The 127272-nt window shown below is 38.5% G+C and overlaps 11 protein-coding genes and 1 long non-coding RNA gene across 28 annotated transcripts; 7 read left to right on the forward strand and 5 right to left on the reverse strand.

Moving 5' to 3' along the window:
- Positions 1–5123: 5123 nt before the first annotated feature.
- Positions 5124–8593, reverse strand: LOC103702294 (G-type lectin S-receptor-like serine/threonine-protein kinase LECRK3). Its single transcript, XM_008784656.4, has one exon. It carries the CDS (start codon positions 8448–8450, stop codon positions 6015–6017), a length of 2436 nt encoding a protein of 811 aa, XP_008782878.2. The 5' UTR covers positions 8451–8593; the 3' UTR covers positions 5124–6014.
- A 3748-nt stretch (positions 8594–12341) lies between these two features.
- LOC103702293 lies at positions 12342–13266 on the forward strand. The gene has a single exon (XM_008784655.3). It carries the CDS (start codon positions 12379–12381, stop codon positions 12964–12966), a length of 588 nt encoding a protein of 195 aa, XP_008782877.2. The 5' UTR covers positions 12342–12378; the 3' UTR covers positions 12967–13266.
- A 6744-nt stretch (positions 13267–20010) lies between these two features.
- Positions 20011–30451, forward strand: LOC103702291 (protein EMSY-LIKE 3). 7 transcript variants are annotated; one of them, XM_017841645.3, is made up of 11 exons: positions 20013–20376; positions 23246–23448; positions 23545–23654; positions 23777–24026; positions 24129–24341; positions 24424–24492; positions 28888–29133; positions 29228–29296; positions 29382–29445; positions 29698–29781; positions 29993–30451. In XM_017841645.3, the coding sequence occupies exons 1-10, from the start codon at positions 20349–20351 to the stop codon at positions 29751–29753; spliced, it is 1308 nt and encodes a 435-aa protein (XP_017697134.1). In that variant the 5' UTR covers positions 20013–20348; the 3' UTR covers positions 29754–29781; positions 29993–30451. The 7 variants fall into 7 exon arrangements, with proteins under 7 accessions (XP_008782872.1, XP_008782869.1, XP_008782865.1 ...); XM_039127990.1 differs by having other exon boundaries at positions 29382–29436; XM_008784647.4 differs by lacking the exon at positions 29698–29781 and having other exon boundaries at positions 20012–20376; positions 29382–29436.
- A 2446-nt stretch (positions 30452–32897) lies between these two features.
- Positions 32898–35644, reverse strand: LOC120111304. Its single transcript, XR_005512475.1, has 2 exons — positions 35452–35644; positions 32898–33200 (listed from the first exon to the last, which is right to left on the reverse strand). It is a non-coding gene; the product is annotated as an uncharacterized LOC120111304 (long non-coding RNA).
- A 5037-nt stretch (positions 35645–40681) lies between these two features.
- Positions 40682–44066, reverse strand: LOC103702290. Its single transcript, XM_008784641.4, has 3 exons — positions 43580–44066; positions 42703–43387; positions 40682–41947 (listed from the first exon to the last, which is right to left on the reverse strand). Exons 1-3 carry the CDS (start codon positions 43933–43935, stop codon positions 40877–40879), a joined length of 2112 nt encoding a protein of 703 aa, XP_008782863.3. The 5' UTR covers positions 43936–44066; the 3' UTR covers positions 40682–40876.
- A 7333-nt stretch (positions 44067–51399) lies between these two features.
- On the forward strand, positions 51400–56274 carry LOC103702289 (non-structural maintenance of chromosomes element 4 homolog A). The gene is made up of 7 exons (XM_008784640.4): positions 51400–51795; positions 51870–51950; positions 52850–53099; positions 53282–53372; positions 54108–54324; positions 54424–54515; positions 55027–56274. The coding sequence occupies exons 1-7, from the start codon at positions 51636–51638 to the stop codon at positions 55255–55257; spliced, it is 1122 nt and encodes a 373-aa protein (XP_008782862.2). The 5' UTR covers positions 51400–51635; the 3' UTR covers positions 55258–56274.
- Positions 56275–59192: 2918 nt separating this feature from the next.
- Positions 59193–66097, forward strand: LOC103702288 (zinc finger CCCH domain-containing protein 14). Its single transcript, XM_008784639.4, has 3 exons — positions 59193–59499; positions 61039–61099; positions 64991–66097. The coding sequence occupies exons 1-3, from the start codon at positions 59427–59429 to the stop codon at positions 65745–65747; spliced, it is 891 nt and encodes a 296-aa protein (XP_008782861.1). The 5' UTR covers positions 59193–59426; the 3' UTR covers positions 65748–66097.
- A 3462-nt stretch (positions 66098–69559) lies between these two features.
- Positions 69560–82792, forward strand: LOC103702287. Of its 6 annotated transcripts, none has more exons than XM_026802679.2 (14): positions 69561–70094; positions 70435–70963; positions 72490–72567; positions 73801–73955; positions 76300–76360; positions 77625–77692; positions 78579–78858; positions 79160–79300; positions 79401–79507; positions 79591–79641; positions 79715–79798; positions 79980–80143; positions 80890–81047; positions 82351–82792. In XM_026802679.2, the coding sequence occupies exons 2-13, from the start codon at positions 70630–70632 to the stop codon at positions 81032–81034; spliced, it is 1668 nt and encodes a 555-aa protein (XP_026658480.2). In that variant the 5' UTR covers positions 69561–70094; positions 70435–70629; the 3' UTR covers positions 81035–81047; positions 82351–82792. The 6 variants fall into 6 exon arrangements, with proteins under 6 accessions (XP_026658483.2, XP_026658482.2, XP_026658480.2 ...); XM_026802680.2 differs by having other exon boundaries at positions 69561–69722; positions 80890–81036; XM_026802678.2 differs by having other exon boundaries at positions 69562–69722.
- Positions 82793–83221: 429 nt separating this feature from the next.
- Positions 83222–84451, reverse strand: LOC103702286 (11 kDa late embryogenesis abundant protein). Its single transcript, XM_008784631.4, has 2 exons — positions 84291–84451; positions 83222–83929 (listed from the first exon to the last, which is right to left on the reverse strand). The coding sequence occupies exons 1-2, from the start codon at positions 84396–84398 to the stop codon at positions 83552–83554; spliced, it is 486 nt and encodes a 161-aa protein (XP_008782853.2). The 5' UTR covers positions 84399–84451; the 3' UTR covers positions 83222–83551.
- Positions 84452–87980: 3529 nt separating this feature from the next.
- Positions 87981–94038, forward strand: LOC103702284 (probable plastid-lipid-associated protein 13, chloroplastic). Of its 2 annotated transcripts, none has more exons than XM_008784630.4 (7): positions 87981–88323; positions 88982–89103; positions 89378–89461; positions 89749–89842; positions 91154–91370; positions 92728–92780; positions 93652–94038. In XM_008784630.4, exons 1-7 carry the CDS (start codon positions 88093–88095, stop codon positions 93751–93753), a joined length of 903 nt encoding a protein of 300 aa, XP_008782852.1. In that variant the 5' UTR covers positions 87981–88092; the 3' UTR covers positions 93754–94038. The 2 variants fall into 2 exon arrangements, with proteins under 2 accessions (XP_008782852.1, XP_008782850.1); XM_008784628.4 differs by having other exon boundaries at positions 87983–88323; positions 89746–89842.
- Positions 94039–96141: 2103 nt separating this feature from the next.
- LOC103702424 (VQ motif-containing protein 25) lies at positions 96142–97649 on the reverse strand. Its single transcript, XM_008784863.4, has one exon. The coding sequence runs from the start codon at positions 96813–96815 to the stop codon at positions 96324–96326; it is 492 nt and encodes a 163-aa protein (XP_008783085.1). The 5' UTR covers positions 96816–97649; the 3' UTR covers positions 96142–96323.
- A 6158-nt stretch (positions 97650–103807) lies between these two features.
- Positions 103808–121526, forward strand: LOC103702283 (citrate synthase, mitochondrial). Of its 5 annotated transcripts, none has more exons than XM_008784626.4 (20): positions 103808–103914; positions 104355–104454; positions 104585–104647; positions 105398–105439; positions 106514–106579; positions 106716–106781; positions 106928–107041; positions 109389–109452; positions 110906–110988; positions 114111–114160; positions 114247–114324; positions 114843–114971; positions 115094–115136; positions 115349–115435; positions 116489–116590; positions 117097–117204; positions 117327–117377; positions 120373–120446; positions 120839–120890; positions 120977–121526. In XM_008784626.4, exons 2-20 carry the CDS (start codon positions 104404–104406, stop codon positions 121067–121069), a joined length of 1416 nt encoding a protein of 471 aa, XP_008782848.2. In that variant the 5' UTR covers positions 103808–103914; positions 104355–104403; the 3' UTR covers positions 121070–121526. The 5 variants fall into 5 exon arrangements, with proteins under 5 accessions (XP_008782848.2, XP_026658477.2, XP_008782849.2 ...); XM_026802676.2 differs by having other exon boundaries at positions 103831–103914; positions 104382–104454; XM_008784627.3 differs by having other exon boundaries at positions 103861–104001; positions 104382–104454.
- Positions 121527–127272: the final 5746 nt, after the last annotated feature.

The following is a 127272-nucleotide window of genomic DNA, read 5'->3' on the forward strand; positions in this document are numbered from 1 at the left end:
CTTGAGACTTGGGCCAATAACTTGTAGCTTTCTTCCAACTTTTCTTGAGTGCTTTTAGAGGCCTTCTTGTGTTCTTCCAACTTGCTATGTTCCTTGCAACATAAATATCTTTCTCCTTGCAACATAAACATTAGTATCTATACTTCAAGGTTTTGTGATCATCAAAATCAATCTATGAATCAATCTTTGGGTCATCAAAAATTCCGCAAACCCAGCAACTCAATACTTCTTTGGGGCTCGTTTGGTTCATGGGAAAAGAAGGGGGGAAAGTGTGGTCAACGGGAAAGTAATGAGATGCCTCTTATTTGGTTGGAGTTTTCAAATGAGAGAGATGGAAAAGTTGTATTCCCATGGGAATATGATTCCCACATTTCATGGGAAAGTCTTTTCCATAAGAAACATGGGAAAGTAACTTTTCCATGAGGCGAAAATCACTTTATTTTTATTTTTTCCCAAAAAGGCCCTTCAGCATTAAAAAAGCATTAAAGACCTAATTTTTATTAAAGGCATAATAGGAATTATACATAACTTTTCCAGGAAAGTAGATGGCTAACCAAACATAAGCATTTTGGAAATTTGTCACTTTCTCATGGTCAACCAAATATGCCAAAAGTACTTTCCTAAGCATCCTATTCCTAAGAATTTATTTTCCAAGAATCATATTCGTAGGAGAAAAAATACGTTCCACGAACCAAACGAGCCCTTGGTGTCGGCTTTCTCTGCTCTGGTATGCTCGAGTCCTGTTGTTTGCTCCACCTCATGCAGCTACTCGATTTTTGTGAGAAAAGGATAATGCCTTATTTATGGTTATTTCGTTGTGATTTTAGATCGGTGCTGTGGGTGATCCATCGGTGGATTGGCGCGGAGGAAAGTGGATCCTTCTTTCGCGCAATCCCTGGGGGGCAGGTGTCTGGATAGGTAAGCGGGACCCGCATTGAATAAATTTCGGTTTCGGGATCACCAAATATTACAGTGCCACGTAGAGAGAACATCGTACTTAAAGCATAGCCGCGGTTCACCTAATGCCGGACTTGTCATTGGTAAAGGCCCTTCGGAGATGGTAGAGCAATGGATAAGATGGGAAGGATGGATGTTAGCATAATATTAATAGATTTGGATATATATATATATATATATATATATATATATATATATATATATATATATATATATATATATTGAAAAAAAATTGTATGATGATGATCAAAGGCATGGTGACAACAAAAAACTAGAAGATTATCATAAATAAAGCAATGTTTCTAGCGAATGGTCAAACATTAGAATCATTATTGCATTTGCGAGCAAAGTGCGGCGTTACAAAAATTATAGCGTTCGTGCTTGATTACAACCTAATATTTAAGACAAAGCAAGATTTATACTCGACAAAGTACGGTGTCTCCTGTGAGAAAAGTTGTGTAATTAGTGTAGCACTTACATAATCTAGAAAGCTTTGGAGTCATTGTTGTGCTACTTATTACACATGTTGTGCAAGTGTTGCACAATGTCGGATACTTATTATAATTGGATTATCAGCAAATATTACCATAGGGCAGTTTACTGTAGTTATATTGTGCATACAAATGCCTTATATGTCTAATTAGATGTGATGGCGAGCAAGCAAACACACAAATACACACACAAAAAAAGCGAAATATTGTTTTAAAGAATCAAAAATATATTCTAATACCAATATAACTAGTTCTTCAACAGAGACTGGACTGCTGCATGATATAACACATGCCATGTACTTGTGTATGAGAGATCACATAGCAACAGAAAGATGCAACTGAAGGTTCATATGGATAATATAACAAATCTCTACTTCATTTTTGTAAAGTCAAACAACTAAGATGCACCACTTGTTGAAGTATTTTTAAATTATAAGTCTACCCTTCTTTTGTCTTTTGTCGTCTTTGTCTAGTATACTTTCTTTAGTCCCACATTGAAAAGAGATGAAACTCAAAAGGTCTTTATATAGTCTTCAACCTTTTAACTTGGTGAAGCAAAAAAAGTAAATAGCCCATGCATGCATGAGCTCAATAGTGGTTCAAGGCAAAATTGGTTGATTCGATCTGGAAACTTATAACCAATTTTTTTGGGTAAAACATCGTGTCTTTTAAATAAGCAAATCTTATCTTCCTTCTGTTCATCCTTCCACTATTTTCTATATTTCTAAGCGATGATAGGCCGTCATTACCTGCTACACCGAGATTCATTCTCTAAGGGACGTGATCTATTCTTAAGAACAGTGATATCACGCCTCAACCGTTAAGTTTTTCCTTACCATCCGTTATTTTCGCAACACCATTGTCCTGGGTCACCATCCATGATCCACCTGCTTTTAACTAAACCATTTGGCTGACTCATCCATTTGAATAGTTCAAACTAATGGCATAGAATAATGACTCTTCTCTGATTCATGAACAGGTCTGAAAAACGTTCTAGAGTAATTGCCGGAATATTAGAACATTAATCTTCAACACCACAAATCGACATGCCAAGGGCATCATTGCAAGTAAAACAAGATGAAAAAGTCTTCTAATAGCCTCCTTGGCTTAAGAATAATATTGTAGCTTCAAAGTTTCCAGCATCATTATCAAAGGCTAGTGGTTGCCAAGGATTTGCCAAGTGGAGCATTCACCTTTTGTGCCTTAGCTTAGCGTATCTCTCCGTGTGACATGCATGATTGGCTGACATGATGAGGGCTGCACCTTACTTGAGAAAAATAAGATCCGTGCATCAAGTGGCCTCCACCATGAAGGCCAATCATCGTGCACTAACAAAGTGCGCATAGGGAATCAATCAATCAAGCACAAAAATAAAAAAAAAGGAACTAAGTATTTACACAGGTAAATTATATGGTGAGAGGACAAAGCCTATGGTGCCAGCGTCCTTGTATTCTCTTATTCTCTCTGATTTTATAGGCTCCACCCATATTCGTGTGAGAAAAAACCAAAACTAGGACGCCTAACTATACAAAGTACGGGAGAGACTTTCAACAAATAAAAAAATAGAGATAGTGAAATTCTTTCTTTCTTTTTTTTTACATAAAAAAGAGCAGTCAAATCCTACCACTGCAGATTTTTGATATTTCTGTCCCAGGGGCCGTCAGATTTTTGATATTTCTGTCCCAGGGACAGAGTTGCGAGCGGCCTGGATGGGCTTGTCCTACGCGCGGCGAGTACTTCGGGCGAGTTCGGTTCTTCTGGAGGGCGACTCGGCTACGCTGATTAGCTGGATCCGTAGGGGCCCGGTTGGTCACGGAGGTGCTCATCCTCTGCTTCGTGACATTTGGATGATGGTGAGAGAGGGTGTTACGCTACAGGCTATGCATGTATATCGTGAGGCCAATGGGGCGGCCGATTGGGTGGCCGCGTTTGTTGCGAGCCACTCTAGAGGCACCCTATGGGCTGGGGAGAGAGAGATGCCCGGAGCACTTCGGGACATTTTGTATTCTGATTCTTTAGGGTGTATTCGTACCCATGATGTATGAAATGTCCGCTTAAGCAAAAAAAAAAAAATCCTATTACTGCATGGTAAGACCCGGTCAAATCCCATCTACGGGTGGCAATCTAATTGGATTAGACAAAACATAGACCAGATCGAATACATAATGAAAAATATATATATTAATCCAAATTTGAACTATTTATTAAATAGATTAAAAAATATAAATCTAAATTTGATCATTTTATTGAATGAGTAATCTAGCTCGGTTTATAATAGATTGAAATAAGTTAAATAGATTAAATTTTTACTCCTAATCTTATCACTGCACGATAAGTTAGCATGCATCTTTGAGATTTTTTTTCTTCTTCTTCTTTTTAGGGTACAAATGTTCCTTCAAGATTTAAAAGCATATCATGGCCCCAAAGGAGTCTAACCTCTCATTTTAAATGATTTGGAGGGCCCCTACTTTCCTCATGAGTAACATTATCTTGGATCAGTTCTTCGATGACTGTGATTTCTCAAAGTTTAGGACATTTGTAAAGACCGCTTGATAGGCATCTTAAGTGTCACAGACTTGGGCCCAAAAACTTAGTTAGCTCCTACTAAGGGCCATCTATATTTTGGATTCTGCTCGATCCTGCTGGGTTCTTCTCGATCGTGTTATCCCACATTGAGAGACTCGCATGACTAATAAAGACTACGATATATAATAGACGTGGGTTTGATACCTTTTGTTATGGACCCTAACCCAAAAGTTTAAGCTGTTGGAAAAAAAAAACTAGCCCAAATTTATGCGACATCTCTTTCATTAGTCAATGTAAGACTATGACAAAAAGCAAGCTCCCCAAGGAATAACAAAGAATTTGGCTCTTTGTCATTTGTACAAGCAAGCCAGACAATCAACTATTGGAGACTAATGAATTGGGTGCAAGTGGTTTGATTGATTCATTGTCAAACCATACTGACCCTTCAACTGACGAGAGAGGTAGGGCAATGATCGATGTATATAAAAATAGGAATAACAAGCACCCTAAAGACTATAATAGTTGTGACCCAAATCCAAAATAGTTTTCTAAGGCCAATGGTCTAATTCTGTTCAAGGTGTTTACCTGCTTATTTAACCCGAGCTATCTACATGCATCATAGGCAATGGAGACATCAAGACTACCTTATACACTATTTACATAGTGTTCAGATGAAAGCCGACCTCACTAATTAGTTCAATATGGGGCCATCAAACTGAAGTAGCCAACAAAATCTAAAGTTGAGCCCATTTTAGCAGATGAGCTGATGGATAAAACGGGTTCCAACTCAAAATCTAGATATCAATTCAGATCAAACATATACCATAATATATACTAAATCAATGCATTTATTTTATAGCAACATGATCGGGACAAAGTTTTTGATCCAATTAATATATGTAAGATTTTTCATCTTGACTCGCGATTTGGTCATAATTTGTGCTCAAGATTATCCAGCCATTTCTCTCGGAGAAAAGAAATACTAACAAAAATCACTAGGCCATACCATTATCTAGAGTCATTGCTTGGAAGATTTGTCTTTCCCTCCTCTTTTGTGATCGGCCTTCCATGGTTCGTGGAAGAACAGTTCTCTTGAAAAAACAAAAGTTCCTACCTCACAATATACTGAAGACAGCTGACATCCCCATGTAGTGAAGCCAATGAAACATTCCATAAGGATTGTACTTTATACAGAGAAAAAAGAATTCCTACCGAGCGATATACCAAAGACAACATACATCTTATATTTTTTGGTAAATTCCATCCATCTTATCTTACCAACCAAATAAAACATTCCATGAGGGTCACCACCATCTAGGTCTCTGCATGCTCAATCCTCACATAGATCCGGTCCGTTATTAATTAAGGACCACACGCATCTACAGGACATCAGGCGGCTACTGATGGAGTGTGAAGTCTCCGAAGTTGTGCACGTGTTCTGAAAGTCAAATAGAGCTGCTGATTAGGTCACTTGTCCATTATTCTGGTGATATTCTATAAATCCGCTTTGCACCTGTTCCGCTATCTTTGTATAGCATTTTGTCCAGTGACTCAAATGGTAGTGCTCATACGAGACTAGTATGAACTCCGGTGTAACCAGAAAAAAACAAAAACAAAAGAGAGAGTACAAGTGTGGATAAAATGAGGAAGAATCTTCCACTAATTCCAAATTCAATGCACAAACAGGAAATAAATAAGAATAATTTTTAGTAGGGCAATCTTTTCCTAACTCGTTAGATTACAGTCCTGCTACCCTCGTGTGCATGAGAATGTAAGCGAGGGCTCCTTCAACACTTATCTCTGCTTCTCGGTCTCAATTTATGGCGAATTTGCATTAAGATTCCAATCTTTGGAGACTAGAACTAGAAGCCATCAGTGTCTTTGGAGACTATAAGTGACACCACTATTTGGTGCTGTAGTCTGCCTTTTACTAACGTAATACATGACTCTTAGAATTGCAATAATCAAAGGTGGCCTTTGAGGTTCTTAAGAGCAAGCAGGGGACGTAGGCCAAAAAACGAAAACAGAGAAGTTAAATGCTTATCTGATTGGAGTAATATGCGATGAAGGGTCTGGGGGAACTGAAACCATAACTGCTCCTTCTAGCATCTGATTTACCTTCTTCATTGAAGGCCTCAGCGATGGCTCCTCCTGGATGCACCAAATGGCCACCATCACAAGCGTCTCAAACATCCCCATGTCAGCCATCGCCTCTTCATCATTGCCTGCCAAAAGTTCCAGATTCCCTTCTCTGTAGCAGTCATAAGCCCAATATACCAGCACCGCTCTGTCCTCGTCCCCGGCCTCTGCTTCCAGGTTCTTCCTGCAGCATATGATCTCCAGCAACATGACCCCAAAGCTGTACACATCCACCTTCGCTGTGATCGCCGTATTTCTAAACCACTCAGGTGCGACATATCCTCTTGTACCCCTTATGCCCGTACTCGTTCGAGACTGGTCGGTTCTTAGAAGCTTGGCCAGCCCAAAATCTGATATCCTGGCAACGAAATTCTCATCCAGAAGTATGTTCTGAGGCTTTATATCGCAGTGGATGATCTGCGTGCTGCACTCATCATGCAAGTAAGCAAGTCCCCTCGCAATCCCCGTGGCAACCTGCACTCGTTTAATCCAACTCGGCCTCTCACTCCCAAACAGGAAGCTGGTGAGTGACCCATTGCACATGTATTCGTACACCAGAATCCGATGAGTTCCTTCGTTGCAGAAACCAAACAATCTAACCAAATTCTTGTGGTGAGTCTGGCCGATCGATCTCACCTCGTTGGTAAATTCCTTCTCGCTGTCCTCATGCAACGTTTTATGTAGTTGCTTCACTGCAATCGAAGTTCTGGCGTCTGATGCCAGCAGCAACCCCTTGTAGACTGCTCCGAAAGATCCACTTCCCAGTTCCTCGCTGAACCCTTTGGTAGCCTCTTCAAGCTCCTTGTAAGTGAAGATCCTTAGGTTTAACCCCAGCATGGTCGTGTCCTGATTGTGCTTCATCAAACTCCTACTGTGGCAGCAGTATACCATAGCAAAGATTGCAGTAATCAAGATCAAATTGAGAAGCCCAGAGCTTCCCAGAAGCAACGATTCGACGAGAATCAAAGTGCTTCGATCATTTCTTTCCATGGCTCCAACTGTACCTGGAGGCGGAGGAAAGGAGGCATTATATTTGGGCACTTTGATGAGCAGCTTCCCTCCGACATTTCCCGTCCTCCCATTCGACAGAGGCAGCTTCTTCTTCCAACACTCTCCGTTCCTATAGACCGCGACCGCGCACAAGCAATCGCTCAAACAGAATGATCGGCAGTTCTCTTCATCCACCTGTGTGTAATGCTCATAGTCCGCCTTTGGCCAGTCGACACCGGACACCGTCTCCAGTTTGAACGAATCCGATTCATCTAGCTCGCAGCTCTGCAACTCAAAGTCTGGCTTGCAGCCTTTAAATTTCATGGCGGAATCCATGAACAAATAGCTCGATGGGCACCGGCAGTCGGGCCTCTTATTCTCGTCCAACACACAGAAGCTATTGAATCCACATGCGCCGCTCCCGACGTCGGTCAGAACTCTCGTGCAAATGTCTGAAGGAATGACGTCCACGGCCGTCCATTTGTCCCCCCATATCGCCTTTTCTGATTCCTTCTTCGGGTAGACGTAAACCGTGAAGACGCCGTCGACGTCGAGCGTCGCCCTCTGGTAGAAATCTTCGGTCGAATAGGTGCCGTTGGAGGTTATATTGATTTGAGTACCGTTGGTTAGAGCGTAGTAGAGGTCGCCGGACGTGCTGAAGACGAGCCGGGAGTTGGAGCCGGAGCCCATGGTGTCGGTGGCCCAGTAGGCGTCGTAGAAGTTTCTGGAGGGCAGCGGCGCCACCGGGTAGAGCACCAGGTTGCCGTCTGTCTGCGCCGCGAGAGCGAACCGGCCTGTGGAGAAGTTGGAGTCCATGAAGCGGGAGAAGAGGCTGAGCCCCGGGGTCAGGACTTGGCCCGGGAGGAGGGTGTCGGCCGGCAAGCTGAAGCTCTGCCATAGAGGGGAGGAGAAGCTGGGGGAGGAGAGGATGAGGTTGCCGGTGTCGAGGAGGGCAGCGTAGGAGGCGTTACTGACTCCGGGGTTCCAGATCTCGTTGCCGGTCTGGTCGGTGAGCGAGAGCTGGCCATCGGAGGTGAGCTCGAGCTTGGACCCGGCCTGCACGGGGGTGTCGCCGTTGGCGAACCAAACGATGGTCTGGGGGGAGGTGGAGTTGAACCAGATGGCGAGGATGAAGAGGGAGGCGTTGGAGTCGAGGCGTCGAAAGCCGAAGGCGAAGTCGCCGGAGGGGGAGGGCCAGGAGGTGGCCCGGCCAAGGGGGGTCAGGGAGGTGCCCCGGCTCAGGTTGGCATAGGTTTGAGCATAGGTTTGAGCCGTTGCCGGGATAGTGAGGGTAAGAAGGAATAGAGCGAAGGGGATGAGATGGCGTGAGAGAGCGAGGGATGCCATTGTGAGAGATTTTTTTCAGCACCACTGGCTATTCTTGTTCCCGGGCTTAATTGGGCGGTGGTTGGAGACGATAACAAGACCTATGAGAACGGCGATGGTTCGGTGATGACTTTTCTCCATGGCGGACCTTTCTTTTCCCGAATGACTTGGGGGTTCTGGCGACTTTTAATTGGTTTCTCCGGTCAAGCCAAAAATTTCTCGATAAGTCCAGGCAGACTTGAATTTGGACATGTGCTTAAGCCGTGTTGACTTGCTCAAAGTTTTAGGGCTTAAACTGTCCTATTTGCTCCTTCGGATCCATACCAATTCCTGCATATTTTTCTATGCTTTGGAATCTAAGAAGTAAGAAGGGGTCTGATTTAAGCAGAGAACAGATCTAGATTTGGGATTAAGTTTAATCAGCTGGCTGGTTGCAATTGGACTTTCGGCTGGATCTAAAATTCTGTTAGCCGACTTCAAGTTTCTTTTCTAGCACGTAAGCCTTGATGGGCCAACACAAATTGCATGAGACCCGTGCATGGTCAGCTTAGAGAACTGGATCGAGGTTCGGAACTGAATCCTAACTCTCAAGTTTATTGAATCATTTGGTCCATCATTGGTCAAATTAAGTTTCAACATGGCTGAATTCAAGCGGAAAGGCCTTCTATTCTGTTGTTGGTCTGGGTTGGGGGATCCGATCGTGTATGAATCGGGATTGGAAGTGAATCCTTAAAATTATCGATATTAATATAAAATCAAAATATAATTAATGAGCCTAATAACAAATATGAAAATATGCATATGTTGAAATTACCACTTAAAAGTAGATTTATTTATATATTTCATATTTTCTTACGCTCTCCCTCACATGTAGGCCAGATTTTTCTTTAATGGGTAAGCCCAACATATGAAATTTTTAATAATGAGGTTAAAGAGTGCCGAGACAGAGTTCGAACTCAAAACCTTCGCTCTGATACTATGTTGAAATTACCACTTGTCCCAAAAACTTAAGTTAATAGGATAAGGTAAATTTATTTATATATTTCATATTTTCTTACAAAATATAAAATTTATGTTACAGATAGAGTAAACTATCGGGTCAAGCAGGGTTCATAAAAAGCAAACCCATATCTTGATTAAGATCGATGCTAGTGAGGGCTCGATCGAGTCTAGGTCAAGTTCGGGCCTATATATAGGTAACTAACAGTGATTACGATTAAAAATACTTTTGTTAGGTTGAGATTACTGATCTTATCATAACAACAAGTGATCAGATGAAGCGAGACAAACGTGGTTCATGGTTATGAGGGAAGAAGTCGATAAAAGAAACACCAAATTGAAATCCTATGGTTATTTTAAAGAAATATTTGCATAAATTAGTGATATAGGGCGGCAAAGCTTACTCCTCTTTCACTTCGCTCCTGGCTTGAAGTCGTGGTCGCTGGAACTCATACTTTCATGTCATGCGAGGAGGCATTCCCCCCCAAGGAAAAACACCCGGAAGGTGACTAAACTCAAAATGGAGGAGGGAATCAAATTGATTGAGGTCGGACTGATGCAGTTTTGCATGCCTCAAAATTGATGGTTTTCAATCCCAAACCGGTTCTTTCTTATTAATTTAGATCGACCATCTGCAGTAGTTTTTGAGGGGTCAATTGGACTGTCACGATTTGCGCTTGCTACAACGTCTCTCGGTGCATGTAATTAGGAATTGCGGTAACAACTTGCTTTTTATATGGGGAAACAGGCTATATTAGCATACCTCGATCAGAAGAGAAAAATCTGAGCTAAATGTTAGAAGGCAATCTCTTTGTTTGTCCATTCATACATCTGGAGTTTTTTCCTAGGAAGCCAACAGAAAGCTCTCATCGTCCTATTCTATTCTCTTGACTCGAAAGAAAACTCTACTCCTCGCCCAGAGATGTGTTTGATCGCCTGAAATGCTCCTTCTATGGTGCTTCTACTTGCTTAAAGATCTTTTCTTCTTTCCACGAGCTAACGGGTTCACAAATAAGATTTAGACTGTAATTTGGATAGATTCTTAAAAGAAAATATGCTGGATAAGCCAATAGATCCGATTTTTACCAAAAAAAAAAAAAAAAACCTAATTCTACTGAATTTTCTAAATAAATCTTAAGTCAAAGAACATAGCCTCATAAACAAAAACAATGATTCTCACTGGATTGGCGAAACTAGGGATAAATAGAGATAAACGAGTACAACTATTATTTTTACTGAAAATAGTAAATTTTTGGGCAAAAAAGAAAAAGGTTGTTTTCGTCTTTGTGTCCATGAATACGTACATGTTATTGCGTAGAGATGATGCATGCCGGGACCGGTTTCCGTCTTCTTCCATGATTGCCGGGTGATGTCATTTTGAAGTACGGAAAGATCTCATTTCTGCGGAGCCTCTCTTTTCCCGAGCACGCTAAATGGATGAATGACAAATGCCGCATCAATCGAATGGGTAGAAGTCTAGAAACTCATGGCCCATGCCATCTAAGGATTCAAATGATGCCATCAAATGGAAAATGGAAGTGCACTGCTGTGAAACTCTGTACTGTTCTGCAACTCCACCCTCTTCTGAAAAGAACAGTGAACAAATCTCTCTCTCTCTCTCTCTCTCTCTCTGTCGAGGCTTCTTTGGTCATTTTGGTACACACACTTTAATCAATGTAAGATGTGACAAAAACCTAGCATTGGATAAAAGATGCCAAGTTTATATCAAGAGATTCAAGACGTCTGTGGAGGCTTCTTTGGTCATTTTGATGCCACACTTTAATCAATGTAAGATGTGACAAAAACCTAGCATTTGGATAAAAGATGCCGTAAAAGCTTATGGTAATAGTAGCTTTTTAGTTGGGCGCGCTAATTCAGTAAGTTTGAATGGAAGCAATTAAAGAAAGCAGATAACGGCATAGGATTCCATCGATCAATCTCGATCTCCTTTTCTTTTTTATGTTAGACGGCATAGGATTCCATAATACCACAATTATTCACCAACATATAGAGCAACAAATGTTTTTTCCCCAGACAGACATTTATCCACTCATGATTTCATCTGCATTCCAAAGGATCAAATGAGATTTAGTACCTTGATCTCTTATAAGAGAGAGCCCATCTCTAATGAAGCAAAAACCTCAGCAGAAATAGAGAGAGAGGGAGGGAGAGAGTAAGGAGTGGTTACTTCAAGAACCATTAGGAAAATGAGCTTATTTCCTTTGTTTTCCCTCCTTAGATAAGTAATTAATCATGGCTAGCTTTCAAAAGATTCTCAAACCTAGAAAGCGAGTGTTTTGGACTGCTTTGCAGATGATGTTTGACTTAAGAGAATATGGAATCAAAAAGGAGGACGATGTCTCACGATCTTCCATGTGATTGGTATATCTCAGCTGGTACAGACTAATGTGGTTTAGGGTTCACCTACTATTACGTACTACTCCCATTGGCTTTTCTTCCTTTGTTCCAGATATTCTCTTCAAATATGCTAATGTCAAGAGAAGCCACACCGATCTTCTCCTCCTTCCCAACCATCCTAGCTCATGACCTCCTATTAAAGCAATACCATCACCTACATTTGTTAACTAAAGCAAGACCAAATTAAAGTCCATATATTTTGTTAAAATTTCCAATAACATTGTTCATATATTCACAATGTCACGATTTTTTAATTATGTTGCAATAACTAATAGTAGTGATGATAAAAAGCACTTCGACTAGCTGCCTTTAGATTCATAAAAAGGATTGATTAACTCTTAAGTCTTCCCCTAAAGAGGGTACGCTGTGAGTTAACAAACTAGAGCTAAAAGGCTGTAACATATGGATAAAGAAGCCAACCGTCTCTTTCAGGAAAGGGCCAGTTCTGTTATTTCGTTCCATCGGAGTGGTAATTGTGTGGCCCGACTTGTTTATAAAGCCATGGGTGTCATAAACTGAGTTGCCGGACCTCATGGCTCACCAACCCCATCCAAGCTCCATGCGCTCTGTCCATGATTTCACTGTGAAACCACCATGCCCGAGTTCAACCTCGCGCAAGATAAAAGCCCTGCTTCATGCCTATGTCTTTCGGTACGTCCGCCATGTCGTTCAAGCCATCACCAGTGCCAAGTCCATGGTCATGGAGCTTCTCAGCAAGAAGAGTACCATGGCCGCCAACCACACCATCAAGCTAAGGAGGAAGAGAAATAAGAAGCTCCTTAGCTCCATTAGGCTGCATTTCAACTGGTCCTCGTCGCATGTGATACCCGTTCCAGAGCCCACAAGCATGGAGGATTTCGACATGAGTCGCATGTACTACGACTCGACGTGGAATTCGATAATTTCGACCGAGGAGGGTGAAGAAGACATGGAGCCGCCGCTCTCTGGGTACCTCCGTTGGCTCGAGGAGAAGAATTCCGAGGCTTCAGCGGGGGATGACTGTGGGAGCGAGATCGACCGGCTAGCGGAGAAGTTCATTGCAAGCTGCCATGAGAAATTTAGGTTGGAGAAGCAGGAGTCTTACAGGAGGTACCAAGAGATGCTTGCTAGAAGCATGTGAAGAGTGATGCTGTAGTTTAGATAGTCTTAGTTTGTTGAGCTCTTGGTCGAGGTAAACTAAATTAGCTATTGTGGGTTGAGCTGTGGTTCTTGTTCTTCTTGTCTTTCTTCTTAGTTTATATGGGTTGTGAAGACCGTAGAGTTGATGACAATTTGGAGGTCCTAGAGTTTGATTAGAGATGCTGAGTCCCATTGTTGTTGAACTTCCGGAGAATTCTTCCTCCTCTCCTTTTAATGTTTGTTTGTGGTGAATAATGTCATCTTTCCCAAGGATATAAAAAGCGCCATTCTCCCTCTAATATTATATGGTCATCAATCAGTATTCTTCCAACTGACGTCAATACAGAGCAAAAAAAGTCTCTCTCTCTCTCTCTCTCTCTCTCTCTCTCTCTCTCTCTCTCTCTCTCTCTGGATGCCTTTTATTTTCCTCTGGAACTTATCAAATTCAAATCAGGGAACATGTATTGGGCTTCCCAGGTTAAAAGTGTTTCTTTAGTCATGACTAAAAAGTTCGTCACTTTAAGAATCTTTGAAGGGTTAAAAGTTAGGTGAACAATTATCCGAGAATCAGTCACTGAGAGAAAACCATGTGTAATTCAGTATAGCATAGACATATCGAGCATGAAATTTTCCATTAGTTTTTGCAAAAATTAGTTCAGGCAGAGGATTATCACGGCTTAGAGTTTTGAGTTAGATATTCTCAGCTTTTATACTAGATAAATCATAGCCATTGATCAATCTGCTAGCTTGATTTTCTGGTAATAGACAAATCCAGATGAACCAATACTGATGCCAGATCTTTGCTAATGATAACAAGGAATTTATAACTATGCTCCATTGTGATTTTTAGGATGAATCATGTAAGCGTATGGTTACTACTTTTGGTTTTTTTTTTTTCAAGACGGCTATCGGTACCCAATTATTTTTTCCAATGAGCGTATTAACCTAACTTTTTATTTTTTGTTATATCAATATGGTTGTGGAGCGTGTTTACTGTGTATCAATTATACACTAGAGAGATTGGGTACTTATAAATAATTAAAAAAATTAAATAATACCTTCTATATATATAGTCTGTTTTGGATATAAGGTTTTGAATTGTTACAAATGGTATTAGAGCATATCTAGCTCATCATCCACATGGATTAGGAGACCATAACCTTTTGGAGACTCATCACAAACCAATTGAGACTTTGAGTTTGCTGAAAATGCCAGAGTTTGAGTAAGAAAAGTATATAAGATCATCGGCATGTTGAGAAAATCTTAGATACCAATAGTTTGGGCGGGTCCTAGATTGTTACAATCATTAAATTAGCCAGTAACTACTTCGTTGCAGGCTGAACATTATGAATTCGAATCCTCTGCGATGCATATTTTGCACTACATAGAGTTGGATGGCTACCGTTCGTCTTGGCAATCCGAATAACTGTGCTTGGTGCCAAACACACCCACATAAGAAATGAAAGATAGCTGTTAGTCTCCTAAATAGATGATGTGGCAGCTATCTAGGGCTTTACAACCCTCTCCATTGCAAAATATGTAACATGGAGGATCCTGACTCGAACATTATACTCTAGAAAGGGAACCCAGTCAAGAAATGCTTTTCTAGTCATCACTTCGACGAGAGAGAGAGAGAGAGAGAGAGATAGAGTAAAACATCCAAGATGCTTCTTTTGGTTTTCTTCTTTGGCTATGCCCTTTATTCCAAATGGAATCACTCCCTTTCCTAGTGTCGAGAGCTTTGGCAGGGACCTGTCGGCTCCTTTGTGCCGCCTGGGCCTCATTGCATTTGCCTTTATGTTTTGTTTGGATAAGAGAGCAATGAGAGCTTCTAAACTTCGTGCTGAGATGGACTCTTGCCAAAGGAAGGCTTTGGTCTCTCGGGCATCTCTACATCTCGATCCAGATGAGGGTTGGGTCCATGTAGACTGACATTCAGAACTCCATGGGCTATGCACTGGCCTTCGGTTCACGGCCATTCAAAATTTTGAACGTGCTTTTACACTGTTTGGATTCGGTAGAGAGAACAGAAGACCAGAAAGCGAAAGAGAGAGAGAGAGAGGATGAAGGAAAACTTTTTGCAGTGAAGAAGAAGGTGGAAGCCATGTGTTAGGATGGTGAAGTGTCGTATTTACAAACTACTGGAATCCAGTGCTTTATTATGCCTTCTTCATAGCATTTATTATGCAAATTTCTTTTAAAAAAATTTATTAGCAAATTAAGATGATTCATACATGGAGATCCATACTAAACATGGTTTTTAAATTCTAGCAAAGGTGGCTTCATGTTGTTCGACCACTTTTGTCGGCATCTTCAGTTTATTCCTAAGAGAAAATCATGCTAATATATGGTCCAAAGGTTGTACCCTTGATCCATTTGGGAGGAGGTGTTGTAGTTGAAACCTGGAAAATGTTATTTCAAATATATGACTCGGCCGTGGGAGTTTTCTCGCCATTATTCTCGATAAAAATAATAAAAAAAAGGGTATACATGAAAATTTTAAAAAATCCAATAAAATCAAGTCATGGATGACATGTTAAATCCAAAGCCTCGGTGGAGAAAAACAATGGCTTTACTCAAAATCTTTCATGTCCTTAACACGTCGCACTTATTCCAAACTCTTTGTTAATCTAGCTTGATGAAGAACTATGTAGGCAATTGGATTAGAAACATGTGGAATAAAGGAAAGAAGATAAATTGATATAGCTAGCAAGTATTATGATCAGCTGGACTACGGCAAACCTCGTAGGAGCCATTGAATTCGCAGTCAAAGACCCCAACAATCTAATATGTGATATTCCGGGATTTATAGCCAAAGGTCTTATGTGTTAGTTATTTGCCTAGTTTTCAGATTTTGTATTTGAGTCCTATTTTCCTTTTATTTTTGTACTGCTTTGTAGGCTTGGTGAAGTTTTTCTCTCCATGCTAGTGGTTGCTGCCTGCCTGTTCATTAATGTGCAGGAAGGAAAATAGTTGCAGGAAAAGAGACATCGGATGGGTTTACTGGCTTGCACCTTAGTACGCAACAAGTTAAATATGCCATGAAGCTTTTGACTATACAAATAAGTAGAGGTGGGATATCCCTTGCATTGCTGAAGAAATAGATCTATTTCATGAAATAAATGGATTTTGGAATTCGGTCGAGGAATAAATATAGGAATAAATTAAAAAAAATAATATTATATCGAATACACATCAAACTTCATGTAAATGTCAAATTATCCTTTTACTTTTTATATTGATAGATTGGATAAGAGCAAAACAAAAATTAACAAGAGCATGGACAGACTTATTGTACTCTATTCCACCATTTTGGAAGAATTAGACTTATACCATGGAGAGAACAGTGGGCGATATCCCTGCCCCAGTATAAATCCCAATTCTTTAATGTTTGGCAGAACTTTGGGGGATATCCCCCACTTGACCCCCAGTATAAATAGATAAGCATCATCTTAGATTCTTTTCCTTTCTCCCCCTCTATCTTAACTATATGCCCTTTCATTTTTGAATATTTTACTGATAAAAAAAAAATAGCATCTGATACTTGGATGAAAGTTTCTTTCCTGCTTTTGACTCTTTAACCAGACAGGTATTGGCTCTATAGCGAATAATTTGCAAAGATTAATACACATTATCAGATAACAGCAAGCATTCTATCATAGGGCCATCTTCGCCAACATTACATTTGCATTAATCTCTCTCAAATATGCTAACTTTTCATTGATTTATCACAAGAATAGCAAGCATTCTCATCTCGCAGCAGACAAGACACGGAAACACATTACACATTACAGTCTGACAAATTAAGCTGCAAAACCTCCACTACACTGGGGTATTGACATGATCTCTTTATATTTCATCATTACAGCAAAGTTGTCAACACTATACTACACTTAGCACTAATTATTATACAGGAGGAGTGGACGTAAAACCTATCCTCAGGAAGAGCAAGACAACATGCACACACCTGGCTTGTAAGCCCATACAGGTGGTATTGAGTCTATTGCAGCCGAGGTTTGTTGTCTCAATACCGTACGATCATATCAATGCCATACTAGAACAGTTCGGTATGGTATGGTATAAAATTTTTTGGTATACCGAGTATCAGTACGCTTTCCATATCAGGTACCGATACCGAACCGATACGGTATGGTATGTTCCGTACCATCCAGTTTAAGCTAGTATGGCATACCATGATTGTAATTTTCTTTGTGTGTCTATAATGCAACTAGCTTTTAAAATAAAAAATAAAAGAAAATAATGACACCAAATTCTAACATGATCAAGGCACCACTACACTAGGCTGAAGGTTTATGGCGCACCAAGAAAAGCATATAGCTCTTTAGATGAAATGGAAGCAAGAAATCTGTCTGATAACTGGCGTAAATAACCTCTTTATCCAGTATTCGTTGACAAAAAAAAGGAGGAAAGTTCTGCACACGTCAAGAAAGATGAACGGGAGGACTTGGCTGGAAGTGGATGGTACATAAGCATGCTGAAAGAAACTCTTTAGCAACAACAAAATTAAGATGAAATGTATGGTGACATTAAGTACCAACGCATTGCATCAAAGAATTAATTCAAAGTTCGCCGTTTCGATATTGAACCCTGTATGGGTGACACTAGCACAGTATCGATATGGTGTGGTATGGAATATTTTTGGCGTACCGATATTCAGTACACTACCCAAACCAAATATCAGTTTCGAACTAGTACTGTACGGTATATTTTGTACCATTTGGTTCGAATCAGTATGACCATGAATTGATTCATTTAACTGTTACAGGGAACGTTTGAAATCGCTAGGAGTCCTTATCCCAATCAAGAAATCAAGCTGCTCAAGGATTATTCAACACAAAATCATAACAATGAGACAAGTACATCTGTGATTGTTCCGGTCGATACACATACCAAAAAAAAAAAAAAAAATCTAACAATGACTTCATATAAATCCGGACTCATTCACGAGGCTTTTAAACTGCATTTGTATTTGCACTTCTCCACGAAGTGTTCACATAACCTAATAAATCAAAGCATCTGTACCAAAAGCCCGACCCTTATACAAAGAAGATATAGTGTACCGTGTAAATTCCTCATCAAATATACCATGCATCAGGATCACCAGAGTATGTTAAATAATAATAATAATAATAAATAAAACTATGTTCCGAAAATTACACATAAACAAAAAATAAGTACCTCCCGAGGAATCGTATCTGTTCTTGGGTTACCAGGCAGCTCCCTTACGAAGGAGTGATCCCAATTCAGCTCCTCGAAGAGAAGCCCAGCTAGCGAAGAGAAGTATGATGAAATTAGAGGTAATTAATATCATTTCACTCTCTTCTTTTTGTTATAATGCAAACTATCAAAAACGTAGGTCCACTTCCCAATAAATTCCATTGCTCTCTTCTAAATCTTTTGTAACCTCTTTAAATAATATAAAACTAACTGTGGACCCTCATGCATTGCATGGAATCTGGTATGCATGCCTCAGCTTGCTAACATTTTTATGCACAGGTTACATGCACTCCCACCTACTTGCTGATATGGCAATATATGATTGAAGTTGATTTTTAAAGACTTTAAACATGGTTATATTCTCTTAACTCTTTCCTAACTCTTCATGATTCTGAGTGCCTTTTATTAACCCTTAAATGAGCAATGTCTGAGGTTGAGTGTCGGGGTAGAAAACCTAGCTATAAAGATCAATCCCAACGTTCTCCTAACTCTTTCCTAATTTTTCGTGGTCCTGGGTGCCTTTTATTAACTCTTAAAAAAGCATTGTATATTAATGATTCGTGATTATTCTCATACGCCTCTACTTCCTAATATGCTCATTCACAGGTTAATTATATGCACTCCTAGCAACTTTCTGATGTGGAAATGCATGATCAAAATTGATCTTTAAACACTTTCAACACAATTATATTCTCCTAACTCTTTGTAGTCTTGAGTACCTTTTTATTAACCCTAAAATGAGCCTTATTAATGATTGATGATTATCCTCATATCTCTCTATTTTTTTATTTTTTATTTTTTGTGAAAACGGCAATTCATAGAGCTCTGACGTGAGTACATCCTGCCAAATCAAAAAAAAGTAAAGAGTACAAAGGAGAATGCATGTCTCTTATAAATGTCCAAATGATCTCTCCGAAATACCAACAATAAAGGAGGCGACCCAATTGGCTGCGCTGTTCGCCTTTCGGAACACGTGTAATGCCTGAAAATAGCTCAGCTCCTGAGCCAGTCTGTGGATATCACGGATAAGAGGATGACCATCACCATAACTGTCCACTCTCTTAACCCAATCAATCACCACAGAGGAGTCTTCCTCGATGCATATACGCTCATCACCCAGTACTCGCCTCGCATAGAAAATACCCTTCTAAGCTATCCGAAGCTCAACCCCAACCGCCGTACCCCTCTATTTGCTAGTATGCTCATGCACAGGTTATATGCACTCCTATATATCCACTTCTTGATGTGGCAGTGCATGATTGAAATTAATTTTTAAATACTTTCAATATGGTTGTATTCTTTTAAATTTTTTTGAATTCTGGGTATCTTTTATTAACCTTTAAACAAGCATTATTTGAGGTTGAGCTATATATGCTTGGTAATATTATATGCTACTCCTATGTAGATGTGGCAACATAGTATACAACTTCTGCTGAAAAATCTAAATTTTATATCATAGTATGTAGTTAATAAATTAAAAAGTTAATGAAGAAAAGATGAGAAAGTCAGCAAATCCATTTCTAACTTGTGTTTCCCGTTTTTGCTTCACCTCGTTCAACTTTCCTTCCAGCATTATCAAGTAGTTTGTCTTTGTTCTTCTTCTTCTTATTATTATTATTTATTCATTTTTTCCTCGTCTGACCGGCGGTGAGCATACCGTGGCCTCCATTCAGGCGCAACAGGAATTCGACACGTGCCGCCTTCAGTACGCAACTCCATTCAGAGCGCCAAAATCATATACTTCCCGTTAACTCACCGGCGGACTCAAAAAAGTATCAACTGTTAATAATTCGTCTATAAGACGCGTTTGGAGTCCGCCGGTTTCTCCCTTTCTTCGAACCCCCGACTGCGCTCTCTGTCTTCCACCCCGGCGGGTGCCTTCCTCTTTCTACTGATCTCCACGAATCTCCCTCAAATTCCCCTTTCGCGGTTCGAATTCTCGATCGAATTCGCTTCCAGGCATCGAAGTGGATTGGTTCTTGCGGTAGGTGGGTAAAGAATGAAGCAAGAAAGGTAGATCGCTCGGTTCTTGATGCGTTCTCGGCCTAGCGGAGGAAAAAGCGCTCTCCTTTCTCTTCTTCGAAGCGTTCGCAGCATTTTCTAGGGTTTCTCACCGAAGAATTTTGTCTGTGGGAGGACCCGACCATGGAGTATGATCCCTCCGATAGCAGCGGTAAGCGGCATCGACCTTTCTTGTGTTATGGCCATTTCTCATGTGTTTCCTGGGTTTTGGGGGCAACGTTTTGAGGAGTTTCTTTTCAATTCTTATGCTGGAAAGGAGCTGGGTGTTCATTTGTTGGGCTAGCTCGGATAGCTTGCGATTGTTGCAAGATTGAAAAATTAGGGTTTAGAGCTTGATTAGTTTCGAAATTGGGTGTACCTTTCTCGATCCCTCATTTTTTGCATGAAAAGTTTGTCCTTTTGTCTGTGTATGCTAGCTAGGTGTTTGATTTGTAAGCCAGATGGATTGAGCTCTGGTTTTTGGGAGAATTAGGGTTTTTATGGGTCAGACTTCATGGTTTCAGTGTTCCTTTTGCATTAGGTAGTGGCAGGATACAATATCAGGTAAATATAGACTTTTTTGTTGGGGGACTAAGGATTCAAGACATTCTCACTTGATTGTGAAATCTGATTTGTGCTGGGATGTAAATATATTGCATCGAAGCCATCTTGAACTTTACATTGGGTGCAAAGTGAAATATACTTTTATTCAGTTCCTGTGCGTTATAGCTGCAAGTATTAGAGGTGGGAATCGAAGCTGTATATGAAATTCAATCCGTAGCTCATAGTTTATAGACTCATTTTCCTATATTTAGAAGCTAGAAATAAATGTGCATTTCTATAATTTTGTACTGCAACCTGTGACAATGATGTGGTTACCATGATAAGAAGTGATTTTGGGAGCAGTGTAAGAAATAGACTTGATAAATCCTGAATTGTAGTTTGGATTGAAGTGAGAAATATAGTATGTGAAGCAGTATTTCATAATATTTTTGGGGAAATAGGTTTAGCGATGAATAACCCTGGCTCATTTCATCCAAACAAACATGTGTCTGCATGTCCTTCTAAAGTTGATTTGCCCAATCCATGTTATTACATGATATGGTTGAAAATTAAGTCTGCCATAAAGGATGTGGATGGTGTTATCTAAATATCATGGAACATGTTAGGCATAAAATAAACATCAAGAGTCACTGGCAATTGCAATAGCTTAGGATCTTTTTTCTTCATCTCTAACCTACAGCAAGCTCCTCTTTGGTTTCTTCATCTATGAATGACAATTTTCATGGACTGAACTTCATAGGTTTCACACGTAACTAGCAGGTGATGCAAGCTTACTGTGCCAACATTTATAGTGCTTTCTCCTAGAATTTTTTGATATATATATTTTTTTAAATGTTGGACACAATGCAAGAGCATCATATGTTAACATGGAAACAATTCTTCAGAGGCTTGACATAAGATTGGCAGGTGGTCCTTGAAATATGTTCATTTCTGGATATGGACTCAGTATAGTACTTTTTAGTTGACCTCATCTGTTTGGAGAAAAGGCTTGGTTGTTTTCTCTAGAGTGAGACTATATGTTTCCAGTATCTGAACAGACAATTTGTTTGTGATCCAGGAAGTATGATATTGAATAAAAGGATGAAATGGAACTTGTTAACTAATAATGGGATCAAGGATGTGGTTCCTTCCTTTTTAGACACCTATTTCATTTGTTATCATCTTCTTATTGGAATCAAAAGGTAAAGCTGATGCCATCAATTAGTTGGATCTGAGGGTCATCACACATTGTATCTTAAACTAATCAACAAACAATTAATTTCTTGCCCATGTGGCTGGCATCTTATGATTCACATTATTCACACGGTGGAGATTTTCCACCAGTTATTTGAAAGTTAAGGTTGACTGGTCTTGTGAATAAGTTATAAGGACCCTGCCACATTAGGTTGGAATGAACACTTTATAAAAAGCTGACTCTGGGGAAAGAGTCCGGCTAAGTTCATGGTTTAGAACTATTCATGTTGCTAAAGGTAGTTATGAGATCTTTTTATTTATAACACGTCACAGTACTTTCCATGTATTTGAGGGATAATCATGACAATCTTGCCTCTCATACATTGCAAAGGAAGTACATAATCTGCCAATGTGAGATACTAATATGTGTGATAATATAAAATGCGCAAAAGATGTGAATATTTGATTCATTTTATTTTCTATACTGCTAACTAATCATATTTTTGAATTCATTGGACCTATTTCATATATCAGTAAAGAAGACTAATTAATTGAGATCTAATTGGGATTACTAGAATTTTATGTAGCTAATCAACTGGTTTATTGGCATTTTTAATTTGTTATAAGGTTCCAAGGTTTCCAGTTTTACTTAATCAAAGGTCCTTTTCATCAAAGGATGCAATGAAATGTGGTCTTGTTGAACTGGAAGAAGCAGATGACTCATGTCCAGACCTTTAGAGTGTCTTCCATGGGATAAGTTCCATCTAGCGATTTCTCTTAAAGGAACTTGAAATTTGCATTCATATGTAACTTAATTGACAATCTGTCCTCCCATTGATATTGGGAGTTAATTCATTTAATTGGATGGTGCAGTACAGCATTAGAGAGGGGTGTTGTAGGGATGACAGAATTCAAAATGCTGATTGAGCAGTATCTTGCTGGCGTTTCAGGTTCAGACATGATATTTCAATGAAAGTGAACAAATTCCTACAAAGGGCTCATAGTTTCCAACTACTAAGACCTAAGGTCGAGGGATTTAAGGTGGATTTAAGGTTTAAATTGGATTCTAAGGCTTAATCATGAAGGAAAAAAAAATTTACAGGTTGCCAATATTTACTTTGGCAAGGAACATTAGCAATTTATATAAGGAACATTAGAAATTACGGGCTGTCAATTAGTAACTCCACTTTTTTTTTCTTGTGCTATTCCCCTTGAGATTTCTTAGTATCATCGTAATCTTTTTTGTTCCTTACATACTTAATACTGGTGTTTTTGATATTCTAATGTCCGTCAATTGACTGCAGGGACTGATGATGACCTTCCACCATCACATCAGAACAGGGGTGCAAGAGGAGGGCGTGTCACTGGAAATGGAAGAACTATCATTGGTGCTTTTTCATACCCCAGGGTACACAGTGACATGGAGACTCAAATACACCTGCTTGAGCAAGAAGCATACAGTTCAGTTCTTCGAGCATTTAAGGCTCAGTCGGATGCCATTACTTGGGTATCCATCCGCCCATAGTCTTATCCAAATAATGTGTCCTTTATTTCTTCCTGCTGATATTTATTGTTAACCTAGTGAGATATTTGATTTCTACAGGAGAAGGAAAGTCTTATAACTGAACTGAGAAAGGAACTGAGAGTATCTGATGAGGAACACAGAGAACTGTTAAGCAGGGTTAATGCCGATGACATTATTAGGAGACTTAGGTTTGTAAATAAATGAATCTTATTAATTGAACCCAGAACCCACTTAGATACACAACACGTAACAATGAATTTTGTCCCTTTCACTAATTGTTAGTGTGAATTGTTTGACAAATTCTATATAGGGAATGGAGGGCAAGTGGACGCCAAACTGGTTTGCTTAATAATGCTCAACCCACACATGATCCGGTACCCAGTCCCACTGTTTCAGCTTCTCGCAAGAGACAGAAAACATCTCAGCCTGTACCTTCTCTACCTTTGGGTGCCCCATCTCCTGGACTTCATGCACAACCAGTTGCCGCTTCCATGCAGCCATCATCAGCAGCGGCAAAACGGGGAGCCGCAGCAGGAGCAAGGGGCAAGAAGCCTAAATCAGTAAGTTCATGATTTAAGCATGAATATTTTGTAAAGTAAACTGCATTCTCCATTTTCTTGTTCATTCATATTTATTGATATGCTAATTCCTCTAATTTTCAGGGCCAGACGTTGCCTGGTGTATCTTCAATGAAGTCCACTCAATATCCTTCCGCTGGTCCGAGTGGAAGGGGACAAGTTGCAAACAGGAGTTCTACAGGTGCTGTTGCAGAGGCACCACCGTACGATCCACTAATCGGACGGAAAGTCATGACAAGATGGCCTGAAGATAATAACTTCTATGAGGCTGTTATTACTGATCACAATCCAGTCGAGGTGTGTTCGATTATTTTAGTGCTCATCATCTCGGTGTTGCAGTTGTGTATTGCCAAGCTTACCCTATTCCAATTATTGTCAGGGTCTTCATGCTCTGGTTTATGATATAGGAACAAAGAATGAGACATGGGAATGGGTTAATCTCAAAGAGGTGATTCAAATTTATTCATGGCAGAGATGATTAGAAGTTTAGAACCATAACAGACTAATTTGTTCTACAATTGCATGTAGCTTTATACCTTTTGACAATGCTCATATTTAGTTTGGTAAAATTTTAAATAGTAAAGTTCATGAAGTATCTTCATGTTATATCTTTGTGTGAACAACATATAATCAGCAAAAGTTGTTCTCTCTATAACTGAAATTATCAATGATAAGGCATGCAGGAACGTATGCTGGGAGGCTAACCCTTAGAGATGGGTTAATGTTGGTTGAAAATTAGGCACATATTTAAGGAATTTCTTTGGAACTAGTTGTAGTTGTAAATTTTAAGAAACTTATTGAAAAAGAATGTGGAAGACCTAATCCTTTTGGGCATCAAAAAAAATATAGAATTAATGCATGCTGGAGTCTTGCTGGTTATTCTGTTAACTCTCTGCTACAGAGTCTATTTATTTTTTATTATTAAATTGCAGGTTAGTGCAACATGGTATTACGTTTTGTCACCCAGTTAGGAGAAAGAATGTAATTTTCTAGCATGTTATTTGAACTGAATTGCTGATTATTTGATAATGTATCATTTGGGCTACAAGAATTGCTAGCATATTCCCATACTACAATTTGTCCATGACTACATGACTGATTTTTGCAACGGCAGCACATTACATATCTTATGGTCTATGTTGTTTGTTGCCATTTGGCATAATTTTTATAGGCTTGTTGAATTATATTTTTTGACATAGCTGACATTATTAATGCATTTTATGTGAAAAACTGATGGAGTTAGCAACTTGCCATAGGAAGCACATTGTTTCTTTTTTTTTTGGGTGGATATAGGAACCACATTGTTGCTGATTTATAGCTAGTTAGCAAGCTCAGTTGTGATGGCTTGTTTGTTGAATTGATGGCATACGTGGAATAGTGCAAAAGAAGATACGGCAAGGTGCTGGATGGTTGGAGGCTAACATATAAATGATCTTTGACAAGCTAAATTTTTTTTTGAATGTGGCCAGAAAATGATTGCAGTTATGGGTCTCCTCAGCTTGTTAGCTGAATCATAACCTAAACCTGCTAGCAAAAGGAATATAAAGTGTTTTAACAAACAGAGGGTAACAGCAGGAAAATAAGGGATGGATCGGGAACAGTATTTTAGATGAGTAGATGTGTGCTTATGACTTTTAATTTGCATACACTTGACAGGCGCTTGTCTATACTCAAGCAAGGTGGCTCTTAGTGCAATTTAAAATTGAAAGGACTAAGGCGGTTGTTTTTTTGTGTAGTAAGGATAAAGCTCTGACCCGTACACCTTTCATGTTAGTGTTTAAGAATTATAACAAAGATGGACCTGTGTTCGACTTCCTGCAGTTCAAGAGTTATATGGATAACGATGGTGGATTGGAAAGCAAATTCTGCTTTCATTACACCTCTCCAGAATTTACAGGGAATACAGGAATTGTATTTCTGTTAACCTCCTCATATGGTTTTTAAGGTTATTAAACAGGGTATTGGATGGTCTTATTCATCATCCTTTATAGAAGTCCTCTTAATTTTGCAGAAGCATTTGAATGCGCCTTTCATTGCTGATAAGAAGGAATGTGGCTATTGGTTTACTTGTAAGGTGGTTATGGATAAAGCTTGTATTTAGATGGTTTAATCCTTGTCTATATTATTTGCTCAGTTTTGTTCTTAGATGGAAGTGATGGATAAAACTTGCATTAGTGTTTCCATTTCTCCTTGTCCTTTTATTGCTGCCATGTCCATTATTTGAACTCCCAATGGTTCAGATCTTGTTCCTAGAGGAACACATCACAATTTAATTTCCACTTAGGAAGCGGCAGGGCATATGGCTCCACAGGATCATCTTTAATCCTCTGCTCCCATAAGTGTTTCTGATGGCATTCAGATTTTGATACATGCTCTCAGCATATCCAAGTTATTTAGGTATTGTATGGGACTGCAGGAATATGCTCGCTGTTCTCACAAATTTGACAGCTCTTCAAGTGATAAATCAATTTGAGTTGGCTGCTCCATAATGCAACTTATATTGCTGGATACATAATATTATGAGGCAAACTTTGAGAGGGGAAAATGTCTGTTATATCTGGATCTGGAATAAAAATGGGTATCTGTTTATCAAAAAATATCTAGAAGATACTTTTCCCTTTTAAAGAAGTTCTTGTAGTATCTTTGCCAAAAAAAAATGTACATAAAACAACATGAGATGTAAGAGTAGGACATGGGATTATGCAGTTTCAGATTTTGTCGATATGATTTGTGCCTTGTCCAGTTCCTTCTTGGTATACAACAAAGATGAGCTCAAAAATTGTACAGCCATCAATGACATTATGAGATGTAAGTATGAGGCTAGCACCAATGCATCTCCATCTTTTCTGGCACTTTTGGTGCATAATTGTTTTTTTCCTCAAATTTTGAAAATTGCTGCTACACTTTTTAAGAAATAAGTTTTCCTGTTCCATCCTATGATCTGCTTCTATTTTGGCTGTCTTAGATGCTTGATTGTGGAACCAATAGATTTTCTGATCCGATCGGAAAGAAGAAAGATTTTCTTCAACCTACTCAACTCGAATCTCTCGGAAGAAAACTAGAAAAAGATGGAAGGAATCTCAAAAGTATGGCTTAAGTCCCTTTTTCTTTCATTAATTCACCACACCTCCTAAACTATGATACATAGCCCTTATTTATAATACTAGCGAGATCCCACCTTTCACAATTTGGATTGGACTCTTTTTCTAGTTTGAATAGGACTAGGTATCCTAAAATAAATATGACTAATAAAAATATTCTAAAAAAGCTTAAAATCTCGAAATATTCTAGAAAAGATTAAAGTTTTTGAGGAGGTAGATATTAACTTCTATATCAACTCTGCCTTTTGTCGCTCTACCTAATTTTTCTCGGATAGAGAGCTACGTCCGGTCAAAGTCTTACCCAAAAAGAAAACTTTCAGTTTGACCAAGCTGTTTCGGAGCCTAAATAATGGAATTTCGATCCGATTTAACCTCCTAAGAGGTTGATCCAAAATTGTAAATCTAGAAAAGATATCCAATTTCAAAAAAAAAATATCATCTCAATTGGGCATCGTACGATAAAATTATGGCCTTTTGAAGTTTGGTCTGCGACTCAACTTTCCGATATGGCGGATTTTGCTCTTGAACCCTGTCCAGTCCTGCTTGTAGTGGCCAAAATGTTCCACATTGAGTCTAGTGATCCTTCTGAATTCTCGTAGTGACCAAAATTTTTCATATCAAGTTTGGTGATCACCTTGGACACTTGTAGTGGCCAGAGTGATCCATATCGAGTTTGGTGATTAGGAATCGTAGTAGCCAAAGTAATCCACATCAAATCCGGTGATCCTTTTGTATCATTTTTCACCAAGGTTTCGCTTTATCTTAAGCTTTTGCTTTCTTATGTTTTCTGGGCCATGAGGTTATGTGCACGGTAGTAGCTGAAAGAAATATTGACTTCCAGCTGATTGCCATTGTATAATTCAGTAGATATTAAAAGTTAGGCATTTTCAGTGTCTGATGGAATTTCTTTTCTTCATAGATGATTTTCCATTTGTCAGCCATCCTGCTGGTAGAGTTTCTTACCAGCATCTCTTTGATGCTCGTAGCACTTGCATACCCTCCAACAGCTAGTATATAAACATTCAGAATGTTTTCATTCTCCTATCAGAGCCATTTCATTTGTTGAAAATAATTGGGTTTTGAGCTTGAATCTGTATATATGCTACCTGTCACTGTACCAGCATAGCTCCATGAACATTCTTCTATCAACATTGTGGGTATGGCTTTAACACCTTGAAGAACTTCAGTAATTTGCTTAATGTTCAGTTCATGTCATCTAGGTTCTTATAGTAGAACCTACTGCAAAGATGTCCTTTAATGTCTTTATAACAGGAGATATTGATTTGTATATATACTTCATTACTGGTACTGATTTCCATATATTTAATTAGTAGCTGAGTTAGCTAGGTGAAGAACTGTTAGATTTCAACACTGAAAAAAAGAAAAAGAAAAAGAGAAGAAATACTCTCAAAATATTAAAAAAAGAGGAAAGGAAAAATGGAAAAAAAATATATATCTTGTTTATATTGCTACCATGTTGGATCATCTAGATATATGCATTGTTCTCAAACCATGGGGGCTTGCTTATCACATTTAGCTTTTCCAAATGCTCAGCTAGAACTCCCTGTCATTTTCTATTGTTGAAATCTGCTGGTTAGAGTATTTCCATGAGTTCTCATTAACAAACAAATGCTTCTTATATTGCAAGTCCATCCAAAACTGTTCTACGAAGGGATGCGATTTATTATGCAGGTAGTTATGTGCATTTCTTGTATTTGGTTTAAAAATTTCTCTAACTGCAGATTTCACCTGAAGATATTAGATGGGAAGGTGAGGATCCCGGCATCAATCATCAGCCGGGTCGAGCTGCGCCAGGTCGTGGGGCTAAGAAGTCTACAGGCCGTGGTGGTGCCATTCCAGGTGCAGGAAGGGGAAGAGGAACCTTGAAGAATCAGTCCAAGAAAGATTTTGCCCCATCACAGAATGGCATTGGGAAGAAGCGCGCTGATGACATTGAAATACTTCACACGGACACTCTAATAAAGGAGGTATGCATTTGAGAAACTTGAAGGGCATGGTGGACTGGAAAAATATTTTGACGTAACCTTCTGTTTTTCAACTTCATTTTATGGTGTCAAGCAGGTGGAGAGGGTCTTCGGTGCAAGTCATCCCGATCCCTTTGAGATAGAGAAGGCAAAGAAAGTGTTAAAAGTAAGATAACTCTTATAAACTGTTATTTCACAGATGATTATTTGCATCTGCCAACAAATATGGAAGGTACTTCTTGTTATTGCAGGAACATGAACAGTCACTAATCGATGCAATCGCAAGGCTTGCGGATGCCTCTGATGGTGAGAGTGGTAAATACTGATAATAGGCCCGTCTTTCTGTTGAATTTTACATGATTTCCAGAATATCAAGAAGGCCTCTCGGGTTATTTGCTTTCAGTTAATTCTATACATGCCTCGTTGACATGATGAAATGTGGAAACAAAACTAGTTGAATCTAATAATATTTTCCTCAATAGTTTGAGCATTATGGCAATATGTAAGAAGATCTTGATACCATCAACTGAGTGAATGCTTTTCATTTGCTTGGGACGCCAACCTCAGTCGTCGGTATGATTCTACTCGGCCAGAAACAAGAATTGCCGCACTTTTCCATATGATTTAGAATCTGCCGCATTAGTGAGATGGGTGTGTATCAAATTTTGATTCAACTTATACACATTGTTGCATCATACTGAATGTGTTTTCTGATGCGGAGGAAATAACCAAGTGTCACATTGTGAAGGAAGCTTCTTGCTAAGCCATCATAGATGCATTTTAAATCCAGCAAGTTACTACGTTTTTAAGAAATTTTGCATTTATCCAATGAGTTCTGACCTCACAGTTTTCCATGATGCAGAAGAGCGAGGCCGTCAGCGCTTGCACGGGCTATCCATGGACCGAGATCAAGGATGGAGGAACCAGCAATATGCTGGGAACCAACATGGAGCAAACTATGAGGACATGGCAGGTGAAGGTAGAGAAGGTTCTGATGGTGACCACATGGCTGGGGATGGTGTTGCATCAGACTACCGGCATGATGGTGATGACGATGACATTTAACTTGGGGTCGACCAACCTTTACTTGACATCGAGGGAGGAAGGCCCGTGCTCTGTAAAATGCAATTGCTAATATTTATTTCTTACCACATGGAAAAAATAACAGCTCCTTTATATTCAGTGAGAAGGATAACTCTGATCAGGGTTCGATCTTGGTTATTATTTCAGTGAATAGGATGTGACATGTAAATTGTTTCGATAGCCGTCTAGTGTTTTCATGTTTGCAGGTTGCATCAAGCTGGTTCTGTAGGTTGTCTCATTCTGATCTTGTGTGTGTTTTATGCAAAGATTCAGTGAAAGAGCCATATGCAACAACGAGGTATTTGCTCATCATGCAGTGATTGATTGCATTTGGGTCCCGATCCATACCCAATTCAGGTTAAAGTGGACAGGTCCAATCCTCTTATCATGGCTACCCATACGGAGGAGCCTCAAAGCATGTAGAATGGCAAATCCATGATACCGGATGGGGTATGGTTTAATCAATCATGGTCATGATCCCAAACGTAGATTGCTGTGATTAGAGGGAGGACTGGGTCTCTCCAGGTCAGTCCCAGTGGAAAAGGGGATAGCCTGAGATGGGTGCTTACGAATAGGTATGTAGATGGAAATCTCTCAATACGAAAGGGTAGCCTAAGCTCACAAATGCAACAGCCCATCAATCATATGATCCTGCAACAGGCGATCCTGCACAAGAGGTAGTCATGGGCCAGGCCACAGGTCTAAATTATATTTGTTTTTAATCGGGCTTCAGACCAGATTCATTTAAAACTGAACATTTTCTGTGCCCAAGCCATGATGGACCAAGTGCCAAATGTTACCAAGGCATCTCTAACATCCGCATAATTGTTATCAGAAAAAAAACAGTGTCTGCATTTAGTAGTGCTAGGGACAATTCACATTTGTTTTTATTGCAATATAATGCTATGTAAGATAATGCAATTGTTTATCTAAAAATGAACAAGTTCTAGAGGAAATAGATCATCGACACCAAAATATTATGTGTATCAAAGGTTAAATTGCTCATCCACAGAAACAAATCTAAATATGTCAGTTTTATGGGTATGGTGAGTCCCGTCAAAAATTAACTCCGTCAACAGTGTTGCACAGGAGACATGCAGCATTAGTACCAACAAGAGAGAGAGAGAGAGAGAGAGAGAGAGAGAGTAATTATGCATGAAGTCAATAGTACATCCGCATTATTTTGTATCTTATAATTCCACCAATAGCCACTGTGCATGGCCTGGTGCTTCTGCATCAGAATCATCCGTTTTTCAGTCTCGTTATAAATCAACGAATGTGTTAACTGACACCTTGCAACACGTTTCCATATTTTTCTTATACTGTTTTGTTGGTTTTCCTATTCAAAAATAAGTGCAAGTATGCTGGTTTGTCATATTTTTTTTGTGTGATCTCGTGCCCTAAAAGTATATAACAGTTGCTGAAACTGAATAGCCCTCTTCTGACCAGGTTCCATAGGTAAGTTATATTTCAGTCAATTGTAATGTGGGGAAACATATAATGAATCACCCTCATCATCTCCAAACTCAATCGAGTACATCCTCTCATAATCAAAGATCTTGAGCAGGTGTGACATTAGTATGTGTTCTTTAAAACTATGTCAGACAAATCCTTCATAGATTAATAGATTATATAGAACAGGACTTGCAATAGTATTTTAAAAGACCAACACCTTGATGCGTTATTTCTTGAACAGATCCATCAATTTAGAATTATGATAATTCAGCACGCTTTCTATTAGCCAGTAATCATTGTGGGTATCTCCCCATTCCTGTCGTCATTAAAAATCCCTATTCCTTATTTGAGAATGTCGAGTAGAATCTATCCATAGCAGTTGGGGTAAAGAGAGCATCACAGGATAGATAAAAGAAGATTTGATGAAGAAATTACGGACTAAGATAGCAATATCTAGTCTACCCACATATCTAGCAGCGATATCATTTCCAATTGACCCTCCTCAATCATGGATCTGGTCTTTGCAACTTAAATCTGCGACCACATTTTTGCAATATTTTGGAGAACACCAACATAACCATTGCTTCTTGGCACAATCAAGACATCAAGACAATGGTTGAAACATGATATTAGTTGACATATGAGGAGTCCCACAAGAACTTTGAAGCTTCTAATGGCACTGGATGTTGGCTTCTTTAGACCCTTTCATTACAGGTACCGACCAAAATCTTTTCCACTGCCTCCATAAGCTGTCTCTAGTATTTGCTGACAAGCAAATGTGTCGATTGGAGTGGCATTGTCTCCTGAAAATGCCTGCTCAACATTGACTTCTAAACTCATACTTGAGACTTCCTTTGTTCTAAGTAATTTCATATTCCCTATCTGGGTCTTGCCACTGAGACACCTAAACATCCTGATATTTTTTTGTGCATATACCACCATGACTCCAACTGTCTGATTCATATTTGAAGTTCAACTTGAATCTCATGGGGAAGCAATATTGACACAAGACCTTAAAAGCACAGATTAGTTTGTATAGCTGAGTATGACCATTATATCTCCTCGTGTTTATATAGTTAAACCTAAGCTTATGAGATGTTTAAGGAGAGGAAACATTTCTGGTTGAAGCCATATCCCATCTAGAATCTCGCTCCATATACACTCCTCCAAGTGCATGTTATAACCAGGTTTTACCAATCAAATTATAACTAGTATATTATCTGATATTCACTCAAATACAACAAAAAAGATATCATTAAAATCTATTTGGAGAAGGAATCCAGTCAGCACAAATCAATCCACTTATCCACATGCAATGTTACCACAGAACCCAGGGAGTCATAATAATAAATAAGTGCTGCAAATCCATCAACCACAAACATAACTCCGCATGTAACTATTATGGCTAAATGATGTCTATGTTTTGTTGACTCTCCGCTATAAAAAATCCTTGATATTATTACCATGAATCAACTCCAGAGTTTACTGGTTGAGTAAGTTGATTATCCTGTAGATATAATAAGCAAATGAAACTAAAAGAACAGAGAGTTAGTGGGATGCAGAATTGAATATAAATTAAAAGATCAACAGCAGTTTGGAGTAAGGATCTATTCTAGATAATGAACTTAGCAGATTTGATTTGAAACTAGAGGACTGATTAATATGGAAAAAAATGAGAAGGTATAGAAATTCATTCTCAGGGAAACATGCTATTAGAGAGACTTAAATGCCAAGATAAGAACCGAATTACCTTAATTCCATGAAGATAGACAGTATGAGAAGTGCAAAAAAATTATGACTTCATAGTTCTCAGTACAAGAATATTAGATGACACAAAAATCCATTGTAAGGGAAGGACAGGGAAAAAAAAGTTTGCTGATGAAAAAAGATAATAAGAATAGATGAAAGAGAAGAGAAGAAGAGACCAAATGTAGCATAATATATGCATAGCATGCACACAAACACACAAACATATATGAAAGGATGATTTGATATAGGGTATTATCTGGCCCCACTAACAATCACATTTATCAAGGCAGTAAAAGAAGGGCATGAAAATTCAAATTTGAGAAGACACGCATGTGGGTTGGGGGGTGGAGGGGAATAAATAATCATCCCAAGCCTACATGAAGAGGCATGCCAAAGTTCCCCGCAAAGTCAAAAGATGATGTCACTACTTTGACTGCTCAGCCAAATCATTCTAGATTCTTAATTTCCTTTGAAGATCCGCCAATTTCTTTCTTACCTGTTATTTTACAGATTGTGTGTCGCCAAAGTAAATCGTTATTAAAGCATGTATTTTGAATATAATGAAGGGGGAATGAGGATGCAGCCAATGATGGTAAATGACAACCTTTTTCAAATCCTCTCAAGAAGGTAGAAGAGAGCATTAAGTGAGAGATCATCCTGTTTTTTATCACATCTTGAACATTATATCCATATCAAATCCTCTTTTGTGAGGTTACTTCATGTAATGATCTCTCTAGGGTGACAAGCCAAGCTAAAGCTTGGCTCTTAAACCCAAAAGGAAGGCCGCAAAACCCTTTTCAGACTATCTATTCAAATTTTTCTATTTCATGAGATCTGAACAAAAAATCTTTGTGAATGAGTCCCTTATAAATACCCGCACCTCGAACTGTCTTCCTTGGAGACAAGATTAAACCTCATAGGTTATCCAACGAGAATGTAAGCACTTCAGTTTTCTTATTTTCTGAGACTCCATGTGAAAAGGCAGTATGCCATTCATTATCCGTGCCTTAATTACAGTCCTAATGACTAACGACTCGAGACTTTCTTAGAGCTTACTGAGATTAAACATCAATATGACAAATATTTTTTTGATGTAAATATGACAAATAATGACATGAAAGATCTGATTTCCTATAAATGTTCAATTTAATGCATTTCAGATCAACCAAAACTTAATTTTGATGATGAAGTCCTCTTCTAATCTCAATTTCAAGAAGAGCAAACGACCAACACCTTGTTACCTACTGCACATCTATGAGGTCGCTTAAGGAAAGAACAGAAACAAAGCAACTGGACGCATTTTTCTGAAATATTGCAAGACCCAAGACCATTCTTATCGCTCCTGTTTAAATCCCTGGACACCAGAATAATATACTAATATTCAGTAGTAAACTGCGAATTATGACTTATTATGTTGACGGGTGTTTTAATATATATATATATATATATATATATATCATGAAAAAGCTTATAATAAAATTTCTGATTCCCTATTTGAATAGTCATAGTCTCACCGAGCACTTCAGTTTTTTTATTTTCTGAAATGCAAACACTCAAAGTATTTGAGTATGTTTGTTTTTTCGTTTCCTACAAATTAGTGTAATTCCATACGACATTGACTTGGAAGAGAGCATTAGCACAAAACTTCTGCTGTTCCTTCCGTCTACTTACACTCTTTTCTGAAAGCATTCCCAAACGTTCCGGACGTTTTCACTCAGACAATTTTAAGAAGTTGTAATTGTCGCCCGAAACAATCAAAAAGACCAAAGAAATAAGAAGCCCTCGCCAGGAAAATTATGCCACAAATCAGTCGCGCAACTCAAAGTGATACAAAAAAACGAAGTAAATTGCTACGCGATGATCATACCCATGATAAAACCCTTTCCAAGATATCGTAATTACGCATCAAATTCAGGGCTTATCAAAAATGAGAGGGGGCAAAAAGTAGACACCTCGAAGAGCTCCATTTCAATTCTCAACAAAGCAGCTCAAAATCTCAGAAGAAAAAGGGAGGAAGAGGAGAGAAGGCGGTACCTGGGGAATGAAAACCCTGGCGATAATCCCATCAGGAGATGATGACAGCGTCGTGGATCAGGGAAGCAAGAGTGGAAGAGAAGGGCTTCCGATGGCGGTAGATGGAATCGGATCCTGGTGAAATAGCGGAAGGCTGAGGGTCGGCGGTGCGGCCGGTAATTGGATTGCATCCGCTTTTTTAGGCTCCTATGGTCCGCGGAAAGCATTTTGCCCTATAGAAATATAATTTCTGAAAACCAAATATTTTTGATATATACGGTTGATTACCAAAAAAAAATGACAAATTTTTAAGTACTTATATTTGGTTAGCATCCACTTTCTTGAAAAATTACGTGTAATTTTTATTATACTTTTAATAAAAATTAAATTTTTAATATATTTTTAATGCTTTTTTAATGCTGAAGAATTTTTTTGGAAAAAAATAAAAATGGAGTGGTTCCCATGGGAAAGTAATTTTCCTATGTTTCTTATGGGAAAAACTTTTCCATAAAATATGGAAATCATATTTTCATAGAAATACAACTTTTCCATCACTCTCCTTTAAAAACTCCAACCAAACAAGCGACATTTCATTACTTTTTCGTTGACCATACTTTCCTCCTCTTTTTTTTCCCGCGAACCAAACGAGCCCTTAGTTTTTTACGATGGGTTACCACCGCCAATATCGAGCATGTGCAATGCACGTGAAAGAAAGCATGACACATGACCTAGAGAGAATGAAAAGACGAATGTAACCCCATCCCTTTTTGTATGGTCGAGACCGTTTCATTCTTACATGCTAAGCAAGAACTAGATTAATTGCGATGATTCTTTATCTTAAAAAAAAAGAACAAAAAATACATTTTGACTCCCTGTACTCTGCAAGAGCTATACATGGACCTCATATATGTGAATCCGAAGACACCCTACTGGTTCAACCGCGACCACTTCGTGCTCCCCGCCAGCCATAGAAGCATGCTCGAGTACACACACATAGGCAGTAAAACAAATGGGAGCAAAGTCAGGGGAGAAATCTTAGTTGAACATCATTCCAATTTAGTTTTGCTATCCTTATGCAATCAATTTGAGAGGAACCCGTACTATTTGATTAATCTCAAGATGTAATTTATTTCATATCTAAATACTAATTGCTTTTTAAATACATTTTTTTATCTAAAGTTTAACAACTCAGGACTTTATCCAAAAAAATAATATTTTTTTAAATTCTCATGTACTTCTTCCATTCAAGCCTTAATGTGCTCATCACGGCTCATGGTCGGCCTCAATAAGCTCATGTTGTAGTGTTTTTTAGAGCTCGTTGGGTTCGTAGGAAAAGAAGGGAAAAAATGTGGTCAACGGAAAAGTAAATAAATACTTCTTATTTGATTGGAGTTTTCAAAGGAGAGAGACGGAAAAGTTCAACGAAAAAGTAAAGAAATGTCTCTTGTTTGATTGGAATTTTCAAAGGAAAGAGACGGAAAAGTTGTTGTATTTCTGTGGGAATATGTTTCCGATATTTCATGAAAAAGTTTTTTTCATGAGAAACATAGGAAAGTTAATTTTCTGTGAGCCGGAAATCGAAACATTTTTATTTTTTTCCAAAATGGTCCTTATTTGATCTAACGCATTAAATACCTAATTTTTATTAAGGTATAATAGGAATTACATATAACTTTTCTAAAAAAGTGGATGATCAACCAAACATAAGCACTATGAAAATCTGTCACTTTTCCATAGTCAACCAAATATGCCAAAAGTACTTTTCCAATCATTCTCTTCCTAGCAATATACTTTCCATAAATCATATTTCTATGAGAGAAAATGTTTCCCGCGAACCAAACGAGCCCTTAGTTCATATAGGCTATAAATCAGATCTGCTTTGGTACTATTTGTAACAATTCAGAATCTCATTCAAAAATACTAGTCGAAAAATATTTTTTAAATTCCCTAGTTCTGTATAAGTACCCAAATCATTTCCAGCAAATAACCGATATATAACTAAAAACATGACGCACGAGTCTTCACATAAAGATTCCAAACATCTAGAAGAATACTTTCTTTTCATTTATTACATAATGATGTAGCATTATGCTAAGCATACTAATTCTTGGCTTGTGGTCTTTACTTCTTTTTTTCTACCATCCTTTTAAATATGTCTTTACTTGTTTTCCATACCTGGGCACCAGCCTCTCCTTCTTTTTCTTTTTCTTTCTTTTTTTTTTATTTTACTAAAGCGGATAGTACATGCACCTAATAAAGTTAGAAAACAAAATGCCTCCGACCAGCATTGCATACTAAATTTTTCGGAGGTAGAGATGCGTCCGAGGACGCTGCCAACGGTGATGATGGAATGCAGGGGACGCCCATGGCAGGATGCGAGACTATGGAGGCAACTTGGATCAATTGCACAGGCCTTTGGGGTCAGCATATGGACATGAATGCGTTTATGTGGCCCGCCGGACCCACCCACAATGGACTGCTTTGGACTTTAGGCTCTTGATAACGGAGGGTCTGCTCCTTTACTCGGTTACAAAAGCTTTCCTTTATTAAAAAATTAGTCATAAAAACAACCTAAGCCTGGTCCTCTTTTTTTTTTTTTTTTTCTGCTAAGGTACGCCTGGTCCTATTGGGCGGGGGAAAAAAACAAACAAAATTAAATAAACCGCACAAAAAAAAGAGCACAAAGTAGTACATCGGACTGAAGCAAAGCCGCTCCCCCGTAGCATCAGGCAAGCTTTTGGAATTTTGGATGGTTTTGCAGGAGCCTTACGCCACAAACCTTGGTCACTGCTAAATTAACGGATCAGACGAATAGCCTGGAAAATGATTACTCCAGGTCTCCAATTTCCTTTTCGCTTATACGAGGGACCTTGATTCATGCAACCTCCCAAATAGGCTCTAACTTCTATATTTCAGGGTTATTAATCTAAGTTAACATTACGTTAGCATTTTTCAGTCCATAATTTTTATTCTTCTGATTTATCGAAAACGGTAAAAAAAATATAATATATAAATAAATTTATCTCATTCTATAAATTTAAGCTTTTGATAGAGGTTGTGATTTTAACATGGTATCAAAGCAGCACTCTTTAACCTCGTTATTAAAATTTTACGCTTAAATTTTTAGAATAAGTGATGGTTATAACAGGAACAAAACCTGTCTCCCATGCATATCTTTGCAAAGAGTTGATAGGAAAGATTATCTGGTCCAAATACGTAAAAATGCCTTCAAATTTTGAACCTCCTTCCAGTTAGAAGGGGATAGCCACCATTATAGGCTGCCAGGTCAGTTTGGATCCTCTCCCCAGATAAGAGAATTCCAATTTTAAATAATCGATCGTCCATGTATTGAAATGGTTCAGATTGGATGGGGCCTGTCATCCATGATTTACCCATTTCAATGAGACCTCTCCAGGTCAAACCCAAACAGGAGAGGATCCTGGTTCCACCGTTTTTCGAAATAATTTGTCAGATGTCACATTAGTGTTTTATTTGTTTTCCCTCAAATCAATACCGTGTAAGTACGGAGATATGTAATTTAGATTACCTATTATTTTCGTGTAAACTTCATCTGGTAGAACATTCCGTGCAGGTCCACCAACCCTGTGCACCCACTTACACGTTGAACATCGGGTGGGACCAACCAAAAGAGGATATGTCGTCATATGAGTGCATAGATCTGTTCATTACAATATGAAATCTGACATCGCTGACCATGCTCGGGTGAAGTTTAATAAAAGTAAATTTCCAACAACCGTGCCGGGCCTCAAGGACACTGCACTTGGCGCCTACAACCCAGATAAGAGCATGGATCCTAACCATCAAGGTGGTAGCCTAGTGGTACTGGGCAGCAATTCTAACCACAAGGTCTCAAGTTCGAATAGCTGCGGTGACGATTAAATTGTGGACCGGAGCTCACTACTTTGGCCACTGCTTGGACTTGTGGTGTAGGACCGCTCTTGAACCGCTAGTAGCCGGGGTGGTGCCGGGTGTGACGTACTCACACGTGGGACTCGAGCCAGAGCTCAGAGGAGTAGCTGAGCCGGGCCCACGGGTGGGGAGGATATGAGTAAAACCGGTCGGGGTGCCCAACACACGGCCATTTCTGCCCGCATCGAACATTCTCCTGGCGGGGCGGGGACCCAGTGGGGGCTGCTACGTGGGGGTGGGCTTGTCCCTTCCTCTCCCCTACCCCTTTTGCTTTAGCGAAAAAAAAAAAGAAAAAAAGAGCATGGATCCTCTCTGTGGTGCAGCTTTCACATCATGACAAAATGAACGGCTATCAAATAAAATGATACATAAATATATATATTTATTGCGGGCGTCTGATTGGGTATCGTTCACGTAACGGTCATTTAGCCCCCACTCAACTGAGAAACACACCTAAACCGCTCAAAAAGGTATAATGGTAGAGATACTTTATTCCACGTGGCTCGCCATGTGAGCCTCTTGATCCAGCGCGTTCGTAGAGATACCGTGCTGAAAAGTAGCCCTTCAGAAACTATGCACCCTGGATCAATTATGTTTGTACGGGGACGAATAGAATGGAGTTTCTATTCTCTATTTATGTACTCTAATCTCCTTCCTATGAATCGATTTCCTACAACTACCATTCATCAAATAGAGGATGATAAGAGTAAATATAAAAATATTTATTTATTGGTTAAATTTTGACAACAACATTCTTTTTAAATCATCCTTAGGTCTACAAGAAAGCCGACAACAAATTTTGGCTTTGTATGTGGCTAGTCATTCACTCTGAAGTCACCTTATAGGTTTGGAAAGGAGAGCCGCCTAAAACGCTTTGAGGTTTATTTTTTTTTAATTTTATTAGATATGTTTGTATTAGAACTATATGATTTATTGGTTTAAAAAAAAAAAAAAAAAAAACTATGCTCCCAGAGTCACGTGGAGTCAAGATGATATGGAGTCAGACAGGTACTTTCGTGAGCCAAAGAGCAACCAAAAATCACAACCACAAAGTTGCATTTCATGCTTCTGCAGGTACAGATATCAAAATTCGGATAGAACAACATAGTATATACTTACACATGTATGTACATATGCTATATATACATAGCTGTACATGTATGCATATGCATTTGATATTTTTAGAATCAGGTGAGGGCTGGATCCAAACCAATCTTTGGTATCCCACTATATAAGTGACTACATGTATGTATATGCCTATGTGAACGTAACTGTACATGTATGTATAGGCATTTAATATTTAATCAGTGACTACATCAACTCAATCACAAGGTACCTCCAATATCAATTTAACAATTCACTAATTATCTTCAGCTTACTAGAATCCGACCCAAAAAGTAAAATATTAGAAAAGAAAATAATACAATAGAATAAAATAAAAAGATATCATGAGCCGGTGGCGACTCAACTAAGCCTTCAACGCGGTACATAAATTTACATCCGCTGCCACTCAGGGTCACCTTCTCACTCGTTTCCGTAGAATCCTTCCCACCTCCTCCGCCGCCTTCTTCACCGGAGGCGGAGGAGGCGGAGCCACCGCCCTCTTGCGCGGCCTCCCCACGCTCCTCTTCACTGGGGCGCTCTGCTTCGCCTCCCGCTTCGACGTCGCAGCGCCGAGGGACAGACGGGAATAACGGTTTCTTCCATTCCTACGGCCTACCTTCTTCCGCTGCTCGGCCCCCTTCCCACCATCACCGGAGGAGGCGCTGCTCCTCAGAGTATTCGGCAGCGCCCCGTTGGACGTCGGCGAGCTACGGTTCATCCGATTCATGATCTCCCCCGCACCCTTTCCCTTCGACGCCGACACGGCTTCGCCGCCTGCGTTCTTCTTCTGTGATTTCGCCGTTGCTTCCGCTGAATTCTCGACAACAGCGGTGGATTTAGTCGTCGGAGTGGAGATAGGATTGGAGCTCTTCGATACTCCGCTACCCCTGTTTCCCGCCTTCCCACAGGTTTTCTTGCTCCTCAGACCTCTAGGCCCGGCCACGGCGGACCTCTCGTTCTTCCTCTTCTTGGCAGGGATCTCGTACTCCTCCACGTCTCGCTCCTTCCGATCAACTCGAAGCTCCTCCTTGTCCTCCTTCCCCCCCTTCGTCCCCGCCGCCGCCTCGCCGGAGAGGGAACTCCGTTTCCGGCAAGCAATCAAGAAGCCCGAGGAGGTCGGCTTCTCGAGCGGTTTGCTGTCATAATCCGGATCCGATTTAAAATTAGTAACCGGCGGCGGCGGCGGCGGCGGCGGCGGAAGAGGATGCGCAGGTGGGGTGGGTTCAACCGCTTTCGACGGTCGGGCCGGCTTCCAGATGGTTCTGGCCATCTCCTTGGAGATGAGCCCATGGAGATGGACGGCTGCGATGGACTCGGGCGAGCTCTTCGGATAGAAGACGATGGCGTTGTAGCAGAGCAGCAGCAGATCGCGGAAGAACTCCGCGCTCGTGTACGCCTCCCCGCACTGTCTCCGTTCCAGCTTCGCCCGCACCGTCTCCAGGTCAACGTGTCGCCGTATCAGGCTCCGGTATCTGACGCTCTCCTGAAATAAATTAAAAACTGTTGGAAAAAATAAAAACAATATGGAGTATATATAAATACGCTCTCTTTGGCACGAGTACACGCCCCTTTACATCGTTCTGAATCCGTTACTCCGCCGATGTGTTTGGAGACAGACGTCGACAGACGGGTGCATCTATATAAAACAAGGGATGATTGTAACAACCAAGAAGATCGTAGTGCACGCGGAAATTGGAATACTTGGAGGGAATTTTGGAATCTGATGAAATGTTCTTCACGTCAGCAGGTTAAGTAGGCACGACTTCTGGCTTTCCATGTTTTAGCACGTACTTTAGCTGCACCACAAAGACATCTTATCTCGCAATGGGGATATGTAACCACCCCCTGCCACGAGCCAAACGAGCTCAGGCTATATACACTTTAAGCTAAGAGAGAAGAATCTACGGGGGATGTAACGTCGAATATCCGTCAAGATTCGTACAATCTATATCGACTGGCTGTACCCCGGTGATCATCTGTTGCTTCAAAAAATAACAATAAAATTGTGATATTTTTAAAATTTATTAATGATATTGCTATTTTCATGTTCCTTTGGAAAATTGAAACCGTTTCCTACGGATGAGATTTCATGAAGGTTTTTCGGCCTTTCAACCGTAGTCCCGCGCGAACTACGTGAAATACTGGGGGCTTTAATTTTTTTAATATTATTTTTTCCCCTCAAATTTGAGAGGGGATATCCGATTAATCGCGAAAGGAAACGCGACGGATGGGAGTTACCTGGCTCTCGAGCCGGCGCTCGAAAACGGATCCGTAATTGCGCGCCAGGATGACCTCGAGGAAGGCGATCGACGGCTGGGATTCAGCGGCAACCCGCTTACCGACAGGGGACACGGCGTCCGCCTCCGGCTCGTTTCCGCCGTTGCCACAGCTGGAGACCACCTTCCTCCGCAGCCAGAGGTGCCGCGGTCCCCTCGACAGTCTCGCCGAGCTCTGCAAGTTGCTGGTCTCCTTCGCCCCCTCCCCTTCCGCCTCCGCCTCGCCGCCCTTCGACTCGGCCACCGACTCGCCGGACTCGCCCAGACCCTGCGGCCGCGCCGGGTTGGCCTCGGCCGCGGCCTTCGCTATCGTGTCGGAGCTCCCGTTACAGGACGCCTCCCCGGCAGACTTCGCGTCCCCGCCGGTGGCCGGATCGGCTATCTGGTCCTCGGCACCGGGCGCCGCCTCCGTTTCCCGGAGTCCTGCGCCGGGTTTCGCCTCCTCCTCTTTCCGATTGGTTGAGTTGGACGAACGGCTGGAATCTTCACCGGAGATCCGGTTTCCGGAGACGTTCCCCGAAGTAGATCCGGGTGATTCGCCTTCCTTTCTCCCCTCCTTGTCGTTTAGATCCGGTTCGCCGTCCTCCCTCTTTCGGAGGCTCCTTTCGCGCTCTTCGTTTAGCTTTTTTAGCTTTAACTGTAAAGAGCTGAATAAAAAAAAAAACAAAAGAAAGCCTTGTTAATTTCCAAGATCACCGCACGTCGAAATACCAAAACCGTCGGATCCTCGTTACACGGCTGATAAAAACATAAGTAAAATATAACTAAAAATCTTTTTTTCGGTACAACTAATTTTTTTTTTAAAAAAATGAAACAAACGGGGAGATCGATTTCTTTACACGATGGAAACATCGTGGCGCTGAACCTCGCGACGGAGCTCGGCGACGCGGAGCTTCCGCAGCTCCTCGAGCCAGGGGATCTCCACCCCCGGCCGGCCGCACCCATCGCCGGCGTCTCCATCGACGCCGATCTCCCCGTCGGCGGCGGAGAAGCGGCACTGGAGTTCGCGGTACCGTTTCCTACAACCCTCCGGCGTCAAGAGGAACTGGTCGGCGGAGGCGCTCCGGGTCCGGATCTCCATGGCCACGGAGTCCCAGCTCCGCGTTCCATGGCGACTCACGGCGCACGCGAGGAGGAGCTCCTCCAGCGTCCCCCAGATCTCCGCCGCCGCCTCCGGATCGGTCGACCTCGCCATGGTTCATCTCACCCGGCTCTCCAAACCCTAGGGTTTTCCCACCCGTTCTCCTTCGTTCCTAGGTTTAGGATCCCTGCTCCTATTTCCCGTAACCCTTTTCTTCCATCTCCAAGGGACCGCGGAGGTATATAAACGGAGTTGAAAACGAGCACGCGATCGAAGAAAATTCTACTGCCCTTTCGGCAGAGGACTTGGGATTTCCAAAATTACCAAATACCCCATGGAGTTGAGGCATTTTCACGCAGCCCGCCGCCTCATTTTTTGAACAATTAGAAAAGCTGTTACCATCCCAAATGACGGTATTTCCCCTGGTGGTGACTTATTTGTCGTTTTCTTATGGTAGGTAAAGATGAGAATGTCACCAGCGAAGGCGAAAGCCTGATATGCTCATTCCGGATTAGGCGGCCTTGTCGCTGGTGGGATCGTGGCCGTTTGGTTGGGTTGTGTTTTAAGCCACTGCTATGTTTGGGGTGGACATTTAGAGATCAGATCGGCTGGATGGGTTGAACACGGAAGTTCGAGCGCACCAAATCTTACCCTGATGCGTGGGATTTGCTCCCGGGAAGTGAATCCCATTCGTGAAGGGCGTATTGCATATAAATTTTGGGGTGACAATAAACAACGTTATTGGAGAGAAATGATAAATTGTTGATGAGTATGATAAATTGTTGGTGAGAGATTGAGAGATGAGGTTGTTGCCGTCGAAACAAGACCGAGGTGGGCGAGCTGCTGGGTCAACCCTGAGACCGGTGGCAGGTAAGTTGGGTAATTCGGTTGATGCGTCGGGTGCTGGGCTCCACCGAAGATGGTCTGCAAGAAAGTCTGCTTGTCGAAAAGTTTTCGGCAAGAGATCCTTCAATGCTTAAGCCATAATAAAGTGGCAACAATATGGAAGAAAGAGATTTTGGTAAAATATAGCCTCTATGAATAGTTAAAAAATATCCTATGTATCGTGTACATGGGGTCTCCCAAGCTACCCCTTTATATAGAAAAGCTCACTTTATCATTACCTCATCTAACGTGGCGTGCCATAATGGTCAGGTAACAACTAGTAGTATGGCCACGACACAGGAGCTAGTCGTGGGCAGCAGACAGTGCAGGCCACAGTGCTGGCACAACTATAGGCTGCCAAAGCTATCGGTTGTTAGGACTGCCAATCCTTATCAGTTACGTGTTGATTGTTCTCTTAGCTGATGGCTCTTCTTCAGTTGAGATCGAAGTCAATCATCTCAATTTTTTGGCTGCTCGGCTGGGGTCGAAGTTGTTCTCCTTGATTTATGTATAAGGTCAATGCGATAGGTCTGGCCCGAGGTTGAGGTATCCAATATTTTTGTCATAAGAGATAAAACCTTATATTGAAAGAAAAAATGGGGGAAGGTTGGACTCTTATCTATGCATGTTTATAAATCTGACAAACAAATGAATGCATGGTCAATTTGATATGAAGAGGAAGAAATGTTAATTCTTCTAATTTTAAGATATATAATTCTTTAGCAGATAAATAATTAAAAATTATTGTTGTAGTGAAATCGCGATAGTTGCTACCGGTCTTTTTTTCTTAAAAAGAAATACAACATGATAAAACAGCACAAGATTAATATGGACACTTCTAGCTATAACAAGGTAAATAATTTTATTGGTTGCATCCAATTCTAATGCAAACCATATCTGTTCTAATCCTATTATGCAATCTAAACCAACCTCAAACCATAACCTATTCTAATTCATCCCTTCTCTTGACCTGATTTGATTTATTTGAGCCTAGTAGACATATATCATAGTATCAGGCCAACTTAATCCCACCAACTCCAATCCAGTTATACCCGATTCAGTCTGAACCTAACCACCTGATGGCATCCAATCACACCCGATTAAACCTCAACATGCCCAATAAAACCCAATCAAACCTAAGACTGACCATCTAATCATGCATAATTACACCAGATCATATCCATTTGTGCCTAATCTAACCTAAATCCAAGTACATGATCAAACATGATCGTGCCCTATCACTCTGATGTCCTCCGACTTGACTTGATGTCAAAAGACCACATCCAATTCGAACCATTCTTTTGCAACCAAGAAAGTATAAGAAGCATCAAAAAGCTGATGTGGCTTAAACCTAATCCCCCCATTATTGGTCGACACGCGGTAAGTATTTTGAAAAAAAAAATTATTTCTTGGCAGGATCTAAACAAGGATGAAGATTATGGCAGATTTGAATCTAAATAATGAAAGATGTTACGACAATTCCTTGATTTTCATTCTTAAATTATAATGGATCCATGCTCTCTTTTTTATATAAACAAAACCAAAGGACTCCAAAGAAAAAGGATAAACGGCTGAAAGCTCTCAAGCATAGATAGCTAGAAGCTTCTAAGGAGTGGCTCTCAAGATCTCATGGCGAGAGGTTCCCACATAAAGGCTCTCAAGCTCTCATGGGTACCTCTGTGTCTAAATCCTTTTCCACGACCATCCTCGTATAGTGTCCCGTCCATACATGATGTGCGTCCTTAGAAACTAGGATGCGTATCAAGGGAGGTCGCTCTTCCTTGCCACCCAAGACCCAAGCATTGTGCATATGGGATCTTTATCCTTGGAGACTAGGATGCAAGTCCCTCATGACCGCCCTTTCATGCCATTCGAGACACAAGTGTCGCGCACACGAGATGCGTAGCTGCTGCCCAGCAGGCTGAGTACTCCAGGACCAGCTCCCATATCAAGAACTCTAGATCGAGCTTTCAAGCCAAGATCTCATGTCGAACACTTCAAGCCAAACTCCCATACCAAGATTCCGTGCTGAGCACTTTGGACCGAACTCTTAGGTCGAGCTCTCAAGGCAAGTATTCCAAGCCGAACTCCCATACTGAGCACTTCAGGCCAAGCTTCTGGGCCAAGTTCCTAGGCGGAGCTCTCAGGCAAAGCTCTTTTGCCAAGCACTATAGGCCGAGCTTCTATACCGAGTACTCTAGGTCAAGCATTCCAGGCCAGGCACTTAAAGCCTAATAATATAGGAAGATCACTCTACTCTAATACTTTTTATTCTCTTGCTATTTCTCGTTGTTATTCCAAATCTCTTCCCGACTTAAGCATTGGATGAGACTCGGCCAGAGCCACCCGATATACCTTTTTGTTCTCTTTATGTGCAAATCCATAATTTTTCATGGGAGATCGGTGCTTTGCCTTTTACCATCATAGACCGAGAGGATTGATCAACACCCTCTACGCCTCTAGATCATCAAAACATGCTCGAGCATGATTTGAACATCAACATAGAGTACGATGATCCATGTCTCTCCTTGCCCCTCTCCTCCTCTTTTTTAAATTTTTCTTCATTTCATTCTGCATAAAACCCTGATTTGGAAACAGAAAACCTATTTTGCATCCAAGACCTCCATCAAAGAGGGATGGTGAGGTACACCCTCGTGTCTTTCTCCATTGCAAGCCTAGATCTGATCCCAAAACCTTATCCTCATACTTTTCTAGCCTACCCTAGGTGGCGAGTCTCACAGCCAATAGGATAGCCCACAACTAGAACCATGCCATTTTATATTTTGAACTGGAAACAAGCATACAATACTGGGAAGGATAGAAAAAAAAAACTTGTTATTTAAGCATGTTCTTAAATATTTCCTCTCTGCATGCCTTCTTGGCATCATGTCCTCTCCCTCCTATGATTACCCTTCTCTGCATCGCCTATGCCTTCTCCTTCCTCTCCCCATCCTTTTGCCCATCCTCGCACACCCCAGGTCTCAAGCATCACTGCTACTACTGAATGTTACAGCCACTACTGCTGCCATCTGCTGTGCTTTTCACTCTATCAAGCAAAAATCCCTAATCTCCCATCCCTCCTACGACTCCTCTACATCAATGAAGGAAACCAAGCCCTACGACCCCTCGCTCCTCGATATTGAACATCGTGCTATCAGCTCCCTATTGGCTCGATTTCCTCTCCCCCTCCTTCACCTCCACTCTCCATTGAACGTCATTATGATCCTTGCCTCGTCTCAAAACTCTTCTGCAGCAGCTGCTTCTCTGATCCAAACCTTGTTGGGAACGCCATGCGGACTTCCAGCACTGCGAATTGGGATCTCAACCTTGTCAGAAAAGTTCTCCTCGGTGCCGAATCTGGGCAGATCTCGATCTTACCGGAAAAGTCAGCGGAGACTTGCTGCTGGAAAAGTTCCATCCGAGATCGGATTGGTGTCGATATGCCATGGACGACCTCTGCACCACGCGAGGGAGCAGAGGAGACGAGTTTCTTATTTGATTACGTGTCGACATGGCAACGCTAGATTGACCTACCGCATGAAGCACGTAATTAAGCAATAGCACATAGCTCTCTATACCCATGCATGGGTATGGCGTTACTTTTATCTGAATTTATAACATGCGACAGAATCGAACTTTTTTAAGTGAATTTATAACCTCAGAATGCTAATTATCAGAATATGCATTTTATCAGGATGGAAACTAATTATTTATTTATATAAAAAGCAAAACTCATGCTAGATAATGATGGATTCTCTGTCCTGGCTTCGCATTAAATACAACTTTCAACTTTTAACTTTCAACGAATTCTCATGAAAATTTCCTTCATATCCTATTGTTATCATGGTCAAATGCGCCATAATTATCGCATATTTTATTAAGTTGTCAAGCTTTTAGGATAAGTGGTGATTTCTACATGGTATCAGAGCAGAGATCCTGAGTTCGAATCCTGTCTCCGTACTCTTAACCCAATTATTAAAAATTTCACATGTTGGGCTTGCTCATTAAAGAAAAGTCCGGCCCACATGTGAGAGAGAGTATAAAAAAATATAAAATATATAAATAAATCTACCTCATCCTATCAGTTTAAGCTTTTAGGATAAATGGTGATTTCTACATGGTATCGAAGCAGAGGTCCTGAGTTCTCAGAAAAACATAGTTATAAATTCGATCAAAAAGCATCAGTGATCCATGCTGCATCGGATTGCCCATGAAAATCATAAATATAAAGTTACTGTTCGGATTATGATCAATCTTTCCATAGAACTAAGGAATTTTTTTTCTATTGATTTTTTTTTGGAAAACTAACGTCTTAGTATATCATATTTAAAAAAATAGTTTTTACATGTTTGATTGAGCATAAAAAATAATATATTTTAAGTGGTTTATATTGGATTTATTATATGAAATTAAGGTTTCCCTTTCTTTGACATCCATGTAATTAGGTAGGATTTGAGTATGTACCTATTTTTCTGAAAAAAATGTATAAGATACATGTTATGCTCTTAATAAAAAAAATTATCTCATAAAAAATATTTTTTAAAAAAACTACAACTAAAGATGAGATCTTTCTCAATTTTTTTATAAATTATATATATATATATATATATATATATATATATATATATATATATATATATATATATATATATATATATATATATATTCGGAAAACCAAACAAGCTATAAAATTCTCATTTATATTATGCCGGAGAAAGGATCAAAACGCATGATCCATGTTTACATGCTATCCTCTTCTCATGAGACCAACCCACATGCCTTCCACCGGAGAGTCCACAGCAGCCAGAGATTATAAAAAGAAAAAAGAATCAGAAAATCATGGTTTTTCAGTAGATTATTTAAGCACCTTTTTTTTCTAATATAAAAGGCTACTTAATCTCTCTCTCTCACACACACATACTCTTTCCCATCTGAACTGCACGCTCTCTCTCCGTTTCCAGAGATTATCCGAGAAACTTCTATAAAGTAAGGACCGGTTTTCCTGCAACTATGATTTAATTTCGAAAAATATATAGAAAGAATAATTAATAAATGTGCATGGGATATTTTTTAAATTTGTATATTACTTGTCTCATACTGAGGTTTAGAGAGAAAATCGGACAAAAATTCATGTGTATGTTTAAGAAAAAAATATTTTATTGCAAAAGTCAACAATTAGGTGAACCTTCTGTGCAAAATTCATGGTGATCAAATACAATTAACCAAACCATATGAAGAGGTAAACTAGGATTCCAGATTGTTGGCGTGTTATTGGATTTCTTTTTTCCTTTTTTATGGGGTGGGGGAGGTGGGGTTGGGGAGGTTAGCAGCTGCCAATTCATTGGTAACTATCTCCTGTCACTAATTTTTGATCTCTAATTACGTACAACAAAATATCTTTCTTAAATGGTCATTGGATATCCAGCCGTATTTAAGTAAACAAAGTAAATAAAGATGTATCTCTTTAACGAAAAATTATTAGTTGCACCAAATTCACCGTCTCAACACTGGACCAATCCAACTAAAAAGCAACATGGAGGATCGAAAGGCCTTTGGCTCCCTTTCCTCCTTCTTCCTTCTCCCTTCATATTGCTTTCCAGTTAAACCGATCCACTGCTGAGTCTATAGAACTGATTCAACTAATAATTTTTTTCTTAAATTATCCATATATATTTATATATTTCAAGATAAAAGAAGGATACTTCAACTTAAATAGAAAAAAACCATTATCAGTGCTATCCGGATTGAGATTATTTTTATACTTGAAATAAAAGTAGCGAAGAGAAAAAAATTGCTAAAGCTCACATTCCCAGCCAAGTAATATTTTTTCGGATTAGATTAGAAGGATCACTTTCATGCTATCTAGAATAAGATTGAGATTTGAGAGGGAGGTGCAAAGTTTCTTAAGTTATATGATTCTCATCTCTCTCCTATTCCTTTTTCATATGTTTCACATGCATTCCACATGCTGGATGCTAGTTTTGATTGGCTAAGAATCTTCATCAACACATTCTCATACAATTTATACATAAATTATAAAAAAAAAACTGCCAAGACCAGAAAATTGCACAAATAAACATCCCAAATACAATATCTAGATGATCATACAACTCTTATCAAAGGAGGGTTATGACAAAGTTATGTATTTCTTATATACTAGCCTAGCCTGTAAGGTGGACTGCAAAAAATGTCCACTAATACACCTATAAGTTGAAGTTTGTGACTTTAAAACTGCCGTAAGGCATCATACGCAGCGTTTAATTGCATGAAGATTGCACAAAGCAAAATGTAACTTTAAAATTAATTATACAAAACAATTAAACTATTAAGAGATTTTTAATTTTTTAAATTTTAATTTACTGCGATCTGCTCATCAAATTTTTAAATTTGTTTAACTTGAACTTTGGCTATAAATTTTATGTAGCCGTCATGATGAAATTATCACGTAATGTTACGTGAGACACCATCTTTTCCTGCCATATAAACTGGTCATGCGACGGCACTTTGCAAATTTTGAAACCTCCAAATAGCTAAATTTTTTTTTGCATGATTATTCGAGATATTTAATAGAAATTTATTTCTCGGAGGCGGAAACGGCCCCACTCCTCGCACTACTTCCGAGGGCCAGCCTGAAGGATACCGGGGAAAGTGCGCGCGGGAACTCAAAATGTTTCCGTACTCGAAGGGCTAAACGGCCCTGGTCGCCATCTCCCTCTAGTTCTCTCCCTCAAAACCCCAACTCCTCGCCTTCTTGGCTTCTTCCCCTCCAGCTCTCAGGTTTTGGCCCGCCCATTGGGATCTCCATCGAGATAAAAAGCTCTCGAGCGCTAGATTTCCAAGAATCCCCGACGGCATCGCCCTTCTCACGAGGCGATCTCAGGGCCAGGGTGCGTTAAATTTCATAATCAGGGTTTCTTGCCGTAGAACCCATGGCGAGGTCGGTGCAACGGGAGTCTGGAACGAGAAGCGGGGCGGGGAAGGAGATTAGAGAGCCAGGGGAGAGCAGCAACGGCGAGCCGGTAGAGCAAGGCGCGACAGATCGTCGCATCCTCCGGTCTCGTTATCTGGCCGTCAAGAATCTCATCAGCGGTATGGATTAACCTAAGCGGTTCCGAACGAATCTTTCCTCTTATTTGATTGTCTTCTTCTTTTATGGTTTGCAGACAAAAGAGAGGATCTTGCGAGGGTGGACATGGAGAAGTTTACGTCCATCATCACCGAAGTGGAAAGCCTCCATCTTCTCGGTAAATTCTTGTAAATTATCTGAAAAATCAACGTTTTTACGCCTAGTTGTCGTGTTCTTTATTTATATTCGTCGGAAAATTTTGTGTAAAGTTGGAAAATTGTGTTCGAAAACTTTCAAACTTGATATACTTGTCTGAGACTATCACCGAAAACTGGTTTTTCTTCGATCATAATTTCACGGTGGTTGTAATTTATTGGAATGTTGATGCATGGGTGATATTAGAAATCAGATATGGCTTACCCTGGAGGAGAAATCAATTGTAACAATACTGTTGATCTGTTGTAACCACTGCAGTTATGATCAGAATTCAGCTGTACTGCCAACATTTTAGCAGCAGATGTTAGGCTTATTTATACGGCACTGGTGATTTATGGACACTTCATATTACTATTATTGAGTGATTCAGTGATCCTAGTTGTATGCTTTATAGAGCGACTGCACTGATTTGACTCAGAATTTAGAATTACAGATGTTTGGCTACTGCTCTGCCAGCTTAATGGTACAGCAGTGTTTGAGCTAGTCTTTTCTGTTATGCTATGCTGGGATATTCAGCAGAAAATATTCTTATTAGAGCTTATTTCCGTAAAGAATATCCTGACCCGGCATGCATTTTTTTCCTTTTTCTTTCATTCAATTTTAGGTGATGACCCTACTCTACATTATTTGAAGTTTAATCAATTAGAATGTTGCCAAGAATTGAGGGAACAGTCTGATTGTTGTTTACTCATAGCTGCTACACTTCATTATTGTTGTGCTTGAGATGAAATCAAGAATCATTATTACTTCCCTGGCTTCTTCCTGCTATCATACGTCTTTGATGCTTCTATTTGATCTAGTTTTCTGCTCTGCTAACTCCCAGAGTTACTCATTATTCTCGTTCATTTACTGTGGTCACAGTTCAGAAGCCTAGGGAACAAGTGGCTGATGCAGAGGCTTTATTAGACATAATCAACACCTTGGCAGCATCTGTCAGGTCTCAATCAATAGGAGGAGTAACCCCTTCTGATTTTGTAACTGCAATGCTACGGAACTTTGGGCAACAAGGTGGAGGAGAAAATTTTGATAGTGCTCCCAACATGCTTTCCTGGGTGGATGTTGGTCTTGCTGTCTCTGACATTTTCATTGAACTCCCTGGATGCTGCACTATGTAAAGAATCTTCCCGACCGTCTTGATTAAGTAATTTGTGTTGTGAATATTTTGCTGTTTCTTTCTCTCTCTTTTGGTGGATTTAGTCTGTTGGCTTGGACTTTGAAACAGTATCTAAGTAGATTAATTACTGTGTACATGTGCAATTCTATCTACTTTTATCTTGTCATTTATTATGCCAGGGTTGGTCCCATGAATACTAAAATGAAACACCGGAAGGCTGTGGTTCACAGAAAGCGGACAAGGCCAACTGAAAGTACTCTTCCCCAAGTGGTCAGTATCTGTTCCCTAGATGCCTTAAAAGTTCGTGTCAAAAGTTTGATGTTCTAGTCTTTTTCTATGAAACATGTCCGTCACTTGCGAAAATGATCGTTGCGGTGTTCCTTTGTTCAGGAAGTAGCTGTTGTTCAAATTATAGTTCTTTTGATATTATAACTGTTCAAATAATAGTTGATCCTTGACTCCAGTGGCCTTGGAAAAAATAAAACTTAAATCTTGCTTTGGTTCCCTATTCTGTTTATTTCAGGTTTTGCTTAGTCAGAAACTGAAATCCAGGTTTTAGTATGATCTTGATTAATGCTGTTTCTTTGACCATCTTTATCCATCCTGCCTTACAGTAAGCTATTCTTCTGTCTGTGTTTTCTTTTGTGCTTGTGGTTGATACACATCAAACTGTGGGGTCACAAGAAGTCACGTATACTTGGGTTAATGATAATTTCCATCACATATAATGGCCCAAAAGAGCCGGTAGTTATTTCACATGTTCAAATGCATAGAAATATTCCTGAATTCTTTTTATAAGCAATACCTGTGAAGTTATCATCCTATGTCGCATAAAATTCAGTGAAGTACTATGAGGGGCAAGCATGTTGGAGAGCATATTGGTAGTCTAGTTGAAGTGCCTCTGAATGACCTTTTCTCTTTCAATACCACAATTCTGTTCAATTTTTGATGTCACCTTTAAATGCCATATCGTTCGAAATGGTTTTTATTTTTGATTGTGTACAGCTTGCTGATAGCGAGTCTGAAGCAAAAACAGATACTGACAGGAATATGTCGACTATGTTTGATATCTTGAGAAAGAAGAAAAGTGTAAGGCTTGAAAATCTGGTCCTGAACAGAACGTCTTTTGCACAGACTGTAGAGAACATATTTGCTCTCTCGTTTCTAGTGAAAGATGGCAGAGCTGAAATCATCGTGAACGAAAGTGGGCATCACCTAGTCTGTAAGTTTCTCCTCTTGGAATGCCTGTTATTCTCTTGAGCTGTATCCAATATTCTGTTGCAATAATGCTAATGAATGTGGCTATGATTTTGTGTACTAGCTCCAAGAAATGCTCCTTCAGCAACTGCAGTAACCTCTGGCAATGTTTCCTACACCCATTTTGTCTTCAGATTCGATTGTAAGGATTGGAAGGTATGTATTGGGAACTATATAATTCAGTGACAGTCTCCATCTTTCTTACCCAATTCATTCCAAATGTTTTGTTCTTTATTAAAGTATGGTAAGACATTTTGGTAGTCTAATTCATTGTATATGTTATTTGTCTTAAGTATTTCTCAAGCAAAACACTTCGCTAGAAAACAATACCAGCAAAACCCCAGCCGGTCTATTACTCTTCTGGTCTTTGTCATTTTTTATTTGAATACTTTGTTATCAGGTTGTGAAATGCTCAAAGTAACAAAATTCCTGAAACTGTAAAAGCCTGTTGCAGTTTTTGCAGTAATGCCTGTTTAGTTAATTTGATTCATTGTGCCATTAATACAACTGTCCTGATTTAGTATGTTCATGGTGGGATGTCTTGACACTGTTGACCTATAGCTATGATATGTAATCAAATTCTTTTGTTCCTAATTATATTTATGGAGTCATCAGTTTCTTTTTTCTTTTAGTGGCCTCTTCATCATTCTTGTATTGTGATTTACAGTTGATGATGGATACTGTTACCATTGGCGAGGAGTTGATGCCCCATAGGAGAGGCATGAGTACACCAGGCACCTCAGCCCATGATGATTCTGAGTCTGCTGCAGCTGCAACGCAGATCAGAAAGTTAACTCGGAACCATGGCTTGGTCTTGCATGAGCAATCACTCTTTGATTACTCACCAGAAAATACTTCTGGTGGAAGTCAAAAAGGTAAGCGTCTCTGTCTTGGTTGAGACAGATGCCTGATCATGTTTTACCCAATCAATTTTTTGTGGCCATCTATACATAATACATTTGCAGAAGCTGACTCCAGTTAGAGGTGAACCTTATTAATGTATGTAATCTTTCAAGGGGATGCAGCACTCAGGATTATTATCATTTGCTTTGGTGACCTGGGAAGTTGTTAATTTGTATATCTATATTATCATTCTCTTGGTGCATTAGATGGTGTAATTCATGCAGTGAGAGTCTATGCTCCTTTTTTGGCAATGGTTACTAATATTGTTCTACTGCAACCTGGAGGGACAAAGCAACTACAAGTTTCTTGTTAAAGGTTTTTCATAGTCTATTTAGATTTTAGTTTGGAGTCACTTGTTGGTGCTTCATCTGGGAAGGCTATCAAGTTTCATGCTTTCATTTATATGATTTGGTTTAACAGTGACTTGTTAGTGCCTTACCTGGGAAGGCCATTAAGTCTCATACTTTCGTTTATATGATTTGGTTTAACTAGATCGGATCGATGTTGGTTCAAATTAAGCCATCCTATTTCAAAATAGAGTGTGAATAGCTTCCTATTTTTTTTTCATGCTAAATTGAGGGGTAAGCAACGGTCTTATTTCATATCTTTGGTGGGTTTTGAGTAATGAGACGACTTAAACTGACTGCGTTGACTATATGTTCAAACTGTGTCCAACTGTCTGTTGGAATGTATTGTGACTACTTTGCATTTAAATCTGACTGCACTCAAACCATGCTTTTATTACTTGTTTTTGGAACTACCATAAGTGAAAATCTACTAATCTAGCCAGGATTGAGGGAGTGCAATATTCAAATATTGGTATTGGTGTCAACCGAAGCCTTCCAAGCTGTGCTTTTATTGTGACTTCCAGCAGTTTAACATAGAATGCGATCCTCGTATGTGGGTTACGTTTAACTGTTGCTTGAACTATGGTGGAGAAGACAGATGCATGCCATATTGTGGCTTGGGGAGTGGAATTTGAAAGCCGAAAGAAATTGAGGCAATCCTGAAAAAGTACTACTCATCCAATATCAGTGTCGATCAAGGTATGAGGAAGCTAACCAAAACATTTAGCAAATAGTAAGCTCTTCTTGTGGACATAAGAATGTCTGCTAGCTTGTTAGGGCTTTCTTAAGGGATTTTTTTTTCTCGGGCCTTTTCAGAAGTAATGCAATTTTTTCAAGGGTTTTGAATAATTTTAGGTTTTTCTTGTAAATATGAATAATTTTGTAAATTTTTGATAATTTTGGCTCTATTTGGGAGATTTTTGAACTTTGTTGTGAAAGGAAATTATATTTATGTATTTTTTAAATTTTGGGAAAGTTTTGCTTCTACTACTTCTGCTGAGCAAAATTTGATGTTATTAAGGGGAAGTTATAATTTTTTTTTTTTGAAATGTATTTTGATTTTACTGAGTAGAACTTATTCTCTCCCTGTGTTTCTTTTTTGTAAAGATTTTGACTCCACTGAGGAAACTTCCTTTTGGTTTTAAAATGTTTTGAAAAGCGGACTTCTTTTGGGGATTGATATTTTTGCTTTGCCTTTTTCGTTTTTTGAAACCATTGGATTTTTTTTTGAAAATTATTACTGATTTTTGGAATCCACTTGGCAAGCTTCTTAAAACAACTTTGAAATCAAACATTTTGTCATTGCTTTTTTTTTTTTTTTGGTTGCATTTCTCTAAGTATTCTAAGCTTAGAAATTATTTTCTAGACTACTCACAGGATCAGAAAGGCTTATTACCTTTCACAATCACTATGCAGGGCCGTGTTTGGGTGCAAACGAGCATCGTTGGACTGTAGCTTGCGCAAATCATCCATCTTTTTTCAAGGAGGGGCCACTTCAAAGGCATGGGTGACGTTTGATGTACCTACTTGCATGAGCTCATTATAGACAAGTTCTGTTTTATTCATCTTCTTATCATAAGTATTATTGGACTTTGCAGCTCTTCATTGAGGCTTGCATGCCGCCTCCTAGTCATGTCTTTGTCGGCCATTGCCATCGTTCACTTCACGTGTGTTTGTGAAAAGAATTTTTTGAGCCACTGAGATGGTAGCCTGGTGGGAGCGTGGCTTTACTTCCAAATAAGTGGTTCCGAAATCGAAACGCACGGACGTCGATTAAATTGTGGAAACCACATGCTCCCTGCTCGGACACGGAGTCTGGAAGGGCGTATCGCTCTGCTAGAAGCTTCAGTAATACCAGATGTGACGTACTCACACGTGGTATTCGTGTCGGAGCCTAGAGGGATAACCAGATCGGGTCCACGGATGGAGAGAGTATGAGTAAAACCGGCCGGCAATACGGTCATTTCTGCCCGCATCGAACCTTCTCCTGGTGGGGTGGGAGCCCAGTGGAAGCTGCTACGCGGAGGTGGGCTTGTCCCTTCCTCCCTCCTTCCCCTTTTTTCTATAAAAAAAAAAAGGAGATTTTCTAAGGTTGGTCATGCTTTTCCGAAAATACAAAGAACAGTGAAGAGGTCTGTCTACGAACAAGGAAAAAAAAAAAAAAGAGAGCAAAAGGAAGCGTGAAATATCCATGCTCCTTAAAGAAGTGGAACACTAAATGTTTAATTGAATATTATTCTATTTAAGAAAATTCTCTCAAAATACCACCGTACCAGCAGTGGTGATTTGATGCCTTTGAGGTTCAGACACACTTGCGTTCCAAGCCTTCCATGAACGCTAAAACATAATCAACCACAAATCATCTTCCTTCCACGATTGACGAGCTCGATTTACCTTACAATCTTCTGAGAACTAAATGGTTGTCATTCTTCTTTAATATTGGTTGGTGGTTTGAAGAGGATGGGGTCAGTGTTGATGCACTTATACGAATCACAACCCGATGCCCCTTCGAGCGAAGCAAGCCTAAAAGAATATTTGCTCGAGCATTCCTCCGTGAATATCCTGTAAGAATCCAACCTATTTGATCTGCCTAAGTCCTAGTCTGTATAGTCCACAGCTAATATGAGTTAAATCTTAGCTCAATGTTATCATGCCAGCATCCTTTGCTAGTATGAAGGAAAAAAAAAGACCCATAAAGGCTGTTGGGTTAATATGGACTATATACAAATAAGTTATCAAAGTTACAAATTCTGCAGAAATTTCAGTTTAATTATGGCCCATTGCTCAAAAAAGGCTCTCGATGAAGTTTGATCCTTTTAAGTTTCTAACCCATTACCACTTAGCATTGGGTCGAATCATGCCTTTGGCTTGTACTACTATGAGAAAAATGCTATGAGGTCGAAACCTATCACCAAAAATTTTGTACATAACCGGCATTACACATGGCACAAGGGAATTAGTATTGTACACAAACAACTGTTTGACAAACACAAGGCCTCTATAAAAAGAATTCATTGGATATCGAAGTTAGACTAAATAGCATTACCCTTTTTACAAGCCTCTTTGCTTGCAACCTAACAAATGTTCTTGATATGTAGCGTAAATAATCTCACCATCCCATCCCTAGCAGTAAGTAGGATGCTGAGAGAGCAATAATTCAACTGTCTTCTTGTATTGTTGTATTCGTGACAAAGTGGCTGTCACACTTAGATTGAATGGAGATTGATTTGAGTCCAACGTAAATTGCAAAATACTAACCTGACATGAAGGTACCTACATGAACATCCAGCAAATAGCAGAGTCTTATTGTTTGATTGTTTACAATTGGTCCTAATTTGGGCCAAAACTTGATAATGGGCCTAAGTTGGTGAGCCTACTGGGGCCCGCAAAAACGGCCAACCAGAAGTCACGTGCGTGCTCTCTCGTAAACCTCTTCGCACCGCCTCTCACCCGTGATGGCTCTCGTCACCGCCTGAGAATAGAGGTGCCCTCGTGAAGGGCATTTTCGTTATTTCATAATTTCCCGTGTCCCTTTTAAACCCACCGAGCCCTTCGACGCTTGCCTCAATCTTTTGCCGCGCGGAGCCCAAGCCCCCCAATAAACCAAATTTAAGTCCGATCCTTGACGTCCTCCCTATAAATATCTCCACCCCACCTTTCTATTCTCCTCCCTTGTTTTGAGGCTGGGCCGTTTCCTCAGCTGCAAACCCTAGCTAGGGTTTTTCTCCAGTCCTCTTCCTACGATCTCCTCGCCAGGGGCTTGCTGATTTCTTTCCGTGTTATTGTGCTTCTTGGCAGTCCTGATCTCTTTGTCTCCATGGAAACAGCTCGCAAGAGGGGGAGGCCGGAGGCCGTGAACGGAGGCGCCGCTGGGCAGAAGCGACTAAAGGGTAAGTTGGACATAGGGTTTTCGTTCCTCGCTTCTCCGTTGATCGTCTCTTGGATCTTTGGGATTCTGTTGGAACCGCGAGGGATCTGGAGGTAGCTTGTTCGAGGCGGCCGGGATTTCTAGGGTTCAAGATTCGGTTCTTTTTAGCTCGTAGTCAGATCTAGGAGCTCAACATCATGTAGAGATCTTTCTTCTTTGTGCGTAGTGGCCATCTGGTTGTTTCATCTGGGGAAGATTTTAGGTTTGATTGATTTGCTAGTTCCACCGATTAGTTCGAACGGCGTTTCCTGATCTGCTATATTTCTTTGGCTTGTACGAACGGTCTCGTGGCAGCTTATTGAGAGAGCGGATTTCCTAGGTTTCTTGGTCGTGTTTCGTCTGATATCGATTGCATATTATTGTATCTGGGAGTATAAAATATCGTTGTAATCTAGTTGTGGGATCTAGAGCCAATATCATGATGTTGGACGAACATATAGAAAAACCCTATGCTCCATAGTATAATTTCTGTCATCCACCAAAACACTATGGTTGAGATTGCATGCTGATGGCTTTGTTTAGAGAGCTTTTATGCGTAAGATAATAATGGTTTATTTTCTTAGAACACGATATTGATCTGTAGAGATTTGAGTGCTGCTCGCCTTTTTCTTTCTGTTTTTTTCTTCACAAGAATACAATACTTTTAAATAAAACTTATTGTTTGGGATCTTTACTGCATCAAAAACATGATCACTGGTTATTAACCGAAGAATGTTTGTTAGAGTTGAGCTGCCATCTTGGCAATTTAGAGTGTATTTTTAGTAAAGATATTGGTTTTTTTTACTAATGAATTATCTGCTTTAGCTGTACTTTTCTGTGCCTTTTATTAGTTCATTTGATGCAGCAAAAGCTGATGACGATTGTCAGACGCCTGAGAAAGGGGAAACTTGGATGAACTTATAAATGATTTAAAATGATGTTTTCCTATGAGTTTCTATTTTTTGTTCTGGTAATTTGAAAAAAAAATCAGTGGAAAGATTTTTTCTTTTTTTCATTCTGCACATGCTTTCATTTGAACCGTCTCAAAAGGACAACATTTATATTTTTATGTTGATTTAGTATGCGGTAAGTAGGGTTTTGCAATGCTTGAGGGTTTTATTAGTGTCCTGTGATGTTTAATCAGCTTTCATCCCCTGTGCAATATTCCACAAAGTACATTGCTTTCATGATGGTTTCTTAGTATATTTGTTTCTAACATTAGTCTATTGTGGGAAATATATATATATGCAATAGAATGGGTTGAGTTGTGATTTTGTTCTTAGTGAAGATGCTAGAGCTATCATGAAGTGGTGCCTTAAAGTGTAATCATACTTTTATGGATTACTTGTTTTGTTAGAAGATAGTTGTAATTGCACCTTTTTATGAAAAGCTTTACTGGGTGTTTTGTTAATCTTCACGTTTATTGAAATGGTTTTAATATTCTTAATATGTACTTGAACAATGAAGATTAGTAAATTAACAGGATTGTAACTGAGAACACATAATTAATGTCATGTAACAGAAACGGAGTCGTTCCAATCTGGTCTAGGAAGCAAATCGAAGCCTTGCACCAAGTTTTTCAGGTTCTAATCTTAACTTATCTAAAATCAACATCATAATAGCAACCTTTATTTTTTCTGCAATTTTATATCTAATTGGAAAAAAAGATGTTTTCCCTAAAGTAGTGGTTTTAATGCTAATGAATCAGGCATTTAAGATTGTGATACAGGTTCATGTGCTCTAATCAAGTTAACAACATTGAACAGGGTAAATTGGGAAGCCACAACACTTCTTTTGGCTATCAAAATTGCCCAAGCTATATGCAACTTCATGGCAATTACAATACGAAATGAATTTGTTAAATAATGGTTATATTTGTAGCATTGTTTCATTTATTTTTCAGATTAGTTATAGTTGTTTTTTTTAGTATATATGTATATTATTCTCAATTTGCCTATTTATTTTTGCTAGTCATGTTGACTTTTACTAAATAACTGTTAGTTGGATTTGATGTTATATTGCTTTTGATGAAAATTTAGTATTGCTTTGTAACACGAACATCCAATTATTTTGTATATCTTTTTCCTGATCTCAGGTGATATTTAATATAGTTTATGGTTAAGACCTAAAAATATTCTGAGAAGAAACTTGGCTAAAATCAATAAAAATTTTAAACAAAATAACTTTAAAATTATGCTTGGTTGAAAGAGTAGAAATATAGAAAAGCAATTGGGATAATTTATTTGTGGACCTATTGAGTTGTACAAAGGCAGGTGATATGAATAAAAATGCTTGTTCTAGAACTGGAAATTCTGTTGTCATGCACTGCTGATGATTCTCAAGGGAAAATTTCTTCTGAGGATTATAGTGTTGAAAAATGAAATGTATGTTTGATGTTCATATTTTAAACAGATGGGTGATGATAATTTGAGCGGGGATTCTTGCATGACATGTTGGCAGAATTGATAGCATCGAATGCAGATACCTATGAAATTGTGATGTTAAGGACTTCACTGGTTTGTTTAGCAGAATTGATCCTTTTACAATCAGAATAAAATTGGCAATATCTTGAAAAAATATAGTGGTAAAATTTAATGAGAAGTTTTTCTCATACAAGTGCTGCGATATGATTATTTGTTTGCTAATTATGATGATTTTTTTGAGCCAACTAAAGGTGGTTAAGTATTATTGAAATATGATGCAATATTATATGTTCTGTGCTTGGTGTTGATGAGAAGTGTGGACTCACGGTCTTGGATTCTGTTCCCAACTTTAGACTTGTCTTACAGCTAGTCTTAGTCTGGTCTTGTTTGAGTGGCACCCAAAGATTTCTTGTATTCAACATGTATCAAAAATTCTTGTTTACCTATAGAATACTAGCAGCCCCTAATAGTTTTCAGACTGTGTTGGGAGACAGCTGTTCACTTTGTATGATCATAAATTGTTCTATTTTGATTTCATCTTTCGCATATTGTTTTGCTCTCATGTCTTTGCTATAACTCTTTGGGTATCATTCTGTTCACATCCATCACATTATGAGTAAACAATTAGTGTGCTAAGATTGGTTCGAAAAGTATGTATTCGTTGCATGTGGGCTACCTTAAATTGCTCTTTGGTAAATAGCCATGCTTTAATCACCAAAAATATCAAACATCTGAGCATATGCAGAATCATGATATCCTATACATATGTAATGTTCTTTGTGAAGTAATGGAACATGGCCGTGCATGTATATCGGGAGGCGAACAGGAAAGCTGACTGGGTCGCCTCGTTTGCTGCCCAGCATTCTGGAGAGGTCCTCTGGTCTTGTTAGGGGTTCGCTCCTCCAGTGCTTTGTCATCTTCTCTTTCTTGATTCTGCTGGCTGCACCCATGCTAGAGTGGTATGAGCGGCCGTTGTATCAAAAAAAAAAATTAATGGAACCTGCCTACTAATAAGTATTTAATGGTTTAGCCAAATGACGATGAAGATAATAAACTTAAAGATTGGAAAGGTTAGGAAAGGAACGTTATAACTTTCTGATGGAATATGATCCACATGCTTATGAGGTATGGGAGTAGCATGCTTTAATTGGCTTGGTAAATTTATATTTTCAGCATGTAGCTACTGTTAATTGATCTTACTGGTAAGTGGCCATGTTTTGAGTATTCGTTATTGTATTTGATCCATCTTAGCAAGTATGGTATTCTTAGACATACTAAAGAATGTGTTGATTGTTGATAGATGTGTGGTATGAACTGGCATTTTGTTGGTTCAGGCAACTTAGAGATTGAGAAAGTTTGGGAGTGGGCAATCCCTTGAATGAAATAAGGAGTCTTACATATATTCAACTTTGTGTATGGTTCAATTGTATATTTTGCAATACTAAACATATACTACCAAGTCTTCCATAAGGAATAGTAATTCTTACAGAAAATGCAATATTTGTTCTAACATATTGAAATATGTTTCAATTTTATATTTTGCAATACAAAACATATACTTCCATGTCTTCAAAAGGAATAGTAATTCTTACAGTCGATGCAATATATGTTCTAAAATATAGAAATGTGTTCCTATCTATACGTGTAATTCCACTGCTTCCTGGTGTTTTAAATTAAAACATCATTATAGAAAAATCCACTCAGATTTTTGCGTAGCCAAACACTCTCTGTTGTTCTCTTGTTGTTGATATGCTGCGCAAGAATTACAGATGCTTCTGCACAAATCCTTAAGTGAAACTTACGTGCTTAATTTGAAGAAAAAATCACTGTCTATTTAGAAAGTACAATGATTAATGGAACCTTGTATTTGGCAAATTGAGTTGTGTTTATGATTGTGTCTGGGGACATGAATGATATTATTGATAATATTGGTGAACAAGAGCAACATTGTCAATGTAGAAAGATGTTATGTTGAAATGACTGAGCTTATGGGATATCTTGCAAAGTGCTTCATTGATGAATAATCTTGTGAGTTCCCTTCATGCTTATTGATCTCATAATGCAAGGAAAAATTCTCTATAATGAGTCATAGCAAGTTTCTTTTATAAAGCTTTCATGATTTAGTGGCTGCATTAAACCTGATTTAGTGTTGCCAATTTGCTGCATGGTGCAAACAAGGTGCCTACTAACCTGCAATGTGAGCTTGAGATGATCTGTTTCTGGGGACTCTGTGGTGTTTTTCAGTTCAGTTCCATTTTTCCACTCTTTGGGATGGTGTCACTCTCCGGAAGTCTTGTTACTCAAGATACATTGGTTAGATCCAATCCAATAGGTTGTATCTATCTGGTCGTAATCCTCAACGTGATAATAACAGTAGGCACTGGCATGCATATTTCTCTCCCTTTTTTAAAAAATAAATATTCTCGTACAGAGGATTATATACTGCAGTGATGTGACACTGAAGATTTTGGATGTGTGGTTCTTTTACTTCAGCCTGTGCCAATAGTGTGAAATGATAATTCATAAAGTGGTAACATCATGTAAGGGTTTTGCATTTCCGTGCTAAAGTCAGGTGTAAATACTTTTCTGAATTTCTGTATGTGAAGGTTGCCCCATGAGGATTCTATGGTGCGGTTATGTGACACTGAAGATTTTATATGGGTGGTTCTTTTACTTTAGCCCGTGCCAATAGTGTGAAATGATAATTCATAAAGTGGTAACATCATGTAAAGGTTTTGCATTTCAGTGCTAAAGTCAGGTGTCAATACTTTTCTGAATTTCTGTACGTGAAGGTTCTGTCTCCTCTCTTTTTTTCTTTCTTCTCCTTTCCCTTATTCTTACATTATAAGCTTTAATTTATTTATGCTGAATCTTTAAGTAAAGGTTCTCTCTCCTTTTTTTCCCTTCCTTTTTGCATTAGTTCTTCATGCTTCATTGATGACCACATGAATTTATATGTGGCTTTAGTTTCTATTATTGCATCTGATTGCTTTTGTTGTATCCGTAAGCAGAGTTTTAAAACTGATATTTGAGTAACTTTTTATGATGCAGCACTGCTGGTTGCCCATTTGGTGAGGGTTGTCATTTCCTGCACTATGTTCCTGGTGGCATCCAGGCAGTGGCACAGATGACCAATCTAGGCAACCCAGCCGTCCATCCTACAAGAAACCCTGTGCTGCCTCCTGCGATCCCCGATGGCCCACCTGGACCTGTTGTCAAGACCAAGATGTGCAACAAATACAACACTGCAGAGGGATGCAGATTTGGGGAGAAGTGCCATTTTGCCCATGGGGAAAGAGAGCTTGGCAGGCCCATCCCAGCATCCCATGATGGTCCTATCCCACCTCCAATGGGAGGAAGACTGGCAGGCCGCCTTGAACCTCCCCCGCCTGCTGGCATGCCAGCCACGGCAAGCTTTGGTGCCTCAGCCACTGCCAAGATCAGTGTTGATGCGTCTCTTGCAGGTGCCATCATCGGGAAGGGTGGTGTGAATACCAAGCAGATTTGCCGCATCACAGGGGTCAGGCTGGCCATTCGAGATCACGAGTCAGACCCCAACTTGAGGAACATTGAGCTGGAGGGTAGTTTTGATCAGATCAAACATGCTAGCGGTATGGTCAGAGAGTTGATTGTCAATATTAGCTCTAACACCCCTATGCCAGTGAAGAATCCAGTTGGGGCAGCACCTGGTGGCCCTGGTAACAACTATAAGACTAAGTTGTGCGAGAACTTTACCAAGGGTTCCTGCACTTTCGGTGAGCGGTGCCACTTCGCTCATGGGGCAAGTGAGCTGCGCAGAACTGCGTGAGATGCTGCGGTGACGAGCGGTTTTCTGATAGGTTCGCCTTCTTTTCTTTTTCTTTGTGGGTACTGGATTTAGAAGCTTTTGTAGCAGCGGATGACATTTATGTGTGGAATGACTATTTTAGACATTTTTATTGTCTCATTTGCTATGGCACTGTGCTGAGGTGTTTTAGATCCCTAGACTATCGGTAAGCTATTGGTGGTAGGAACAGCGAAAAAGCTTGGACCATCTATCTTTTTAAATCTGGTATTCTCTGTCATTGTTAAGTATTGATAGTTTGGTAGTGGTTGCCGACCATTTATTGGTTTGGATATTTATTGTGTGTGAATGGATGTTGGCTCTTTTGATGGGAATATGTTACCCGTTGTACTCTTCGTTTTCTGAGTGTGGTGGATGATGCACATCTCATTTTATTTGCAGAAAAAGTAGCAAACCTGTGTCTCCGTCATTGGCACCTCGGTGATTGGCTTTTCCGAAGAAGTTTGTATCGATTTTTTTTGTTACCAAGGGTGTGCTGCTTCTTAATGCGGAATGTGCGCGTTTTCATTGTTTCTGCTTCCGTAGGCTTTATTCATATTCAACCATCTTGTTATACTTCATTTTCTTTTCTATATGTTTTGCGGGTATGGCTTGCGTTTGCAGGGCATGGTTCCGTATATTCTAAATCTGTTTTGGGCATTTTGGATGGACAGCCTTATATTTCTCTGCATCAATTCCTTTATTTTCAATAATATTACAGAATGGTCATTACATTTTCAGGAAAATATCGTAGTCCTGAGGTCAAACTTAGTAAACTGAATATTCATTTAGATTTAATTGTTAAATTGCCCTTGGGCTAATTGAACAATGGTGTAGGATCACTATTTGGTGGTTGATCAAAGGGAGGTTTTTGCTCTTTTTCTTCATTTCTCCTTTACCGTTCTTCTCCTCCCGATCTTTTCGTGCTTTGAAGCTTGTATAAATAAGGATTTTCAATTTTTTAAATTAAAAGTGATGATTAGTTCATGTTTGTTTGATAACTCCGTCGTACAAATATTTTTTATGGCTACCATTGGATTTATAAGAGGTATTAGATTCCAAGGTTAAGATTTTCTGGTGTCATTGTACTTGGTGGGCGGTAACATATGATTTTTTTTTGGTTTTATGTGCTTGTAATCATGATTTATGATTGCTTGATGTTTGTGGCTTTGTGACCTTTTTTTTTCTTTCAAAGAATCAGATTTAAAGTGTAATGGATTAATTTACTTAGGTATGTTCACTAAAATATCAGAAATAGCAGCTCTTGATGTGTTTGTTAAAATGCTTCTTAGACGCTTTAAGGCTCTATCAGAAGAAAATATAAGCTTCGGGTCATCTATGCATTTATCTCATTCCATTTTAGACTGACACTTCTTTTCCTTTCTTGTCTAGCTAGCCAAGTAGATGGCTTTATACTCTTATTCACCTTTACCTGATCCTGTTGCATGTAAGTTTTTATATAACAACGCCAAAGATTTAGATTCAACTGAAATCTATATTGGTTTACTAAAGCATGCTCGCTTCCCATGTATATTTTCATACTAATTGCAGATTTCAGTATAATGCAGGTAGTCCACCATTCCGTTTATACGAAACAAGAAAAACTACTCGGATACATGGGAAAACTTCAATGCACATTGACATGGCCAAACAAGAAAAAAGAAATAACAAAACATCCAAGGTGGCTTCAAGTTTAACAAGGCCTAATGCGTGTAGTGATCTCGTCTGCGCCGACGGTCGAAGTAGAAAAACATGAAGATTGTGAGAACAAAAACAATGCGATTACATCAATATGAATTGGTGTCCATAAAGAAACCTGCGAATATCTAGAGTCCGTCAACCAAGTGCTTTGCTTAGGACAAAGGATGGAATCAAAAGGAACATTCATTTTAAGCGTTGATTCGGAAAAATCAGTGCAAAATGCCAACTTCAGTACCATAACAAGTAAAATAAAAGCAACTCATTAAGATTCATTAGGCATACTTCAATCCCAAAATCTTCAATCCCCAAACAACCCAAAATCCAACCCATAACCATGGAAATTTGCCATTCTGACGGGCAGCACAGAGAGAACCTGTACGAGACACCAACTTCCACAATGCAAGAAATTCAGCAGCACATGTTGAGAAGAATGTTTAGATTTTGTTCGGAAGAATGTTAGAAGAAATGCAGATGGATTGGCTCAATTATCACATTTTACATTGTTCAGCTGCATGGTATGGTCAGGCTAATCGTAGCGGAAATTATGGATAAGAATTGGATCTTTTTGTCAAATTTAGCATCTTTCCGGTGTTTTAGTCTTGAATTCGGCAGTAGGGTGTCTTCTAGGGTTCTATTGTTATGGTTTTTTTTAATATTGTACTATCTCTATGTTATGTTCTCTTTGAAATTCTTGTAGCTTGATTTATTGTACTATTATTTATTTGTTTGTGTTGAGATTTTTTTTTGTTCAATTTATTCTCATCATTATAGATAAGAAATCAATTGGTTTTGGCACTAAAATTTGAAAATTAGAAAATTTTTAGAAATCACAACTTTCAATTTTCCATTTCCTATAGTTTTGCAATATATAATTCTTTTATATATTAATTTTTCTAAATAAAAGCAAAACTAGGGATAAAAATTATCCATACAATGCAAAGCCTAAAACTTGGACCAACTAGTTAACTAGATGAGTCAGCAATCAGACATTTCTGACCCATTAGCGACCAGGATTGGGCGATATATGAGACCTCAGTCCGACCCAAACCCTTTCCTCTACCCTTCCCTGATCGCTCGGAAATACATGAAGTTTTCATGGCACATATCGCGTCTCTCCCAATAAGTTATAGATAGAAATAGACTTAGCATTTAGTTCTTTTAATCAGATTTGGAGGAAGGAAAAAAAAGGTTTGATTAGATTCAATCAATCTATCACATCCATCAAATCCATGATATTATCAAAAATTTTTTTTTGCATGTATACCCTCTTAAATATACAAAATTGCATGAATGCCCTTGTCAAATTGTTCTTTACATGTATATCCTTATGTTCTTTCTTTTTTGCACATGTACCCATACTATTTAGTATGATAGCATCGTTAAAAAATAAACGGCTTAAAATTAAAATGACTGAAATACTCTCATAGGTATATATGCAAAAAAAGTTATAAAAATATACACGCAAATGGAAACTTTACGATGGTATTCATATAATTTCTTATATTTAGAAGTGTATACATTCAAAAAAATTATTAAAAAATTAAAACTCGACTGAAATTTGTCAAGTCTTTTATGATTCAATCGGATTAACAAGTCAAAAAAAGATCGAATTATATTGTCAATTTTCTTTTTTAAGATCTTGACTCAGTGAAGTTAGAATATTAGGCGATCATTTTCGTAAAGCTATTAGGTGATCTTGACTCATAAAAGCAACATGATTTATTCTATAAGAATTGATATCAACACGATTTAATTTTTTTGTTATTCTTTTTTATTAATGAATTATCTTTATTGAATTTTGATTTGCATTAATATCCTTGTAAAGTTGCTATTTGCATGTATATCTATATAAAATTTTCTTTTTGCATGTCTTTCAATAAGGATATTTCAGTTATTTTAATTTTAAATAGTTTATTTTGTAATGGCGTTAGATGATATGTGTATGTATATATATATATATAAAATAAAAAAACAAAATAAATATTTTATTAAAATATACATGTAAATAAAAATTTTATAAAAATATTTATATAATTTTATATATTTACGAGCACTCAATCTTGTGCCGGCTATAGTAACCGGTACATCCACCTATCAAAAGAGCATCAAGTGGTCTCAGCGGGAGATTATCGTGCACCTTCGAGGCACCGTCGGATCCAAGCCGACCGACCGACCGACCGACCGACCGAAAAACTCTCAGAGAGAGAGGAGGAGGAAGAACCGATCGAGGAGGGGGAGTCGAGCGCAAGAAGCCGGGCGGTAACCTATCGCATCTCTTTTACTCCATTTCGTTCTCGCCCTCCTCTCCACCTTTCGCCGCCCGTTTTCTTCCCCGTCGCGCTTCTCCTCGGATCTTAGGCCAATTCCTCGATCCAATCCATTTCTTTTGTTCTCCAACCGCTTCGATCCTCTCGAGCTCGATCTCGATCTCCTTCGTTCTCGACCTTAAAATCTAATCCTTGTTCGAGTTCTCGAATTCTTGGAACTGGAATTACCCGCATTGGGTCGCATCAATCGTCATGTTTCAAGATATCTCCGTTCTCCGGTTTTTAAGGTTATTATCGAGTGCTATTGTTGTGTGAAATCCTAGATCAAGCGCCATTCTCGCGAACTACATCGTGTTCTCGAGGGGTAAATTTCAGGACTTGAACGAGTAATTATGGTGTGCGGATTCTTTTATTTCGATGTTTCTTGGAAGATTCGATGTTAATGCTTCCCTGTCAAGTGCTCCACCCCTTCAGCGTCACTAGGAATCTAATTTCGATGCTCCATCTTGTAATTTTTTGGATTGTATAGCCGAAGAGATTAAGTAGTTAGATTTGATTCCAGTTCTTTCTGGCGTTTGTTTGTTATAATGAAAAAAAATCTTATCTTATTCGGCTTCTGGTTGTATGATTGCATCAGATTGAGTTCTTTTGTTTTTCCAATGGCCATGTGGGCCGTCTGTTAATGGTGAGTTATATATATGCAGGATATCTTCAAGTGGTGGGCGTAATTTTTTTCTTCATGCTAACTCACAAATCTATTTGATGGAATAATGTTTGGACTGACGATGATGGATCAAGTACCCAGCTGTGGACGACTTGGAGAAGATAATAATTCTCTATGATGCACTACTTAATGAAGAGAAAGTGATCCACTTGTATGGGCATTCGGTATTGAGGAGATGTCGCTGAAACTACCTCAGGGGTTCTCCTTCTTTAGAAGTGTTGGTTGGTTTGACGACAAGAAGGGTGACTCGGCTGCCAACCACAATTTTACTCCTTCCTTCAAACTCCAAACAGATAAAGAGATATACAGGCCAGGTGATTCAGTCACTGCAACCATAGAGATTTGTTGTCCGAAAATTTCTAAGGGAGTTACTGATGCAGAGCATTCGAGTGATGGCATCTCTTCATTCTTGGTCGATAACCTTACATTTGAAATTAAAGGCATTGAGAAATTGGATACTCAGTGGTTTGCTACACAGAAGCCGTTGCCTGGATCAAAACAAAGGAGAGGTAGTTTAGTTTCTATTTCCTCTTTCTAGATTTATACTGGCATTGGCATAAGTCAAAAGATTCATTGCTTTACTTGGTTAATGCTTGATAGCATCGGTGGCTGTGATGATTGCAAATCTTTGCTTTCTTCTCCATGGATCAAATGTAAGGCTTGAACTGCACATCAGTGATCTCATAATATGTAAAAAATCATACTTGTGCTATTCCCTTTGACATGACTGTGTTGCAAGAGGTTGACAAGTTCATTACTAAATATAAGTTGTTATTCTGTGTAAAAAAGTGAAATGCCTACATGACCCAGTTTAGCTTATATAGGAATGTGTTCATGCATCACAAAAATAGATTGATGCTGGAAAAGGGAAAAGCCTTCAATAGATGTTCAAATTGATGGGCCAAAGGGTATTCGAAGTTATTATTTTTGTCACATGGAACAATAAAGAAGTGGATGCAGACATTTCTGATATAGAACTAAAGCAAGGTGGATGATTTGAATATGTGCTTGCAGAATGTCGTGCGCTTGTCAAGTAGGAGAGGCGAATGGAAATGTCATAATAGCTTAGTATGAAAAGAGGTGCCTATTTGGTAAAATTGCTAAGGAAAAGCTTGATTGAAGTATCTTTGGAGAAGTTTTAGGAGTTGAACTTCTAAAACTAAATGGAGAAATGATTGAGATGGACTAGTCATGTGAATGTTAAGAACTTCTTCAATAGGCATATAAAGGTAGCAGGCGAAGGGGAAGCATGAGTACACTGGAGGAAGGAAGCATTATTACATGTTTTTCAGCACTCAAAAGTCAAATTATTCTTGGATTTTAATCAATTGCTTTTCCAATTATTTAATACATCTTCTAAATAATTGTTACTTTTGTTTTCAACATTACATAATTTGTGAACTATGGTGGTAAATTTATGAAAACATTTGCTAAATGCTTTGAAATTGTGCCTTCCTGTTGACATGTTTGACATATTTATTTTTTAAAAAATTCATAATTAATTTAATATTTGCATTTTTCTGTCTTGTTAAATTTCATTTTTTTTATATATTCTCTGCTCCATTAAATTTATTCCATTTAATCTGGATAAAAATGGTTAGGAAGAATTTAAAAATTCATCTACTGATTGTGGCTTTAATAGATATAGGAATAGATATTTGGATTTGGTTTAACAGGAGGATTTTTTTTATATATATTCTGCTCCATTAAATTTATTCCATTTAATCTGGATAAAAATTGTTAGGAAGAATTTAAAAATTCATCTACTGATTGCGGCCTTAATAGATATAGGAATAGATATTTGGATTTGGTTTAACAGGAGGAATTCATAAAAGGTAATATAAGACTAGTTGGTGGAGGCTTTTAATTTACTTTTGTGACACTTAATTCTATATTTTCTGCATTAACTTTATTAGCTGTAACTAGAAATATAATTACTTGAATATTCTAATTCCTTCGACTTGATACCACTTACTTGACCCAACATACTGAAATGTGTTTAACATTTCACCATCTGTCCTTGTTGAAATTGCAGGCGAGCAATTGTTTCTGAACTCTAAGGCACCAATAATGGTATCAAAAGTGATTGTTTCTTCTGGGGCTACCAAAACATGTAAGTTTACTATCTATTCTAGGTTATTGTCTTTTAGTACGTTAAAGATTTGGTGAAAAATGATCTAGATGTTTAGCGTAATTAAGAGTCAAAGCAATTCATTCATTTTCATCTGTCTTTTATAACTGAAAATATTTTCTATTTTTTATTAGATGCTCTCAGAAAAACTAAATGTTTTGATTCAACCCAACCTTCTTATGATATCGTAGTTACACTATATTTTCATATAAATTATAAGCCATGATATCAGAAAACCATTGTTGGTGAAATAGGCCTATCAGCTTTATATGTGGTATATACCATTGAGTGGGGCTAGATGTTGTTGAGTTTTGCTGCTTTATGACTGATCTATGTCATTGAACCTTATGTGTCGAGAGGCTCTATTGTTCATAGATGGCTAATTTTTAAATGTCAATGAAGAGCATTACTGTAACAGATTCATAATTAATGTCATGTGCTAGACACAAAGAAGAAAGTTCTGGGGATGATGGCTTGATGGAGTTGTTTAACAAAAAATTGTCAAAAAACTGTTTTAACTCCTTTCTTATCTGTTCAATCACTTCTAGCTAAAGCTCAAGTTGATTGAAAAATAATACTGGAATCAGACATGAAATTCATTTTGCATGTATCCTTGTCATATACAATTCGTAAGTTCAGTCCAAGTAACCAACCAACAAAACTATTTGCTACAAATAACATCTTGTTCTTGCATCGGAACATATAAATGTTGACTAATCTGGCTAAGGTTGAACTTGGTAAAATGAAATGGTTGAATAATTGAAATATTATTCAGGAATACACATTGAATGCTGAGATTATGCATTGAATTTCTGGTAGTAGGTCCATAATCAAACTGAAAGTTGACTAGATATCTAGAGTATAGGAAGAGGAGGGGCATTCTGGCATTTAGGAAGTGGGACCAGTAGGATGTCTCAAATAGAATTATGTATCCTTAGAGAACAGAAGAGAGGATGAGATTCATTAATTCTTATCATTTTTCTTTGACACTGACTAATGAGTAAAAGACAGTTTGTTTTGAATGAGTGATTAGGAGGTGTTTTTGGATGTTCAATAATTTGTAGGCATTATACTCTAGAAATTATGTTTATTACCGTTTTCAACATTCTATGGCTTAAGGCGCCATTGTATTTTTGCTATCTATATTTTTCGTGTTAAACTGTTTTCTTTTTATAAAATATATTTTCAATCCTTGAGTTTAAACATTTTATGCAGATTTAGTACGAGTTGAGCTGCCAAAGGTTTTACCACCATCTTACAGGGGTATCAGCATTCGCTATATATATTATGTTAGAAGTACATTATGTGGATGGTGGCTTGTATTGGAGAACGACGATCATAATAGGTGCACGAATAATTTAATTCAATTGGTTAGTTCATCTACCGCTTAAATATTTCAACAAGTTTTTTAGTAGATAATTTTTTGCTGAAAATTATCTGCTGTCATATATAGTATTTATGGTTTACTTTCTGGAAATGACATGATTATCAATCATTCATTTTGTTATTTTTCTTTATTTTCTTCTCCTCCATAGATATATAATCATTCATGGAGTTGCCAATCTTTTGATAATTTTGTGGATGTTTGTACCTGCTGTTATGCTTCAGGTTTATGTATCCCTCTTAAATATTTTGTTTTATTACAATGACTGATGGATAATTATAAGCTTTGCCCGTTGGGTTCACTGCATGAATCTATTTTATGTTTTGCCTCGGTAAAGGGAAGCATCCTTTGATAATGTGGGACATCTCAAAGCCTTTATCACAAGTTCCATAAATGCTCCGTCTGGTAGTACCTTTCTGTTTGACCAACTATAGGAATCCACTACCTTGGATTTCCAACTCATTGGCCTCTCTCTCTCCTCCCCCTGCTATTTGGTGCTTCTAATCTATTTAGTGCAAACATTACTAACTGCTGCTAAACATATATTCTCTTTAATATATCTAGTTTACCTTCCACATATTCAAACAGTAAAAAGTCAACTTCTTTTGAGCTCAATGTGTTGACACTTGACACTATACTGACTATACCAGACATCTTATATATAGTAAAGGCCAGCTGCATCCTCCGTGTTAAGCCATCTGTGTTGTGTCTAATAAACTTTAATCATAGAACTGTGGTAAATCAACCCACACTGGACTTATTTGGCAGCATGGTGATTAAGGCAGACCACTCCACATATCTTATTGTTCAGTTGAAAAGTTGAACTGGGTTCAGTGAAGAACTGTCCTATTATGGTATCCATACACCGTAGACAAATTAAATTATCAATTAGGTTGTAAGTACCTTGAGGTTGAATTTCTTCTTGCCATGGATCAACTCAAAGTGCAGAAGGAGGTTACGTTGCCTCTAGAGCATCACCTCATTATGGTTGAAGAACAAGGATTTTGGAATCATATGTATCTCAACATGTTAGTGCATGGAACAACACCCATACTTGCAGGAAAAAGTGATATGCCTTGTGAAAGAATCGTCTATAGATACACCAGCCATGACGAGAGAGGTATATTACTTCCTACCCTTGTGATTAAGATAGCTCACTAACATGTTTTGAAGTCTGAGAGTGCATGTAGAGTTGTTAGAAAACATATTGTCCTATGAATTCTCTTGGATGTCTTCTTGCTACTAAAATCAACTCTGAAACACAGCACAAATCCCCCCCCCCCCCCCCCCCCCCCTCTTAAAAAAAACCTGTCTTATTAGGAATTTGAGGTAGCTTTATAAGGATCGATAGACATGTTTTGAAATCTAACAACACATATATAGTTATTGGAAAGTGGAAACACAATATATTATCAATTCTCTCAGGTATGCATTTTTTTGCTACTAGAAGAAACTTTGAAATACAAAACTAGAGGATTAAACTCCAAAGACAGACTAATAACATATTAAATAAATTGATTTTATGAAGAAAACTAATTTTGTTATTAGTATGGATACTGGGTTTTCTGACTGCTTTTAGTCATATTTTATCTTGGTGTCTTGACACATTATGATCAAGGAGACCTACCAAATGTTACTAAGTGGATGTCTATTCCCATATATGTGGACAATATGGGCTTTGCTAGTGAGTCCTCCACACTGTACATTGCCCATGCTACTGCATAATGCTCATGCATACATGTAGACAGGATGAGCGCCATATCCTGGGTCATTACAGGAAGTGTCCAAACTTTTTCCACCAGAATCGTGATCCGACTCGCTAGACCTATCTAATTGCTCTCATCTCTCTCTTTAGATAATGATTGAATAAGCCTTCTAGAAATGTTCGACACCTCGACCAGTGTAGCATGATAATTTACTCCAACCTTTTCTTTAAGAGGAAGGACCTATCAGGGAGTGATAAACTGATAAGCCCTTTCCTAAGTGCCAATCTGTGTTCAGTGTCATACACAACTGGATTTTCACTATCCTAAGTGAAACTAAGTCTTGTTCTCTTAAGTTTTATACAATATCAGATCTCCGAATGGTTCTGCTAAGGCGGCAAAAATATTTGGAGGAATTGTTTCCTGCAGAGTGAACTTACGACTATTTAATTGTTGCAAGTCAAGATATTTTATAAATCTTGCTGGCATATGATGATTTTTAAATGCTTTCATTGTTAAGTGTACATCCATGTCTTTCCTCCAAAATGATGCCACCTTAGAATATATGTGTTCTTTCTTTTTCTTGCTTTATTATGGCGTGATCATTGCTCAACTTCATTTCCACAGGAAGCTCGAGCTCCTTTGCAAATATGGGTCTCGCAAAAGAGCAACAACTTGCTGAATGAAGGTCAGGGTAATTATATACTTGTTTTGGATGCATGCACTTGAAGTTCTTTAGTTCTGCATTATTTGTTTTATGTGGAGTGTCATTTGCAACTAAGCACGAAACAAATGCCGATAAATACAAATTCATTTTATCTATCATTACCGACCAACAAACCTGCTGGTCTACAGGGGATCGGCTTTATGAATCTGGAACCTCCATGTGTTTTCTTATATCAATACAGAGAAGAATAGGGGAAAGAAATGCTCTTTCCTTTGGAGTTTTTCTATACTTACTGCAAGAACCAAAAGCCTTACCTCAATTTGCAAGTTAGCTATACAAGGCCTTTTTCGCCATTATTCTAGTTTCATACGTTCTACTTCTTCCGATAATTTTTCGTCTTTTGATACCACCTCATCGAAAGAGAGTCAATTTATTATGCATTATTACTTTTCTCCTATTAGTTGATTCATTGGTAGAGAGCTTTTTAATTATGAAAGGTGGTGTTCGAATATTGCGGCAGTGTACCTTTTCCATTCTTTGTTGTTGCTTTTGTTATAATGTTGGGTCGGGGTTAGTGTTTGCATAGAATAAAAAATTCTAATTTTTCTTCCTTGTGGTATAAGGTTTTTATCAGGGTGAAAGTTTGGGTTCAGCACTCCAAATCATGCAGCATGCTCGTATTTGCTAGTATTCATTTGATCGGTGATGTTTGCTTGTTATGCTTTGGCATGCTAATACTCTGGCATGCATCGAAATAGAAAGCTGCTTGCTTTAAAGATTTACAGAGAAACGGAAAACTTTTGACCCCCTCAGTTTTAGCATGTTTTGATTCCTTTGCAATTACATTTTTGGTTTTTATAGTGGAACTTATATATGATTGCATTTTCTTATAAGCATCAGCATAAGCATAAATATTAAATACTACAGCATAATAATATCTTTGAGATGCTAATTTGACAACAAAGAGTATATTGAAAATGACAAATTTATCAGAATTGAAATTTTTGACACATTAGGATCAAATACATATCAAGTGTATGGCTACCTATTTCGTATATTTTGACATTGTATATGCTGTGATATAGAGTTGTACTGCGCCTACTAGGTCAATAAATTTGTGTCATTCGGTGAGGCATTGACATACTACATGTAGTATTAAACAGTTCAAACAGATACTTTTGATTCTAACATAACAATAAAATTATTAGTGCCGTCACCATGTCCTTAGTTGCCATACTGTCAATGATAAGAAAAAATAATGAAATTAAGTTTGATAATTCTTCAGGAAGTTTACCTCTTGCAGCTGATCAGTTGGAAATGCATTGGAGAGAAAAAGACGCAGATTCTGAATGGGTAGGTTTAAAAAGATTTCCTGTTACAATCCATTATTTTTTTTCTTTAAAGGTTTACTTTGCATGTGTTTGGATAAACTTCTAAGTTCCAAATTGCTGTAAATTTATATGTTCTGTAAATGAAAATTATGATTTTGTGTGGTTAAGTCATTGAAAAATAATATAACTCAGTGTCATGAAAATTCTCTCTCAAATGTCTGCAACCAAGCCTCCAGAAAAAGTTCCAATTTTGAAATCTCATAGTTTTCTATTTAGAAAATAAAAGATGATTTTCAAAATAAAGATCTTGAAAAATTGCTGATGTATTTTTTTCTTCCCTAGTTTCACTTTTATAGGTGGCCTGGACAACTTTCGTTATTCTTTACCACTTGGTCATTGGCGTGATATTTTCAAGGTTCAGGGAAGCCAAGTGGGTCTCTCTCTTTTCTTTTTTGTTTTTGGTTGTGTGTGTGATTTTGTGTGAGTTGGTCAGCTTTTTTGGATTTAAGAGCTGATATTTACCCGTGCATGCTTGGATGCACACACAAACATAAACACATATAAAAAGACAAAGGGAGGTGCTCTGAGATCTTAGATACCTACTTGTTAATGTGAAAGTCGAGTTATTGATATAAGTTATTTGTTTGAAGAATTTGGTGATCAAATCATATGCTTTGGTTTAGTAGGTTCTTTTTCTTTTGCTAAAAATTTAGTAGGTTCCTTGCTGAACCTAAACCATAGTTGTAATGAGAGAATACCCTTTTTCCTGACTATCTCAGAATCACTTGTTCATAATTAGTTAACATGTACAGAATCCATGTCATGTAGTTCACATATACAGAATTAGTCCTGTAAATCATCTTTCTACCATACTTAAAGACTCACTTCCAGCTCTGTATTTGTATTAGTGCATGCTAATCTCATGGCAGGTTCGAGCAAACGAGAATTTTTATGGATTGGAAGACGGATATGATAGTTCGAGAGATGAAGTGTCATCTGTTTCCTCCTACAATCCTACCAAAGGAAATGCTGACATAACCCCTAGAAACTCTCTGTCCTTACTGTCAATTGCATCAACGCTTTCTAATAATGAATTCCAATATTCTCACGGAATGCGCCCTGGTTTTCCTTCCTATAATCCACTTCCTCGACTGTCTGTAGCTGAGGTCGTAGATGATCCTGGTGGAGGTAAGCATTTTCATTAAGAATAGAGTGAATACACATGTTGGTGTTAAAGAGATCCATTTACACAATTTATGTGCCTCACAAGGACCTCTAATATGTGGACCCACTACTATTTGATATGGGGCATGCACCAAGGGGTAATTATGCAGATCACATGACAGTTAAATGGATTTTGTTTGGACATGTTCTTTTATTAATATTTATTATTTTGGTATATGTGCTATATATTTTCATGCTAGCCCTACTACGTTTTATTTTTATCTTTCAAGCAAGAACAGCCCATTCTAACAATACATCATCTCAGTGTTGTTGTCACCTCAAAAGAAGCTTGATAATTCATCATCTGCTCCCTCTCCAAGTCAGCAAAGGAACTCTCAAGATTCTTATTTCTCTAAAGATGACATTGGATCACCTCATGCATCTAAATCTGTTGAATCGGTGGCATGTAAGTCACCACAGTATCTTCATGTAGTTTTGCCTGTGTTAACACCTTTGCATCATCGACATGTATAGCAAAACTAATCTGCAGCAAACATTTTCTGCAGCAGAAGGCTTCATTCGAGGAAGGTCCTACAATATCAGGATAGATGACCAAATTTTGCTTCGGTTCTCCCCAAGGAACTCTGACTCAACTTATTATTTTGGAGATATGGTATAAGTCTGTTATCCATACTTCCATTAAGTTTTACACTTCTAAGAGCTGAATCATAAGTTTCTTAAATATTCTAAAAACAGATAGGTGGAACTCTTACCTTTTTTCATGGAGGAGTTAGAAGATGCCTAGAGGTAAAAGCATTTCGACTTTATTGACTCTATACCCTTCATGAAAGTTGGGTCCAAATCTTGTTGATGTTTCCAGGTCTCAATAACATTGGAGACATCAGAAACAATTAACCAGCATTTTGTCCATACTTCAAGAAGGAGTTTGCCTACAATCACAAAGGTTATTGGACTGTTAATTGATACAGTGTGCTCTCATGAGCAATTTTTTAAATGTTTTCTTCTGGGATTTAGTTCCATCCATCTAACTTTCTGGAGAAATAATTAGTGAAAATCTTTTAAGCTCGCCTTTTATTATATAGAAATGCCTTAATCATTTTTTCACTTGTGCATTTTTATTACAGATACAAAGTGAGCATCATGAGGTAGTTGCGGATTTGGTTCAGACAAGCTTTCTTTTTTCAATTCCTATTGATGGGCCCATGTCCTTCTCCAACCCGAAAATTTCAGTGCAATGGTCGCTTTGCTTTGAATTTTTCACCACTCCCAAGAATCTGGACTTGACTAGGTACTGCTACAGTACTGAAACATACCCTGTGGACGCTAAGCTTACAACTAGTTACTGTATGTCTTTTCTTTTTGAAAGTCCTTTGATGGCTATATATTGTATATGGTGATAGTTTCTGTACTGGAATGTGGTTGTCGGTATGATTGTGGGCTACCGGTAGTTGTTTCTCCTGCCCAATTGCTCATATAGTGATATAGGTCTCACAGCAGGCCACTCTTTTGCCAAAATTTGCCTTGCCAGTAACGTAGCACCAGTTTCAGGCTGACAGTTTATCATAATATCTGCTCAGTTTTTTATGGAGTCATCTCAACTTAGAGTTCTGCTCTATAGCTGACCCTATGTTTGATTGCTAAAGGACTGGAAGATGACAATGAATAAGTTAAACTACTTAAACAACCAGCTAGTATACTCAATATCTCCTATATCCTTCGTCCAAGGTAAGTAGGTTGTGAATCAATAATTCAATAAAATTTATCTCCTAGTTTAATATTTTTTGTTTTTCCTGTTTTCATTTCTAAAGATATTCTCACATACATTAAGTCACAGCAGCCATAGATATCTTATTACCAATATCTTTTTTTGACCAATATCTATCCTGTGCCATATTTTGCCTTGGGTCCACACATGCACCTCTCCATGATACCTTCCACATCTACACGAATGTGGTAGTAATTGTATACATGAACATGTTGTATGTTACTTTTGCAACTTCTACAGTTTGTTGGTCTAATTTATTCAAGTGGCAGGTACGAACATCCTCTTCTTATTGAGCAAAGAGAAAAAGGCAATTGGGTTCTTCCTATATCTGTAAATGCACCTTCTTTACGGTCACAGGCCGTGCAAACCAGAAATGAGAAGCCATTGTCTCTTGGAAATTTTTTTCACACTTGAAGGTTAACAAAAAGTTAGACCTGCAAACTTTTTTCCATGACCCTTTTTTAAGAGAATTTTTCATGACTTCTTTTGCATCTCTGACTTGCCACTACGAATGTGAAATTGATGTTATAAAGGCTGTAAACAAATAGTAAAAGAAATATTCTAATGTGGGCTGCCATAATTGTTTATTTAAATTTTCTGGGGGACCACATTTGATATACACAAGAAACTACTGTTTAAGTTCATTTTTAATTCCTTGTCCTTCTAATATTGTCTTCTTAGCGGCACCATTGTCTTCCAGTTCCCGGGCAATGCAAGATCCTTCTTCCAACAGGGTTTTCCCTGGGAAACACTGTGGTTGGATTGGAAATGTCCACCTAGCAAGTGTGGTTGTGATACAGAAAGATACATAAGAGTTAGAAAAATGTGCTCCAAAGATTGAATTTTGTATCATTTTGTTCGTTCTTTTGCATAATGAATATTTATTTACCTTCAAAGAAGAAACAAAATATAATTTTCTGAGCCAAAAAAAAAAAAACAAATATGTGTTAGAGAAGATGACCAATGTTGCTGTGGAGCTTTGATTTGTTGAATAGGACATGTCATGTTATCCACTTAGGGATTCCATATTATGACTGCTAGGGTGATCACTTGTTCTGTTTTAGGAATCTCTTGCTGTTTAATTTGATTCTTTTGAAATACTCATTTCACAATATTCTTTGGAATTTGACTCTGATCATTACATCAGTAGTTAGACTGTCTAGATATTGTTAAGTGTACATTTGATGAATGACATGTTAATGAGAGAAAACAATTATAAATAAGGAGAGGTCACATGATCTTGTCTAATATATCTAGAAATCATACCAGAAACCGTGAAGTCTGACTCATAGGTTTCTGCAACAAGCTGAATCCCTCTCAAGTTGCTTTCTTTCAATGTCTGACACTGTCCTTCCCACCTTGATCCATTTTAATGTTAATCCAATGGGTCTGCAGAACAATTTTTCATTAATGATTAAACTCTTAACGAGCTTAATATTTTCAAATTGATGAGGGGAGGAGGAGGAAAAAAACTACTATTGGCCACTTTCATTTTTGTACAACCAAGTCATCAGTTCTCAGACCAATTTAGTTCTGACCTAATAAATGATACTGGAAAATACTACTATATCATTTTTTAAGCAAACACTGCAAAATGTTGATCAGCAATTAATGTGTACCAAATCAAACTATATATTTTTGTTAAAAAGCAATCTTCATTTATGTAATATTATTTTCCTTCATCTTAGGCAGTATACTACCTCTGAAATTTTTTTCCCCCCCTTCTGCAGGTTATTTTATCGAATTATTGAAGATTGTCAGCCAGAGAATCACCGAGACTAAAATATCAACTTGTTATCATGAGGTACTGTTAGCTGCTTTCATGTGGTTTCAAATTGTCAAAACGCCATCCAGCTCCTCAGAGCTTCCTTTCGGGGGTGGTGGTGGCACCATTATGTACTACCAACACTTCAAGCTATAAAGTTCAGGTTGAAACATGGAAGTCTTACTGATGATGAAGCACCATGAATCTTTTGCTGTCGGATCCCTAATATAAGTTTCTGTTATTCTTAATTTATCAAAATTAAATTGCTCTCTGTGATCGTCCAGATTGTGCATATTAAGCAGTGGCATTATTTTTTATTTTTCTCAAGGTATAGTGCGTAAACAATGTATGTTTTTTTTATAGTGTCAGAAAGACGACCATCAACTAGTCTCTTGCAGAAGAAATCATCCTGAGGAGCTCTGCCATTTTTCTGTTTCCATTTTTCTAGACCAAATATTGATGTGTGAATTTCATATGCTTATCCTACTTGGAGTTGGCTAATGTGGCTGTCAGTTACGTCTGGGCCTCTGTGTCAGAAACCTGTATTTGAATGCAGTTTTCTAAGAGCTTACAGCTGAACATAGAGTAGGTGCGATAACTCCATGGTGCTGGGCCTTGTTAATTTTTTTTTTTTTGAATATCAAATGGCCGAAAGCTGGAATTTTTCCTTCTTCTTTTTTCCTTTTTTATTCTTTTGTTATGCATGCAGCATATGAGTGAGATAATTAAATAGCTGCAACAGTTTGGTCATCCAGATGACAGCCAGAAATGGTGTAGTCATACGACACCAGAAGATCGTCGTAACTCTTCATTAACTTTTCAGAAAACAACTTGTGCAATTAAAGTATTGTAGCTATTTTCATTCGAAGGTATGCTATTTTCCTATTCCTACCCAACCTGTTTGAAAAGATTGCTAAACTACGGTCCAACATCAAAACACTTCCTTACAGCAAAATGGAAGTAAATTTTTTTTGACTTAAAACGGACACTCATAACACGATAGAAAATAGTAAGCAACACACAACGTAACAAACAACCGAAACATGGAGTCGTAAAAAAGTATCAAACTGAAACACGCTCCTACGAACGCTACTACTACTGGAGGATCTAATGGAAGCCACCTCCGGGGCGCCTTCCAAATTTGTTCACAAAATTCCAAGCCCTTCCTAGTTGTAGCCACCGCCGGTCCCGTGACCGGCCGGGCTAGCGGTGCCAGTGTAGGGGTTGCGGGCAATCGCAGGCCTGGCAGTTCCAGCGTCCGTGCCGACGGGGTGGGACTTCACTGCTCCGCTTATCACGTGACCCCCGGTAGGGTCACCAGCGACCTGGCCGGGCGCCCCCGTGGTGTGATGGCCGGCGGCGGCCGCGGAGGGGTAGGCAGTGGCGGTGGGGCCGCCGGTGTAGCCAGCGCGGGCCTGCTCCCTGGCGGCGGCATTCTGCTCCTTGACCTCCCGCTTGGCGATCTCCGCCTCTCGGATCTTGTCCTGCTTCTTCTGCTCTGCCATCTCCTTCTCCGCCGGGTGCTGTGCCGTCATCTTCTCCACCTGCTCATCAATAAACACCGAATATTGCCGGAAACATATCAAGCGAACGTAGACCATGCACAAAGTGGTCGAAGGAAGAAACTATAATTAGAAGTTCCAGAACTAGACGTCCGTTTTGTTTGGGACTAAAGCAGAGTTGAATGGAACCAAATCTACCTGTTGAATGTTCTTTTTTCCTTCAAAAAAAATCGTCATGCTTTGAAGGTGCAGTAAATATTTAAAGAAATGGTAGAATTGTTATTCCATCTAAGTCGGGATAAACTATCCCATCATATATGATCAACCGTTCTTAAGCAGAGGTGCATCCCCTGTACATATGTTGATTGATAGAAAAATTGAGAGAGAACGCGGTATATCTAACCTTCTCCTCGAGGGTGGCCTTAGTCTTCTCCATGCCGGACTTGGCCGAGGCGGCGATGTTGGAGGCCGTCTCCTTGACGGACGCCGCGGCGTTTTTCCCGGCTTGCATCCTTTCCTTCTCCTCGCTTCGAACCTTTCTCCTTGATGTCTGATCTCTTTGGATAGAGGCGTGGTTACGAGTACCGCCTACAAGGGGACATACATATAGTCGCGGAATCGGTTGCGTGCGGTTGGCACGTAGCTTCGGCCAGAGAGGACGCGTGGAAGACTTTGGGTCCCGTTTGGTACGTGGCGGACAAAGGTGCGGTCAGACCTTGTACGGGGCGGTTGCATGAAACGGTTTTCCACTCTTTCGATTTTTTTTGACGCGTGGCAAAGCTGGATTGCATGCAAGGAGGGCACGTGCACAGGGTTCCCCATTTCATCATCTCCTCTTTGGTTCGCTTGATCGTCTCCTCATCCTTCGTCGTCGTCGTCGTCGTTGAGAGAGGTGATTCCGGCGGTCTTCGCCGAGGACGTGCAAGCGGAGGTGGGACTCCGCCGCCACCCTACCAGGTACCGACACAGGGTGGAGAATTCTAGTGTGGAATTAGATTGAGAAAGACTGGAATTGTTGGGGGGGGGGGGGGGTTTAAATCCAGCTGGGAGGGAGGGGAAGGGGGCGTGCAAAGGATTTATTTGTTTCTTGATGTTTTGTGTCACTTAAAACTGATGGTGGGCCGGGGTTGGACAAAAGAATGTAGAATTTTATATAGGCTGGCCCGAAGCCTGATTAAAAATGAGTAGAGTTTAGACTCGAGGTTTGGCCTATGATCGTCCCTAGTGTCGCTTACCAGATGTGAGAGGATGAGAGATAGAGATGGAAGACACTGAGAAGACCGAGACGAGCAACATGAACGTGCTATAATTATTATAACAGTCATTATAAGGTGTTTCGATCACTGTTTGTTGTATTATTAAGATAAGCAATATATATAAGAATATAATGATTATTATTTTTTTGTTATTTTTTATTACAACAAATCGTCACAAGGGAGATAATGATCATTCCTCTAGCTTGTTCTTTTTAAATAAAATGGCATCTTTTAAAAATTAAATTTTTTATTATTTTATCTAATAAATAGTAAAATTATTATTATTATTATTCCATTATTTCTCTACATAATAACTAAATTATAATTTTGGTTATAATTGAAAAATAAAATGATAATTATATACTATAATAATGAAGTAAATTGTTCGCTATTCTAATTTCTAAGGGAGGCAGCGTTAGTAGATTATTTGAAAGGTTATCATTATCTTTTTCAGCATCATTACAGCTAAATAGCTAAAATTATATTTAACAACCAAATAGAAATAGTTATTGCGACTACAAATTCGGTCGCAATATTTTCAATTGTAGCCTGTATTTGGATTGTAGATAATTGAAAATTACAGGCGAACAAGTGGCCCATTTGTTAAATACATTTCTTTTTTCAATCACAATAATTCTGAAACTTTTAGAATTTCTTTAATAGGTTCATGGAATTTACTTTCAAATAAGTGCAAGAGCCTATAATCTATCTCCATTCTCTATATCTGTCGTCTTCTACAGGATCCTGTTATTTTCATGATTTATGAACTCTTGCTGGGCAATTTAGTCCAGAATCTATGACTTTGTTTTGAATTAGGATTTATACGTGGAACAATTTGCCTCCTCATGTTTTTTCTCTTAGCTCCACCACAAGTTCAGCCAAACCAATCCTAGTCATGCAATGCAAAGTACCAGTGTACTTCTTATGCGACTTGAACGTAGACTTTGCTTGAGTACTTTGTTTTTCTTTCACGCTACCAGGTTACCACCAATAAAGATAAAATTTTTCTTGAACTTAAAAGTGGAGGTGCTTCATCTCAAACATTTTACAGTCAAATTTTCAAATTGAAGCATCTTCTTTGTTAAATTTCCAGTACATCAGGATTATAAAACACTGGATTTAGTTTTTGCATATCTGTTTTAGTAGGTTAAACCCCAAGAGTTTGCCTCATGAGTCCTCTATATATAAAAGCCTTATCAAATAGCTAGGACAAGACTTTGTTCTTTATGTAGTTACTTGTTAGCTGGTGTTGGATGCTGACCCAATGAACCAGTCCTTCCCAGTGATGAATTTACTTTCTATACAATATGTACAACCAAAGCTTTGTCCAAAACTAATGGATTACTTGTGCCCATGATTCTCTAGTTAATAATGGGAAAATCGAGGATTTATCCAGGTAGAGAGAGAGTCGACGGGTCGGTGCTGCAGAGAGTTCTCTTGATGCTTACTCTTAATGAATAATTCTAACAAAGTGCATTCTTTTGATTGCCTTATAACAAAGTGCATTCTTTTGCTGCTTTGAATTGGTTTCTGGGGTTCCAAAGAAGAATGCGCTAAAGGATATCTCCAATCGTCGAATTCCCACTCCGTCAACCGTTATTCGAACCGAACGTCCTCCTCAGACTTTTAAATTTGGAAGCAAATTTACATGTGTATCTGAGCAGAAGTATACTCACGACTACTGTCATTTTGATCCTATTTTTCATCATGTTTCATATTTTCTTCATTGCAATAATGTAGCTGATTGCATGATTCAAAAAGTTTCTGTCCAGGAATTGTTCTCTGGCTTTTGTTTTTGACATCAAATATGATGATAGCACGGGGAAATTCTGTTCAATCACTGTAAGGAACTGATACAAACTGGGAAGTAGTCCTTCCAGGCACCTCTACATGATGGGGTATTACATTAAAGCCTGCATTGTTTCAAATGGAGTTCACACAGAGGTAGCTAAGGTGGTGAGGTTTTGTGTGGGGGTTTAATTGAGATAGTCATGGTTTAACATACTTCGTTGTAGTCTGCTGTGGTTTGAGTGTGGTCGGGCACAATTTGAGATCTGAATGACCAGTATGTCATGCAACTGATCTCTTCCATGAGCCAAAGGCAACCTTGAAGTGAATTGGCTTGCAAACCACACTATAGAGAGTTTACGACAAAACATTACGTTGTTTTGTTTCTATTACAGGACTGCTCATGAAGAAAATATATGGCTAGTTTGCTAATACTTCAGAAGAAAGTTAAGAATTGTAAGTATTATAAATAATGAACGACCATATTATGCTAGTATTGATTATTTTAGATAGAAACTCTAAAATAGCTTGCAAAGCATCCATATCTGATTCATTTGTAAATTTTGTTTTAGTAATTCATATGCATAAAATTTGTTTATTTTTTGGTACAATATTTTTTTTTTCTAATTGGAGTTGTATTCTTTTTTCTTGCGCCAACTGCATTAAATTTGAAAGAGATCTAGCAAGTTGCCCGATTTTTTAACGACCTTGAGCATGTTTATTCTATTTCATTATTTATCAAAATAGTTACTTAGCTTGATTAGCATTGGATGTTGAATGCCAATGTAGTTTTGTAAATTTATATTTAAAATGTTTCAATATTACAAGAATAATATAATGAATCACTCGGCCAATAAAAATATGTGAATATTTATTTATTTTTTAATCAATAATTTGAAGTAATTTTTTGATAAAAATACATTTGTGCCATTTTTTCCCCTTGAAGGCGTTTTTTGATATATCCGTTAATATCATAAAAGTATGGGTATTTTAGTCTTTTCAGTCCAAGGTGATCGTTGCGGATTTTTTCGGGCCACATGGCGAAAATGCCTTTGCACATTGATCGCCCGCCTGCTCCTCAACAACCGGAGAATTGGGTTTAAAGAAGGTGAGATTTGGGTTCGAGTTCGGGGTTCCAGCTCTTGCCTTCGAACGAGTTCCATGGCTGCCTCTCTCGTGGTCCTCCGGCCGATCTCTCCTTCCCATGCCCTTTCATTTCCTTCTGCTCCGTCGCCGGAGAACCGCCACACCGCCGGATTCGGCCGGCGGCGATGCGGCGGTGGCTTCGGAAGGTGGAGGGCGATGGTTCAGCAGCAGACGTTCCCGGGTACCTCCGCGAGCTACGCCAAGGAGATGGAGCGGCTGTCGTGCAAAGAATCGCTTCTCCTCGCCGTGAGTTGATTTCTCTCGCTCCTTCCTCCCCATTCTCGTCGGATTTTTTGAGATGCGGGAATTGCCTAAAATCTGATTCTATTCCATGCAAATTCTTGATATAGGGGAATACTTGATAATACTACATTTTTCTTTTTTTGGGCATCGATAATATCATTGGATTTCCAGGGGACACGTCACCTTGTCGTTCTAGTGTACTTTGATTAGGGCTGGGTTTATTGGAATGGATAACGTTTCATCTTTTATTCGTTTTCTCTTCTTCAAAAGAGCTGATATTGTTGTCTTTTACTGGGTTTTTGGATGTGTTTATTGAAATTCCTTTCAGTTCCATGCAATGTGGTCCTCTTGGTGTATGATGCTATAATTCTCCATATGTAATACTATAATCGTCTAGTTTTTTATCTCTTTCTTCTAATTGGAGTTTTTCGATCACTGACCGTTGAATTTGAAAGGGATCCAGAAAGTTGCCCAATTTTCTTGTTTCCCTGAACTTGTTTGTTCTATCATCAATGTGCTGCGAATTTGTGTTATATTTGTGAGCATAATCTTAGCTTGAATAGTTGGGTGTTAAATGCCGACGTAGTTTAGTTTTCTCTTTTTTGTGCTTTGATCTTCAAGATATCCTCATATTTAGGGTTTGTGAAACTACTGGTTTCAGTTCAAGGATGCCGGGGGCTTCCAATCTTTGGTTGGTGGGAAGATAACGGAAATGCAGCGGATTGATGTTCACGAGAGAATTGTTGGTCTTGAACGGCTCAATCCCACTCCTCGTCCCACAACGTATGTTTGGTCCTGAAGGAATATTTGTAATGGTTCTAAGAATAGAATCTGTTATATCCTTCATATGTTATAGAGCCAAAATTAGTTTGCCGCTTTAAGAACTGGGCAAAATCCACATAAAGGAGGTAACAGTGTTGCTTCCTTATCAGTGGTTGCTTGATTCTTATCTAGCCACTCGTGTTGCTAAGTTTTGCGCTCTTTTTTTAGTAATGGATGTGCCAATCTTGCTTTTCCTGTGATATTGATTGACCTTGACGTGTGTTAACTTATCCAGATCACCCTTTCTCGAAGGTCGATGGAATTTTGAGTGGTTTGGTGCTGGTAGCCCAGTATGGTTCGCTGCAAGATTTCTGTTTGAGTAGGTACCTCTTTCGTCAGATGTCTTAGTGAACTGCAATTTGAGCAACTGTCATAAATGAACCATTATATGTACTTAATTTTTCTTTTAGTTTTTTAATTTGCTATTTATTTGCATTGCATGTAATTGTCCTGAGTAGTAAGTTTTGGACATATTAAGGGCAACATAGTCATAGGCAGACTCCTTTGCAAATTCAATGTTCAATGACGGGGACTCATGTTGTAAATTGAATATCATGATTGTTAAAATGAAAGTTGACCAAACTAACTCTGATTTCTTCTCAGGAGATCACCTGCGACTTTAGCATATTTAACGGGATTGGATATGCTGATCAAGGATGGATATTCAAAAGTGACAGCAAATCTTAAATTTTTAAACTCGGTACTTTCAAATGAGTTGTTAATTATATTATATTCTCAAATTTTATTTCAGCTTACTTGTAAATGTTCGTATATTTTGTGATGTATCGGCTATCTGTGAGAAATTATGTGTCTATCACATATCTTTCTTATAATATATGCTTACTGTATTCAATTATTAGCTAAGCCTAATGGGCCTGATGAAGATATCCTTCAAGTTTCAGCTGAAGGGTGCTGTAGGAGAATAAGAAATGATTATTGACAAAAAAAGGAATTGTATGGGGGGAAAAGCATGTGGTAATCTGGGTGTAATTGGCATGGAATGAATAAGCAGGCTTGCTATTATAAAGCTGGCTGGGAATGGATAAGGATTTTTTTTGTCTTTTTGTGGGTGATAATTACAAGGCAAGTTCATTCTTGCAGCCCATCTAAAGGGATGTGGGTCATATTATGGTTAAGGTAGGGCTTCATACATAGCCGGCCTGCAGAAATTGATCTTTTGCTGCCAAAAGTGTGGCTATGTCCCTATGACTTTGGTGGAATCTAATTGTTCCTCGTATCTAAAGCAAAAAATTTCTCTTTTCATCGACCTTAAAGATTACTAGAAGTTACATAAAAAACATTCTTTCTTTGTAAAAGTTCAGCAAACTTTGTTCTCTCTTCTGTTAGGGTAGCACTGCATTCTCCTGTTTATGATCATATATTCTCATTTTCAACTCTTTCTGCATCAGCAGTGCATTTAGTGTCACCTCTGTATTTCTTCGAAATAGATCATTCCTTGGTAACTAGAAGCTTAAGCTCAGTATGCCCTGCCTGCTACTCCTACTCTTGCAGTTGCTTCTTTATTCTTTCATCCCTTCTTAAGTAGGGTATCCTCTATTACTGCCATTATTAATCAAAATCAATTTTTGTTAAAGAATATAAATATCATTCATTGTTGCATAATTTTCTTAAATCTTATGTTACTTAGTGCTTTAAAACGCAAATATTGTTCCACATAGACAGTTCATTGGTGCTTTCGTACTGTAAATCTTTTACATACATGACTCTTCAACTTCGCACGTTCTCCTATTTCTGATAACTTTCATCTAATAGGCCTATAGTATGCCCTAGTGAAGAAAGAATGCTATATCAAATTATTAATATGTGAAGCCTTGGAGTATACGAGGTATACAAATCTATTTATGTTATACAGTATGTCTTGTTGATGCTTATATTACTAAATAAGGAGTTAAAGTTACTCTGTGAGCCTCCTGCTTTTACTGCATGTATGCCAACCTTTACTTGCAAAATGACCTCAACTTTCATTGCTGCAACTTGTCTTGGAATGCAGATAGAAAGCAAGTTCCTCTTGACCACCAAATTGACTGTTGAGGGCCCTACTCGATTGAAAGAAGAATATGTTGAAGGGCATCTTGAAACACCCACAGTTAGAGAAGAGGCTATACCTGCACAACTAAGAGGTGCATTTGGACAAGCAGCTGGTGCTCAGCAGCAACTTCCAGCACCAATAAGGGACACCTTTGCCAATGGATTGAAACTTCCACTTAGTAAGAAATTACTGTTGCGCTTGTTGTTTGTTTATATGGATAATAATAATTGTATAGACACATTCTTAATTATTCTATTCACCATAGAAAATATATTTGCTTGTCATTTAGGGCTTCATTAATTTATTGGTGGGGTTCCAGTTAGACATTCTGGATAGCCAAAAAGCCAGTATTGCTAATTCAAGTTAAATTTTATATCAAAACTGAAAGAAATATGTTGCTGAACTGGCCTCCCTTAAATTAACATGAGAAATTGATCAAAATGTCTTTATATGAAGAATACGTTAAGAGAAAAATGCAACAAAGAAAAGTTGATTAATTATGAGTTAGCTGACATATTGGCTGCTGACGCCTAACCGGCCCTGTTATAAGTAGTAGCTTGCATATTTTCCAGATAGAGACAGGGAGGTTGTTGACATTGGTTGCTCGGTGAATTAATCGATCCACAATGATTCCCTTTCGCTTTGTGATGGGTATCCAGCTCCATAAGGCCGTTTTTCCTTGCTTATGGACTAGGGAATTTTTGTATTCCTTTCCTTCCTGTGAGCTGTCATTGGCTGCAGTTGAAATTTGTTTGAGATGGCAAATTGTTAGTTTTTTGATTTTATTTGGCATATAAATCTCTCTTTAATATTGATTTATGACGTAGCTTTGAGCTAAAGCATTTAAAGAAGATTGTTGTGCGTTTGTAACTGAACTCTATCCAGCATATATGCTCACTAACACATTTGTGGGGCAATTACTAGGGTATATCAAGTAAAACAATCTTAATGATGAATGCTATGCTTTTGTACCATCTTGCATTTCGCTACCAAGTACAGCATTTTGTAAATATATCTTTCACGTTGGTTTATCCATGTTTCCGAAAAATGTGCTTATGTCTCTGAAAACTGTGCTTCAACTTAACCCTAATAGATACTAAAATGTTTTGTCTTCAGAAGAGAATGTAGCTCTAGTTCATATTGTGCCATCTTGCATTTCTCTACCAAGTACAGCAATTTCTAAACGTATCTTTTATGTTAGTTTGCCTATTTTTCCAAAAACTGTGCTTCAACTCAACCCTAGTAGGTACTGAAATGGTTTGTCTTCAGAAGAGGATGTAGCTCTAGTTCATATTGCCGTCTGCTCTCTCTCTCCCCAAGAATTAACATCTAGCACTTGACTCTGTTTTTACTGTTATTCTAAAATCCAGTGTCACCTTCAAATCTCTTCTTAGGATGCTTCCACATCATTTCTAGCACTTGATCATATTGACCTTGTGGCTTACTGAAACAAACCTTATATTCTTTTGAAACCTCAGAATTCTGGTGATTAAGCCAGGAATATTTGCTGAACTCCTGTTGTCTGTGTTTTACAGGTGGAACTTTTCAGAGGCTGTTCATGATTTCATACTTAGATGAAGAGATATTGGTATGGTCTTTATTATGTTCTATGTAGGAGTGAACTTTTAATTAGAATTTTCCAAGTATAAGTGTTTTGTGTTCTTTTTGGATTTCTTTTATGGCAAGTTACAAGTCAACAAAAATATAATTTCATTCAAATAAAATTTAAAACTCGTCAACTATTCTCCACACGAACTACCCCTTCCGACTTGCTCACATGCAGTTTATATTAAAACAATGCAAATTTCAGTTTTTAGTCAGCTTTTCTGCATGAAATTTGGTACATCAATTTTGTCTTTGCATTGGTTTAGTTACTTCAGTATATGTTTCAGTTCTAGTGAGCTCATCTGCGATGTTCAATCAGCTGCCATCTTGGCACATCAAGTTTGACTTTTGAATTGGGTCTTTTTTTTTTCTTGATATACTGTTTTAACACATTGAAATAGGTACTTAGTTCTCATGCAGGTATCATCAGTGTTGCAACCATGGGGATTTGGGAATATACTATATCATGCCTCATAACTTATTTTTGTAGTTGCTAAGTAATAATATTGAGGAACTCCTATGGATATATAATTTAAGGCTTGTTAAGGAATTATGAATTCATTCATCCTATACATTTCTATCTCACTATGCTTGACATATCACCTCTTGCTGTTGCCACTCTCTACATTCCTTTCTTTTATGTGTGTTTTATATCAGGGAACCTTATCAGTTTGGTTTCTCTTTTAATTTTTGACATAAGGTAAAATAGGGGTCCCATGTTTTTGTGTTTGATCATGTTGCGGAAATTGCTTATTTTCTTAAAGGGCATAGATTTCATTTTTGTGTTTTTTTAACATTAGCCACTTATAACATCACATTGACATATTTATCAAGGTGTTGGCATTTCCTTTTAGATCATAAGGGATTCTGCTGGAGCTCCAGATGTTCTTACAAGGCTGGATGGGCCTCCAGCACCATTGCCCACAGACCCCGTGATCTCCGAGTATGAAAGCTAAATACTGAGGATGGTAGTTTTCCATTGAAAACAATGGCTTGCCTGACGATCGAGGATTCTCCACTTCAATCCAAATCCAAATATCATGCATACAAGGTGTTGCTTGTGCATCTAAACTCTGATTTCATATTCTCAGTGTGTTTATTTTTCTTCTGCAAATATTGTGTTGTTCAAGCAGAATTATCTGAGGTTGGTTAAGAAGTGACATTCTTTGCTAAACTTACTGTTTCTCGAATTTAAAAGTTGTGCAAGGATTTTACTTGAGCAATGGCAGCAATTTAAGTGATGGTGACCTCTGAACTAGAGGATTGAACTGATTAGCATTTGAGTTAATCACTTTAGTTGTCGCATGGCAACCAACCATTTGGTTTATTTGGAAGTTATGTGATTTTTAAAGCAATTTTGAATATCTATTGGTATTCAATCCAATGGACTGTATGTCATAATGCAAGTGCCCTACCAACAGAGGCTTCTCCAGAAGCTTACCCTCATATTAAATTTCCCAAGACATGAACATGTAAATCCAGGTTTTTTGCCTGGGAAAATCTCTGGAAGGTTGAATATCTTGAGGTACAATACGAGGTAACCCCTTGATGGGAAGTTGTGTGTGGGGGGGGGGGGGGGGGGGGGGTCTGGCCACTGAGCTGAAGCTCAGTCGGTGAAACTACTGGCCGCTGTATAGAACCACTAGCAACTGTATCTATATAAAGTCAATTTGGGTCTTATTGCTGAGGATGACTTTAGTCATTGGATTAATTGACTAACATAGAGCAGCTGCCTTCAAAAAGGTTATCTCTACATTCTTTTTAGTATTTTTACGTTGTTATAGAAAAATCTAATTTTTCAATCTAGGCTGTATGAGGCAATCATCTCCAGGTCTTTATGCGTCATCTTTGTTGTATCCTTTGGTAATGCAGAATATTTTTTCAGCCAATTAGCCCTTCTGTTTATCTGATAACATTCGAGCTACATTTTGCTATCTTCTTGCACTGTATGCAGTAGTAGAAAATATGTACTGCTTTCTCTTCATCTGGAGATTTTTCACATTCTTGAGTTCAACCATCTTCTAGGCTTCAGTTAACTTCGTACTTGTCTCCTGGCCGAAGCTGCCATCATTTCATTTGAAAGCTATTTTTAGGGTTGGAAGTGAAACATCTTATATGTCTTTACTGTCAATATTGATGCAAAGAAGTGCATTTAAGAAATCCAGTTGCTCCATGTGCTGAGAAATGCTTCGGAGATGGTCATGCTACATTACATCTCAGACCTGTGGAACCTCAATCCCCTCAGTTTGGAGTATGACTGTCATCTCACATTATAGGCCATGCAGGTTGGTGGAATGCTGTTAGCTTTAGGGATTTTTTGAGTGCGAGCCCGCACACGAAGTTCACCTTTCAGAAGTTGGTGACTGCAATGGAGACCGGATTCAATTGCAATGCCAGCTCGTTTACTTAATCTAGATTTTAGAACCTCTTGTGTATGTACTTGTCTTGAGTATGTCTATCTTGTATTTTTTGTCAACAAAAATATCAATAGTCATATTCATCAAATGCTCAAAGCGAAACTTGGTTTAGATTTGACAACCAGCTCAAAAATATCTAATTTGGGTGGACCATTATGAGTGACAACCAGCTCAAAAATATCTAATTTGTCAGGTTTATTCCGTGAAATTGACACTTACGCTGCACCTCATTCAGATTTGGATCACCCAGCATAACCCAGATTTATCGAGTAGGTAGGCTGGGTGTTTGGTACAAATCCTTGGCCCCAAGCCATCTATTTGCTTTCCGTATGAAAGGGAATCCGCTTAAATCGATGAAGTGCATCTGACTAGGTGCATTCCCCACTATGCTCCCCTGGAGTTCATGTGTAGAAGAGGACACGGGCCAGGTCCGACTCCAACGGGGACAGCAAACCGAACCAGAAAGCTACGTCATCGAGAACTACTGAAACCTACTCTTTCGTACCGCAACGCTATTTCGAGGAGTCTGTGCGCGCGCGTGAAGGGAAACATCAGCTGTTCTGAACAAGGGCTGAAGATTGAATCAAGGACTAGTTTGACGGAAAGCTGAACTTAATTTCTAACTATCAGTCAGGTGTGATCTTTTCTTCATCATATTATCTACAGTTTCATCTATTTTTTCTCACTAATTGTTACTTATTTTTCTCTTGCTTTCATATTGTACGTTCCATCTCTGTTTTCTTTGACTCTCATGTATATATTTCTCTCATATATTCAATAAATTGGATGGCTCAACCTTCCCTTTTCTCAACAAAAAAGAAAAAAAAAAAGCAGCCCTAAGGACCCATGACTTGATATCCTCTAGAAAGCGGGAGAAAGAAAAAGAAGAGAGAAAGAAAGAGCCGAAGCAATTATCCAAAACCCAAATTCAAGCTAAAGTAAGAAAACGAAGAAAACATTAGTATGCTTCTCATGTATTTACATCACAAGGTTAAGTTCAGTACCGAAGTAATAGTATCATAACTCAAACCCAGCTATAAATCCCACATTCTAAAGAAACAGTACAAGGGTAGAGACCATCAAGTAAAGCAAATTCCAGACGTCCAAACCTAATTCCCTTCTTTTCGGGAGATACGTGCCTCTCCAATCACACCCATATCGGAAGAGCTCAAAGGAAGCAGCGGGAAATCACCGAGACCATGGAAGAAGCCATCCACATCACTGAACCCACTCAAGAACCCACCTGAGCTCACCTCCCTCCACAGCTCCCTCTTCTCTTCCTGCAACTCCCCTTCAGCTCTCTCTCCACGCCATGAGTCCCGGTGGCCCTGTCTCATTCCCATGGTCTCGGTTGAATTGACCATGCCCGGTGCTGCCTTCTTCTTACCACCATTTCTCCTTTTGGGCTTCCCGGTGAGCCGCTGCACGAGCTCCCGAAAGTTCTCGACGTCGGTCTTTATGATCTCAGGCGCGAAGATGTGCACTATTCTGATCTTTGGCTTCATCTTTGATATCGCATGCGAGTCCTTGCGCAAGGCTAGCGTCGCCGGCCTCTCACAACAACCTTGTTGGCTCAGTCGTGCTCTAATTGCACTTGCCATGAGAGGAGAGAAGGAGAGAGCGGTTGGAAGGCTGGAATTGAGGGGGGAGAGTGGAGGAGAGAGGATTATATAGATGGGTGATCAGGTAGAGGTCGATATATTAAAGAAGGAAGAGGGAGGAAAGTTGGGAAGAAGGAGAAAACGTTTCTTGCAGGCGAGAATTGGATGAATTGGAGTGTCTGACAACATAGGAGAACAAAGTCAATATAGAAAAAAGTAAAAAGAGGAGGCTTCGTTCCATGATACGTGCCTACAAGCGTGACAAGGTTCTGTCGACCCTTCGCTCGGGAATAGGCAAAGGAAGTCCTCCTCCACTTTGTCATACTTAAATGGGCATGTGCAAATAGGCATAGGAAGTCCTCCTCCACTTTTTCACACTTAAATGGGCATGCACATGCATGGGATGCGTCATTACACATCCTAGCTTTACTACCCAAAGCATTTTGGTTTCAAGTTTTCCCCTTTCTGATAACCATGCTTATTGCCCTAGCTGGGGCTCAGTGGTCTATAAAGCCTAGACTTTAATCCTCATCACACTAGCTCCATGACATATGCATTGCTCCTTTTTTTTTTTTTCCCTCTCTGCTCAATGTACAAGTCTTATGGCGGATGGAGCATTAGGAAAGTTGCACATCAACTATGTAATTTTTCTTACTAAATTTTATGTTAATCTGATATATTTTCATTAAAATTATTTAAATATTTTTAGATTTGCACTAGCGAAACATCTCATTTTTCATCTTTCGGTCTGCTTAGATATTTTTGCTGTAATACCCTTCAAGCATCGAGTATGCTACCCTATCCAGCCTGTATTTTTTGAGGGCTTCTTTAATTTCTGCCCTAAATTCTATCAGTAAGTTTGTTGGTTTCCTTCCAACTCAATAGTCGTGGAAAGATTGCTCAAACATTATATAACCTTGTGGCTTATATTTTCTTCTTGCCATCAGATTCTCATCTCTCATCAACCTTTTGATACTTTGTTTTGTCCCTATATTACTAGCAGTGCCTGCTTCATCTTCCCATCCACCCGGACCCGATAATCCGGCATACACCATTTAAAATAAGCCATAGGAGTATATATGAAGTCTCTATAATTATCCATGTTTGGTACACGTGGCTCTTCCATTGTATAATTTGATCGCTTTCTTAGCTCTTCCTCTCACCAACACCTCAATGGCAACCCACAGGCTAACCTTCTTTAAAGCATTTGGGGGTGGGGGTGACGACCATAACGTGTGGGGATTCACAAGGATGAGATAAGCCGTTTCGATTAACATTAAGTTTAATTGCTCTTTTTTTTGTCAATATCGGATTATTGTTTGTTTATTTATTTATTTATTAATGAAGCAAGAAGATGAAGCCGGCTGATGCATCATGCGAGATGCGGGAGTGGGGGCGTTGCGATTCGGATCGTCCGTGCAAAACAGTCCGTTGGATGTGCACGTGGGCGGTGACGCGAGCACCGGGCGCACGAGAACCGCGCCGGCTGACCGCGTGACAGCTTGTTCTGCCACGTGGCAACGGATGGGTGCGGTTAGTGTCCAGACTTATCGTTAGTCGCAACCAACTTGTGGCCGTCCATCGCGTGCGTGATGGGGCCCACTCGCCGGCTGCTGGTCAACGCGTGCCGTGCATGATCCCCACTCCTTAGTCCTCGGGCATGCGCTGCCTTGACCACCGAGCGCCATTTTTTTTTCCTTCTTTTTGATGCAAGAAAGGAGACAAATCTGTAAACAAAACCATTACCAAAGCATGCATTATAGGTAAAAAAAAAGTCCTACCCATACTAATCCGTCAAAAGAATTACGGACGTTCTCTGGTTTGCAAGAAATATCATCTTTTTTTTAAAAAAAACTAGAATGAAACTTGATGGAGACAAAAGCTCTACAATGACCTTTAACATGATCTCATCTTTAGCTTTATAAATTTCGCAGGCATGATTAGAGTCCATGAACAGCTTGAAAGTTATTAGGTGACATTGCCCGACATTGAATTAGATATTGCTGCTATATGGACACAAGTATATTTATAGATGAAGCATATAAAAATATAGTCCAAGTCCCAAGCAACTTCTTTTTACCAGGCTTGTATCCATTTCAGCGAGATCTTGAATATAAACAGTATAAGTTGTTCGTTTCGATTAGTATTTATGCTTGCTTATGCCTTTATTTTTAATTAATTGATTTACTAAAAACCCTGCACTCAGTCTAATTAGAACTTTTATTATTGCTTCCTATCCTTCCAACTATTTCAATAACCTAGTAATAAAATATCTGCTTACCAACCAACTTGATGAGCTTCAAACTGTTTGTAAAATTTCTGAATTGAAACCTTCATATCGTTAAGCAAAAAAAAAAGAAACAAAAAAAACCTCCATATTGGATCTCATATAAAATTCCTAGGACTCCGTTGGGTTGCTGGATCACCATGCAAGCACCAAATCAATCGAGCCGGGTTAAAACCAAAATATACTAAAATAAAAAATATTTAAAAAGCTTAACATATATTAAATTACATTGATCTACTAACTAGTTTCTAATTGCAGCATAAGTATAAAATAATGATGAACCATATAATTTTTTTAAATAACATATTACACAAAAAAATAAAAATAATTATAATTTTTCTATCTAAGTTCATCTACTAATACATACAAAATGTTTAAGTAATGGACTAATGGTTGTTAGTAAAACTGCATCATAGTGGTTGATTGGTAAGCGAGATATTAGTCTTATGAAGTGAAGTGTGGAGATGGGGGGTATTTTAGGAGAGGAAGGAAGCAGGAGAGGCTTACTATGTTCTAGAAGGATAGATGCCTGTAGAGATCACTAGTAATTATTAGGATTCTTCTTTTAGCATCCTTAAATTAATTATTTTTCCTTGAAATGTTAATTTTTTTAACCTTCAGAGAAATATATGACTGACGAAGAGATAGAAAAAAGGATGAAGTATTTTACATACAAGGAGGAAAAAAAAAAACTAAATTTATATTGATAGGTTAGAAGAAATCAATTGAAGGTTTGTTAAACCTTCACGCTTAACCTTGCCCTAAAAGAAGCTACAAGTTAGCCTCTTAGAGGACATGCTACCAATTCTATAATCCAAGAGGTAACCACCATAGCACGTCCTTACAAGCTGCGTCAGTGGAAAGAAATTTGATGATAAAGGGTAACTTAAGGCATTGTTATCGTTTATTTGGTGGAGTAGAAGCTATCAACTATGGGTTTATTCAACCCTCGTGCTCGGCCAAGTATGACGCAATAGGATTTGCGTCAATATCAACCTATTTTTATGTTTAATCCTATCACACACACCATAAAGGTCCAAGCACACAAAAGAGGATTGTGAGCTGCATTTGAACTTAAAATACACATTTTGGGTGACACTTATCTGCCTGACTTGGCTATGTCAACGGCCATTCCTAAGTCAATAAGCAATCAATACATCAAGTTGCTAATTAGATTGCGATCGATAAACCTCAAGTTAAAACCCCGCATGCTTCTCCTTCTCATCCCTTTAGCAATATGCATGCAAAAATCATCCACATTTGCTTAGTGCGGAGCGTAGACAAAAGCATCTCTCGATCGTCATCTATCACAACTTTGAGTGTTAAGTCATGAATTTGAAAATTTCAGCTTAACTTTTCAAGATGTGTAAGAGATGATTTGGCTTCACAAGTAATGGTGGCATAAATTTATCCCCTTCATCTTCTTTTTTTTGTTTTTTTTTGTTTTTTATTATCTAGAGATGGCACGACTACATGATGATCCTTCCATGTATCAGGATGGATATAGATGTAAATTTATTATTATTATTATTATTATTTATTGAGATCAATGAAGTTGGCTAGGACCCCAGACCATGTGGCTAGGCTAGTTTAAATCTAGCTCACACAGGTCCAACAAAAAGTAACAAATCCAAGCACCACGCAGCTAGGCTTGACTGTATTTTATTCAGAATTTTATATTGGATCCCCGAACTAGTTCAAATTCATGACCTTAGTGTTGATGAGTTAACGTTGGCATCAAATTCTAATGCATTGCAACTAGTTCGTATTATCCATATGCAATGATCTAATCAAACCAATTTGAATCAACTAAGAAGTCAAGCTTCAATGGGACGTTCCGCAAGACATCTAGATAGGTACCATGGAGGGTTTTACTATTGTCCCAGCTTCCTGATCGGCACATTCTCTATCCCGAGTATCGGAACATAGCGAGACAGTAGGGCATCCCATTTTATGGAAAAATCAAGATAGTCTCATCCAATGGAATTTAAAATCTTGTTACCAACAAAGTGTGTACTATTGATAAGTTCATATGAGCCTTGGAATTGGCACCGAGAAAGAAGGTTAATGAGGCTCAGAGTTCATGAACTTTAGATGCTAGGAACACCGAGACACTAAGATGAACCAGGAAGGGCCTGACCTACCCAATGAGCAAAAAGAAATCCCCAACGAGGGCCGTTAATGGGCTGGCCTGGCCCTAGTGGCGACAACACCCAACCCGGTAAAACCCAGACGGGCATTTTTAGCTTCTAAAGTCTAAAGTCTGACGCGGGGTTTTCTGGGAAGCTTGGTTAGTTTTGTTGGGGTCGGGCCTTCGGTGCCAGGTTTGAGCCCGGCCTCGTACGAAAGATGCCACGCATTGGCTGGGGCTCGGGCCCAAACTTTAGACCGCTGGGTGGCCCATTAAGACCGGAACAGAGAGGTTCTTCAGCGATGCGAGCTATTTATGGTGAATCCTACAGTACATACTTCGTTTTCCTCGGTAAATACATCTGCCTTAAAACTCTCTTTAACGTATACTCTTAGAAGCCATTTGTTTGTCTATAATTCAATTACCTGCAATTCAAAAGCAGACTATAAAAGAAAATACCATAATTGAAATGATACTGTTTCCTGAAACCTGCAAATGTAATTACAGTTGTTCGTTTATTTGATGTTGAAAGCGATACAATCAACCTGCATGGTAAACTTGCCCCTTGGAAACAGTGAATTGTTTACCTTTTCTATTAGAACATAATAATTATTATATTATTTTATAATCATAATATAAATATATTAATATTATTAAATTATTATAGGACTATTGTAATAAGAGCTAAGAATGCATGTTAAAAATTCAACAGTGTCCATGGTTTTAGAACATAACACCACCATTAAGACAGGAATCATAAGCACGATGGTGGGGATAAGCGATACAAAATTGGCCTAACCCAACCCAATTAAGCCAACATTTTAAAATACTTTGGGCCTAGATTTGTATAGCTTACTCATGCTAATTTTATGATAACAAACATTGCTTTAATCCAAATTGAAATCTTATTTAACATTTGAAATATATCCATTCTGAGCTAAATATTTGGAATAGGGGTGCCCCATTTTATCTTATCTTTGTATGCAAATCCTACCCCTGAAATGGACTAGATCTGCCTGACCCGACGCATTTGCAAGTTGTTGTTTCCCCAAGCCCATTCTTTATTTGTGTTAATGTATATTAATTTGCATTATATACATTAAATTCCCTTTGCATTTCAGGCACTTGCTCTATATTATCTAACCTTTTTTTAAATAATTATTTGCATGCATGGTGTCATTATTTTGACATTTTTCATCTTCTGGGATATCGTGTACCTATTAAATTTTCTAATTTGGCGAATGATTCATCTCTTGATGGCGATGCTCCATGGCACCCAATGTTTTAAGTGTCCCAAATAGTTCACGGGGCAGGATACCTTGGCTTATTCTTTTGTTTATTTATTTATTCCTTTCCCTGTTTAATATTTCTTTCTTTCTCTGTTCCTTTTTTAATTTTTTCCCACCGTTCTTTTTTTAATTATTTTTTCTCTCTTTTATTTTTCATTTCTTTTTTTTATTCTTTCTTTCTTTCATTCTTTCATTCTTTTCTTTTTTTTCCTTCTCTTTCCCTCTCTTTTCTTCATTTATTTTTTAACCTTTTCAACTTCTTTCCTTCAATTTTTTCTTTACTTTTTTATTTTTTAATAAATTTTAGGGTCTTATTAGGTTCTTTTCTAAAGGATTAAATAAGAAAATAAAAAAAGAATAACAAGAGCATAAATAATGCAAAAAATTTTATTGTAAAATAATTAGAGATTGTAGAGTATAAAATTATCTCACAAACTTTAATTTGTAATACATCTGATCTCTAAAATACATAATTATTTTTTTAAATTTATAAAAAATATATAATATAATAAATTGATTTAGATTTGAGCTAGTATTTTTATAATAAGAAGTTAGTTCAATATATAACTGACATCTTAGGATTTGATGTCGACCGTAGACGGCTTCTAGAACTGATGCTGTTTCGGCTTTTTAGAAACAAATCTATTAACTTCAAAAAGTGGACGGCCGATCAGTGACTTGCTTCGCACGGGGGAACTGTGTGGCGTCATGGCACGTCGCCTCTAACTTTTTCGTCCAAGGAAAGGTCCTGGATCTTTAATTTTTTTTTTATTCCTTAAACAGTTTGATTTTTTTTTTTTTAATCAAAACGGCATTTCATTTCCAATAAAGCAGGCAACTCGACCTTTTTCTTTGCCGTTCTCTCTAACTTTTCCGTTCCAATTCTCTCCTCTGATTTGCGGCGGCCCGCGGCGGCAGCCGTCCCTAACGGCGTTTGAATTCTAGTTCAACCCGTGGATCGTGGACCGGCCTGCAAAACGGGTTCGGTCGGATCTTGGCCCACTGGACCGTCAATCTACTTCCTCCATTCGACAGCAATTCCTCGGCGCATAATTCTCATTCGCTCTTTCTAAAACAAATAAACCGGTCCGTTCCGATGGCGTCGGGTCTACGCACGCGCCGCTTGAATCCCCGGCCGGGCAACCTGGCTAATCCGCTAATTCTTACCTAATCAGACGGCTAGGATCGCGTAGCACTTTCCATCACCCGGTATAGCCGTTGGATCTATATCAGGCGGCAACATCTGTCTTCTGGAGGGGTATTTAAGGAAGGAGAACTAATCTAGTCAACTCCCATGGAGCCAGGAGGGGTATTTACGGCGAAGGGACGAAAAGTGTAGGCAGACTTTCCATATGGTATCACCCCATCGTATAAAAATGAACTTTCTGAGAGGTAAGACTTCTCGTCTGCCTTCTTCGTCTACCTTCTTCGTCTCTTCCTCTCCCTCGATCGATCTCGTTTCGACCTACTTTTAGCTGGGTATTTTTTTTTCTTCTGATTTTTAGTACGATGTAGTGATCTCTATTTTCTATTATTTTGCGATTTTTCTTCCCCCCCCCAATAATCAAGAATATTGGAGAGCATTCGTTGAAACCCTATCCCTAGATCGGCTTCCGGATTTCGTTCTCACCTCCATATGTACCTAAATTTCTCGTAGCAGACGCATCTGTTACTTTTTCTTTTGGTTTTTTCCTCTTGGGCGCAGCTCGAGTTCTTGATTTTTGTTGTCTCTAAAGAAAGACGAAGATTCTTGAATAGTTCAATGCTGAATCTCATAGATTGTGACGAAGATTCTTATCTCATAGATTGTGACGAGGATTCTTATCTCGTAGATTGTTCTTTTTTATGATGTGCTCAAGATTCTGAGGATATCTTGGAGCCATGGTTTTCTTCAGAAGTGTTGCGGTGCTCTCGAAGCTCCGTTCTCGTCTTGTAAGTATTCTGGTTTCATCTTGCTTGACTGGAAATTGTGGCATATAGATGATTTTTGCATCTTGATTATTATTTGATTGATTATCTTGCTCTGTTGTTTTTTTGTGATTCTTGGTGGTTTTGATTCCAGGCCCAGCAGTCTACTTCACTGGCTTCTGCGCGGTGGTTTCAAACCCAGAGCGCTGCAGATCTTGTGAGTTTAATCAATTTTTTCTATTGAATATGATCGAAGTTCCTATTTCTGAGATGAATTGCTTTTGCTCCTGCACGATGGTTTGTTTTATCTTGTTTTGGTAGCAAAGAGCTTTGAGACGAGGACCAATCCTTCTATTGTGATGGTATTTGAGTTCATAGTATGGGAATCATTTTTCTTTATTTTTTCCCTTTTTTGGAAATGATGTATCTAAGTGGATATGATGTAAATGCCTAATTTGTATATCATCAAATGAAATAATGACACAAGTATTATGTGTATGGGAGACTGATGTGCCTTGAAGATAGATTGGCTAGTTGCATACCTTTATGTCACTGCTCTTTTGTGTCGAGCTGCCAATATATGCTATGCTAATTCCTTGTGGGACCTGTCTAAACTATTACATAGTTTGACACTGTTTTGCAGCCTACATCGGAAACCAAATGCTCTTCCAGATAGCTCATAGTTGGCTTATTTGTTCATTAAATGTGTTCGAACTAGGTCATCGAGTTCCTCTCTCTCTTCTAATTTCATTGTTATGCAGCCTCTAGTAGCAGATCAACACAGTTCAACAACTTGTATTCTTTTATATCTTAAATTACTTTTGTTGTTATGCTGATTTTTGGATTTGGGAGTTCATTTCTTAATTATCTCTTCTTATGCTGTAAAATGCTCTATTGTCTTCATTGGGATGATTGTATCCATTTGATGTAATGATTTATTATCTGATTCATGTTTTGTAATTTGCAGGATCTTCATTCTCAGTTGAAGGATTTGATTCCGGAGCAACAGGTCTTCTTCTTGAAGTTTCTTCATGATTAATCATTTTTAGTTTCTTACCTTCTATTCTGATTTAAACTTTACCCGATACTGTTGTCTGTATCATTCTCATTTTGATGCCGATATCATAACTTATCATCTGGCATGATTTAGAAAAGTTCTGTTACAGATATTAAATGTTCAGTGTGTTGCATCATACCTTATCATCTGACATGATTTAGAAAAGTTCTGTTACAGATATTAAATGTTCAGTGTGTTGCATCATACCTTATCATCTGACATGATTTAGAAAAGTTCTGTTACTGATATTAATCTTCAATGTGTTGCGTACTATGACTTGAATTGGTATTGTGCCTATGCCATGACAAAGATATATGCTTTGCTTGTCCTATAATATTAGTTTAGCATAGGGTGGGGTGTTAATTGATGAATATTCTGGATTTACCAACATGATATAAATAATTTATATATGTTCTATTGGTTTCTCCTCACATTTGTGCAGCATTGCAGATAGTGTATCTCATAACTGTTGTAAGTATTTGTCAGAAGCAACAAGTTGTGTCTATGAGGTTTTCTTACATGGTTGTCAAACATCTGATTTTGTGGTTTCAAACATTCTTTTTTATTTAAAAGAAGCTACTAAAAAGTTTAGATTATGGACAATACAAAAAGAGAATCTTCCAAGCACATCTTTGGTTATCTTTTGAGTATGCCCATGATCATCATTGCGGTACTAATCTGCATGGTAGGCAGTAACACGTGTGTTTTCAAAATTACTTTGGCGTCATAAAGGATGTCATAAGCCATGGCCATGTCGTGTTCTTGTATATGCCCGTGGTCTGTATTTTTGGTATATGCTGCTTCCCTCTAATTATCATCGGAGCATACTTGTTGAGCCCATATTCTTGCGGACATTATAACACGTACAGCCCATGGATATTGGCCAGTTGTAATATCTATGTATTTCCACAATGAATGAGAAAACTCCTCGAGATCAAAGTAACCATATCATGGGTTATGCTTCATGCTATTCAGATATATAGATTCTCTAGTGAACTTTCTATTAGATATCTTACTGTGTTACAGGAGCGCTTGAAGAAACTGAAAGCAGAAAATGGAAAAGTTCAACTCGGAAATATCACTGTTGATATGGTATATCTCTATATGCTTACAATTGATTATCATTCTTTAGTGTGTTGAGTTGTTGACTTTATCTTAGGAGTATGTAATAATCCATATATTATAATTGTATAACTAATTTCTTCGATCCTAACTTGCTTTTTCCTAGGTTATTGGTGGAATGAGAGGAATGACTGGTTTGCTATGGGAGACATCTTTACTTGATCCAGATGAGGTGCATTTTCCTGCTTTATTCTACATGCCATATGATACATAATCACAGCTTAATATGATTCTGGCTTGATGATACATTTTCTCTTAAAAGCTTTGTGATCTGGCCAAAAGTTGGTAACTTGACACAATCGATTCTTTGGTTTTCAGGGCATTCGGTTTAGGGGCCTCTCTATTCCTGAATGTCAGAAACTGCTGCCTGCTGCGAGTCCTGGGGGGGAGCCTTTGCCTGAGGGTCTTCTGTGGCTTCTTTTGACTGGCAAGGTGATCATTTTGTTTGTTTATCTGTATAGCAATATCTTTACCGCTCCCTTGAAGCTTGTCTAAAAGATTTTCATGACTCGTGCCTTCTTCAATTGGAGAGTATTCAAGAGTGTCATAAAAGGATTTATGGAAAATACTGAATAGGAGAAAAAGAAATATAGGGCTTTGGTTCTTAATGGATTTGCTTTCAAAGAATGGTTTTATTAGGGATAGACTTTTTGCTGGCATTTCTATGAATGTAGATAAAAATTCTGTCATGTTAATGCAAATGTTCCATGATTTTCCAGATTTGTCACTTGGTAGGTCTTTCTTCCATTACTCTCTGGCATGACTTCCTTATGATGTTGAACGCTTCCATCTGGCTAATGGATAAAAACTGTAGCTGGTATTCTATTGATGTTTGCTGATTGATCTTGATTCCAGGATGTGTGTTTTATTTAGAAATGTTAGCACATCTGTGATCAAGTTGGTACTCAACAACATCGGTTTGCTGCTTTATTCAGAAATATCAGCACATCTGTGATCATGTTGGTACTCAACAACATCACTTTGCTTTGTAATAGACCCCCGTATCCTCGTGTAGTAATCTGAGGTTGTCATTAGGAGATATATGGGTTGACAAGTCAAATTCGACCTCAGTTGTTATGATTTAGTTGATGTACTCTTCTGTCTGTTAACAGTAGAGATGAACATGGTAACCTCCTATAATTGGTAGTGCCATGTAATAGCAGGGACATCAGCCTGAAGTAAAAAATTGTTACATCCAGCAGTAGTAGTCATGATTGTGTTGCAAACTTAAAATATGTGTCAGCCATCGTAGACTTCAAATATATTATCAAGAATTTATTTGTCCAATGATATCATATTTTACCTGTAAAACAAAATTTATGGATTCTCAACCTGTTTGATAAAATAGTCATCTGCATCTTTGATTTGCCATAATGTCTTTTTTGTCAATTTTTTTTAATATGAAGAATGAACAATTCTTGTTACATTGCGATTTCAAAGATTCAAAAAGATTTTTCCACTTGCTTGCTTGGTACAGATGTGCTACAGGGACTTCCTGGAACTATTATGGTTGTAGAAATGTAGTATCTGAAAAGAGGGAAGAATTCTGCTTGCTTATGTTGGTGATATTTGATGGCTATACTTTTAGAACTTAAAATTGTTTTGTTGGGAAAGGCTGGTAGAACTGTTTATTTAAGGGACTAACATTTGATTTTGAAGATATGATAAACATGAGATCTTTGTTAACTTTTGGAGTTAGTGGTAAGTGCAAACTGTAGAGGGATTGACCTTTAGAGGAATGTTATTGAGCTATGAGTGTATGGTTTTCTATATGTTCTAGGTCAATATAATGGTTTCTTTTTGTTGGACTCAAAAGACTACGGATGCTTTCTGAAGTTAGTGAAAAAGATGAAACAAGTATATAAGATAGGCTAGTATCATGGTGGGTATATACTTGTTTTCTTTTGTTTTTTTTGGCTTTTTTTTGGGTCCATGTTTTCATTGGGGTTGTTTCTGATTAATTCATTTGAGTTGTCAATAGGAGGACAAGTAAGAACTTAGGCTCTAAGGCAATAGGTAGGCTGATAACATTCTGGACTGTTCAAATTATGTTGCTGGTGAGATTAATGATGTGAACTATTGAAGGACAATGTAGAATGGATATTGGGGAAAGCAATAGCTGATTCTCTTTTTTTTTGGATTGCTTAGTTTCCAGGTTGAGAGCTGTAGTGCTTCTTTTTTTTCCTTCAAAGTCTTGCAAGGTATCCTAAGATATGCTATATATTAGATGTAGTGGCATAGAGATCGTGGGAAAGAAAATTTTTCGCATTTGTATTGTAATTCTTAAAGGCCATGTATTTAAAGGAGCTGAAATGATGACTTATTTCTTGTACAAGGAAAGTGCACTGTTTCTGGATTGATTGGGGAACATGTCTTTTATTATCATGGTGGTAAAACTATGTTTGCACTCTTACCAATCAGGAAAAGAGGCTAGTCACTCCCCATCAACAAAAATAAGAGAGGGAAAACAGAAAATATTATAAAAATAGGCAAAAAGGATATATTTGATCGAATCAAACCAAAAACATGACCTGTAGCATTATGTTTTTTCATTCTGTAAAACAACACTTGCTGGATCTGTACAATCCGGTTGCCCCATTTCACTTTCTGTCTACATTTAATATTGATAGAGTTTGATTGCATATCACATAAATCTGCTCGTACTCTATCCTTGAGTGTCCCTTTTTTTCAGTGTATCATTTATTTGTGAAAAAGTTGAATGTTGGCTCATACTACATTTTATTATTCAGGACTAATTTCTTCTTCTTCTTTACTGTAGGTGCCAAGCAAAGAACAAGTTGATGCACTATCAAAAGAACTGCACAGTCGCTCAAAAGTTCCAGGTTTTTTTGTCAACCAAGTTATTTATGGATTGCTTGTAAATTCTGCACATTACTTGATACACATAAAAATTAATTATTCATGCAGCTATGTGGTTCATTATAAGCAACTATATTCATGATATCTTATGATGTGTCAATAGCGCGAACATGCATAGGTCATGCATTCATAATGGCATTATGCATTCAAAATTTTTATGTCCTGGTTCTAAGATTTTGACTGAAAAGGGGAAAATTGAAAAAAATATTACATTATAAGGTTAAACAATATACTGTATCCTATTTTTCTTTTCCACTCACTAGATTACTATTTGCTAGATGAAATGTTAGATCACATTGTGATGCTCTGATGTAAATTTTGTTGGTTATTCAAGCTCAATTATCAATATATCACCATGCAAAAATTTGTGAAGTATTCAGTGCTCAAATATCTCTACAATGTAGCTTGTGTATAATTGCTATTGGAAAGTGCATGAGAAAGGCTAATCAGTTTTTTTACATCAAGGAGTGATCACTTACAGTTGGTAACGTTCTGGACATGCATACATGTAAAGTATGATGTTTTCAGAAAGACAAAATATGCCTGTTTCACTACATTATTGCAGTACCATGCAATTTGCACTCTAGATAGTGTTATTTAGAAGTGGTAGTATTCCCTACTGCTCTAATGTAACCGAACTGCTGCGGTCATGAAACCAAACTACCAGCTACCATTTTTGTCAAAAAAAAAAAAAACTCGTTTGGTGTCACTTTATTTCTTGTTCTATACTTTAAAAAACAAAAAACACAGAAATTGAGAAAAAACATGTTTTGGTGCTATTGTTTTTATTTTGTATTTTTTAAAAGTTATTTTATTATTTCTAGAAAAATTCGAAGTAAGAAATATTTACTTTCAATAATTTCAAAAATAAGAAATCATATATTTTACTATCACCATCGACAGTGCCACCACCATCACTCCCCTCAACTTTGCTGCCACCATAGCTGTCATCTCCACTGTCGCCGCCACCGCCACCGTTGCTACCATCATTGTTGTCGCCTTCTTCATAATGTTGTTGCCATCCTTGTTACCTCCTCCGTCATACCGGTGCTGCCATCGTTGCCATTGCTGCCACCACACTACCTTTGCCATTGTCGTTGCCGCCATCACTACATGTTTATTTTTTTAAAAAACTTTAAAAACAGAAATAGAATTTCTATTTTATTTTTGAAAACCGCAAAAATGAAAATAATGGCAAATGACGCCGAAGCCGTCTGTTTTTTTTTAAATTTAAGTTCTAAAGATTTGCTAGAAAAAGTTCATTTCCCTGTGAAATAGTTTGCCCACATATTCCTTGACTTATTTGACTTGCATCCTCAATCACGTCACATTCGTTAAAATGCACTAGCATCAAACATGATGCTGCCATTGTTCTGATCATGTTAGGGAAATGTTAATATTGGACTATTGATGCAGATAATGTTTACAAGGCAATCAATGCTCTTCCGGCAACAGCTCATCCAATGACACAGTTTACCACTGGTGTTATGGCACTGCAGGTAATTTCTACTCCTGTATCATCATTTTGATTTATGCTGTTGGCTTCTTATATGTGAATATATTAATTCAGATAAGATAATCATTCTCGAGATATTTCTCTCTCATTATCTGTAGGCATGTCTGTATACATTAATGTGCCTAGCTGCTTTGTGGGAGTTTGGACCCATAAGCGTTGACATCATGGAATATATATTATTAGTAAACATAAACATATAAATAAAGACATCAATTTAGCTGCAAGCAAGGAAGAAAGATTATAGAAAAATAAAAACCTACCAGAATACTTGCATGAATACTAAATAAGATTCACAGCATATAATATGTGCAAGAATGTTGTGAAATTAGCTCAAATCTTCATAGCCTAGTTGCCTGAAATAATGCTGGCCATGATGTTTTCTCCTTATACACTGATGAGAATCTTTTTAACCAAAAGCAGAAAAAAATTGACGCATGATCTGCTTTAAATTCTCTTATGCAATATATGAGACTCCTCCAATATTTTTTGGTCTCTTGTCGATTTAAATACAAATACCTTATCAACTAAAAAAACATGACATACGTCACACCTTTAGCCTTTCTATAATTTATTCCACTGGAAATCTGATAAAACCTTCAGTAAGTATGTTTTTGCAATTGAAATAAATTGGGAAGCAACCAAACCGTGACAAACATTTCATTTTCTTTAGTTTGATTATATAGCTTCAGTAAAGTACCGTTCCATAGTAAATTGGTCAAAGCTATTGTTCTTTAAATCTAATGTCATGACTTCAGCTAATAATGAATTTCAGATAATAATGAATTTCCGATGAATCTATTTCTTCCATATACCAAAAAGTGTCTATGTTACCCAATATTCTAGATGGCTTCACATAGGGTTGCACATGGGTCGGTCGGTTTATGTTGGAGGCTAATTCAGAACCGCCCCAATCCCAATTGGTTATTAATTTTTGGAACCAGAACGGAATCAATCGATAGTGGAACCAACACAACCCAGCCCAATTAAGATCAGGTCGGTTCGATCGGTTCTGGGATTACCTAACAATTATGCAAAAATTCAGCAAATAAACTTAATGAAATAAATTAACAATGAGAGGTGGCTTACAAAGATTAATATACAATCTATTTAAATCCATTTTACCATAGTAGTTGTAATCTTCTACCTAGGGTGATGCACCCACTTTGGAATCTTCTCGGAATCTTGAACCCGCACTTGCTTTCTAAATTCTTCCTTATTAAAATTGTTTCTGTAAGTGACCATTTTCTAGAACCCGTGCCTGCAGTTGCTCCTGGTCCTTGCAACTAAGCATCTTACAACTTTAAAACCCAAAATATTTATGTATCTACAATATAAGCTGTTGCAAATTACAGTCACCATAAACTAATGTTTTATTTAAAAAAAAGCGATAGTTAACCAAAATCATGGGTGAAGAACTATGAAAATTAACCATTATAATTAATATAATACTAGAGAATAACTTGATATGGATGTATGCATATATGAGTTTATATATGGATCAGGTTGGTTCGGATCTGGGTTATCTAACCCCTTAACCCAAACCTCAAATTGATCTAATCAGGTTTCTGAAAATTGGAATAGGCACTGACCTTGTCCTTTTTGAACCTGAACCAACCCAACCCAACAAGGCCAGTTCGGTTTGATTCTTGGGTTGACAAACCCATGTGTACCCCTACCTTCACATAAATGGAATTTTGGAGGGTCGAATCTAAGTGCATTAGTAGAACATATCTTTAAAGATCACCATCAAGGTTAAGGGCCCGACATGGGAATTTTTTTAAGTTTGATGAATCATACTCAAGGCCAAATATAGATTGGAATTGTGGATTAGCTTTGCAAGGTAGAATGAAGTGTACAACTTTCTTCTAATAGCTGCTCACCATCATGTTAGTAGATTTACATAAGTAGCTATCTTTTGGCTGCTTCCACAAAGTGTTGTGCAAATGTTTTTTTAAATTACTAATGCTCCTAATTTAATTTGTATTTTAAATATTTATGTTTCAATTTATTATAATTTTCAGCTCGAATTTCAAATATCTTTGGTAGGTTTTTTACTCCCATCTTGTGTAGGATTGCTGTTTACAGTTTCCACTTTTTGATAATTTTGGTTAGGAAGTTTAAGCAATCAAGATTGTGTTTTGAAGTGGTTTTAGTGGCTTTCTACATGGAGTTCTATCAATAAATCTATATTTTCTTAATATTAAAGAGATGTTTCTTTTCTCTCTATAATGCCACTGAATAAGTGTTAGCTCGTAAACTTAGCAGGAGCCCTGGATTCATGGTGGTATGAAGCTACTAGCTAACATTCCTGTTTTCTTCTCCCACGTCTTCTCTTGTCCATATTATTTTTCTTGCTTCCTATTCAGTGTCATTACTAGTTGGAGGCTATAGATCTTTTCAAGTTCCCCAAAAGTTATCTACATGACCTATGAGCATGCTATGCTTCTGCCCAGCTCAGCCTAGTTTCCCCTGTATCTCAAGTTTAACCTGAACCCTAACTTCCCAATAATCTGTATTTTGATTTATTTTCCCAAGATTAGAACTTTACTTCTAGCTCTCCTACATCAAAAGTCCACTGTCCTTAGGGCAATTCCAGTCATCTTTTTAGTCATTGGGATACTTTTTATTTAACTGATGCATAACAGATGTTCCATTTATGTGCTCTTAAATGCTTTGCATGGTTTGTGATGGAAACTGATTCAAAATGCATTTTTTGTAGTTGATGAATATGGAATGTAAGTTTTTGATGAATAATCCAGGTATACAGAAAAAGATTAAGAAAAACATAAAACATGCTGGCACCCAATACATGGGTGCCATCACCTGCCCATGTGCATCTACATCTCAACCTCAATAGCATGGTTGTTCTTGTCTCCTGTGTCAATAGTGGCCGTGATGCTCATAAGTCATGGTCATAGGTCATCACTTATAAAAGTAAACTACAGTCTAAATGCTCTAGTGCCACATGCATATATTGTGCAAGAGAGTTGCCTTTCTTTCTCATGCTTAAGCGAAGTAAAAAAATCAAGGTTGTATTTATTATAATCTTTCAGATATATCATTTGAAGAAGTTTCCTTGAGACAGTTCTTTCTCTCCTATTTCAGGTTGAAAGTGAATTTCAGAAGGCATATGATAAAGGGTTATCTAAATCAAAGTAAGTTTTCTGAAGTATATAGTTTCAAAAAATTATTTGACAATAATACAGTGAGTTTGCCTAAGATTTGCCATTGTTACTTATAGGTTCTGGGAGCCGACATATGAGGACTCTATGAACTTAATTGCACGAGTTCCAGTTGTGGCTTCTTTTATTTATCGAAGGTAGTATTTATTTATTGACTTGCTGAACTAGTAGTTTTACCAGAATGTCAGTCTGCTTATGTTTTCCTAGATTAGTTCTGTGGGAATCAGAATCTTTGAACTTGATTTAATTTTACGGAGTACATATAAGTTTTTCATGTTTACTTGTAATCTTCCACCTATTTGTTTCATATAACCACCAGGGACAAGCTTTTTCTGTTGCATTGATATAAATTAAATTAGGATTCAAAATCATACTTTGGTTTCACTATTACAGGTGGCTCCCTACATGCCATGTATGGGTCTCTTATTTAACTGGTCATGCCATAGACATCAATATTGTTAGACATATACATATTACATTTTTCTAATATTTCATTTCTTGCACATGAATATCTCTAGATTTATTTGTTTAAAGCCACTTGTCTGCCACATCATTTCTTATGAAAAAATCTTAATGCCGGCATGAAGCATTTAATCTGCCATCATGACTATGGTGATGCATGCATGTTTATGGACTGTTCTCCTGTATGCTGAAGGATTTACAAGGAGGGACAAATCATACCCGCGGATCGTTCTCTGGATTATGGTGCAAATTTTTCTCACATGCTGGGATATGATGATCCAAAAATGCTGGAGTTGATGAGACTTTATGTAACAATTCACAGGTGGCCGATCCATTATAATGTTCTCTATTCTTCCCCTTACCTTTCCCAATTTTTTTCCCTACATTTCATTACCAAAACTTAATGCCATTTTCCACATTTGGATTCACATATGTGTTCTGCAGTGACCATGAGGGTGGGAATGTTAGTGCACATACTGCTCATCTGGTAAATGAGACTCTATTTTCTATCGTTCATTCTGTTTTATTTTGCTGCGGTGCAACTCCATATTAGACAGTATAAGAAGATAAAGCTTGTGTATCCACTAGCAGTTTAAGCTAACTATCGTATCTACATTGGCATTGTTTTCAGTTCCATTTCCAATGATGCATCATGAGTATTCTCTATAATTGCTGATAAAACACTGATTCAATTTTCAGGTTGCTAGTGCTCTGTCAGATCCATACCTTTCATTTGCAGCTGCACTTAACGGTTTGGCTGGCCCACTCCATGGTTTGGCTAATCAGGTAATGTTGTCTTTTGCACCACTTTTCTTTTTCTTATTTGCTGCCGCTTTATCTACAAATTGATCTTCAAAAGCAAACTTATTGTCATGAACACAGTATGCAAAACTGGTACTAGATGGTCCGGGATGTACCGTACCGAACTGGATGGTACAGACCATATCAGTTTGGTACCAGTTTATGGTATGGAGGGTGTACTGACACTTGGTATGCTGAACTGGTTCCATATTGTATCATATTGACACAGTAATAGCGTGGCATCGGTACGGAGCCTGGTATCAAGATGGCGTACCTTGGGCACTGGGAATCATACTATTAAGTAACTAGTTTGTTACGGTATGGTCAGTATAGTATGCTACGCACCACGCATTGAGAAAGTCTTCCAACATTTTTTTCTCTATCCTAGCCATGGTATTGGCTGAAGGCTTGAAACCAGGCAATACAGAGTAGTTTTGCTTAGTTTGGACCAATAGTACAGACTGGTTCGGCTTATATACTAAACCAAATCTTGGTATGGCACATTTGGTATGGGGTGGTACAGGTTGTTGTGATAGCCGTGGTCATGCAATGATTTTAGAAGTAATCAATACATCTCAGTATGTCTTGGAAAAGAGTGTAAACCTGGTATTGTGTCATTCAGGTTGTATTTCTTTTTGGATGCCAAAATGACAAATTTTCCCATCTTTGGTTTACCAAAAACCCTGTTTATACTATTTTCAGGTACATTTTGTCCTACACATATCATTCTACTAGTTTTTAATGCTCATTAGCAGGGTCTCTGCCATTTTATTCTGTCAAACATACTGATGAGAAATATATATGCTAAATCACAAACAATTGTTGTCTGGAAGTTGGTAGACTTCAGTGATGCCAATCTATTCTTTCTCTCCCCTGCTAACTACTCAGCTCCTTTTTTTCGAGAGACTAATTACTCAATTTCTACCAGCTTATTTTTGATTATCTTACTCAAGCATTCACAAGTCCAGCAGTCTGTGTCATGAAGACGTACAACACAACAGTCTCATGTTTTTTTGTTTTTTCTGTTAACTGCTGCAGGAAGTGCTTTTATGGATCAAATCCGTGGTAGAAGAGTGTGGAGAAAACATTACAACTGAACAGTTGAAAGACTATGTCTGGAAGACTTTAAATAGTGGCAAGGTAACTCGTTCTTTTATCATCCTAGTTTGTAGTTGATCGTGCTTAGAAACAAGGCAGCAGTTTAGTATTTTTAGCGATGCAATAGATGCACAAAAATAGAAAAAGGAAAATATGTACTGATGTAAGATTGAAGTTATTCCTTTTCTGATGCTATCCATACAAAGACATGGAGATATTGCACCCTTGGGTTGTGAAGAAAATCTGTTTGGCTTGTGTTATATTGTAAGTTGAGTAGATACAAGTGAAATGAAGAAAATCTGGTGAATTATTTCTTTCTACATTTATCCCCTCAATACAGGATCTCTGATGCTTTTGCATCAATTTACCCTCTTCTCTTGGGAAGGGGTTTCTAAACACTCTTGCCCTTCTGCTTGTGAGTTGTTTTAAGACCGTCATCCAATGTATAGGATATTTTCAGTGTATCCTTTATACCTGTTTGAAACTAACCAGAGAAATTCTCATGCTAGCATCGTTTGTTTCCATTTCACTCTTTAAATTGTTTACAGGTTGTTCCTGGATATGGGCATGGAGTTCTACGTAAAACGGATCCAAGATATACATGCCAAAGGGAATTTGCGTTGAAGCATTTACCTGATGATCCATTGTTCCAGCTGGTTAATTTCATAAACCCTTCTGATATAATTGCTGTTGTGCCTTTTCTAGGTCAACATCCAATTCGAATATTATGTCTATCTTCAAAATTGTTCCATAACCTTTGTTTTACTTCTCTTTTTAGGTTTCAATGTTGTATGAAGTTGTTCCTCCGATACTTACTCAGCTAGGCAAGGTAACATTGTCAGATGTCTTGCTTATTCATTTTTGCTGTGCAAAGATAACTATATATAGATAGCTGTGTTTTCATTATCAATTTGTCCAGGGGCATGAGTAGAGCGTCATTAGTAATTTGAGGTAAAAGAATAACCTTTCAAGCCCGAGATGGTAACCTCTTTTTAGGTAGCATTTTGCTCATCTTTCAGAGTAACTCTATGATTATTCAAGTCTTATTGACATAAGTCAGGTGGTCTGGAACCATGATGGTGCAGTTCTTACAGAAATATTGACTATATACACGACTCTATGGTTGAATGTGCCAAATATGCCATGTACTGTTGTTAGTTCTTGCAGCTGGTGCCACAGTCTGATGCTTCGAGGAATGTTTCTAGCATCAGTTCATGTAGAAAAAAATGCTTGGAGTGATGATTATATATAGAGTTTTCTACTGTTGGGAGGAGTTTAGAATGAGTTGTTGTGATTTTCCTCAATTTCTCAGCCCCTAAAGCTAGTATTGCAAATTTTACTGCATCAGCATCATTACTCTTTGCCTTGAGGTTCTCATCATCTAACTGAATTGAAAGGAGACGTGTATGCTCTGCTAAAGCGTATGATCCCCATGCTTCTCATCTCATCCATGCTGTCTGTAGTGCATTTGTTGTATAATCTTTTAAAAAGTACAAAGAAACATGCTTGAAATGATGATAGGAGTGTCTTGTACGTCCTCATCTTTACTACTTTTGGTAGGCCCAAGGTGTTTTCTTCAGCCCATTGTTGCTCAGCTTGTTCAAGAGCTTTAGTACATGCATCATCAGTTTTTTCTAAGATGTGGTAAACTCTTTAAAGCCACCCAATAGATGTACTTGTGATCCCTTCACAATTTTTGCCACCGCAAGTGCTTGACAATTGTCTGAGATATTGGGTCAGACTGCCTACTTCATAACAGTTGGTCTGTTTTTACGTCTTGTTCCTTTTTCATCCTTTCTCATCTACTCCAACTTGGCTCAATTTTCATTGTGCTTTTAAATGCTACTGGATTTTCTTGCATATTCCATTTTAATTTATGGCAGCCAAGTCGCTACTTGGTTTACATTCTCGTTCTTGCCTTGATGTGCATGATCCTAAAATATTGAACTCATAAACAATAGGATTAAGATATTAAGATCACTCATAAGTTCATGCGGCATCATGTGGAGTAGGATTAAGATGGATCATAAGCTTAAGCTGCATCCTTAAGTGTGCTTGTGTGTTTATTTGCATGCATGTTTATTAATACTATTCTTGAATAATTGCTGTATGTGGGATTGCCCATTTTACATTTATGACGTGGGGAGTTTATCACATTCGATATAATAGGCCCATGACTTTGGTCCTTTATTTTGTTCTTTTTGAGTGATGCATCCTTCTCAACTGTGTCAAAGTACATAGGCTGCAGGCTACCAGAGTGGTCGCTGTTTTTGTCTCTGCTTCTTTTTAGTTTTTGCTATACTTGTTCTGGTATTTGGTGACAAACCACCTCACTTTCTATGGATATGTTTATTTGATCGATAGCTTTTCTCACTTTAGATGAGTCTACCTAGTACTCACTGATTAACAGTTAGCATATATTATTAATTTGCAACTACATTCTGTACTCAATTTGTGAAAAGCCATCTTGGTCTTCCTTCTTGAGGGTGTGAATGAGTATCAGATGCAATTATCTATTATCATGGAGTCAACATTGCATTTCACTTGCCTGCATTAGATGGTGTTGTGCAGAGAGCTCACTATTTTATCCAGGCTATTTGTCAACCTGGTTCTTGTTCTTGCATGTATTCTTTATTTGTCATCATTAGGTGGCTATTTCTATTCTATTTACTTATGGGTGGCTATTTCTACTCTATTTACTTATGGGCATAAGTAAATCTGGAGGCCTGGTTGCAACTCTCTACTGCTTTCTGTGCTCTGTATACAAAGTTTATGAGCTGTTGTAAGAGAATTTATATTCAGGGTTCTAAAATTTAGTCCACTTCTAATTTAGTGTGCTATTCCAACGTTTAATCATTTCTTCTGAAGGTACCCATCCTATGAGTTCTGCACTTAGTTATCACTGTGAAGCTTTCGAGGTAACAAAGTTAGTAGTTGGTGAAATTCTAAGAAGAGTATAAACCACTTCTCATAACAAAATGATGGTTGCAGGTCACTTAAGCAACATTATCATGTAGGGCAACATAGGGCTGTAGATCCCTTCTATCTGATTGGATCCATTGTTTTACTTTTTGTTCTCGTTTTTTTCAAACTTAAAGTCTGGCACTTACCATGAAGAAACAGATAACAATTGATTTTCTTAAAACTAGGTGATCCCAGGATATGATTTAGTCTAATTGTTCAATATTCTCTTGGTGCTATGGATCTGAGGATGAACGGGAGGCTGTGATGATCTTTGTGTTCGGTTCGTCTGGGTTGAAACAATTTCGTCAGGCCCAGGAGTTAGGCATGATGCCTTTATACATCGCGTAGACTTGGCAGTTGCGGTCATGATAAATTTGAAGTTAGTGAATTAGAACAGCATCAGCTGTAAAATTTAGAATGATGAAAATTCTGGATCCCTCCTATTTGACTAATAGGATTTAAGAGTCCTAAGATTTGAATGATGCAAAATCCTGTTAATTTAGTCATGCTCTTTCTAAATATTTGTATACCAAGTCCCAATGAAACTTTTCTTAATATCTGTATCCTAACAAAACTATCTCAAAATAACAAGGATTGGCTAATGAAATTCTGATCCAAAGTTTGCACACTCATGACTACGTCAAAGCACTGTTCATGTAATATTGCGCCTATTTCTAAATTAATAAACCTTAATTACATTTGGAAATTTTTCATCTCCTGCTTGTGTTATTTTAACAGAACTGATCAAGCAAAACATGAGTTTGAACATGCCTAGGATGTTGTCGATTTGGTTTGAGTTCTAGTTTGTAATAGTTTCTACCATATTGTTAAGTAATGCTTATTCTTTGAGATTTGTGCAGGTCAAGAATCCATGGCCCAATGTTGATGCTCATAGTGGAGTCTTGCTGAACCATTTTGGTTTGTCTGAAGCAAGGTAAGCTGTCTTTTCAGCTTTAACATAGGGCTACAAGGTCCAATTCATTGTGGACAAATCTTTTTAGTGAAAGTATCATGCTAAAAGGTTGATGTTCCAGTGGGAAACTTGCCAACAGAAAAGGTGATAGCCCACTCTAGAGATGTTGAATAATTAGATGGTGGTTAAAGAGGACATTATCTAAATCAAATATCATAATGGATTGATTTTAATATCTAAGATTCATTTCTCAGCGTTTTGTTCCGCGGCAAACGGTCAGATGCCACAATAGGCAGTCTGTAGCCTAGTTGGCAAGGACTTTGATCATAGCATCATATAATTTGCACTGCACATATAATCTACTGACTTGAGCTTGCAGACTGACGAAATCAATGAAATTTTGGCATACGCAGGTATTACACTGTTCTATTTGGTGTCTCAAGAAGCATAGGGATAAGCTCCCAGGTTAGTGCCTCCATTTCCTGCTACTTTCTTCAGGTGATTGTTTAATTATCTGTGTGAGATCTTCTAAGCCTCCATTAATGGTGCAGCTTATATGGGATCGTGCTCTTGGATTACCGCTCGAGAGGCCAAAGAGTGTGACCATGGAATGGCTTGAAAACTACTGCAAGAAAGCTGCTTGAGCGTATAAGCATCATAATTGGAGATAATTCACCACGCTGATTTTCTTGTGCAATAAGAGAAACAGGGGGCACAACAGGCGAGCCTTGCATGTGTTGTTTAAGCGGAAAGAATAATTTGGGCAGCATTCTTTTCTTATGTAGCAGTTAGAAACTTTTGATGGCCATCCATCTCCAGTCACACTGATTGGACCTCATGCTATAGCCACTTGGATCCTGAGAGTTAAGGAAAGTTTGAGCTCAATTTTGTCGATCTAATATCCATTGGATCAAACTTGTTCCCCTGTGATCCTGAGGTTTGAACTCGTTGAGTGATTCAATGTATTCTTTTGCTATTACTGTTTTCCTTTTTTGCCCCCTTGGAAGTTGGAAACACTGCCCGAAGGAAGTTTAGGTGGTAGCCCTTTGCGATTCCTGGAAGGAATCATTCGATGCATAATATATTTTTGAATTTTTACAATTTTAACTCTAATGGCCATTCTAATTGAAGATCCAAATCATTTGGATATGTTTTAGATATAAATATTACCAAAGAATATTAATCTATGCTTCAAATTAATTTAAAAACGAGTGGTATTCATTGTTTTAGTATAATAAAATATATAAGATGATATATAAATTGCTAATTTCACTTTATGTATTATCATCGATAGATTTAAAATTATTGGCCATTGATGGTTAATTATAGTAAATAAAGCACCATGCTATATTAACTCTATTTTGATGTGTACTTGATGATTATATGGGAGATAAAATATGTAATATTGGTTTCTATATATTTTTGTGGTGTCATATTCAATGGATCATTGATTTTAAATTACTAACTCTATTTTCAAGGAGTATGTTATAATAAGTGGTCCATGTCATGGCTGCTTTCGGTTTGATAAGAACTTAAGAATAAAATTATATAAAAGTAATGGAACTGGAATTCTCATTAGATAAATTACGAAATAAATATATAAAATCCTAAAATTTACCACTCAGGCAAAACTTTTAGTCCAAAAAAATTAATTAATAAAATATTTTTTTAATTTTTTATTTTATTGTAATATTTTTTTTGACAGGGTGGATTGATCATTCATGGTGTGAATGCATTCAATAAAATTAGAAAACAAAAAAAGTTAGAGAGACAGAGATGACAATGATCAATACATGATCAATGCGACAGGTCGAAAATGGGATGACTAAGATCACTTGGATCTGGATAGGTCAAAATTGTTTGACTTAGGTGACTTGATGTGTTGACTAAGTTAGGTTGCACATTGATTTTTTAAAATCTTAGGTTTGGAATTGACCTAACCTATGTCGCTTCCTTGTTGCCGATGCACCTTGTTCGTTGGTTGGGTCATTAAACATTGCAAAGGCCAAAAGGGTATTAAACCGGTCCTCCCTTTCCCAACTTGTGAAATGATGATACTTTGGTGGAACTGTCGGAGAGCCGGAAAACCCTCTTTTAGGCCGGCTTTTCGTAGACTGGTGCAAGCGCACAACCCGGAGATCTGTGTTTTGTTTGAGACCCTCCTGTCGGGAGTTAGCTTGCAGCGGTTGAGGCGGTCCATTCCTAGCTCATGGGAAAGTTATGTGGTAGGGTTACAGGGCCTATCGGGAAGAATCATTGTGATCCAGAGGCTTGGAGGATGCAGTCTCGACATATTCCACAAGTGTAATCAACAGGTGGTCATGGTGATCTCAGAGAGGAGTGAGCCTCTTTGGATCCTATTGGCAGCCTATGCGAGCACGGACTATAGGAAAAGATGACTACTGTGGGGTGAGGTTACCAGCCTTATCCAGTATGGGCACCTGGCGATTATGGCGGAGGATTTCATCTATATTGACAGTCCAGAGGAGAAGCGGGGGGAAGGCCTTCACTAATAAGATTGAAGTTAGAGAGTTCGAGGAGTTTATCATGGCCAATGGACTGATCAACATTGGGTTCATCGACCGAAGCTCACCTGGTGCAATAACAGGAAGGGGCGGGCGTGCGTCTGAGAGAGAATTGATAGAGCTTTTGCCACGGCCAGTTGGATCCAGAGGTTCATAGACTTCTAGGTGCGTCACCTGCCACAGATTGCTTTAGATCGCTACCTTGTTCTGGTGAGTATCTCACACCTCATTCCAGTTAGTAGTTCTTTTCGTTTTGAGAAGATTTGGATTTTCTACCCTCGGTCGTGGGATGTAGTGCGGGAGGCTTGGCGTACGCTAGTGCAATGGGACGTTATATACATAGTGACCCACAAGTTAGAGCTGACCAGGTGTCGGCTGCTCAGATGGAACCAAAGAGAGGTGGGAAATATCTTCAGGAGGGTGGAGGAAACCGAAACTTCCATTGCCAAGTTCCAGCATCTAGAGGAGTGCGGGGAAGGCCTCTTCGATGAAGACCGGGGGAGCTCAAGTTCTTATTTTCCAAGCATCACTCACTCCTCAGGCAGCAGGAGGTTTTCTAGAGACAAAAGTTCCGAATTCAGTGGATCGTAGAGGGAGACCAGAACAAGAGGTTTTTCCATCAATTGACCATCATCCGGAGGTAGAGGAACAGAGTCTGCAGGATCAGAGATAGCAGTGGACAGATGATAGAGAATTCCAACACCATAAGGCGGACCCTGGAGCAGTTCTTTCGGTCTAGGTGGACCGATCCGGTGGGTGGCACTAGTGTGGTTTGTGAGCCAGCTCCATTAATGAGGGTCTCGGAGGATGAGAACATAGCTTCGGTCAACTCGGTGTTAGATACAGAAGTCTAGGATGCCCTCTGGTCTTTGGGTGAGGATAAGGCTCCGGGTTCGGATGGTTTTTCTTAGTGTTTTTTAGGAGATATTGGCATATTATCAGGCAGAAGGTGAGGCAGCTGTCCAGTAGTTCTTCTCCTCTGCGACGATGCCTGATGAATAGAAGCGGGCCTTCATCATCCTAATTCCAAAGAGGCAGGATTCAGTGGAGTCGAGCCACTTTCGACCGATCGGCTTGTGCACCACTCTGTACAAGGCCGTGGCGAAAATTCTGATCTAGAGAATGAGGAGCATCCTGCCTAGACTCATTTGCCCTGAGCAGAAGGCCTTTGTTGGTGGTCGGTCCATCTCCGATAATGTGCTCATTGCTCTTGAGTTCATATTTGACCTTTAGAGGGTATCGGGGCAAAGGAGTCTGATAGATGTTCAGCTCGACATAGAGAGAACTTATGACAGGATGAGGTGGGACTTCGTGACACACTCTTGGAGAGCTTCGACTTTTACCTGCTATGGATTAGGTGGATTCGGGGGTGTATTCAGACCCCATTTTTTGCTATACTGGTGAACGGCTGCCCCTTGCAGTTCTTCGAGTCATCAGTCGAGCTAAGATAGGGATGCCCCTTGGCGTCGCTTCTGTTCATTATCTGCACAGATTCCTTGTCTAGAGCACTTTGGCATGCCTCGGATCTCACATCTGCTATATGCTGATGACTATCTGCTGCTAGCCTATGCAAAGAGATGGTCGGCTATGGCGATTTGAAGGATTCCAGGAGAGTATTGTGTGGCGTTCGGACAACAGGTCAATTTGGCAGAGTCAGTCATTTGCTTCGGCCCGAAGATTCATCCAGGTGTGAAGGCTTCTATCATCGGAATCCTGAAGATTGGGGAGTAGGAGGAAACCTTGAGATATCTCGGGGTTCCAATCACAGGCCGACGTCTCCACAGGGGGGAGTGCACCTCCATAAAGCTGGGCATCGATGCAGGCTAGAGGGATGGCAGGCGAGCGCTCTATCTATGACGGGCATAGCCATACTAGTACAGTCAATTCTGAGCTTGATCCCTATTTATTTGTAATCCAACACTATGGTGCCTCTAGCTGTTAGATGTATGCCCTAGAAGCCAATTTGGCTGACACATTGTTGATTCTAGGGACATAATTTTGTACTTGACTGTTTATTATTGAATAAATAAAAGGCATCTTTTTCATTCATATTATTTATGTGTCTATGAATCGTCCAAGAAATTAATAAGATGATGATACATATTCTCAAGAGTTGAGAATTTGAGCCATGTATCATTGGTGATTAATTTCTAAATACTCCTGATCAATGGATCATTACGAGGACGGTGATCGATCCGATCAGTGCACAGATCACTTTCCTTATGGATGGACGAGACTTGAGTCCACAGTGTAGGGACACTGAAGTGATAGTGCAGGTGCTTGTTAGAGAACAAGGGTACTGAGCGTGACCAAGACAAGAAGTCACTTGGATGTCTATCCACTCGTCAGTGACTTGCTTGATGTTGCAGTAGTGTGACTGGTCCTTTTGACCTGCGGTGCTTCGGCTACTCACAGTGAGGTTATTGTAGTTTGACTGCACACATACATGGTCTCTAGCCATATGGGTCCATGCAGTGTAAATTGGCTGCAGTAAGTTCACTGTAGGAGTAGGGTATGCACCTATAAGGAATCTATCGACCTTGATAGAAGAGGAGTGATCCTATGTGATTTGTTAGACTGAGTTCTAAGACCTTGGCCAGGGCAGTAATATAAAGTGGAAAAAGAGTTTTCCACTATCGAACTCAAGTCAAATAAATCTTGACATATGACAGACGATGGGGTTTGACGAGTTGTCCATGACCTCCGTTCTGTAGGGATCCACGATAGTAGGACTGTATCACACGTTAACTGCACCTAGAGGTTCATCTTTCTATTCTACTGGATAGCCACTACATGCTGCTAGGTGTCACTGGTGGATGGTGGGACTCATAGGGATTATCTTGATGATCGATAAACCCTAATGAGTTGAGTTGGAATCGTTCCAACCCATTGAAAGGAGTTTTCAATGATATTGTGATAGAGATCATAATATATCTCACTACCAGTCAGAGTAAAACCTATGGGGTCACACACACTAGAAGTATTGACCGATCCGATGGTTGAAAAGTGATTATGAATCACAAGTAATCAATTTGATTGATAAGAAGTTGAAGAAGGAACAAAGTGAATTAATTAATTGGACTTAAAACAAGAGTCCTACTTCGGGTAGGATTCCTAGAGTCCTAATTGGATTAGGACTGGGAATCCTAGTTGGAGTAGGACTGGGATTCCTACTTGGAATAGGATTCCTGCAATCCTAATGAGATTAGGAGTTTTGAATCAAAATTGGATTCCTACTTGGAGTAGGATTCCTAGAGTCCTAATCGGATTAAGACTTCGGATTCAAATAGAGTCCTAATTGGATTAGGACTAAAATTAAATATGTCCTAATTTGGATTAGCGTTTCTTAAGTCACAATTAATTATTAATCTAATGAATCAATAAGACTCCTAATTGGATTAGGATTGAAGAGTTCAATTGAGTCAAAATTGATTTAAGTTCTAATTGGATTAGGACTTACCTAGATTGGATCCTAATTGGTTCACCCTTGGGCTAAGCCTAATTGGATTAGGGCTTGACCACATTAGGGCATTTCAAACCCTACTTAATGTGGATTAGGGTTAACCATGAGGAAGGGAATATGCCCCTCCCTTTTCCATGTGGAGAAGGGAGAAGAGAAAGGTAATTACTCTAGGGCTCCTAGATTGTAGGAGCCCTAGATGGTTATAAAAAGGGGCAAAGGGGGCCGGCGCCCTAGATGAGCTCTCCCTCTCCTCTTCCAAGCCGTGGCCACCCCTCTCCCTTCCTTGGTTCAGCCGCCATCAGCAAAGGGAAAAAGAAGAGGAGGCATCTCCCTCCTCTTGGTCTTCTTCCTTGGCTCCAACGCAGGGAGAAAAAGAAAGGCTGCAAGGGGCTTCGTTCTTCTTCCTCTTCTTCATCCTTCTTCTTCCTCCTCTCAAGCACAATCAAGGGTTGATTGAAGGAGAGGAAATCAGCCATCAAAAGAAGTCTTTGCAAGGGAGCTAGCACCCCGGGAAGACAAGAGAGCTTTGATCGGATCACTGCTTCGTGTGGATACCCATAGAGGCCGGGCACTTGAACGGCTTCAAGCGAACCTTCATCCTAGACCACGAACTTCAGTTTGCGGTGATCATCTACCCGCACAAGGTGAAGATCTGATCTCCCTAAAGGTTTTTAAAAGTTTTAATTCTTACCTAATTACGAAAGGTCTCGAAACAACGTTCATGCGATGAACGTCGATCCCGCACATGCCCCCTTTCCGCTGCCATCTGATTTTTGTTTTGAAATATCAGCGGCATGGGCGGGTTCCCAACACTAGCAGCATTGCGGTGCATGGAGCGACTGTTCAAAAGCTTCATCTA

The sequence above is a fragment of the Phoenix dactylifera genome, chromosome 7, assembly GCF_009389715.1.
Source record: "Phoenix dactylifera cultivar Barhee BC4 chromosome 7, palm_55x_up_171113_PBpolish2nd_filt_p, whole genome shotgun sequence".
Classification (NCBI taxonomy): domain Eukaryota; kingdom Viridiplantae; phylum Streptophyta; class Magnoliopsida; order Arecales; family Arecaceae; genus Phoenix; species Phoenix dactylifera.

What these genes read in the sequence shown, in the direction of transcription:
- LOC103702294 (XM_008784656.4), bottom strand. Translation starts at nt 8,450, where the DNA reads ATGGCATCCCTCGCTCTCTCACGCCATCTCATCCCCTTCGCTCTATTC.
- LOC103702293 (XM_008784655.3), top strand. Translation starts at nt 12,379, where the DNA reads ATGGCTCACCAACCCCATCCAAGCTCCATGCGCTCTGTCCATGATTTC.
- LOC103702291 (XM_008784643.4), top strand. Translation starts at nt 20,349, where the DNA reads ATGGAGTATGATCCCTCCGATAGCAGCG. An exon ending in CTGATCACAATCCAGTCGAG is followed by an intron (nt 24,342 to 24,423) that starts GTGTGTTCGATT and finishes AATTATTGTCAG; the next exon opens with GGTCTTCATGCTCTGGTTTA. An exon ending in AGGCAAAGAAAGTGTTAAAA is followed by an intron (nt 29,297 to 29,992) that starts GTAAGATAACTC and finishes TCCATGATGCAG; the next exon opens with AAGAGCGAGGCCGTCAGCGC.
- LOC103702290 (XM_008784641.4), bottom strand. Translation starts at nt 43,935, where the DNA reads ATGGCGAGGTCGACCGATCCGGAGGCGGCGGCGGAGATCTGGGGGACG. An exon ending in CGCCACGATGTTTCCATCGT is followed by an intron (nt 43,388 to 43,579) that starts GTAAAGAAATCG and finishes TTTTTTATTCAG; the next exon opens with CTCTTTACAGTTAAAGCTAA. An exon ending in AGCGCCGGCTCGAGAGCCAG is followed by an intron (nt 41,948 to 42,702) that starts GTAACTCCCATC and finishes AATTTATTTCAG; the next exon opens with GAGAGCGTCAGATACCGGAG.
- LOC103702289 (XM_008784640.4), top strand. Translation starts at nt 51,636, where the DNA reads ATGGCGAGGTCGGTGCAACGGGAGTCTGGAACGAGAAGCGGGGCGGGG. An exon ending in AAGTGGGCATCACCTAGTCT is followed by an intron (nt 54,325 to 54,423) that starts GTAAGTTTCTCC and finishes TTTGTGTACTAG; the next exon opens with CTCCAAGAAATGCTCCTTCA. An exon ending in TCGATTGTAAGGATTGGAAG is followed by an intron (nt 54,516 to 55,026) that starts GTATGTATTGGG and finishes TGTGATTTACAG; the next exon opens with TTGATGATGGATACTGTTAC.
- LOC103702288 (XM_008784639.4), top strand. Translation starts at nt 59,427, where the DNA reads ATGGAAACAGCTCGCAAGAGGGGGAGGCCGGAGGCCGTGAACGGAGGC. An exon ending in TGGGCAGAAGCGACTAAAGG is followed by an intron (nt 59,500 to 61,038) that starts GTAAGTTGGACA and finishes GTCATGTAACAG; the next exon opens with AAACGGAGTCGTTCCAATCT. An exon ending in CCTTGCACCAAGTTTTTCAG is followed by an intron (nt 61,100 to 64,990) that starts GTTCTAATCTTA and finishes TTTATGATGCAG; the next exon opens with CACTGCTGGTTGCCCATTTG.
- LOC103702287 (XM_026802679.2), top strand. Translation starts at nt 70,630, where the DNA reads ATGTCGCTGAAACTACCTCAGGGGTTCTCCTTCTTTAGAAGTGTTGGT. An exon ending in CGAATAATTTAATTCAATTG is followed by an intron (nt 73,956 to 76,299) that starts GTTAGTTCATCT and finishes TCATTTCCACAG; the next exon opens with GAAGCTCGAGCTCCTTTGCA. An exon ending in CGTAGATGATCCTGGTGGAG is followed by an intron (nt 78,859 to 79,159) that starts GTAAGCATTTTC and finishes ACATCATCTCAG; the next exon opens with TGTTGTTGTCACCTCAAAAG.
- LOC103702286 (XM_008784631.4), bottom strand. Translation starts at nt 84,398, where the DNA reads ATGCAAGCCGGGAAAAACGCCGCGGCGTCCGTCAAGGAGACGGCCTCC. An exon ending in AGGCCACCCTCGAGGAGAAG is followed by an intron (nt 83,930 to 84,290) that starts GTTAGATATACC and finishes ATTGATGAGCAG; the next exon opens with GTGGAGAAGATGACGGCACA.
- LOC103702284 (XM_008784628.4), top strand. Translation starts at nt 88,093, where the DNA reads ATGGCTGCCTCTCTCGTGGTCCTCCGGCCGATCTCTCCTTCCCATGCC. An exon ending in TGGATTGAAACTTCCACTTA is followed by an intron (nt 91,371 to 92,727) that starts GTAAGAAATTAC and finishes TGTGTTTTACAG; the next exon opens with GTGGAACTTTTCAGAGGCTG. An exon ending in ACTTAGATGAAGAGATATTG is followed by an intron (nt 92,781 to 93,651) that starts GTATGGTCTTTA and finishes ATTTCCTTTTAG; the next exon opens with ATCATAAGGGATTCTGCTGG.
- LOC103702424 (XM_008784863.4), bottom strand. Translation starts at nt 96,815, where the DNA reads ATGGCAAGTGCAATTAGAGCACGACTGAGCCAACAAGGTTGTTGTGAG.
- LOC103702283 (XM_008784626.4), top strand. Translation starts at nt 104,404, where the DNA reads ATGGTTTTCTTCAGAAGTGTTGCGGTGCTCTCGAAGCTCCGTTCTCGT. An exon ending in GGCTTCTTTTGACTGGCAAG is followed by an intron (nt 107,042 to 109,388) that starts GTGATCATTTTG and finishes TCTTTACTGTAG; the next exon opens with GTGCCAAGCAAAGAACAAGT. An exon ending in GTGCACATACTGCTCATCTG is followed by an intron (nt 115,137 to 115,348) that starts GTAAATGAGACT and finishes TTCAATTTTCAG; the next exon opens with GTTGCTAGTGCTCTGTCAGA.